The 144,179-nt window shown below is 36.1% G+C and overlaps 1 long non-coding RNA gene and 1 other non-coding gene across 2 annotated transcripts; both read right to left on the bottom strand.

The window, feature by feature from the left end:
• Positions 1–16,116: 16,116 nt before the first annotated feature.
• LOC125081530 (U6 spliceosomal RNA) lies at positions 16,117–16,220 on the bottom strand. The gene has a single exon (XR_007121731.1). It is a non-coding gene; the product is annotated as a U6 spliceosomal RNA (small nuclear RNA).
• Positions 16,221–87,221: 71,001 nt separating this feature from the next.
• Positions 87,222–117,846, bottom strand: LOC125081193 (uncharacterized). The gene is made up of 3 exons (XR_007121607.1): positions 117,625–117,846; positions 88,055–88,192; positions 87,222–87,405 (listed from the first exon to the last, which is right to left on the bottom strand). It is a non-coding gene; the product is annotated as an uncharacterized LOC125081193 (long non-coding RNA).
• Positions 117,847–144,179: the final 26,333 nt, after the last annotated feature.

Genomic DNA, 144,179 nt, shown 5'->3' with positions numbered 1-144,179 from the left:
GGAAGAAAATATTTGCAAAAGACACATCTTATAGGGGTGCCTGGGTGGCTCAGTGGGTTAAGGCTCTGCCTTCGGCTCAGGTCATGATCTCAGTGGCCTGGGATCGAGCCCCACATCGGGCTCTCTGCTCAGCAGGGAGCCTGCTTCCCCCTCTCTCTCTGCCTGACTCTCTGCCTACTTGTGATCTCTCTCTCTGTCAAATAAATAAATAAAATCTTAAAAAAAAAAGACACATAAAGGACTGTTATCAAAAATATATAAAGATCTCTTAAAACTCAACAATAAGAAAAGAATCCAATTAAAAAATGGGCCAAAGACCTCCATAGACCCCTCACCAAAGAAGATATACAGATAGCAATTAAGCATATGAAAAGATTCTCCACAGCCTATGTTATCAGGGAAATGCAAGCTAAAACAATGAGGTACCATCACACACCTATTAGAATGGCCAAAATTCACAACATTGACAACGCCAAATGCTGTGAGGTTGCAGAGCAACAGGAACTCTCACATGTTGCTAGTTGGAACAAAAGATGGTACAGCCATCGTGGAAGATAGTTTGATAGTTTCTTATAGAACTAAACAAACTCTTAACCTAAAATCCAGTGGTTGTACTCCTTGGCATTAGTCCCAAGGAATAAAAGATTTATTTTGACACAAAAACCTGCACATGGATGTTTATCACGACTTCATTCATAAATGTTAGACTTGGAAGCAACCAACATACAAGTGAATGGATAAATAAACTGTGGTACACCTGGACAGTGGAGTATTACTCAGAGTTAAAAAGAAATAAGCTAGTAAGTCATGGCTATACATGGAGGAACTTACATGCATGTTGTGAAGTGAAATAAGCCCATCTGAAAAGACTATGCACTGCACGATGTCAAGCATAAGACATTCTGGAAAAGGAAAAGAAGAGACAATGAAAACATCAGTGGTTTCTGAGGGTGGGAGGTAGGATGAATAGGTGAAGGACAGAGGATTATTAGGGCAGTGGAAATACTCTTTATGATACTGTAATGATGTATAGATGTCATTATTTATTTGAATAAACCTACAGAACGTACAACACCAAGAGTAAACCATGAAGTAAACTATGAAATTAGGTGATTATGATGTGTCACTGTAGGTTTATCCTCAATAAAAAATTTATCATTCTTGTGAGTGATATTAATAATGAGGGAGACTATATATGTGTGGGGGCAGGAGGTTATGGGAAATCTGCACCTCCCTCTCAATCTTGTTGTAAGCCTAAAACTGCTGTAAAAAAAAAAAAAAATGAAGGGTTAAAAATTAAACTGTAGATAGCCTCTAAAAATTAAAAAAATCTTACATGTCCCATTAATAATTACACAAAGGATATGAATGTCAATTTAAAAAGTGGAAAAGCTATGTTTAATATTGATATTCTAGCTATATTAGTATGATGTTAACTCAAAGAAATATTTTGCCTTCAAAGTCAATAATTAAAAAATATATACTGGTGGGCCATCTGGGTGGCTCAGTAGGTTAAGCATCCAGCTCTTGGTTTCTGCTCAGGTCATGATCTCAGGGTTGTGAAATCCAGGCCCATGTCAGGCTCTGTACTAAACATGGAGCCTGCTTAAGATTCTCTCTCTCCCTCTCCTTCTGCCCCTCCCCTGCTTATCAATGCACAGACTCTCTCTCAAAAAGAAATACATATATATACACACACATATTATATACCATTTAATGCTGATACATGCATAGAGAAATGGGATTCCTAATCGAGTACATTAGTGAAATTAATTTCTTACATCAAAAACCAAAAATATCAACTGTTTGATCTATTAATTCTACTTCTAGAAAATGATCCCATGTTAATAATTTGAAATAACTAAAAGCATTCACTGATAAAAATATTTAAAACAGTTAACACTTATATTAAATCATTTACATTAAAATTATGTCTTTGAAATGTTCTTAGTGACAGGAGAAAAAGTTATGTCTATACTTAGTAAGATCTTTCAAATACAAAGTTTTGAAAAACACAGAAAAAGACAAAGAATGATGTCAAATGTTCAGGTGGTTGTAAGGTGATGAGATTATGGGTGACTGCTTCTGTGTGTTCCAACATTATGGTACTTTCTTGAAAAATTATGTACTGTTTTTAAGTCAGGGAAACATGTGAAAATTGTACAAAGCATAAAAAGTTATTTTCTAAGGCTGTCGAATTCTAAAGAGAACACAGGGAACAGACTGACTGAGGAGGAAGTCATCGGTGACTTTTTGGTAAAAGTGAATAGTCCTGGATGTGAAAGGAGAGCTAATAATTATTGAGAAGAAACTCAAAGAATTATTACAAGGAGTTAACACAGACTGGAGGAGCTCTGCACACCACAAACCCTGTACATATTAAGCATTAAAGTTGATGGCAAAGGAATGGTTGTACATAGAACAGGACTTAGAGGAGAAATCAAGTTTCAACAAGAATTTTTTTTTTTTTTAATAAAGGACACTTAAGAATATCTGTCATAAGATGCTGGAGCAAAGTCCCAGAAGAGAACACATGGAGACAACAGGTGATAAATATAAAGGCCTTCGTGGGTTCTCAGATACTATTTACAGTAAGTGTATTTCCTGACTTCAGTAAATTATTCAATAGAGTAAAAAAAGATACATGCAGTTATGCATTAGGTACATTTCCTTTTTAAAAAAAATCTTTACAAGTTTAACTTTTTGCTCCAAAATTTCAGGCATAGACTATTTTATCTTTAGAGCTCTTGATCTCTTTTCTGTTTTCATTGATAGAGCTGGGGGAAAAAAGTAAATAAATGAGACCTGCAAGTTTTCTTTGTATTCTAATAGCTTTTAGATCACCTAGTTCTTGCATATAATCAACATGTAGATTTCAAAATTTGATTGATAAACTATCTTGTAGGAAGAACTGGCTTTCTCACTCTTAGTGGCTACAGTATCTTAGAACATCGGTCAGTCACCAGATACTTACTGAAGTTTCCTATCTGACGAGCGTAGTTCCAGCCGTGTGCTGGAAATGCAGTGGTGGAAGGGGCCAAAGGTCCTTGCCTTTATGGAGTTTATAATCCATTGGGAAGATGAATGTTAAAAAAGTGTAAGTGTGCTGAGAACTATAGGGTTCTATGATGGGAAGTGCATCCTGTTACGGGGAATCGTGAGGAAGTGATATTTAAGCAGAGGTCTCATGAATGACTTAGGAGTCCATAAGCTGAGATGGCAGAAGACAGTCTGAGGGAACCAAATATACAAATGACCAAAGACAGAAGGAACTTGTAAGTGTCTGAGAAAATTTCCACATGTTGGAAGTGGGAGAAGTGAGGCTGGACATGGACAAAAATGATTCATAAAGTCTTGTACACCAAGGTAAGAACACTTCATTAACACCATGAACTTCTTTAACACATCAATACCAAGAACACTTCATTAACTGAAAAGACAGTGGGAGTTCCCTGAAAAGGTTGAAGTTGAGGAATAGTATGATCAGATAACAGTTTTAAAAACACTGCCATTCTGGCTTATAGTGAAGAGCAGATTATGAATGGGCAGTGGTAGACAAAGTGGCTTGGATTGGGGTGTTTGCTGTGGGGATGGAGAGAGGAACCTGGATTTCAGATACATGTAGCACATTTCATTGACAAGATTTGGGGCACTGCTATCAATAGCAGTATAATGTGAGCCCCAAGTATGATTTTATATTTAAAGGAAAAAAGAAAGTGAAGTTATTTTTAATAATACATTTAATTTAACCCAATATATCTAAATTATCATTTCAACATGCAGTCCATATTTTAAAATATTAATGAGATGTTTTATAATATTCAAAATCCATTGTGTAATTTACATTTATAATATGATCAAGTTGGACTAGCATATTTCAAGAATTTCACAGACACATATGGCTAGTTGCTAAATATTGGAGAAGCTGGTTTGCTTGTTTGTAGTTTTTATACTTTTCCATAAACTGGCAGCCTACTCTGAACACCTCATTGTATCACTATAATGATTAAATAATGTACATGAAAATGAATGATGCTCCATAAAAGGTTGTTTAATATGGAAAGCTGGTAGTTGTCCACTTAGCTATTGTCTATGTGACACTAAAATAAGGGGCAGTTCATTCAATGCAGGAGGAAAAATGTTTAGACAAATATTTTTTTAAAAAGCTGGAAAACAAAAGCAATTGACTTATTGTAGATAAATTGTAACTTGTAGTCATTGGCATGGATTGTATCCTTAGGTAAAAGGTAGGCAGTAAACAAGTAGGGTGGTGAATCCCAAAACTATATTTAAAGGCACTCATATTTTTGTTTCAGAAAAGGTGACCTATTGAGGCACAATAAATTGTAACATAGCATCGTTTTTCATCTTCTGTAAGTTTTCATGAACAACTCTTTTAATGTGTCTGAATGCATTAAATCTCTAGCAAATGCTAAAGAGAATCCTGTAACCACTGATACTTGTAATGTCTCTGTGAAATGATTTACTTGAGAAGCTGAAGTAAGACTTTTCTTTTAGTAGAGGTCACAAAGCATACTCAGGTTGCTTTTGATCATGCCTACCTGATTGATGAATTAAAATAGTCAACACATCAAACCAATTTTCAAATGTTTTCACCTTTTTAACTCTATGGGAATTTTCCCATGAACACATCAGAGGAGAATTTAGCTCAAGGCAACTGATAAATCAATGACATGATTCTCCAGGCAGCTCTCTATCCCAGACTGAGCCTCTGTAGCTGGAGCAGCATAATTGAACTATAAGCAGCATATTGGGGAGATATCCACTTTTGCTCCTCTATTTTCCACATTGCAGATGGTGATTTTTTTCAAAACACAATTCCAATTAAGCTAATTCTCTGCTGAACACACTGCAATGACTCTTCACACTTTTAGATCAAGACCAGAGTCTTGATCTCTTTTTATCCATCACTCTTTGCCTTTTATTAAACTTTTCATTTTGAGATGGTTTTATTTTCACAGGCGGTTTTATGAAATAATAGAGACATATTCTGTGGAAACTTCATCCAGTTCCCTAATGGTAACATACTGCAAAACTGTAGTTGAAGATTACAGCCAGGATCCTGATGTTCATACCGTTAAGATACACAGATATTTCATCAGCATGAGGATCCTTAATGTTGTCCTTTTATAACCATACTCTTTTCCATCCAGTGCCGCACCCCCTACTAATCTCTGGTAACCACTAATCTGTTCTCCATTTCTATAATTTATCATTTCAAGAATGTTATGTAAATGGGGGGAGGGGTACCTGGGTCCCTCAGTTAAGTGTCTGACTCTTGGGTTTGGCTTAGGTCATGAACCAGGGTTGTGAGATTGAGCCCTGTGTCAGGCTCCATACTTAGTGCTTAAGATTCTCTCTCTCCCTCTGCCCCTCCCCCTTGCTCTCACACAACACATGTTCTCTCTCTGTCAAAAACAAGAAATAAAAAAAAAAATTTAAAAGAATGTTATGTAAATGGAATCTTCAAATATGTACCTGATTGTGGTTGGCTTTTTTCATTCAGTCTAATTCTCTGGAGATTCACCTGGGTTGCTATATGTATCAGCAATTTGGTATTTTTTATTATGACCTATCAGTCTGTTTAACCATTCATCTGCTGAAGGATATCTGTTCGTTTTCTAGTGTTATGCTGTTTTGAATAGAGCTGCTATAAACATCCAGGTACATGGTTTTGTGTGAGTGCGATCATCCTTTCTCTGGGATAATTGCCCATAAGTACAATTGTGGCATCACATGACAGTTGCACGTTAAGTTAAAAAAACAAAAACAAAAACAATCTGCCAAACTGTTTTCAGTAATGTATCAGTGATCCAGTTTCCCTGCATCCTCACCAACATCTGATCTTTTTTTTTTTTTAAGATTTTATTTATTTATTTGACAGAGAGAGATCACAAGTAGGCAGAGAGGCAGGCAGAGAGAGAGAGAAAGAGAGGGAAGCAGGCTCCCTGCTGAGCAGAGAGCCCGATGCGGGACTCGATCCCAGGACCCCTGAGATCATGACCTGAGCTGAAGGCAGCGGCTTAACCCACTGAGCCACCCAGGCACCCCCAACATCTGATCTTATTACTACTTTTTATTTTAGTCATTCTGGTATGTGTGTAGAAATATCTTACTATGATTTTGAGAGTTCTTCGTATAGTCTAGATACTTTGTTAGAAATGCGGTTTGATTATCCCACTCTGTTGCTTGTCCTTTCATCTTTTTAATAGGGTCTCATGCACAGTAGAAGTTTTCAATTTAAATGAGGCCCAATTTATGAATTTTTCCTTTTATGGATCATGCTTTTGGTATCAAGTCTAACAATTCTACCTAGTCCTAGATCCTGAAGATTTTCTCATGTTTTTGTAAAAGTTCTGTAGTTTCATGTTTTACTTTTAAGTCTTTGATCCATTCTGAGTTAATTTTGTGTTAGCTGTGAGACTGTGAGACTTACTCATATCTTACTGCTCCAGCAGTAAGTTCAGAGAACATTTACCTCCACTGAATTGAATATTTGTCAAAAAATGAGTTGGGCATATTTTTAGGCATCTATTTCTGTGTTCTCTATTCTTTTCCACAGATCTGTATGTTTATTTGTCTAGCAGTACCACACAGCTTTGATTACTGTAGCCATATGGTAAGTCTTGAAATTGGGTAGGTGGATTCCTCCCACTTAATTTTTCTTTTCAAAATTGCTTTAGCTATTCTAGTTCCTTTGCCTTTTCATATACATTATAGAATAATCTTATATAGATCCATAAGAAAATCTTGATTGAATTTTGATAGGAATTGCATTATACCTGTATATCAATTTGGGGAGAGTTTATATCTTTACTCTGTTGAACATGATATGTCTCTTCATTTATTCAGATTTTTTTATCCCTTCCACCAATGATGTATTAAGTGGACAAATCTTATGCATGTTAGATGTAAATATATTTACATCTAAATAATTTCATTTTTTGAATAAGTGTAAATAGTATTGTATGTTTTGTCATCTCATATTTGTTTGCTAGCATACAGAAACACAATTGCCCTCCTACATTCTTTTAGGGAAGGTCTTCTAGTGACAAATTCCCTCAGTTTTCTTTCATATGAGAATGTGTTGGTTTCTTCTTCATTCCTAAAGGATATTTTCACTGGGTACAGAATTCTGGTTTGACATATCTTTTCTTTTAGCACCTTAGAAATATCATGTCACTTTCTCTGACTTCTATAGTGACTAATGAGAAATTTGCTGTTACTTGAATTATTTTTCTTCTGTAGGTTAGATGTCATTTTTCTCTGGCTGTGTTGAGGATTTTTTTTTTTTTGTCTTTAGGTTTCAGAAGTTCAGTTATGATGTTTCTTGCTATGGGTTTCTTTGGGTCTTTCCTGTTTGGGGTTCATTAAACTTCTTGAATCTAGAAATCCCTTTGCCACATTTGTAAAATTTTAGTCTGTTATTTCTTCTCATGCTTTTCTAGCTCTGACCCTGTGTACTTCTTCAGGTTTTCAGGCCCAGTTCATTTTTTCAAGTATATTTTCCTGTTTTTCAGATTAATAATATCTATTTTTCTAACATCCATTTCACTAATCTTTCATTTGTTCTCTCTATTCTGCTGTTGAGCCAGTTACTGAGCTTTTTATCAGTTATTATATTCTTCAGTTCTAAAATTTCCATTTGATAAATCTTTGTATGTTCTGTTTCCTTCTTGGACATTACTATTTCTTTAATGAATCTTTTTATTTTTTCATTTGTTTCAGACATGCTGATAAATGCACATTGAAGCATCTTTTTCATGGATGTTTAAACATTGTCATCAGATAATTCTAGCATTTATGCCATATTTATGTTGGCATCTATTGTCTTTTTCAGTTTGAGATCTTCCTGGTTCTTGGCATGACTAGTGATTTTTTATTGAAGCTCATACATTTTTCCCATTATGTTCTGACCTTATTTAAACTTTTTTCCCCTCTGCTACTGTTTCAGAAGGAGAAGAGGGAGGAGTACCACCTCATTATTGCCAAGTAGAGGCAGAAATTCAGGTTCCCCATACAACCTCCTGACATGTGAGATATGGGAGGGGCTGCTTGTTACTGCTGGGCAGGGTGGATTTGGTGATACAAGCAGTCCCCACTGACATCACAGTGACTTCGTTATCTCTGGGTGATTGTGAAAGTTCTGACTCTCCATTTAGCTCCATACATGATTTCTAATAACACAGTTGGAGGTGGTGGGTACTTATTACTGAAAGCTGCAGATAAAAATCCTATCTCCCTATTTGACCTGTTCTGATACCACGCTGGCAGGTATTTGGGGGCAGTTGGTACACCCTCTTGAGGGTATAAGTCTAAGATCCGCACGCAGCATTCATTAACATGGATGGGAGCATGGCTACAGTTTCTCTGTGGTGTTTGACTAGAATGGAATGAGTATTGTCTAAAATGTTCTGTCTTGCTACTTTTTCCTTTTCTTCATCCTTTGGCTAGAGAGATCACGTTTTAGTTGGGATTTTTTGTATATCCTCATTAATGTTTCTGGGTCACTGGCTACCTTGGCTATAAGTCTACGATATGTAAGGCAAAAAGAAAACCCAGGAAACTTAACCATTCTGTCATTCCTTGGGTCCTGTGGTCCCTAGCCAAATTGTCTTCTCTCTCTACCTTTCAGTCTTCCGATGTTTAATATATAATATCTATGAATTGTAGTTATACTTAACATGAATAATAAGAGAGTATATATCTGTTTCATCTTCCCAGAAGTGCTAATGACTTTTGACTTTTTATTTTCTATTATTTTTTAAAGATTTAGTTATTTATTAGAGTGGGGGAGATGGAGAGGGAGGGAAATCTCAAGCACACTCCATGCTGAGCACGGAACCTGATGAAGTGTTCGATCTCATGACCCTGAGATCATGACCTGAGCTAAAACCAAGACTCAGATGTTCAACTGCCTGAGCCACTCAGGTGCCCTGGCCCATGGCTTTTAAAAATTTCCATTATGCTTTAAATCTTACCTCAAAAATCCCTTCCACTGGGACCCATTCTCTCACTTCCCTTAGGACTAAAATCCTAGACTATTAGAAGCTCTCAAAAGAGCCTGTATTTCTCTTCTTCCTAGCATGTATTTTAAAAGAGCAGTATTATATGAATTTGACTGATCATTGGGCTTCCTTTATTAGACTCTAAGGTTCATGTGGGTAGTGATTGTGGCTGTGTTTTAATTATTTTGTTCACAGTACCCAGCAATCTTCTTGGCATTAATAGTAGAGTCTTAGTAATATTTGTAGAACTAACAAGGCAATGCAATAAAGTAGAAAGAGCTCGAGTTTTGCAGTTAGATTTTGCCATTCTACCAGAAGTATGATATTTACATCTTTTTTGTACTTTACTGTTTTCTTATATGATAATATTAAGTAATATAACATTTAAATTTCTCTACATAATGCATGACATGATGACTTCCAATTTCTAATAGCTATTATTTCCCTTCTTCTGTTATCCTTCTTTTTCTAGAAAACTGTAGTCTTGCTTTATTTCATTTTTTAAATTTTTGATGACAACCACAATGCCCAGGACATAGTGGAAATTCAGTAGTTATTAAATGCAATTAAATCAATATTTGTATTATTATTTTATGGGACTTTACTTCTTATAAGAAAATATACATAAAAAAATAAAACTTAGAGGGGGGATATAGTTTTGTTTAGAAAACAAAAGAGCTGATTTATCAATGGTTCACCCTTGAACTAGAAGAGCAGTTTGAAAATAGTAAATATATCCCAAGGAAAGAGTACAAATGTTCATGCTATAATAAATACTTTAGAAAGTTATAAGAACAAGTACATTTGGAAACATAAAAAAGAAGGTGAACTGTGAAAAACTCTGAAAAAGTAGATAAAATAATTTTTTTTCCAAATGGAATAAATTTTGTCCATTATTCCCAGGAAAAATGAAAAAGAAAAGGAGGCTTCAAAATATACACTTGACATTGATCATAGGAGGGCAAGAACTGTAGGGAAGGGAATTTATGGCCTTCTGCTGGCCTTTAACAGATCAGATGTGTCATGGGCCTTGTGGCACCGCCCATAGGGTGACTGTGAAGGGCTTATCTTCGGGGATACAAACTTAAGAGAGAGACACAGAACAGATGTTCCTTTAACAGTCCTCAGAAGGAACGAACCCTGTCAACATGTTTGATTTCAGACTTCTAGCCTCCAAAACTGTGAAAATAAGAAATTTCTGTTTTTTAAGCTGCCCAGCTTGTGACACTTTGGTAAGTTAGCCCCAGCAAACTAGTACACTTTCCCTGGAGCCCTGACCTTTGTGGAGGGTATATATCCTTTTGAAAACAAAAACAGAACTATGGAGGACCTCTCCAGAGAGATGCAAATAGCCACAATTTTACATATAATTTCAAGAGCTCACAGGTGTTCTGTTGTCCATCCACAGACCCACCCCCACTATAGGCCAGACTGAGAACTTTTGTTCTAGAGTCAACGTGACTTCTCCCAATCCCTTTCTTAGGTGATGCCTCCTGAATATATTGCCCTACACCAAACATTTCCCTTGAAGAAAACCACTCTTCAGTGTGTGGCAGCATTTTATAGCAATGGAAGGAATTCTGCTCTGAAGAGTTGGTGCCTTGGAGCTGTGACTCACAACACAGTATTCAAAAGCCTTAGAGATACCTTGGGCCCTACTGCAGCCCCCTGTTAAAACATACAGCTGCTTTTCTTTATCTTTGCTTTCTTTTTTTTTTTTTTTTAAGATTTTATTTATCTATTTGACAGAGAAAGATCACAAGTAGGCAGAGAGGCAGGCAGAGAGAGAGCAAGGGAAGCAGGCTCCCCACTGAAAAGAGAGCCCTATGCAGGACTCCATCCCAGCGCCCTGAGATCATGAACTGAAGGTAGAGGCTTTAACCCACTGAGCCACCCAGGTGCCCCTCTTTGCTTTCTTTTTTTAATTAAAACAATCTTTCTCTTAGAATTGCTGCATGTAATTTATAGGGCTGGATATGGAAACAGAGTAAGCTGGTGTTTTGATGTGCTTTAGGGAAAGAACTTAAACTCAAAGTGACTATATTTATATTTAGCAAAGAGGCTAAGAAGTGGCTCTGCAAGAGCTCTTACAGAGGATATGGGAAGAAGACAAAAACTCCCTTTGCTTCCTTCACACCCTGCTCAGTACTGAGTGTTTAACACATATTCCGAATCTCATGTAGTATGTTCTGCACGCACAAAGATGAAAGGCATTATGAAAATAAACACGAGAACTTGCATTCATCCCTGTGTATGTGCATGTGTGTGTGTGTGTGCGTGCGCACTTACGTAGCTATGTCTCGCTGTCTAGGATTTGGCCTTCTCCTTCTGCTCAAGTCAGCCATATCTCTGTTATTGTGGTTAAAACTCTGTAACACTGTCTTCTGTTGCATTTTCTAGCCACAGAGAGAAACTGCTCTTGCCATAGTTTCATGTCATCCTTGAAGAATGCCTTCCACCTGTGTTTGCGTGATTTTTCTCTGTCATTCACTTTGAGGAAGAGATGCCTTGTCTTGATAGTGCCAGTGCCTCTCATTTATCGACCCATAGGAGTGAGTCTGTATTGTTCAACTGTCATTATTATTGTCAAATAAACATTAACCACTGTGGTAGATAATCTTGTCTGCCAGTGGAATGAGATTTCAGAAAGCACAGCTGCTCCTGACGTTTGCTGCCATAGGACAGAGGGATCATCATTTAGGATCCTTTCTGTCACGCTGCTCTTCTCTCTTACCCACCTGTCTGCCTGGAACTCTTGGTCATTTGTATCTATTGGAATCTTGCTCACTCTGTGGTTAAAAAAAGTGGCATGTGCCACCTCCAAGAAGTCCTTGTGAGTCTCTCAGCTGTATGGGATGTTCATATTTTATCATTTCCTTTAGGTCATAGTATTATACTCACAGTGCACTTATGTTACGTCCACTCCCCAGATGGTACGGTGCTGAAAATAGTACTTGGTCTTACTCATTTTGCATGGTGCTCACAACAGGATGTTTTGGAATATTTTTCCTGAAGCCCTTTAATACCTGGTTCTGCCGCATAGTCTTCCTGGATTAATCTGAATTTGAGTTGGCTTTTGTATTTGAGGTAGAAAGTAGTTTGGCACATGGAAAATTGAAGAATGTAGGCAAAGGGACATAACAGAATATGCCAGTCAATATCATGTACTGAGATCTGACGGTAGGCAGTAAAACATAGTGGGAAGTTGAAAGATAGGAAAGTACAGAGTGAGAGAATCAAGATGGAACCTTGGGAAACACCATTAAGTTAAAAATTGTAAAATGTGTGGATTTATATAGCAATTTTCTTTCAAGGAACTTAAAGCAATTGCAGTAATGCCGGCACAGGTCAGTCCGTTGCTATCCCATTTTGTATCATCAGAGATAAGATAATGCCTGGAAGCAAGGAAATTCAGTTAATATTTGTGGGATGAATATATGAAGTTCTTGGTATTTTGGAAGAAAGAGGTTTATTAAAGAACACTGGGTTGCGGAAGGATGGTAGAGAAACCCAAGATTGGACTCTAGGTTTTAGCCTTAATCAATTTCAGGAAGATAGGCATATGGTGGTGGCACAGGGAAGGGTGGAAAACAGTGGTGAGAGCTGATGAGATCTTGAATCTTCCTGGTAAAAAGATAGATGTGATGTTGTACAAATGCGAATTATTAGATGCTGGCTTAGTCTGCTCAACTACCGAAGTAGTGGGCCTCCAATAGAAGCCTGAGGTCTGGGGCGCCTGGGTGGCTCAGTGGGTCAAGCCCACTCTCTCTCTGTCAAATAAATAAATAAAATCTTTAAAAAAAAAAAAAAAAAAGAAGCCTGAGGTCTGGATATGGTGTATCTCAGCAAGCTTATCTAAAATACCTGATAGTGGAAGTTTTTCTATCATGGTGAGAATATTTTTTTTTTAAAGATTTTTTATTATTTATTTATTTGACAGAGAGATCACAAGCAGGCAGAGAGGCAGGCAGAGAGAGAGGAGGAAGCAGGCTCCCTGCTGAGCAGAGAGCCCGATGCGGGGCTCGATCCCAGGACTCTGAGATCATGACCTGAGCCGAAGGCAGCGGCTTAACCCACTGAGCCACCCAGGCGCCCCATGGTGAGAATATTTAACATGAGATTTAGCCTCTTAACACATGGTTAAGTGTACAATACAGTATTATTAACCATAGCCACAATGTTATTTAGTAGATCTGTAAAATTTAATCATCTTAATTAACTTTTTTTAAAGACATGCTCCCAGACTGCCTTAAATCAAGATACCACTCCTCTTAGATTTCTCACTTGAAAAAGAAATACTTTGAATTATCCACAGTGAGTAACCCTTAAAAAATACTGATAGTGTTCTTTTTCTCTGGGCATAATGGAAAGCGGGTGTAGAAGTGAGTACAGGAAGTGGTACAAACTAACAGGAATAATACAGTGAGAGTCGAAAAGGAAAAAGCCCAGCTTAAAATAATTTGTCCAGTAAATAATTATAAAAAACCTATTGTACATCAGTAAATAGCCCTCTAGAGGGAAACACATTGGTATGTTTGGGGAATAATGAGAGTGATTTGGCTGAGAGCTTTGGGACATGGGAGAAGGGGATGGTAGGAGAGAAGATCTGAAGGATGGTCAGAGACAGACCTGGAGGAGATAAGCAGTTTGGATTTTATTCTAAGTAGGATGGCTACACTCTGGAAGTCCCCCGCCCGGCCACTAGAGAGGGGTGGGGGTGAGGGACTGAGGAGAGGGAGAGAGAGAATCTGAAGCAGGCTCCACACCCAGCATGGAGCTCATGGGGCTTGATCTCACAACCCTGAGATCATGTCCTGGGCTGAAACCAAGAGTCTGCTACTTAACTGACTGAGCAACCCAGGTGCCCCACCCTGGAAGCTTTTCAATGAAATGACACAACCTGATTTAGTTTTTAAAAGCTCTCTCTGGTTGCTCTGTGGAAAATGAAGTATAGGAAGGCAGGAATGGAAGCAAGTTGAATGGTGGGCAGGCTATTACACTAGCTGAAGTTAAGCATGGATAACACACAAGGATGCTAGTGGGAGAGCCAGCAAAAGTGACTGGATTTAATAAGTGTTTTGAGATATACAAGTTGACAAGACTTGCAGATAGATTTATTGTAGGGGAGAGGGAAAGAAATTCAAAGATAGATTCTGGGTTTTTGGACTTAACAGGTGAGGCTGTGATCGTATAGTGGATCGTATAGTGGTTAGTACTCTGCGTTGTGGACTTAACAGGTGAGTCTGTTGGAACAGACTGGAGGGAGAAGTCTCTGGGTGGGGGTGTTGATTAAGGCTACTGCTCTGGGTGGATGCCTAGTAGACACTCCCTGGAGATGATGAGACTGTTGGATACAGGAGCCTAGGGTTCAGGAGGAGGTCAGGGCTGGATATGTGCTTTGGGTAGTCATTAGTAGAGAGATGGTATTTACATATGGGAACTAGATACAGCCATATGGAAGAGTATTAATAGAGGAGAAAACAGAGCCTGGCCTGAGTCCTGGGCACTCTAGCATGTAGAAGTCAAGAAGAGGAAAAGGAGCAAGCAGAAGAAATGGAGGAGGGGAAGCAGCTGAAGAAGCAGGCAAATTAGATAGTAGAGTATCAAAAACAAAAACATGTCAGTAAGAAAATGATAACTCAAACACTGCTGGAGGATTGAGAGAGATGAAGTTCGAGAACTGGCCACTGGGCAGAGCAAGGTGGAGGTTCTGATCAACTGGCTGAAGCTGGTTGAGCAGATAGTAAGAGGTTAGGAAGTTGAAATAACTATGTCCACTAGGTTTTGTTTTTTTTTTAAAGATTTTATTTATTTATTTGACAGAGAGAGATCACAAGTAGACAGAGAGGCAGGCAGAGAGAGAGAGAGAGGGAAGCAGGCTCCCTGCTGAGCAGAGAGCCCGATGCGGGACTCGATCCCAGGACCCTGAGATCATGACCTGAGCCGAAGGCAGCGGCTTAACCCACTGAGCCACCCAGACGCCCATATGTCCACTAGTTTTAACCACAAAAGGAAGATGAGAAATGAGGCTGTGGTTACAAACAAGAACAATTCATCCACATCCATCCACAACAGGAGGAAAGGTAGAATTTAAGGGTATAGATGCAGGTAGAGATCAATTTAATATTGAAAACAAAAAGCCAGTATCTCCAGATGGCAAGAAAAAAAGAGGAAAACAATTGTACTTTCTTCAAGATCATCCATCGCCATATTTGTTGCTTGACGAAATGTTAGACCATGGAAGGATGGAAACTGTAGCAGGGCTTGTGATTACTCACTGGCTGTAAGTTTATTTTCATGCTTCCTGTTCATATTACAAGTTGTTTAAGCCAGTAATTTTAATCCTTAGGAAAGCTTTCTAGACAATTCTGTGCGGAAAAATAAATAACATAAAAACATTTAAAATGTTTTAAATTGCTGTTGGGGCATCAGGCTGAAACATAATTTTGCTTTGATTACTATGCCCTGTCCCGCATGTATCTTTACAAGTATTAAAAAAAAAAAAAAACAGTGGAAAATTTAGTGGTAACAGGTGATTCTACAAATAATTATTCTTCTGAGCTGTTATACAATAAGCATAAATATATAAACAAGAACCAGCTTGCTCTAGTTAGTTTATTCAAATTGTAATATACAGAATTTTAATGCTGTTTGTCTCTATGCTTTGCTAAATAACAGTGGACCAGCAATTTAGCTATTCTATGACCATTCAAATATGTAAAATCATTGACAGAGGACCAGGGTTTTAAGATCTCAGGATCCTCTTAATGAAACAGTATTAGTTCATATTTTTTCTGATATTGTAATAAAATATATATAATATAAAATTACTGTTTTTTTAAAAGAGGGACAGAGGTGGGGGAGGGGGAAAGGGAGAGAGAGAAGAGAGAATCTCAAGCAGGCTCCATGCTTGATTTCACAACCCCGAGATCATGATCTGAGCCAACATCAAGTGTTGATGCTTATCTGAATGTGCCCCCCAGGTGCCCCTATTTTAACCATTTTTAAATGAACCATTCAGTAGTATTAAATATATTCATATTGGTGTACAACCTACCACTGCTATTCATATCCAGAATTCTTTCATAAAAATATGAAAGCCTTTATGAATTTGCATGCTATCGCTGAGCAGGCACCATGGTAATCTTCTCTGTAATGTTCTAATTTTAGTGTATGTGTGCCAAAGTAGACCACTTGTTCATATATATATCTATATATATATATATATTAAAGATTTATTTATTTATTTAACAGACAGAGACCACAAGTAGGCAGAGAGGCAGGCAGAGAGAAGCAGGGGGGAAGCAGGCTCCCTGCTGAGCAGAGAGCTTGATGCAGTGCTCAATCCCAGGACCCCAGGATCATGACCCGAGCCGAAGGCAGAGGCTTTAACCCACTGAGCCACCCAGGCACCCCACCACTTATTCATATTTTAAGGAAAACACTTATTTACATAAAGGAGAAAAAAATTATAGAAACTGTAACTTTGAAAGATAAGCCAGACCATTTGATTATTATTATCAAAATAAAGTCTTAGACCAAGTCCATAATGTTCCATATTAAGATATTAAAGCACGGAGGGTGACTATGATGTTCTTCCATAAAATACCCTTTAGTTGTACGCTCAGAGCCAGAATATGGTATAGATGACTGGAACCAAGATGATCATCGCTATATTTTCCCAATTTTCTGGTTGAAAACTAAGCAATGATTCAAACCCAAATTTTTTGTGTTCTTACTATATGCCAGGCATTATGCTACATAAAGTACATGCATTATCTAACTGACTCCAACAAGAATGCAATGAGCTAATTCTCTTAACTTTCATTTTAAAGACAATAAAACATTAAGACTAAATTTAGAAAGGTATAATTAATGATTTATGGTTTTATAACCAGTAAACCATGAGGGGAAGAGGTACCCCTTGGCCAGCCTGACTCCACAGGTCTTGCCCTTAACGTCTGTGCTCTAGTGTGTCTATCGTAAGGTGATGGAAGACTACACCCCCCCAAGTTTTAACAATTAAGACCTTTAGACAATTTCTCCAAACTCATCCTGTTCTCACTAACACTTTTTGCTTGTGCAGACACTTACATGCTGAACAATGATGATCTCATCAAGGTTTTGAGTTGGACTCACTATTACTTCTAGGTGTTTTACTAGCAAATGTTTTCTCTATAGCTGCTAGGGGGTGGGGAGATGGCGATGGGGGATGGAGGATAGAGGATGGGGGGATGGGGATAGGGGAAGATTTCATCAATGTTCTTTGCTGCAATTTCTCTGTATTCATTCTCATAATTTGCTGACTTCTAAAAGGATGCCTTTGAAATGAGAACATTTCTTAAAATAAAATTGCTGTGCCAGAAGACTCCATTTAGAACTTAATTTCAGCTCTTATCTACAATATTCCTACATCTACATTCTGATTCTTCACACCTGTTATGCTCTAATTATCTTAGTTTGTTTCTAGAATTTGCCCTAACAGAGTTTTATTATCCTACACTATCTAATTCAGGAAGCCCTTACATAATTTGTATGAGGTTGGTGAGGTTTCTGCTTGTCTTATTTAGACTTCATGTTGCAGGCTTTCCTCACACCATACCCTGTTCTTTATTAGGAATGCTCAGGTGTAGTACAGTTCTGGAAGACAGCTGAACCTGGTTTGATTTTGGCTCCTCTCCTTATTACACATCATGCAGGATTATGGTCAACTTTTTAATTGCTTAGATTATAGACAGTTGAAATTTTAGATTTACACGCAGTGAAGTAGAAATTTGGGCAGCAGAGTGGAAATAGGTTTCCTGGTTATTGCGGGGATTGGCATAGGGGATTGGGAAGTGGCTTTATTCTTACCCCAACCAGCAGACACATGTAACAAAGAAGCAGGTCTGAGTGAGTTCATGTTCCTCTTATGCTCCCCTTTCCCACACTCCTTCCCTTTTCTTCCTGGAGCTTCTTCACCCAGCAGGTTTGACCAACCATAGACACTACCTCATGGGTCAGTGGGTAGGAGGGGTGAAGGGGGAATGACTTTTCCAGTTTTGTAGCTTTTACTCCTCTCCTTCCACACTGGATTCTGGCACGGCTGGCTAGAGTGTCTCAATAGAGGCCCACGCACAACTTTATTGTATCAGATACAGCCTGGCTTTTCTCTTCATTTATAGTTTTGTAAATTCTGAGAGAACTGTTTTTTATTTACTTAAGAAAATATGGTTTGTGTACACACACACACACACACACACACACAGGAACGCTATTTAGCCTTCAAAAAGTAGGAAATTCTGTAATATGCTGTAACACTAATGAACCTTGAGGACATTACACCAAGTGAAATGACCCAATCACAGAAAGACAAATACTGCATGATTTCACTTATGTGAGGTAACCAAAAATCAAATTCATAGAATCAAAGAGTGGAATGGTGGTTGCCAGGGGCTGGAGGGAGGGGGAAATGGGAAATTAATAATCAGTGGGCATGGAGTTGTAGTTAAGATGCATATATACATTCTTGGGCTTTGTTGTGCAACATTGCAGGTGCAGTCAGCAACACTGCATTGTAACTTAAACTGTTGCTAAGAGAATAGATCTCATATTACATGTTCTTTCCACAATAAAGTTAAAAAGAAATTCATTTTCCAGTGAGGAAAGCTAGATTACACTTGGGTTGTGCTCAAAACTCCAAATTGCATCTGGTCTCTCTTATCTGGGAATTTTTCATAGAACTTAACATTGTGGAGCCAAAGAACTGAATTTCTGTGGCTTGATGTGCTTTCTTAGATTCTGTTAGCCAGAAAAAAGATTTCTGACCAGGTACTATAAACACGTATGCCTCAGGATTATTGCTTAAATGGTAAACTTTTGAATTCTTAAAGATGTACTTCCCATGTTCTCATTTAGTAGATGAAATATTACTTTGAAGTTTGATTCTCCCTTTTTTTCAAAGATAACTTTCAGTTATTTTCCTAAGTTTGTACCAAATATAATTCTTGATAAAGAAGATAGTATTTCTTCAGCTTTGGTAGAATACATGACTCCGTTTGAACACATCAGCTACCCACAAAAAGGGGACTTGGCATTGTGCAAATATCCTGGTAGAATCACATGACGTATGTGTGAGCAGTTCTGAGTGTTTTCAGTGTCCAATTTTGTTGTCTCAATTTTAATTGTGATTTGTGTTTTCTGAGCCAGAATTGTTTCAACTGAACACAAAAGTTTCTATTGTCTGATGTCCTACAACATGGGCATGCCTGAGTTGCAACCATTGCAAAGCCTGACACGGGTCACTTTCTGTTATTGTCCCCACCAAGACCCTCCGTTTCTTCTTTTACACGGGTGAACCAAGAAGAAGCGAGTATTATTTGACCAATTTATTTAAAATCAAAGTGAGTAGTCACTCACTCACTCTGTGTCTCTTAGAAAGATGACCGGACATGTTTTTTAAACTGAATGCTACAACTAAATTTAGCCAAAGTGCCTTGCTTTCTGAATGCTTCCAAAATGGAACACTGTGCTTTTGATTGCTGCTTTTGGAGTCTCATTAAGACTCTAAAAGGTCAAAGGAACAAGGACTGGAGCAAAATACATTCATTTACAGTACCAGCATAATCAAAATGTAGAAATCAACCACAGACATCATGTGTTTCTACCAGAATATTTTACAATGCCACGTCCCCTTTTTATGGGTAGCTAATGTGTTCAGATGGAGTCATGTTTTCTACCAAATGTCTACAGTGTTCTTACTAGTAGAGAAATATTTTAGACTGCCAGTTGTTTCCTCCATAAACTAATTTTCGAACAGAGGGTGATGTCAGAGTCAGATATTTTTGCCATAAAATGAAATCTCTATCTCCATAGATTTAAACTTTCTCAAGATAGGCATTCTTCCCAACGCCTCTGCTCTAACACACACTAAAAATTTCATGAGGTGAAATTGGCACATGGAAAGTTGCCACTGAGGGATGACCTCAGATTTTGACAAAGAATCTGCTGGAAAGACAGACTAACTTAAAATTCAGTTTTCCAAAGACAAGTCTGACTACAGTTTTCTCTGGCACATTCCGTAATTTATTTCTACTAGTAATAAGACTGTTGTCATGTGCATGTGATGATATTCTGTGGAACAATCAGTGGGAACTTTCCTTTAATTTAAATTTAGACTTTTGTATTTCCCTTCTCTGACATATTAAGATCTCACTACTTTAAACATAACTTTAAACACCTTGCTACTTGGCTTTTCATATTCTATATTTAGCTTTTACTTTCTTTGGCTCAAAATTATAATAAAGTAACCACAGTACTTACCTTTTTGTGTCCATAACTGATTGCTATAGTACTTAACATTCTTATATGTATTAAGACCTACCATATTCCAGACATTAGCCTAGGTGCTAAGAATTCAGCAATGAATTATGTAGATAAAAATCTCTGCCTGGTGGCGCCTGGGTGGCTCAGTCAGCTAAGTGTCTGCCCTCAGCTCAAGTCATGATACCGAAGTCATAAAATCTTAAAAAAATAAAATCTCTGGCTGTATAGTAGGCCTTTCATTCTCATATATATATATCTATACCTAAGATTGTCTTTTCCACCCCACCCCCTAAAAAATAATTCCTAATTTTTTTCACCAATCTTATTTACTTTTTTAATTTTATCACTTTATTTTTTCATTTTAATTTTTTAAATCTTATCATTTTAAAAGTTGGGGTACTTTCTGAAGTAATCGCTGTGAGTTATTTTCAAGCAGAGGAGACGGTGTTCTTGATCTTCCTTAGAGAACTAGATCAATGTTGTTTAATGTCTTTATCACTGAATACAATTGGTATTTCTTAAAGTGTATTTATGGACCACCTACATCAGAATCCCCCAAGGTGGTGATTACCATCCCTGGGATCCACTTCCTAGCTCCTCATTCAGAATATCAGGATGAGGGTCAGGGGTATGTGTATTTTTAACCAGCAATCTGGGTGATCCTTACACATGCTGAAGTCTAAGCATTATTTATTAATTTAGACAAAGAGCTAAGGAAAGTGAATTTAAGTTAGAAAATGACCACAAGCAATTGGACAAAAAGAATAGATGTGGAGTTTAGAATTAATAGGAAACAATAAGTAAATATAATTATTATTTTAGGACAAAATGGAAAAGGATATTTATAAATATTGTGAAAACTATCAAGATAGAATGTTGATCATGGGATTACGTACACATATACATGAAGGTGTTACTTAAAGCATATCTCTGCCATGCAACATACAATGAACGTGAGGTTCACAGATTTAAGTTTTGTAACTGCCAGTTGAGACTTTTCCCTCCTGTGTCCCACTTATTATAGTCTCAGTTTTACAGATGAAAAAACTGAAGTACAGAAAGGGTAAGTAAGTTTCCTGAGGAAATACAGGTAGTAAGATGGAACCAGGGTTATGAAACCTGGCTCCATATTCTAAGCTCTTACCAACTACTGTCACTAAAGAGAGTGAGAAATCATTTCAGACCCCATACATGCTTCTCTATGGAAGAATTGTACAGCAATGAACGTGATTTGGCTCAATTTAATATGCAGTGAGTTTATGACATCCTGCCTCACTGATCCAAATTAGAGGTGAATATTTACTTACACAAATCAGGACTGTATTAGAAATGGTCCTAGACAAGGGTTAATAGCCTAAGGCTGTAATTAAGCTGAAGTCAGTCCATACTTGTCTTAACATATTCTTGCATACAAATTGCTTAAGACCCACATGTAAAATAATCCAATATTCAAGTTAAATTCTGCAAGATGACCTCTTCTTTCTATGTATTTTTACCAATATCTTTTAAGCTAGTTATAAAGAAGGAATTAAAAGGCAAATAATATCACACCCTAACGCCTTCCTAGAATGTCTTCAGGGATCATTCCAGGGAAGAAGGAGTTACAATTAAAGAAAATCCCTTTAGTGTATCTAGATTGCACAAAACCCTATAATTAGCATTGATAAATTCTAGTATGGGTTATGCTTACCCTGTTTTTATTTGAATTTTCCAAAGCCCCCTCCTCCCACCATTTTCAGAGCCTATCCAGTCACTTAATGCTAAAATAATATCACCAATTTAAGGATTTTCCTTAGCACCCTACTCTGGCTACCTCTTGATCCACTTTCCTCTGAAAGCATAAAAATATTCTTGAGCGCCTGCATGGCTCAGTTAGTTGAGCGTCATACTCTTGATTTCGGCTTGCATCATGATCTCAGGGTCCTGGGATCAAGCCCTGCATCAAGCTCCGTGTTCAGCAGGGAGTCTGCTTGGGATTCTCTCTCCTCCTCCCTCTGCACCTCCCCCTGCTCTCATACTTGCTCTCTCTCAAACAGATAAATCTTTTTAAAAAAGTATTCTCAATACATAAAATGGCATGAAAGGGCAAAAAAATTATTTTCTGAGCAACTGGCACCAGTATTTCTTCCATGGAGAATACTGTTTCTTGTTAAAGAAATGCTTTACTGTCTTGGAAAAGAGAACATAAGACTATATGAGAATAAGTATCACTGAGGGACAAAGTAAACAGAAAAATGAAACAAAATTAGAGGCATTGGCAAGGAGAGCCTGAGGAGAGGGACAAAGAGCCCTATAACATTGGGGGAGGCTGCTACTGGTGGAAATGGACTAGCAGATATGTCTGAGACTGAAATTTTAGTCATTTTTGTGACTGTGATATAAACTTTCGTCTTTCTAAATACTCACTGAGTCTTGCTTTACACAGAAAGGCCTGATATGAGTGGTTTTCATGGAAATCAAATCAATGGAATTCTGTGTCAAGGTTAAAATGGAGCAAAGAGGAGGAAGGAACAACCAGCCATCAGAAGCTGGATGGTGGATTAAGAAGGGAGAAATTAGAGCCATAGAGAGCTGGGAGAAATGGCCCCAACCGTTAGTCTTCCCAGTGAATGAAGAACGGGGGTTCAAGTAAGCCTTTATATAGCTTGAGGAGAGGATTACCCATGTAGGAATTTGGCCTTATATTTAGTTACCATTTGATGTGATTATCTAATCATTCTTTCCTTTCCTTCCCTTTTCTTTCTTTCTTTCTTTTTTTTTTTATTACATTTTAAGTTTCTGATAAGCAAGGTATTCTTATCTTTTTATTATTAAATCATTTTTCTTCATGGTATACTTTGTGCACTATAGGCTGCCACATATTTATTGAATTGTGTGTGTGTGTGTGTGCGCTAAAGTGAAAAATGTGGTGGATTGTGCGTGAAATTGTCCGGGATTTATGATCTTTAGGTTATTCTCTTGTAGACTTTTAAGGTTCAGCCCTTAACTCTTACAGGCATTTTTAGAAAATATCTTTGCCCTTGACTTTTTCTAGATGTAATAGATGTAGTATTTAATATTTTTATAGACTGAAATGGTCATTCTTTTAAAATAATGTCTATAAACTAGTTTTCCACATGAAAATATATGATAGCTTAATTTCTTTTACTTTTTTAAAGATTTTTATTTATTTATTTGACAGAGAGAGATCACGAGTAGGTGGAGAGAAGGTCAGAGAGAGAGGGGAAGCAGGCTCCCCGCTGAGCAGAGCCCAATGTGGGACTCGATCCTAGGACCCTGAAATCATGACCTGAGCTGAAGGCAGAGGCTTAATCCACTGAGTGACCCAGGTGACCCATTAATTTCTTGAAGTTAGTTTAATTTCTCAGTGAGTATTTCAGACCTCATATGCATTTTAAAGTTTATGATTATTTTAACTTTGTGAGTTAATCTGTGGCTAAGCTCATTAGATTTTTAATGCTGGAAGTATATTTATTTTCCCAAAAGGATTCTAAATATTTAGAGTAATTATACTTTGCATCTAGAATTTTGTTGGAGGATGCATTAAAAAATACTACTTGGCACCACCTACAGATGAAGAAATCAAAGCATAAATAAGTGGGTATGGCACAGAATGGTGTTTTATCTTTGGAATTCTGCTCCTAACTCCTGCAGTAGTTTTTGTGCCCTGAGAAATTCCCTTTAAATCTTTTTCATCTGCAAGAGAGCTTTTCCACTGATCTTACATATTAGTTCCATGGTTTATAACAAATACTTGAAATAAGTCAGTGAGAATATATTTATGTTATGCTTTTATAACCAACCATCTTGTGTGGTAGGCAATATTATTTCCACCCTATGTACAAGTGTGGTAGGCAGCTTTTAAGATAGCCTCAAACGAACCACACTTCTCGATTGAGGTCCTTGAGTATGAGCAGGACCTAGTGGGTCATTCCTAAAGAACAGAATATGGGGCACTTGGGTGGCTCAGTTAGTTACGCGACTGCCTTCAGCTCAGGTCATGATCCCGGAGTCCTGGGATCCAGTCCCGCATCGGGCTCCCAGCTCCATGGGGAGTCTGCTTCTCCCTCTGACCTTCTTCTCACCCATGTTCTCTCTCCCTGTCCCTCTCTCAAATAAATAACATCTTTAAAAATAAATAATAAATAAAGAACAGAATATAGAATAAATGATTAAAATGTCACTTTCAGAATTAGATTACAAAAAAAATTGTGGCTGCCATTCTCCATATCCTTCCTTCCTTTTCTAACTGGCTTGCTCTGAAGGAAGCCAGTTGCCATGTTATGAGCTGCTCTATGGAGAGGTCCATTTGACAAGGAACTATTATCTCCAGTCAGTAGTCAATGAGGACTCAAGGCTGTCCGCAGTCAAGTAGGTGGTTTGAAAGTGTGTTCGGAGCCATGACATGACTACACCCTGTCCTATACTTTGTGAGATACTCTGAGCTAGAGGCACCCAGCTAAGCTGCACTTGGACTTCGGACCCACAGAAAAGGGATAATAAATACATATATTTTTAAGCTGCTACACTTTGGGGTAATCTGTTTTCTTGGTCCATTTGGGTGGCTATGGCACACTACCATGTGCCACTTATAAGCTGGGTAGCTTATAAATAACAAAAATTTACTTTTCACTGTTCTGAAGGGGAATTAAGGATTAAGTGTCAAAATTTTCTTCAGATTAATTTACAATTTTTATTTCCTTTTACCCTGTGCAAACTTGACTCAAGTTAGGTTTTGTTCTCTTTTCATTATCCTTTTCTTGGAGATGCCAGAGAACTCTTAGCATTTCATGTTTTGCAGTTGTTCTTTTTCTAAGATGGATAGGTATGCATGTGTACACACATACATATAGCTGAAAGGTGGCCTAATTTATATTTGACTCTGTTGTGTATGAGAACAGCATTTGTAAAAAATATGCAGAAATTTTATAAGTTTGGATGTTGTTGAGATCCTAGGGAAAGGAACACTGGGATTTTATTTTGAAATGTTCTATTCCTGCTTTAGCTTTAACCTCCTCCCACCTTCTTCCCAAAGGTAAATTAAATAGATGAATTACATCTATCCTACTAGGGGACCTAGAATTGAACACATTCCAGGAGAGCTCTTTGTATACTCACTTTGTGTTCACACATTTTATTTTGGGGGAGAAAAAAGGTAAAAATTCATCTAGTAATTTTGAGTCTTTTCTATCTTAATTAAAAGAAGAAATTATATGGCAAAATTTCAATAAGAAACACTAAAATATATCTCCCTTTTGATAAGAGTAACTGTTTTTTTCACATTTCAGAAATGGTTTAACATCTATTCAGTGTAAATGGTATGAAACATTTGTTCTACAGAATGTGACTCAGATTTCAAGACAGACATCTGAAAGGCTCACAGATCAACTTCCTCAGTGATAAATTCATGTAAACTATTGATTTTAAAAATGAATACATTCTTGGGGGGTAAAATAAATGTTGTTTGAGAAGTTGCTGATTATTTCTAGAAGACATTAATTATGTTAAATGAATTTTAAACAGTATTTTCTCGGCATTTTACTTGCTAGAATCTCTCATCCTATTGACTACTTCTTTATCATCTCCTACATTTAACCCACTACAGATGAATACTGGTCCAAGGTTTCATCTGCCTATATAGAACAGGCATTACATGCAGAAAATGTATGTTATTTTTCTTCTCTCAGATTTAAGAAACTTTGTATCATGATGAGAATTGGAATAAATCCCAAATGTCCTTAGTTACAATATATTCCTACTTCAGAGTAGAAGTGTCATAATTTATAAACTTAGGAAATAAAAAGGGCCCAATACCCATTTGGTTTGTGTTAATAAACAGACATATATTATTTCTGCATTTTCTCATTATAAAAGCAAAGGATTTTTTTCATTACTTTAGCACAGTTAATTTATTATTTTCAAGCTGGTATCTAAACTTCTGGAACGCAAAATTAATGGGCTCTTGGAAACCCTCTCTGGACTGCCCAAAGTCAATAGTGGTTCTTCCCATCTGTTATCTAAATTTGTAGCATGTCTCCTAGGTGCATTAAAACAAAGATAACACACTAAACTTTTCTCCATTCCCATTGGCACGAGCAAAAAAATATGAGTAGTCATAAATGAATTCTTTACATGAAAACTCTAAACCTGGAAGCCCTGATTTAAAATAAACTTGGATGTCACTCAGCTTTGACAACCAACTCTTTCAGACTGCCAATGACATATTTATTTATAAAGCTATTTAGATAATAATGGAAGAAGGTTTAATGACTTGTTTTCTAAGCTAGCAAACAATGTCAACTCCATGGGTTTGATGATGGCTTGTAAAATGATCAGTCTGCATCTGTTTTCTGTTGAAATAATTAAAATTGGAAGTGATAAGAATATATTAATATTTAAAATTACACCTGTTTTAGTCATATTCTGAGAGAAGAGTATTTTTTGACCCCGAATTATGGCATTCAAATTCACTGAAAATGAATTAATTCATGGCTCCTGTAGATCTTTCTACGATGAGCGAATAATGGAAAAGTTGGGTAATTTCAGCATTTTCTGTTGTCTTATGTTGGAACTGAACTCAGTTTAGTCTGGGCAAATCACAGTTAAAAGGAAACCAAGTCTGGAGTCAAAAAAACAGTACTGCATATAGTGAGTCCAAAGAATGAGGCAAGGCCAAGAATGGGAAAAAAAGAAATGGTGAAGTCAGAAAGCTGTAGAAAGAAGTTGCTGTGGCCAATGTTGAAGAGGTTATTGCCTGTGTTCTCCTTTAGGATTTTGATGGATTCCTGTCTCACATTGAGGTCTTTCATCTATTTTGAGTTTATCTTTGTGTGTGATGTAAGAGAAGGGTCCAGTTTCATTCTTCTTTATATAGCTATCCAGTATTCTCAGCACCATTTATTGAAGAGACTGTCTTCCATTGGATATTTTTTTCCTGCTTTGTTGAAGATTATTTTACCATAGAGTTGAGGGTACATATTTGGGCTCTCTATTCTGTTCCATTGTTCTATTTGTCTATTTTTATGCCAGTACCATGTTGTCTTAGTGATCACAGCTTTATAATATAGCTTGAAATCAGGCAACGTGATGCCCCCAGCTTTGTTTTTTCTTTTTCAACATTTCCTTGGTGATTCAGCATCTTTTCTGGTTCCATAAAAATTTTAGGATTGTTTGTTCTAGCACTTTTTAAAATGCTGTTGATATTTTGATTGGGATGGCGGTGAAAGCAAAATTTGCTCTGGGCAGCATAGATATTTTAACAGTGTTTATTCTTCTGACCCAGGAGCATGGAATGTTTTTCCATCTTTTTGTGTCTTCTTCGATTTCTTTCATGAGTGTTCTGTCGTTCCTAGAATATAGATCTTTTACCTCTTTGGTTAGGTTTATTCCAAGGTATCTTATGGTTTTTGGTGCTGTTGTAAAAGAAATTGATTCTTCTTTCAAGACACATCTCCAAAGGCAAGGGAAGCAAAAGAGAAAATAAACTTTGGGGACTTTATCAAGATAAAAAGCTTCTGCACAGCAAAGGAAACAGTCAACAAAACAGGGCAGCCCATGGAATGGGAGAAGATATTTGCAGATGACACTACAAAGGGCTGATACCCTAGAGTTATAAAGAACTTCTCAAACTCAACACCCAAAAAACAGATAATCAAATCAAAAAATGGACAGAAGACATGAAAAGACACTCCTCAAAAGAAGACATGCAACTGGCTAACAGACACATGAAAAATGTTCAACTAGCCATCAGGGAAATTCAAATCAAAACCACATTGAGATATCACCTTATATGCCAGTTAAAATGGCTAAAATTGACAAAGCAAGAAACAACTAAATGTTGGAGAAGCTGTGGAAAAAGGGGAACCCCCTTACTATTGGTGGGAATGCAAGTTGGTGCAGCCATTTTGGAAAACAGTGTGGAAGTTCCTCAAAAAATTAAAAATAGAGCTACCCTATGACCCAGCAATTGCACTACTGGGTATTTGCCCCCCAAAACACAGATGTAGTGAAAAGAAGAGCCATATGCACACCAATGTTCATAGCTGCAGTGTCCACAATAGCCAAACTGTGGAAGGAGACGAGATGCCCCTCAACAGAAGAATGGATAAGGAAGATGTGGTTCATATATACAATGGAATATTACTCAGCCATCAGAAAGGAAGAATACCCAACTTTTGTATCAACATGGACGGGACTGGAGGAAATTATGCTAAGTGAAATAAGTCAAGCAGAGAAAGTCAATTATCATATGGTTTCACTTATTTGTGGAACATAAGGAATAGCATGGGGACATTAGGAGAAGGAAAGTAAAATTGAAGGGGAGAAAAATCAGAGGGGGAGATGAACCATTAGAGATTATGGACTCTGAGAAACTAACTGCAGTTTTAGAGAGGAGAGAGTTGGGGGATGGGTTGGCCCGGCAATGGGTATTAAGGAGGGCACGTATTGCATGGAGGCTTGGGGTGTTATATGCAAACAATGAATCATGGAACACGACATCAAAAACTAAAGATGTACTGTATGGTGACTAACATAACATAAGAAAAAAGAAAAAAAGAAAGCTGGGGAAAATGAGAAAGTTGGAATGTGACTTAAGCCACTGGTCGGGTACAGTGGTTTTTAAGTGAAGACAACCACTTTCAGATAGTGAGGGTATTATTTTTGAAGTGAGAGAAGCACATCAAAGTGGGATTGGGGTTGTGAAATCACATGTATTTTACAATCACAGGGATTGTAAAAGCAAGATACAAACCTTCACTGTCCCCACTCCTTACCCATTATTGCTGAAGCTCCTTCAGTATTTATTTTTTTTTCTTGGTACAGGGTTTCTCTGACTGTCTAGTCAATGTCTGCTTTTTGAATAGTTATGGATAACACCTCCTTTCACTCTTCTGAATATCCCAGTTTGGGTGATAATGTTTACCGTCACTCTGGTTAAGACCCAACATGAGAAGATAGGAGCACTTCATCCCTCTCTGCATTATTAAATTACTACCTAAATTTTTTCAACCTAGAACACCTATTGAAATCCATATAGGAAAGGAAGATTTGATTATTCCTTGTGGAGGATGACATAGCATATGGGAAGGGATGAGATGTATTCCTGGAGAATTAAAACAAACAAAACTTTGCCAGAGAAATTTTGTTCTTATGTATTCAGGCTATCAAAGATCCATAGACTATATGAGGGTAAAGTTAAGAAAAGTAATGTAAAGATAAATTACTTATCTCCATCTCATTAAAGTTTCTTTCCTTCTCTGAGGTTTCATCCTATTCATTTGGAATCTATTCCTTTTTTTTTTTTTTTTTGCTAGACTCTCTGTGTTGGTTTCCATGCATTAGGTAAAGCAGTCACCTCTGCCAGTCTTGGAGGAGTGGCCTCACCTGGGGGATAAACCTTACCTTTCAACTCTGGCCTACCTCCTGGTTGTCCCTCAAATCTCTGGGATTACCCAGCAGCCAATCTTATCTCTAATGGCCCCTGAGTGGTTGAGGGTGTGCCAGCACCTGTCAGTGATCAGAAGGGGATGTTCTCAGTCAGCAAATGGATTCAGGCTGATGACTTTCAAATCCTCAGGCAGCAGATTTTAAAGATGCAAATACATACAGTCAGCAGGGGCACAGGCGTAAGCCCTGCTGGTCACCAGTGCTGTGTGATCTACGGTGTTCTGGGTCCTGCGTAAAAACTGTGGTGCCAGACATAAAAGCTGGGGCACCGGATGCATCTAAAAGCTCCCCTCTGGAGATACTGGTTCTCTACCGCCAGCAGAAGGGAGCTGGAATGAGGCAGAGCGAGAGTGTGTAGAAGGCACCTGCCAAGGGAAAAGAGAAAGAAAAAAGATGTCTCCTGCTGGCTAGAGAGAAGCAAAGATGAAGGTAAAGATGGTACCTGCCAGTCAGCAGGCCCCTAGCTGTGTGCTAAATTAGATGCCTGCCCCTGAGGCCTACACTTTAAGCTTAACAAACAAGTCTCATTCACACAAAGTCTGGGCCCTTCTCAGGGGGCTACCTCTGCCCCAACCCTGGAGCAGGCAATTCCCAGCTCCAGAGCTACTTCTCTGATCCTGATAGCTTTGTGGGTCTGTCTGATGGATGTGAGCCCCACTGGGTTTCAAAGCTGGATATTTGGGGAGCAACTTGCTCAGGTCCCAGTCTTAAAAGTTTGGGGGTGCCTGGTGTGGGTTCAAACTCATTGGTCCTCAGGGAGAAGTTCTGACGTTTGAGTTCCCTCCTTATTGCAGGTGATGGCACTGTGGGTGTGGTTTATGACCAGACTGTCCCAATGCCTCCTACCTGCTTCTTTGTGAGACATCTCTTGTTTGTTGGAGGCTTAGCAGTTGCTCAGATGACAGTTTTTAGGTTTGGTTTGGTCTGATTTTTCCCGGAGGAAGTTGTTCATATATAGCTACAGATTATGTGGGAGGAGATGAGTCTGGGCTCCTCCTGTGTCATTGTCTTGAACCAGATCTCATTGATACAAAGAAATACTGACATGCCTGGTAATTTTAAAAGGTTTAATGGAACCTCAGGGTCACATAAAATGTAGCACAGGCTATAAATGAATCCTTAATTGAGATGAATATGAAATGGTTAGGTTAATATTATAATGTGGCCCTTTATTATGCATTTTTTTAAATTTAAAGGCCGTTAATGCCAAAACACAGTTATCACTTAGATCTTGAAAAGGAGACTTCTTTAGGCTTTAAAGTAGATAGGAAAATAAAACATTCATGGGGTTTGAATTTGAAAGTTGAAATTAATTTATCACTTCTCGTTTTGCTATTCATTGTGAAGTCCATGTTCTAGGCGATGCTGAGACCTTTCTGAGAAAGTCAGTGATGTTCACCTCTGTGTGGGTACTCTGACAACAGAGGCATGAGGGAATCACTTGATCACTTGGGTGTTTAGTAATGAAGTTAAAGTGGTTCCCTGTGATTGTTTCTGTAATTAGAAGATGAACGCTGATTAGTAAGTGGTACTGATTTGGGAGGAATTAAAAGTTTGTGCACAGTTAAGTGTGAAATAGAACATTTGAGTTCTACAGTTTATATTTTTATGAAAAATATGTGAGATTATTTTTTTAAAAGACTCAAGACATTTGTCCCTGGTCTTTCCTATTCTAATTTCTCCTCGATATTTAGACAGAGTGGTTTATACATACTCTTCCACTTACTTCCCATTTTCTAGTTAACCCACTGCGCTTGGCCTTGTGCCAGATACTCTACACATACTCTGAAACTGCTCTCACAAGTCATATTTTGAGTCATATATTGGAGTTCTCTTTTGCATTTGATGCTAGGATCATTTTCTCCTTGATACTCTGTACTTCCTCTGTATCCTGATACCACCTTTTCCTCATTCTCTGTGACTAGCTCTTGTTTCTTCCAAGAATTCCTTTTTCTGTTATTCCCTCCAACTCAGTTCCTATCATGCTTCTTTGTTGGGGTTAAGGTAGTACAGGAAATCATCCCTACTACCTGGCTTGCTAAAATGTAACATGGAGGCCCCTGAGGGCAGGGAATATTCCAGAGGAGGGTTTAGGCCTTTGGAATGCCCAGGCCTGCAGGACCACTTTGCCACTGGAATGCCCCAAGGAGTTGCCTTCCCAAAGCTTTCTCAGTCCAAATAGCCCAAGAGATGTTTGCATTGTCCCTCAGGCTATGTTTATCAGAATTTGCAGAACCTGCAGATTAGCATATCCTATCTTTCATGTAAATAGATCCTCCCAGTTCCAGTAAAACCCCTTGTCACACCTGGTGTGCTGAGAACAGTGAAAAGGATTTGATTATCCTGAAGGACCAATAAGAGTGGGAGTGAAGAAGAGCAAAGGGTGTTTGTGTCTCTGAGCCTTGACCCCCTTACCTTCTCTCTTTGACATCGGAGTTCGGAGTAATCTTTCATCTGTTGGTACAGGGATTGTTAGCTCTTCCCGGCACTTCTCCTTTCGGTCTTTATGTGCTCTTAAACTCATTTATTCTCATGGCTTAAATTTCCACCTATCTATTGAGGACTTCTAAATATGTAGCTGTAGAATGACATCTCTCTGAGGTTCAGCTTTATTTCTCCAGCTGCCTTTAAGATATCTTTGTACAAATGTCCATAGGCACCTGGAACTCTGTATGCCTCACACTAAATTATTTCTCAAACCTTGCTCTTCCGATGTCCTCTAACTCCGCTCAAAAGAGAAAACAAACTCAGAAATAACTGGAAACTTAAAATCAAAAGAACTTACATAACTCAGGTCATTGATCTCTACTTAATGTTAATTTTTAAAAAGGCAAAAGTACTGTGAAATAAATAATCAAATATTATGATAAAAATGAAAATCATGAAAGCTAGCTGTTTTTAATGCTTTGGGATATAAAGTTTGAAAATTAACTAAGAAAGTCATAAACATTAGGTCCTCGGACCTCTTGGACAGGTAAGGAAGCTAAAGACACAAAAGCCAAATGACTTACTCTAATAACAGAGAGACAATAATTTGGATAATCCAAATTCATGATCTTATTTCTCACTACATTATTGGGCCGGGTAATATATAAAAATTGTTTCTAAAGAACAGTGTTTTTCAAATTTTGGGCCTTAGGACCCCTTTACAATGTTGAAAATTATTGAGGACCTCAATGAACTTTTGCCCATATGGGTTGTATTTCTTGATATTTACTATATAAGAAATTAAAGCTAAGACATTTAAATAATTATGCTTAGTTTATTTAAAATTAATAAACCTAGTATACATGTTAACATGATATATTGTTATGGAAAATCTATTTTTGAGAAAAATTTATTGAGAAGAGTGACATCATGGTCGTACCTTTTTGCAAATATCTTGTCTGATTTAATCGAAGACAACTGGATTCTCATATGTCTTTCTGCATTGAAGCTGTTGCACTATCACATGTCATGTAGCCCTTGCAAAGTTCAATTATACACTCATGAGAGGAGAGAAAAAACAGGAAACTAATGTTTTAATATTAAAAGGAAGATAGCTTTGATCTCTTTAACTCTCTGAAAGTACCTGGGGGATTCCAGGGGTTCCAGGACTACCCTTTGAAATCTGCATGAATACCGGGAGTCCTGTTCCTTCAAAGAACCATTGAATCCTGGCTCTGCAGTTATGCTTAGTAAGCCTTTTGGACAATTTAGCTATTGGGGCTCTCATTTTCTTTATAGATAATATAAGGATAAAATTTTTACAACATAGATTTGTGGTTAGAAACATGGACACTGGGGTGCCTGGATGGCTCAGTCAGTTAAGTGTCTGCCTACAGCTCAGGTCATGATCCCAGAGTCCTGGGATTGAGCCTCACATTGGCTCCTTGCTCAGTGGGGAGCCTGCTTCTCCCTCTCCCGCTCCCCTTGACTTGTGCTCTCTCTCTCAAATAAATAAATAAAATCTTAAAAAAAAAATGGACTCTAATACCTAAAGTAATACCAAAAGGCTTTGCCACTTACTAGCGGGTGACACTGGGAAAGTCACTTATTTAGTCTTTCTCTGCTTCACTGGAAAAATAGAGATAATAGACTCTAGTTTTATAATTATTAACAGGATTAAGTATGTTAGTATATGTAAAGGTCTTATACAACCACAAAGTAACAGTTGTTTTTTTTTTTTTAAAGATTTTATTTATTTATTTGACAGAGATCACAATTAGGCAGAGAGGCAGAGAGAGAGAGAGGAAGGGAAGCAGGCTTCCTGGGAGCAGAGAGCCCGATGCGGGGCTCGATCCCAGGACCCCGGGATCATGACCTGAGCTGAAGGCAGAGGCTTTAACCCACTGAGCCACCCAGGCACCCCAACAGTTGTGTTTTTTGAATACAACAAAATATTATATTTAAAACAAATATTATACATAAGTATATTTTATTGGCTTGAGGATTCAAACTAATAAATTTACAAAGGTATAAGAAGAGTACCTGGGATATAATATATGCTTGAACAGAGTTTTGGAAACAATGATTTGTAAAATAGTTTCCAGATATCGTTAAAGGCCCACAGTCTAATGAAAAGAAGTAATAGAATTAGAAGAGGGCCACAGAGTTCCAGTAATAGTCAGTGTATTGACAGGTGATATCACTGTAGTGATGCATTGTAAAGGTATATTTCTACGAGACTTACCACTTTAATCATCCCAAATTTGCAACTTGGGGTCATGAGAGATGGTGCTAGTATAAACATGTGCTGCGTTTTACAGTGGAAGTATGAGCAAGTAACAAGTGATTCTGGTTCTCTCTCTTTTGCTTTCATCTGTTAATTTTAGTTGTTGGGCCAAGGCACCTCAGTGTCACAAACAAGAAAGTATTTCCTAGCAAACAATGAATGTCTAAATGTTTTGAGAACCTTATTTTTTCATTTGGTTTTTATTATTTCATCCAGTATAAATACATAATGTATTTCACATGATAAAAGATTACTGCCACCAACCTCGAAGCAAGTTCTGTTGACTCCCAGTCTTTACTCGAATTCTAACTCCTGTCTCATCTTTGTTGCTACATTTTGGCTTCCATCCTATGTGGGTGTTGGAGAAGTCAGGCGTGTCCTTTTGTGTGGATACCATGACCAATCCACTGCTCTCTCCTCTTCTCCCTAGTGGTGTTGCTTTCATCCTGCTGCCTTTCCTACTAGTGCTCTGCTTAAAAAATCATTCTTCCCACCCAAAAGGAAATACTTCTCATGAGAGTGTGACACACCAGTTCAGTTAACACTAGAGGATTGGTATCTCTGTGAAGATACTTACTTAACTCCCATATTATGACCTTCTCTTTCATGATTCCAATGTCTCAGGTGGGTGTTGCCCATAATGGGTGCACATAATAGGTGTTCAGGAAACTTTTATACTCTTTTCAAGTATATAGGGATTATTTCCTATTGAGGATAAATATGAGGGAAATAATTCTGTATCACTTTTTAGAATTCATCCAGAGTTGGGTATTTGTCCACTGATGTATCCCTGACCTTATGGGAGTATCCTGCTATACCAGGAGTCTTTTTTGCAAGTCAAAATTTGGGGACATAGATTAGACACAGTCAAATACTTCTTCCATGTTGGCTCCTGAAAAAAAATCTGTGTATGAAGTTTTTATTGTTTTTATTTTATAGATGAGGAACTTCTCCCAGAGATTAAGTGAATTCTTCTAAGGTTAGTTAGCTGTTACTTACAGACCTAAGACCTAACTCAGGAAATCTGAATCCAAGACCTATCTACATTTTCCTCAAATTGTACAATTATATTGCAATAATGAATTTTTGGAGTTAGTACCTAAGTATTAAAAGAATTGCTTCTAAATTTAAACATTTCTGAGTTTTTAATTTAATATTCTGTAATTGGAGTTAGTTCAATAAAAGCAAATCTGTAAGCTGGAAACCCTGTATTTCAAATCTATTAAAATGAAAACTGAAATAAAACCAGCGCAATTACTTTTACCTGATGGTCTCTAGGTAAGGAAGCATAAGACCATGTAATAAATCCCTCCAGGAGTTTGAGAATTTAGTTCAACATGAATTTATTATATTATTTTCTCAATGTCTAATTTTTTATTATTATATTAAACTACAAATAAATTACAATTAAATCTGGGGAAGCAATTAGAAGAAAATATAAATTAATAGAGTTTTTACAATGAAAAAATGAGAAAATGAGTTTAACTTGAAGACAGTAAAAAGAAAGGGTAACAAATATCTATGTGTAAATAAAGGTAGATCCTAGGGAGACCATGGATCAATTTTATGAATATTTATCTTAAAATAAGGTATTAATTTAAAATTCTAGACAGAAAAATAATTTCTTCAAGTTTTTTTTTTTTTTTAAGATTTTATTTATTTGTCAGAGAGAGAGGGAGAGAGAGCAAGCACAGAATGGCAGGCAGAAGCAGAGGGAGAAGCTGGCTCCCTGCCGAGCAAGGACCCTGATGTGGGACTTGATCCCAGGATGCCAGGATCATCACCTGAGCCGAAGGCAGCCGCTCAACCAACTGAGCCACCCAGGCGTCCCTATTTCTTCAAGTTTTATATGAAAACCTTATTTTGAGAAGGGCTGAGCAACAGAATAAGCTCTTAGAGAAGAGAAAGGAATCCTATAATGTGAAATCCTTGAAGTCAGGTTAGTGGATAGATTGATACTGATGACATCAATTCTCTAATGCAGGAGAATTGCTTAACTGACTTGCTGGGGAATGTTACTGATGTTAAATTATGTTCATCTGCTTGGAAACAATACTTCAGGGTAGTCTGAATAGCTGGAAATATATTAATTCTTGCTTTTTCAAATCATCCAAAATAAAAAGATGTTGCCAGAAACTTACCAGGTCAGTCAATAGAAGAAAAATTTTGATCCTGATTCTTTTTAAATTTTCAAATTCTGTATACCAAAACTTAATTTCCATCTTGTTTTAAATTTTAGGGACTTCTGTAATTGTCTTAAATTTTCTTTGTCAGTGTTTTATCAGTAATAGCCAAAAGATGGTTTTTATATTTGCTAAGTGAGGTATGTATTTTATTTTATTATTTTTTAAAGATTTTATTTATTTATTCATGAGAGGCACAGAGAGAGAGGCAGAAGCAGAGGGAGAAGCAGGGAGCCTGATGTGGGACTCGATCCCAGGATTCTGGGACTACCACCTGAGCTGAAGGCAGACACTTAACCAACTGAGCCACCCGTGTGCCCAAAAGATAGGTATTTTAAAGAAGCAGAAAAATTTGATTTGCAAAATAAGCATATGCTTCATTGGTTGCAAAAGACAAATTTCTGGAAAAATGTGCACAAACTCAGTTTCTGGCTTAAAATGGCTTCTTAGGAGCATCTGGGTGGCTCATTTGGTTGAGCATCCAGCTGTTGGTTTTTGCTAAGGTCAGGGGCATGAGATCAAGCCCAGCGTTGGGCTGCACACTCATCAGGGAGTCTACTTGAGATTCTCTTTCTCTCGCTCTCTCTCCCTCTGCCTCTCCCCCCTCAAATAAATAATCTTTAAAAAAATTTCTTTAAAAATGGCTTCTTAGTGTTCTCTTAAATTTCCATCAAGTTACTTATGAAATCAAAGAAAAGTTAAAAAAAAAAAAGCTTTTAAAATTTGACTTTGGAGACATGTAGTTAAAAAACCAACAATCAACCAGCAGTTTCAAACTTACAAGAATGCTGTAAAAGTATTACAAAGAACACTCACATAGCCGTTTTCCAGAGACCCACTTAAGCCTTCACTAGTTTCAGTCATATCTATTATAGAAAAAGAATCCAATGCAGGATTATATGTTCTACCTGCATATGTCTTTTTAGTATCTTTTTTTGAAGAACATTTGTTCCCCAGTCTTTCCCTCCTTCTCATGACTTTGACGTATTTTTTAAGATTATAAGCCACTTCCTCTCTTGCTATCCCTCAGTTTGGGTTTGTCTAATGTTTCCTTATGATTAGACACAGATTATGTAGTTTTGGCTGGAATGTCACTGAAGTGATGTTCTATGCTTTCCATTGTGTCTTTATCAGGTAGCTCATGATGTTGTTCATCATTTCTTGTAGTTGTGATTTTGATCACTTGTTTAAGGTGATTTATCTGCAGGTCTTTCCACTGTAAAGCTACTTTTTCCCCCCCTCTTTAATTAAAGCTTTTTTGAAGAGTAGATATTTTGAGACTATGCAAAGTCCTATTTCTCATACTACTTTCACCCACAAGTTTTAACATCCATTGATATTTTATGCATGAGTTAATTATTATTGTACTGGTGCCAAATACTAAATTTCTGGTTCTGTCATTATTTCTACATTATTAGGTGGCATTCTACTGTAAGGAAGATTTGAAGGTTTTCTTTTCATTTTTTTATTCATTTACTGATTTATGTGTGTAGACTTGCAGATTTATATTTTTCTTAAGGTGTTGTGTTTTACATAATTAAAAAATAATCTCAAAAAATTTTTTTTAAAAGATTTTATTTATTTATTTGACAGACAGAGATCACAAGTAGGCAGAGAGTCAGGCAGAGAGCCAGGGGCTGTGGGGAGGGGGGCGCGGTGGAGGCAGGCTCCCTGCTGAACAGAGAGCCTGATGTGGGGGTTGATCCCAAGACACTGGGATCATGACCTGAGCCGAAGGCAGAGACTTTAACCCACTGAGCCACTCAGGCGCCCCACCTCAATCTCATTCATCACCTTTCAGTCACATATGGTCACATGTGGCTAGTGACTAGCGCATTGGACAGAATAGTTGTATGACATTTTCATCATTGCAGGAAGTCCTAGCAGATAATGCTGCTCTAAACAAAAACACAGAAAGTCATTTGGAGAGAAGAGTTGAAAATAAAAGAGAAACTGGCTTAAGAAATTTCAACTGTAAGAAAATAAAGAGAATGGTTGAATAATTAAAATCAATACTGCAAACAATAGAAAATAGAATTGGAATTGTAGAAGACTAAATTCAGGTAATGGCAGATGAATTACAAAATTTCCACCTAAATGGAGAGAAAGTAAAGACACATGAAGATAGCATATGCTTTTGTGCACCTGTGTACACACACACACACAAAGATAAAGATAAAGAATAGACTCATACTCATAAAGATAAAGAACAGACACTCATAAAGATACAGAACAGAGAGTTAATCTAAGAATGTTAGGTGTTCCTAAGGAAGAAAACTTAACAATTACAAGAGAGGAAATACAGACAAATTAGAAGATACATTTCTGGAGCTGAGAGAAGGGATTGACAGGTTTCACTACATTATGAGGCAGAATAAATGAAAATGGATTTAGCTTATGGCACACCTGGCAAAGCTTATGAATTTAAAAAAAAATTAAAATTCCTATCATTGAAGGAGAAAATAAGTTATTAATGTAGTAGAAAATTTTTGCTCATCAGAATTCTTAAGATGTTCTCTCCTTTTCTTTTGAAGAATGATCTGATCAGTAACCCTTCCCCCAAAGCTACTTTCTTCTTTCCTGAATGGATCTTAATTTTCTCTTCTCTTTTTCTCTCTCTCTCACTTTTCCTCTCTTCCTATCTCTCTCATTTTTCAGGAACATTAACAAAATTCCTTTGTTGGGGTCTGATTCCCCTTTAAGGAGCATCTATGCACTGTTCTTTATAAAATTAATTGAGGGAATACTCTAGTTTACTGGTTAAATACCAATCAAAGCTAGGCAATCGAGGATAAGAATATGATGGTGAGCACTGAAGCAATTAAAGTGGAATTTTAAAAAAGTATTTTTGGGGGGCACCTGGGTGGCTCAGTGGGTTAAAGCCTCTGCCTTCGGCTCAGGTCATGATCCCAGGGTCCTGGAATCGAGCCCCCCATCGGGCTCTCTGCTCCACGGGAGGCCTGCTTCCTCCTCTCTCTCTGCCTGCCTCTCTGCCTACTTTTGATCTCAGTCTGTTGAATAAATAAAATCTTTTTTAAAAAAAGTATTTTTTGTTAATATGCTTACAAAGTTTTATGCACAGATTAAGTGTCTGTATCACAGTTAATGAGGATATATATTGTAGTCGTGTTCAAAGTTATTCTCCTACTAAGCATATGGTAGTTCTGTATTACTCTATTCTTCCAACTCCTTGAAATTATTCGTGGCCTTATGAACTTTTTTGGCCAGTGCAATGCTAGTGCAAATGATGAGTGTTGTTTCTCGGTGAAAACCTTAACTGGTGCATGATTTACTACATTCTCTTTGCCCTGCTATGACAATAATAGAAACAATGTCTAAACAAGCACTACCCAAATGTCATATAATGTGAGCCATACATGTAATCTGAAAGTTTTAGTAGTGACATTCTAAAAGGAAAAAGAAAAAAGTGACATTAATTTTGATAATATAGTTTATTTAATGTATATATCTCAAATATTGTAAATGTAATCAATATAATAATTATTAATGAGATATTTTCATCTATTTTTTAGCATTAGGTCATCAGTAGCTGATGTGTATTTCACATTTATAGCATATTCCAGTTTGAACTTGCCACATTCAAATGTTCAATAACTCAATGTGGCTTGTGGCCTCCCTGTGGCATAATACATACTAAGACAGAACACCAGCCAACCTAAGTCCTTAATGATTATACTGAAAAGAGATCCCAGATGACCTGCATTGGACATAGAGCATATGAAAACTAAACTTTGGTTGGTTGAGATCACTTTAATTCTGGAGTTCTTTGTTAGCATGGCATAATCTTGCTTGGCCTAATTGATACAACATGTATTTATAAAAAGTAACTTAATAGCAATGAAATATTTTATATATTTCAACATTTTTCAAATTTCCTAACATAATTATGTCAGTAGATGAAGGAATGATCAACAGAAGCTTTAAACACAAAATCTTATTTTTCAGGGGATTATTTATATTATTTTAGATATTATCTTCAGGTTAGAATAAGGAGAAAAATTTGAGAGACACCTGAGTGGCTCAGTCCGTTAAGCGTCTGCCTTCAGCTCTGGTCGTGATCCCAGGGTCCTAGCTTCTCCCTCTCCTACTCTCCCAGCTTGGGTTCCCTCTCTCACTGTCTCTCTCTGTCAATTAAATAAATAAAATCTTAAAAAAAAATTAGAATAAATAAAATTACTTTTGCATTTGGAACTTCACTTAAAATGAATCTTGTTGTATGATGGCAGTTACTATTATATTTAATAAAGCTTTAGCAAATAGGAAATGTGTTAAGGGATTAAATAAAATCTGTGAGGTATAAGTACTTTTGTCTTCCATAAGAAACAATGATAAGAAAATCCCACCTTCACTCTCCCATGTAAAAAGGGAGACTTCTTTAGTATTCTTGTTTGATATGTGTATAATTTATTTAACAGAAATTCATATTGCTAAATTAATAAAAACCATCTTTTTACTCCTACATTTTACCTGTCATCTGATAGTGATTGTGGTATATGTGTAAGAAAATATAAAAAGAAATTAAGAACTGCTTGTTTTTCTTTCAAAAAGGTGTGAGGTGATTGAGATGGTTATATGTGTATATATGTATATATATAATATGTATGTATTTTCTTTCTATTTATCTCATATATATATGTATGATATGTATGTATATATGTATATACATATGTGTACATATACACGTACATACACAGTTTAGTAAATCAAAAGCTAAACTGATAGTTATAAGCAAATTCACAACCACTGATCTTGAATGGGAGTCTTAGTGTTTATATTTTTCTTCTATTAATGTCAACCATTATATAAAATGCATAGAGTATGCATGTACTTATTTGTATGTGATAATTATATATCAGGATAAAATGGGTATAGCAGAACAAATAATATGTATCGGGATTAAAAAATGAAAGAGAAAATTATTTCAGTAAAAAGAAAAACTAGGGATAAGAAACAAAATTATGGGCAAGGTGAATGCACAAAAATGCATGCCATATTGTCTTGTACATCAATAGGTGTGAAGAAAATTGTTTCTGGGTTACCTCCTCGTTGTAACTGCAAAGAAGGGAACCAAATCATTAGAGTATTTCATAATGTTAATAAAATAGAAGCAGACCATTTGTTTTGGATTAAACTGAAAGGCATTTCTCTTATGAATCCTCATAAATTAAAGGTACTATAGTGAATAATGTTTTAAGATCTTTAAAATAAATACATCAGCAAAAATTTCAAGCGTAGTTTGTTTCATGGGAACTGATGGCAAAATATAAAATTGCATTTTGGTAAAACAATTCTATAATATACAAAATGTTTAAGATTAAGAAAAGTGCTAATATTAAATTCATGTTCAAGTTTGGTAGATCACTAATCTGTCAGGCCTCTTCTGTTTAATTTTTGAGTGACTAAGTGCATTTTCAAAATACAGGAGCTTCTTTCTAACAAATGAGAAGCTAAGATTCAGCAAGGGCAACTCTTCCTTGGATTTCAGCCAAAGAATTTTTTTTTTTAAGATTTTATTTATTTATCTGACAGAGATCACAAGTAGGCAGAGAGGCAAGCAGAGAGAGAGGAGGAAGCAGGCTCCCCTCCGAGCAGAGAGCCCGATGCGGGGCTTGATCCCAGGACCCTGGGATCATGACCTGAGCCGAAGGCAGAGGCCTAACCCACTGAGCCACCCAGGCGCCCCAGCCAAAGAATTTTATTATTGAATGTACCACTAGCAACTTTTTACAATTGTCTCACCTGTATATAATCAGCCTAAGGCTGTGTCACAAACCAAACTCTTTGTGAATACAGTCTCCTATTTGTTCAAATTTTGTATATATTCAAGACCAAGTAGGCTATATTGATAGACCCTTAATAAATATTTCATTGACTAATTGACTAATTGACTAATAAATATTTCATTGACTAATTGGTGATTGCTGTTCATCTCCTTTACCTTCACTACTACCTCTGCTCTGTTCTCTCCATGTTCCAGAATCAATTATTAGCTTATATTCTGAGTAAGCTCTTAGCTTTCCAGGGCTGTGTTGTTAAATCTAGATTTGTCTTCATTTTTCTGCTTCTCAGTCTGTACTAGTCAGCCTCTGGTCCTGTTTTCCTGTAGAGGGTAAGCTTTTTCAGATACCACAGTCTAGTATATGACCTTAATACATCCCTTTAAAACTATAGGTGATAAACCATAATTTGATAATGCACTTGGTGTTAATTGTGGTTTAGTTCCTCACTGAAATACTGAAATAATATATTTTAAATGGTATTTAATGGGGGAAACCCCATTATACTGAAAGAGATACGGGCAATAACCATTTATCAGTAGGGCCAATCTCTTGAGTGGAGAAGTCAAAGAAGCATTACTACTTCCCTGGTGTCTGTAGACCTGGCCATTAGCTAAAATATTGTTCATGACATGGAATTTTGAAAACCTCTTTACCTTGAGTTGCCAGTATTATTTTACTTATAATTCACTAGGATATTTGTAGGGAGGTGGAGGACAGTGACTTAGAATGTGGGTAACTATTTTTATAGGTGACTAAATGGCTATGTCTGTTTTATTCACTTATCTTAATCACTCTTCTAAAAGACAAATATTATTGTTCAGTGCAGTCAGTGTCTTTTTAGAACATAAAAAGCCACTTGTGGAATAAGTTTAGCGTCCTGTTTGAATTACTTAAAAGTGACATTGTCTTTAAAATGAGTGGATTTTGTACAGAACTCTACAATCCAGGGTTTATGCAGAACTAAGAAACATTGAATGTTTGCAAGAATAAAGAATTAAAATTTTTTGTAAAAGCAGCATAATGCTTCAAATTATATCATTTCTCTTAGACAATACAAGTTTGATTTTAGATCATACTCAATTACAAGAAATGCCAATTTATCAAAACTTTAGAAAATTGTCCATATCACTCTTATTTTATTTGAAATTCATCTAGACCTAGTGGAAATTCAGTGTTCTAGAATATTAAAAACCTTAGAGGGAAAATTATAACAATGAGATGAAATGACTTTTATTATGCTACCTAAAGCGTTTTAAATACTAGTCTCTAGTACCAAAAGAGTTTTAATTTTTTTTTATAAAATGTCAACCTAAATGGGGAATATGAACCATAATAACTAAATGGCAAAATAGTACTAATGAATAAATAAGTGAATGTTTAATACAGTAAGACAATATAAACTAATTTTTCTACCTCTCAAAATATTTTTGTGCAGCTGTGGTTGTTGAAAATGTCTGAGCTGAATGGGTTTTTCTGTATTACATATATATGGAAATATAATACAATACATTGTATGTAGTATACTATTCCATATATATTATGGAATATAAATAACATGTTATGTGAAAATAATATAATATATACACAATGTATATAATGTACACATTATATATAAGTATATATAATTAATATCATATATATTTATATATGTATACATATACATATATAATAATATAAAATTAATATATAATTAATTAGATATTATATATAATGTATAATTATATATATAATATATAATTAACTAATCTTGGATTTCTAGTGAATTTCTCATCTTGTTCTGTTGGATGAAGAACTCTGGGACATGGAGATTCTTTAACAGGGACAACCCAGTGACCTAAAGCCACACTTCAGTAGACATGTAGGCTTCTCTATGATTACCATTAAGTACAATGTGCGAGTAATCTCTCTACCTCTTGCCACAAATATCAAAAGTCCCTCAGCACTATGTGCTCTTAGCTTCAGTGGCTGTTGTGAATATTTTTTGAGTTACAAAGTAATGGAAGACTATTTTATGTCACTTGCTAACTTTTTATGTCTTGGAAGAGATCTGCTCTAATTCTTCATTCTCAGCTATCCTGCCTATTAGCATTACAACAGGAAGAGACCTAGGCAAAGCAGACAGGTATATCTTAGAAAACTCTGGAAGCTTTCTAGGCAGTTTAGTCAGTTTAGCAATTCTATTCTTAAGCTCTGGCTGTATGTGACTTTGTGTGAAGAAGCCAGGGTTTCCCCACCTGAGAATTGAGTTGCTTCCTTGAATTAACAGGAATGAGACTATGTCAGATGCAAAGGGCACAACATACTCTTTTCTAAATATCTTTCACCACACAACCTTTTCCTGACTGATGACCTCCTGAAAGGAAATGCCTTGCTTTGCCTTGTCCTGAATCTCACTTCATGTAATATATTTTATTAGAAGTCAAAGCTAACTGCCTTCTATCTTGGACAGAGTAAAAGGTGCTAAGCTAGGAATTTTTTTTTTAAAGCCCCAAAAAGCCCTTAACATGGGACCCAGAGTAAATATATACTCACACAAACAGATACTTACCTGCATGTGCATATATAATATACACATATACATATATGGATGTGCATGCATTTATCTGTAATATATATTGCCATAAAAAGCCCTGTTTTGCCACTGTTTCACTGTCTGACCTTGGACATGTTGCTTCGCCTTTATGTCTTCAGCTATAAAGTATGTGTTTATGAGACTAAGTAAGGTATAAAGTATCTATTAAAGTGTCTGGTATCAAGAAGGTTTTCGATGAATGATAGCTACAAACAGTACCTTGTTGTCTTACTAAATTTATGAGCAGTGCCAACCCAGCCTACCACCTAGAGTTATCATGAGGCCCATGAGAGAAGTTGTGTGAAAGTGTTTTAGATACAGGAAAGTGTCATCCAAATGAAAGAAAACATTGTTATGGAAGGAGTGTATCAGATGGGGGCTAAAGAAGAACAAAATGAAGGAAACAGGATGCGGATGGCCGCAGCATTTAGTCGGAATGGAGAGGTGACAGAGGAAGGTCTTGACACCCACTACTGTGGTAACAGTTTACCTAACCCACGCAGTTCCAGGATCTTAACAAACTCCGTAGCTCCAGTAATGTCCAGAGTGGCAAGAGTAGTGGCTTATAGCATTATGACACCAATGGGAAAGCAGCACATGCCACATGATCAGCTGACGACCTTTTTTTTTTTTTTTTTTTAATTTGCCCTCTTTCCTCTTCCATGATTAACCTAATGTCTATCACAATAGAAAGGGAACCACTGTGGCAAGAGAAACAGAGATGCTTTTGTGACAGTTGAAGTCAGGCAAGTCCTTCCTATGCTAAAAAGAATTGTAAAACAGGCTGGTAACCCATCATTGGTTGCTGGGGTCTTTTCCTTTGGTTTTCTCTGTGCGATTGTGTGTGTGTATGTCTGTGCATGTGTGTGTTTTATCTAGTATAGCTTTAGAATTGTATTCTAGTAAAGGAAAATGAAATTGGAGATATGTAGTAATTCGATGATTACAAATCTCAGAGAGCAAAGAAAGTATTATAGTCTCCTAGAGGATTTTATTTAGATATTTTATTTTCTTAATTATTAAATAGAGTATTATCTATTTATTTGATTCATTTTTTAGAGGGGTGAAGGGGGGTCAGAAGGAGAGAGTGGAGCCCTACATAGGGCTCAGTATCATAACCCTGATATCATGACCCTGATATCATGACCTGAGCCGAAATCAAGAGTCAAATGCTTAACTGACTGATCCACCCAGGTGCCCTAAATGGAATACTTTTTAAAGATAAGAATACCCCAATTTAAATATTATAAATACATTGTCTTGTGGTTGCTCTGAATTAAAAAGTAAAAACAAATTATAAATCACTCTCTCATCCTTTATTTTCTAATATTACCATCTTTTCATTTGAATTTGGGTAAATTAGATTAAATGGCTCAAAAATTAAATGGTCAGATAGTTAAATGACAAAAATTTCAAAGATTATCACACATCTTACATAGTCATATGTACGTACAAATAGAAGTATATTTAGTATTGATTGAAAACATCATTCAGTGTTTTTGAAAACTTTTCATATGTCAAGCACTTTGCTAAATGATAAGGACTTAAGGATAAGTAAGATATGCTTCCCATCAGTTGCAATGAGCATATGAAATGCTCACTGTTCAGAGAGAGAGGTAGGCAAATAGATCAAAAATTTTAATACAATGTGATAAAAAGTGATTTCAACATATGTAAACTATATTCAGAATTCTACTGGAGCATAGTCCAGAGGATTATAAAACTTATGATTCTTTAGAAATTTAAAGGGAATCCAATAAAGTGGTTATTCAGTTGAAAGAGGGGGCATCTTGGACAGGTGGTGAAGGGGATTCTATGCAGATATTATTTGAAGCTAGAGAAACAGCAACAAAATGGAGCCATGAGTATGCCATTTAATGAGGAAGAAAGAAGTACAGTGCAGCTGGGTTGTAGGGTGCCCTTGGAAAAGGAAGTGGCAGTAACTCAGACTAGAGAGTACTGGAGAATATTGAATGCCTTTCTAGGAAATCTGGTTTTATTTTGAAGGCAGGAAGGGGAGGGGGTTGGGGGGATGTGGGGGGTGCATGGGGTGGGGCGGGTGGAAGGTGGTCACTGGAGGAGTCAAAGCAGTACAGTAACACCCATAGATTTTCATTTAGACTATCACTCAAGTAGATATGCAGAGAAAAGAGAAGTAGTTGGGAGCTGGATAACAGTGTCCTCTCAGTGGCTATAAGTACTTTGACGTTTATTCCAACTGAGATGGAAAGTTTGAGCAAAGAAATAACATAATCTATATAATTTTCAAAGCACAATTCTGTCTCCTTGTAGGTAATAAACTATGTGGATAAGGACGCGGGAATACCAGTGTGACAACTAATGCACTTATCTGGGACAGAGGTAGTGGTGGTTTGGACAAGGGTTGTAGTGATCGTGGAGGTGCAAGGAATTCTTGTTTAAAGATATACTTAGAATGCAAACTGAGAGAATTTGCTGCTGACTTTAAGATGACTGAAAGAACAGCTCCAAGGTTTTTGGCCTGAGCATTTGGAGGGATGGAGCTGCTATGCTGAGATGCTGAAGAGACCCTTCTAAGAAGAGGGGTGGTGATCTCATGTGTTTCACTGCTACTATTGGGATGCCTGTAAGCATCCATGTGGAGATTATGCATAGAAAATGGTATTTATGAGATGGTATTTATGTATTTGGAGGAGAGATCTGGGTTGGGGAAATATAGACTTGGGAATTGTCAGTGTATTTTAAACCAAGGAAATGGGCCATTTTCCTTGGGAATGAGTATATATTGAGCAGATGCTCTCCAACATTTGGTGGTTGGAAATAAAAAGAGGATCTGGCAAAGGAGCATGACAAGGAGTAGTTCATGTTATTGGCAGGAGGAGAAACCCATATTCCACAAATCAAACAAGAACATGTTTCAAAATGGAAAGAGTAAAACTATGATATTAAATGCGGTTGATAGAAGGAGGAAGAGAAGAAATGAGAAGAAGCCATTTGATTTTATACCTGTAGATTATTTGTGACCTTGACCATAGCAGTTTAATGATGTGTTGGGGACAAAAGCCTTTTTGTAGTGGGTTCAAGAAAGAATTAAAAAAAAAAAAAAAAAAGGAAGATGAGAGACTGCCAAAAGAAGTGGAGGTAGAGTTTTGCTCTTCAGAGAGAATAAGGACAGTGGGTGGAGAACTATGGGGAGTCAATAGAGGGTTTCTAGTTTTTACAATATAAGACAATAGAACTTGCTTGTACATTGATAGAAATGATCATGCCAAGAGGGCAAAACTTATAATGCGGGAGATAAAAATGATCAGAGGCCTTGAGTAATTAGAGGATGTTGGATCCATTGTAAAGTGGAATTTAATGTTAGAAACATAGACAGAGTTATACATTATAACAAGAGGGAAAATGGATATAGGTACAGATGAATTTTTTTTGGTATAGTTGGGACACTTAAAATAGTCCAGGTGAGAAATGATGGCCTAGATCAGGTTACATATGGAGGTAGAAGTGTACAGATTCAGGAGATATGTAGAAAGCAGCATAATCAGACTTAGCACTTATTTTGGAATGGGAAATGTGAGAGAAATTTCCTCAAACTATCCACAATTCAGTTAACCTGATCTTAGCAAAAGGTAAAGATCTTTGAGTCATTAATAATGGAAAATAAAGGTGGACATATAGGGGGATAGATTATAATATTTTTAATATAGGAGTTTCTTATGCATATTGTATTCAGAAGTATGAGCGAGTTGAAATAGCAAGGTTCAGGGTAGGAAAGAGTGGATAATGGAGCAGAAAGAGGACAGTCTCTTAAAAGCCTGGTTTGAGGGGTCCCTGAATGGCTCAGTCGGTTGAGTGTCCAACTCTTGGTTTCATCTCAGGTCATGATCTCAGGGTTATGAGATCAAGCCCTGCATCAGGCTTTGTACTCAGTGCAGAGTCTGCTTGAGATTCTCTCTCTCCCTCTAATGTTCTCCCTACTCATGCATAAATAAATAAATAAATAAATAAATAAATAAATAAATAAAATCTTTTTTTAAAAAGCCTGATTTAAGAGCTGAGATAGATAATATTTGAATAGAAGGAAGGAAGCCACTTTCTTCTAAGACTGTAAAGACTGTAGAAGTATAGATACATACATATGTTTAGTGAGAAGAGAAGAGCAAGCCTTAAGGTAGTTCCTAACTTATAGTTTCTACTCTGTTTATCACAAAGCAGAGATAATGGTATAAAGACATCGTAAGGAGTGAGAGGTGGATAAGTGCTTCATACAGTTTCTTTAGGAAATGGTAGAAGGAGTAAGCCAAGTAAAAATCAGATACTATAAATTTTCAGTGACACCAGTCTCAATGTCTATTAAGCATTTTTAGTAGGATTCACAGGGCAGCAATAAGAATGGGAAACCTGATGACAGGAAGGGAAGGTTCTTTTTTTTTTTTTTTTTTTTAAAGATTTTATTTATTTATTTGACAGAGAGAGAGAGATCACAAGCAGGCAGAGAGGCAGGCAGAGAGAGGGGAGGAAGCAGGCTCCCCGCAGAGCAGAGAGCCCGATGCGGGGCTCGATCCCAGGACCCCGAGACCATGACCCGAGCCGAAGGCAACGACCCAACCACGGAGCCACCCAGGCGCCCCAGGAAGGGAAGGTTCTTAAGAATAAGGATTTTAAGAATAATTGAGACATACAAGCATGTGGAGCAGGAGATGAAATTTAACATATTATCTATTATTAACTTAAATTCCCTGGTATAACAGAGTTCTGAGTATATGACCAGAACTTAATACCCATTTCTGAACTAGTAGTATATATATATATATATATATATATATATATATATATTTTAAGATTTTACTTATTTATTTGACAGACAGAGATCACAAGTAGGCAGAGAGGCAGGCAGAGAGAGGAGGAAGCAGGCTCCCTGCTGAGCAGAGAGCCCAATGCGGGGCTCCATCCCAAGATGCTAAGATCATGACCTGAGCTGAAGGCAGAGGCTTTAAACCACTGAGCCACCCAGGTCCCCCTGAACTAGTAGTATATTTGCCTCTAGGTTATAACTCAGTCCTTTCCTATCCACATCTAATTGTTCAGAGAAAGATACCTGGTCCAGAGGGAATTCATCCAGGGGCTAGGTAATCCAGAATAATCTCTACATCTCCAGGTCAACTGATAAGCAAGTGTAATTGCATATTCAACCTTAATTCTCTTTTGTTATATAAAGTAACATATTCACAAGTTACAGTGATTAGGGCATGAACATCTTTGGGGACCCATATTTTGCCCACCACAACATCATAACATGACTACTAGTGTACCCTGCTATTTAAGATCTCATAAGATTTAATAAAAATACTCTTCTGCAACATGTGAACATTCTGATATACTCGTTAAGATCCCTTCATATTTTTGTACAACTTATATTTTAATAGTTATCCCTTATGCTGTGTTCTATTTCTACTAAAATGCTCCTCAGTCCCACCCTTTCCGTTTCTATTCTGCACCATGCCAGACAAAATGGGAAATACAAATTTTGGGACTGAGGGTGGGAGTGCAGCGGTGGGGTGGTAGATAAAATTAAATAAAAACGTCAGTCCCACAAAACTTATCAGTACAAAAGAGTTCATTAAAGATTTGGTAAAATTGAGTGGAATAAGGCATAATGGTGGGAATTATATAGCCAATATAAACAATTTTTAAATTAAACATCTCTAGTCTTAAAAATTCTTTCATGCACCCCATCCCCAGGGCTTTTTACTTTTTTGTGTTCATTTTTAATTCTTAAAAATTTTAATTCCAGTATAGTTAACATACAGTGTTAGGTTAGTTTCAGGTGTGTAATTAGTGATTCAGCAATTCTGTACATTACTCAGTGCTCATCATAAGTGTATTCTCTTTTTTTTTTTTTAAAGATTTTATTTATTTATTTGACAGAGATCACAATTAGGCAGAGAGGCAGGCAGAGAGAGAGGAAGGGAAGCAGGCTCCCTGCTCAGCAGAGAGCCCGATGTGGGGCTCAATCCCAGGACCCTGGGATCATGGCCTGAGCCGAAGGCAGAGGCTTTAACCCACTGAGCCACCCAGGCGCCCCTGATAAGTGTATTCTTAGTCTCCTTTACTTGTTTCACCTATCTTCCCACCCACCTCCTCTCTAGTAACCATCAGTTTGCTCTTTATAGTTAAGAGTCTCTTTTTTGATTTGTCTCTTTTTTTTTCTTTGTTTTGTTTCTTAAATTTCGTATGAGTGAAATCATATGGTATTTGTTTTTCTCTGACTGACTTATTTCACTTAGCATTATGCTCTCTAGGTCCAGATATGTTTCTGCAAATGGCAAGTTTTTTTTGAGGCTAGTTGTCTTATATCCAAATTAGAAAATATTGTTGAAGTGATTCGTAGGTATTATAATGAAGTTTGAAACCTGTGTTATGGGACATCCTATTCCACTTGAATAAGAATACATTTTTGTTCTGAAAGTCTCCAATTCCGAGTTAATTTGTTGCTAGTCTAATAACTTTATAAGATAAACTGTTGATCAAGTTCAATATAATAATTATAGCAGATCTGCTGCTGGAAATATTCAAGACAAAGGATAATTTCATTTTATTCCTATGCAGAGTGCTGGACACTGTATTAGCTTTAGGTATAGTTGATTTATTATGCTTTCTGTGTTCTTTAGTAATAGAACGAAAATTGTATCTTTGTAAAGTATTTCGTTTTACAAAAATAAAAATATAATTTAAAAATGATTTTAAATAGTTTAGGTATGAAAGGCAATGTTTTGAAGAAACAGTTTTATCTTTGTAAAACTTTCCCTATAGTGAAATATTTATATTGTTTGGACATTATAACTTCTTTGTCAAGAAATATAGTTAATGAAAGTCAAGTAGAGAAAATTTCAAAGTAACTATTATTCAAAGTGCCATGGTAAATTTATATGCAACACAAAGTATTTAGAATTAAAATTTACCATTAGAAGATATATATTTTGTGAACTGCAGTGCGTTAGTTGGGAGAAGTATAAGTGATCACGGCCTTAGATTATTACCTCAGCAGGACATGTAATTCCTTTCAATAACTCAATGGTGTAATACTCATTTTAATTTTTAAGAAACTATCTTTAAGATATTTGTATGTTTGGTGTTCCCAGGGAATTCTTCCATGTTGTTTGAATATTTATAAGAACTCTGGGAATGTCATTATTGGTAAGATAATCATATAGTATTAAAATTTAAGCATAAACATTACATCCAGAATGTCATGAAGATTAGAATCAGGTTTCTCAATAGAAATTCAAAGGACTAGACCTGAGTGAAACTGCCCTGTGCAACAGTGAGAAATCGCAAATTATCTTTGCCTTCCAACTTTCTCTTCTTCCCAGGACTCCTATTGACCTAGTATACTTGAACCTGTGGCCCCAGAAAATATCCCATATTGCAGATCTATCACATTTCTAATTCCTTTACCAGAGATTTTTGAGGCATACCTCCAGGGCCACCTCTAAATGAGACTTCCACTTTTTCAGTGTGTACTTCTATCTAGAATTTAAACAAAATTTAGCCATGCCTACTTGAACTGTTTTCAGTAGTCTGTAAAAACTGATTTGGCCTAGGTACAAATAGGCTTGATGAATTTTTACACTGACCATTTTTCCTGCCACTTGTGCCTTTCTAAAGACTAAGAAAAATAGGGGCAGTCACTACACTCTGTTACTAGTAACTAAAATGTCACTTCTGAGAAAATAAATAAAAATGAGACTGCACTTTTATGGCAAGTGAAAGAAAACAAGAGATTGAAACTAATATATATTGGATAGTTAGCATGTGTGAGATAATACATCTATCTTATGATAGATGCTGTTTAGATCAGGAAGCTGCAGATTTGTCTGGTTAGATAACTGGCCCGAGGATGGACCATGGTGTTTTGCATAGTTTAAGGCAGGCCCTACCAAAGTTTCAAGCTTTTACTTTGCCTACACCCCACCTTGCCTCTGTTGTTCTGAGACATTTTTAAATATTGAATAAAAATTAAGTGAGTAGAATATCACACGTTTATTGTTAATCTTAGCAATATTGATTTTAAACTGATAGGAACTTATTTTTGCAAATATAAACTTTTTCTTTTCTCAAACAAGTGGGTCATTTTAGTTCACTGCCTTGGGCATCACACCAAATGCTTTAAATAAATGCTCATCAGCTTCAATGTTTTAAACATGTTCTTGATGTTTTTGTTTTTGCATTTTGTTTTTACATTAGACAACTTTGAGGAAGGGGCGCCTGGGTGGCTCAGTGGGTTAAAGCCTCTGCCTTTGGCTCAGGTTATGGTCTCAGGGTCCTGGGATCGAGCCCCACATTGGGCTCTCTGCTTGCCGGGGGGCCTGCTTCCCATCTCTCTCTCTGCCTGCCTCTCTGCCTGCTTATGGTCCCTGTCTGTCAAATAAATAAATAAAAATCTTAAAAAAAAAAAAAAAGACATCTTTGAGGAACTAGAAAATGGTATGAACACTCCTGAGAAAATTACCCATTAGCCCAAAATGTGTTTAGATATTCCCTAAAGACTTTCCTTACACCCAAGTTTTAAAATCTCTGAGAGAGAAGACTGTGGTAAAAGGGAGGTCTAAATAATATCACAAGCATTTGTTTACAAGTTTAAAAGAAATCATGGGTTAATTTCTCAGAAAACAAAGAGTTTTAAAAAGTAGCATGAATTGTTGAAAATTATTCACTACTAATTAAAGCACACATTGCAAAAGGCTTTAAGTATTATTAAATGATGACAAGATTCAATGTAACTACTCTGCTGCTTAAGGACAGATAAAAAGTTTTTGTTTAGTAAAGAAATACAGCACATTTGAATTAGAAATTTTATCATATTGATTTTTTAAGCAAATGCATGTGAAATCTCCATAGGTAATCATTTTTAATTCTTTGTAAAAGTTGTATTTGTGCTATGCAATGAGTTTATTTTGCTTTTTTTCTTCTTCTTTGCTGCAGTGTCTGGTTAACTCTTAAATCCCTCTAGACTTCAGCTTCTGCTGAGCTAGGCAGCCTTTCTGCCCAAAGAATAAGAGTAAATAATAGGAAGAGAACAAATAAGCTTCGTTTGTCAGTGTTCATTGGACTTTATTAATCCTCTGGGCCACACTCTATGTCTCCACAGCTAACTGTGCTATTTTCCTGGATGTGTGAAAATAGTCTTTAATCAGAACTATGCCAAGTCATCTCTGGGAGCAACCCTTCCCGTTTGGATGAGGATAACAAGCTGGACATTGGGTGCTATTTAAGTTTGAATAGTAGCTAAAGAAAAACAAACTAATTTGTTCAAAAGTAGTAGCAGAAACTCAAGGGAAATTGCTTACTGCTGTTGGCATTAGAAGTATTTAAAACCGATGGTGCCTTGAGTCCAGGCACCATATCAACTAGGAAGCATTAAAATTCCATGCAGTCAGCCCTGGGCATGCGTGGAAGGACTCAGGATCCCAACAGGATAAGAGTTGGAGAGTACAAATATTTTTAATGGATTCAATTTGAGTTCACTACTCTCAATAATGTCAGCCAACAAGTAAGTGCTTTATAAGTACATATCAGAATTGTTATTCCCTTTGTATTTTTGTTTAATTTTATCAGAAGAAAGAACTGATAAATAACTAATAAATTGTTTGGTAACTCTTTTGAAGTGCCTATATAAGATTTATTCTACTCATCTGTCAATGTTTGGGTTTTTTTTTTTTTTTTCCTAAATACAATCTGTAGTTCCCAAAATATAAGGGAGCAATATCTACATTCTCTAAAGAAATCTGAGCCGTACCTTTTATTTTCAAATTTTCTATTAACTCGGGGATACAGTCTTTGTATTTGAGAGAAAAAGGAGCATAGATCTTTCAGGGTGCATTGAATTTGCTCAAGTAGATTTCTTTACAAGTAGAACAAATATGTGAAAAATCAGAATCATTTTATTTTGCGGCCATATTTGGTTAATAAGACAATCATATTTTACCTTTTATATTAATCTCAGCATTAGTTTTATTTAGTCAGCTTTAAATCATATCTGTAAGTTACCTTTCCATTAATTTCTGCCTTTCTTTTTTAAATAAAACTTTCAGACATCAACGGTACATTGTTTTTCTAATGTCATTTTAATGAAGTACCTCCCCCCTGAATTGACCTGGCATATAAAAAGTTTGGAGGTCACCACTGTCCCAATAACAATTAAAAAGCTGAAGAAACTAAAAAAGAAACAGTTTTTAGATTCATAACAAATGACTATTTAGCCATTCGGTACCTCTAAGAGGGGAGATAAAAACTGAAAAACATTTGTGTAGTTCACAATTCAGAGTCCTAGTGTCATTAAAAGACTGAGGCCTAATTATAGACCTATAGAATGACTTCTCTCCCCCAAAACATTACCACCACATTACCAAAGGCCTGTTTATAGCAATTCTGTTACCTAGCATATCATGAAAAACTCACAAGACAAACTGAAAGACAAAAAAACAGTATGAGTAGAGAGAGCAAGCATCAGAACTAGACTCAGCTATGGCAATACTAGGAATTGAAAACAACTCTGTTTAACATGCAAAGTAGCCTAAAGTATAAAATAAACCGAATGAAAGAATAGATGGACAATATAAGCAGAGAGATGGAAATTCTAAGAAAGAATCAAAAAGCAGTGCTATAGACCAGAAACACAGTAAGAGAAATGAAGAATTAAAAATTTGATGTTCTTAGTACATTAGACACAGTTAAGGAAACAATCTTTGAGCCTGAGTATATCTTAACAGAAACCTCAAAAACTAAAAAGCAAACAGAAACAATGACCAGAAAAAAAGAAAACAATAGAGCAAAATATTAAAAACAAAACAAAACCCAAAACTGTGGGACAACTACAAAAGGTATAACAACATACATGTAATGGGAATACCAGAAGGAAAAGAAACAAAAGAAATATTTGAGGCAATAAGAACTTTTCCAAATTAATGCCAGACACCAAGCCACAGGTCCAGGAAACTGAGAGAAACCAGGGAGTATAAATGCCTAAAAAGGTACACCTAGGCATATAAGTTACAAACTACAGAAAACCCAAAAGAAAAAGATCCTTAAGGAAGCCAGAGGAAATAAATATCTTACCTATACAAGAAGAGACTGACATATTTAGTGTTAAGAGAAAAAGACTCCCCAACCTAGAATTCTCTACTCTGTGAAATTATCTTTTCAAAAAGTAAAAGAGAAATAAAGATTCTCCAACAAAACAATTGAGGGAATTTGTTGCCAATAGACCTATCTAAAATAGACCAAAAAAATTTTAAAAGTCATTCTCAGACAGAGGGAACATGATACAGGTCAGAAACTCAGATCTACATAAAGAAAGGAAGAGACTCACAGAAGGAATAAGTGAAAAAAATTAAACTTTTATTTTTTGTATTCTTAATTGATCCAACAGATAAGTTTATTAAAATGATGATAGCCATGTATTGACTTTGTCCATATATATTATATATGTATGCTTATCCATGCATACATAAAACTGTGTGCACTTGTATATAAGTGAAATGAATGATAACAGTGATATAAGGGACAAGAGGAAGGAATTGGGATAATTTTGTTATTTTAAGGTCTTATATTGATGAAGTGGTATAATGTTGTTTGAAAGTGGACTTGGAGTACTTACATTGCAAATCTTAAAAAAAGTTAAAAAAATGGAAAAAAGGAGTAAAACAGGTATGTTGAGAGGAGAGAAAAAAGAATTACATAAAATGCTCAATTAAAACCACAAAAGGCAGAATTGAGTAGAAGACAAAAACAGGAACAAAGAACAGCAACAAGAGTAAACAGTAACAAATATGGTAGATTTTAATCTAGCTATATCATTAATCACTTTAAACATCAGTGGTCTAGGGGTGCCTGGGTGGCTCAGTGGGTTAAAGCCTCTGCCTTCAGCTCAGGTCATGATCCTGGAGTCCTGGGATGGAGCCCCACATTGGGCTATCTGCTCAGCGGGGAGCCTGCTTCCCTTCCTCTCTCTCTGCCTGCCTCTCTGCCTACTTGTGATCTCTCTCTCTGTCAAAAAAAAAAAAAAAAAAAAAAATCTTTAAACATCAGTGGTCTAAATGCACCAATTAAAAGATAAAAATAGTTAGAATGGATAAAAAAATGAGACCTAACTCTATGTTGTCTACAAGGAATCCACATTAAATATAAAGACACATATAAATTAAAAGTAAATGAATGGAGAAAGATATGCTAACCATGCTAACATTAATCAAAAGAAGACAGGCATAGCTATATTAATTTTGGGTAGAGTAGACTTCAGAGCAAGGGATGTTATCAGGGATAAAGAGCAGCATTTCATAATGACAAAGCGGCCAGTACTCTAAGAAGAGATAATAATCTTTACATGTATGTGCCTAAAACAGAGTCAAACTACAGGAGGCAAAAACCAATAGAACTTTCAAGGAGAAGTAGGTGAATCCAGTATTGTAATTGGAGGCTTCAGCACCTCTCTATCAGAAATGGACAGATCCAACAGGTAGAAAATTAGTAAACCCAGAGTTGAACTCAACAACGCCATCGGTAAACTGGATATAATGAACGTCTATAGACTGTTTAATGACAGTAGAATATACTTTCTTCTTCAGCTTACATGGAATGTTTACCAGGATAAACCACATTCTGGGCCATAAAAACACCTTAACAAATTTAAAAGAGTAGTAATCAAACAAAGTCTGACTTCAGACAACATCTAAATTAAGCCATAAATCAATAGCAAAAAGACAGCTGGAAAATCCCAGGATACTTGGAGATGAACCAGTGTATTTCCATGAAACGCATGAGACAATCAAATAATTTCAAGAGCAATGAAAAGATATTCTGAACTAAGTGAAAACAAAAATATAATTTATCAAAATTTGTGAGATACAATGAAAGCAGTGCTTAGAGGAAAATTTATAGCAACGAATGCACATATTTTAAAAAGATCTAAAATCAGTCATTTAAGCTTTCACCTTAGGAAACTAAAAAAGAAGAGCAAATTAAATCCAAAATAAGCAGAGAAAAAATAATAAAAATTAGAGCAGATATCAATAAAATATCAAAAAGGAAATCAATGGAGAAAATTAAAACATTAAAAGCTGGCTCTTTTAAAAGATTAATAACATTAACAAGCCTCTAGTCAGGCTAACTAAGGAAACAGAGGGAATAATGAATATTATTAGAAATAAATGAAGAATGATAACAAAACTAAAAGGTGACTTACAGAATGGAAGAAGATATTTATAAGTGACATATCTAATAAAAATTAGTATCCAAAATATATAAAGAATTGAGAAAACTCAACACCCAAAAAACAAATAACCGAGTTAAAAAATGTGCAGAAGTCATGAAGATAGGAATAGACATTCTTCCTTTTTTTTTTTTTTTAAAGATTTTATTTATTTATTTGATAGAGATTACAAGTAGAGAGGCAGGCAGAGAGAGAGGAGGAAGCAGGCTCCCTGCTGAGCAGAGAGCCGGATGCAGGCCTCGATCCCAGGGCCCTGGGATCGTGACCTGAGCCGAAGGCAGAGGCTTTAACCCACTGAGCCACCCAGGCATCCTGACATTCTTCTAAAGAAGACACATGACCAACAGACACATGAAAAGCTGCTAACATCATTCATCATGAGGGAAATGCAAATCAGAACTACAGTGAGATATGTCAGAATGGCTAAAATCAACAACACAAGAAACAACAGGTATTGGTGAGGATGTGGAGGAAAGGGAACCTTCCTGCACTGTTGGTGGGAATATGAACTCATGCAGCCTCTGCGGGGAAAGCCGCATGGAGATGCCCCAAGAAGTTAATAATAGAACTACCCTAGAATGCAGCAATTGCTACTAGGTATTTACCCAAAGAATACAAAGTATCAATTGGAAGGGCTACATTCACCCTGATGTTTATAGCAGCATTATCTACAATAGCCAAATTGTGGGAACAGTCCAAATGTCCATTGACTAAAGAATAGTTAAAGAAGATGTGAGATTTTATGTATATATATATATATATATATATATATATATATATATATTACTCAGCCATAAAAAAAAGTGAAATCTTGCTATTTACAATGATGTGAATGGAGCTAAAGAGTATTGTGCTAAGCAAAATGTCAGTCAGAGAAAGACAAACACTACATAATCTCACTCATATGTTTAAGAAAACAAATGAATTTAGGGGACAACAACAACAACAAAAAAGAGGCAAAGCAAGAAACAGACTCTTAACTAGAGAGGACAAACTGATGGTTACTGGAGGGGTGGTGGATGGGGGATGGGTTAAATAGATGGTGGGTATAAGGAGAGCACTTGTGATGAGCACCGGATGTTATGTGTAAGTGATGAATCACTAAATTCTATACCTGAAACTGATATTACACTGTATGTTTACTAACTGGAATTTAAATAAAAGGTTGGAGAAAGAAAAATAAATGAGGTGACATCACTATAGATCCCATGACATTAAAAGAATAATAAAAAATACTATGAGCAAGTCTATACCCATAACTTTGATAACTTAGGTGAAATGAACACATTCCTTGAAAGACACAATCTGGCAAAACTCACACAAAAAGAAACAGATAATCTGAATAGGCCTGTATCTAGGAAAGAAATTGAATCAGTAATTAGTAACTTTTTAAAACAGAAAATACCGGGTGCCTGGGTGGCTCAGTGGTTTAAGCCGCTGCCTTCGGCTCAGGTCATGATCTCAGGGTCCTGGGATCGAGTCCCACATCGGGCTCTCTGCTCAGCAGGGAGCCTGCTTCCCTTCCTCTCTCTCTCTCCCTGCCTCTCTGCCTACTTGTGATCTCTCTCTCTCTCAAATAAATAAATAAAATCTTTAAAAAACAAAAACAAAACAGAAAATACCATACCCAAATGGATTCACTTGTGAATTCTAACAGACACTTCAGGAGGAAATTACACCAATTCTCTATAATCTATTTTAGAAGATAGAAACTGAGGGAATGAATACTTCCTAACTGAGACTGGCAGTTTCTTACAAAACTAAGCATAGTTTTACCATGTGATCCAGCAGTCACGCTCCTTGGTATTTACCCAAATAAATGGAAAACTCATGTCCACACAAAAACTTGCACACACGATAGCAGTTTTATTCATATTTGCCAAAACTTAAATGCAGCCAAGATGTCCTTCAGTATGTGAATAGATAAGTAAGCTTGGTACCTCCAGACTTTGAAATATTATTTAGTGCCAAAAAGAAATGAGCTATTAAACTATGAAAAGACATGGGGGAAACTTAAATACATATTATTAAGTGACAGAAGCCTATCTGAAAAGCCTACATACTGCTTGATTCTAATACATGACATCCTAGGAAAGGCAAAACTGGGAGAAGTAAAAGGATCAGTGGTTACTAAAGGTTAGTAGGAAGGAGGGATGAATAGGTGGAGCATAGAGGATTATTAAGGCATTGAAACTTGTCTGTATGATACCATAATGGTGGATAGATGGGATAATTTTTTAAAAGATTTTATTTATATATTTGAAAGAGAGAGTGAGTGAGAGACAGCATGAGCAAGGGGAGCAGGGGCTCCATCCCAGAACCCTGTGATCATGACCTGAGCCCAAGGCAGTCGCTTAACCAACTGAGCCACCCAGGAGCCCTGTACATGGGATAATTTAATAAGATTGTGCATACATCATAGAATGTACACCATCAACAATGACCCCTGATATAACTTATGGATTAGAAAACCTGTGGGTTTCCTAAGTGACTTTGGACAATTTATTAACTCTCTGTGCCTTAATTTCCTCCTCTATTAAATAAATGTATCTGCATAGTAAGTCAAAGAGTCACTTTTTTGAGGGAGGAATGATAATGATGTGTCATTGTAGGTTTATTTATTGTAACAATTGTATACTCTGGTGAGGTGTGTTGATAATGGCTATGCATGTGTGGGGGGAGGTGAAGTATGGGAAATCTCTGTACCTTTCAGTTTTGCTATGATCCTAAAACTGTGCTAAAATATAAAGTCTATTTTAAAAGATTTAAATTTTCTAGTTATAGATTTGCATTTTCCAATTATAAATGACATTAATATAGTTGTTTTAGAACATGTTTTATATGGGTATATATATTTTATACTACTCTCTAATTTATGAGGTGAGTTCAAACTTCTTCTTAAGAGGAAGATACTGAAATAGTTCTAATTTGTGATATTTAATATGGGCACCTGATTTTTTTTTAGCTTTCTGAACCTAAGTACACATAAAAATATAAAAATATTTTATAATCTTCCCAACTAAAAAAAAAAACCATTCATGTGAAATACTTTAAATGCGAATTGTCATGTAATTTTTATTATTTTAGTACTTATTGGTTGCTTAATATTATATTGAATTTTAACCTATTCCAAAAAAGCAAAGCATGGATAGGCAAAATATGGAGTTCAGAGAGGAAAAAACACACAGGTCTTAATGGTTTGAGAGCTTAGTGATCTAATCTGCTAGAGAGGAATTCAGAGTATTTTCCTTCATTGTTGCTCATTTTTCTTTATATCTAATGACACATAATGGCTTTACAACAGAAGTATTCTACTTGAAATGAAAAAGATAAGGTAGTTGCTTACCAGTTTTTGGTGTTACTTATTTTTTCAAAACCTGTCTTACTTTTTAAACACAGCCTTTATGAGTTTACAAAGAAGCAGAGTTTTATAATCAAAAGACTTGTTCAATCATACAATTATACATTCAATCCCTCATACATACATATATGTGTTCATTGATTCAACATATACATATTGAATACCTCCTCCATGTCTGACACAATACTAGGCGTCAAGAACTTAAAAATGAATTACACATAGCTACTGTTCATAAGGATCTAATAGAATAATAGATAAGAACGTCTTATAAACTGGGAATCATTGAACATTGTAGCAAGTGCAATGAGAGTGATATGCATTTTCACACCAAGAAAGCTGTACTTAATTTGGGTGGGAAAGATTCCTCAATTAAAAATCAAAGCTCTATATCCTATCCTCAGATTTTCCACTGAGAAAACCTGTGGGTTTCCCAAGTGACTTGGATAATATATTAACTCACTCTTAAACTTCATTCTCTCCTCTGCTAAATATCTATATACAAAGTCAAAGAATCACTTTCTAAAGACATTCTTTTACATTTCCCTTTAATTCTAGTATAATTAACATACAGTGTTATATTATTTTCAGGTGTCCAATCAGAGTCACTTTTTAAAAAAATATTTATTTATTTATTTATTTATTTATTTTAGAGAGAGAGTGAGAGAGCACGAGTGGGAGGGTCAGAGGGAGAGGAGAAGGAATCTCAAGCAGACTTAGCTCTGAGCCTGTAGCCCAACTTGGGGCTCCATCTCACGACCCCAAGATCACAACCTGTACTGAAACCAAGAGTTGGACGCTTAACTGACTGAGCTACCTGGGCGGCCCGAAAGTCACTTTTGAGAATAAAATGAAAAAGTCTATGCACCTCAACTCCAGACACCCACACATATGAGTCTTTCTGGTCCATTAATGTCCCACTCTTGAATAATATTCCATACCATTTCATGAGACTAAGCTGTTGCAAATGCGGTCTTTGGCTAGAATATGATACCTCCTTTTATGCCTCTAAACTCTTCTTGGGATTCAGAATCAAGTGTAGCTTTATTTATGTGTAAACTCTCTTGAATCCTATGGGTAGGCAGTCCTTGTTTCCTCTGAGTTCCAGGAGATAATCTTATCTCTCTATTGAACAGGTGATACATTGCATCACAATTTATCTGTTTCCATTTCTGACTCTTCTATGGACTATAAGTTCATCTGGTACCAGGACTGTCTAACTTATTGCTAATGGCATGGGACATGATATAGTGCCTGTGACCGCAGATAATCAATACTAGTTTGCCAAAGTAAATCAAGGCTCTAGGAGCTCTATACTTTGCATTGCAAAAATTACTTGGATTGATTCCTTTTTCAAAAAAAAAAATTCTTTACTTATTTTTGCCAATATTTTAAGAGTCTTGATGTCATGTTCTAAACAGGATGTAGTAGGTCATAACAGGCTAGTATTCCGTGGGAGCAATGTGGAAAAAAATGGATAAATTACAAAAATCATACCATTTAAGTTTTGAGATATCTGTGGAATCAATAAGGACTAGATGGAGTAAAATTACAGAGAGGGAAACTATACAAATGAGCTTTGAATCACCAGTTATTTTTTCTTGCAGAGTAATTGCTAATTCTGGTTTGAGCTGAGGGTCAGGCTGGGCCCATGTGTTGCACCTCTGCTGGGGAGAGGGAAATCCTTTTGCCATTGCATAGGTCTGGAGCAACAAATTGGAATCTTGAGAAACTTGAAACATAAGCAGTGAGCAATAACAATTTATGTTCTCATAGAATATTTACTAAAATCAACCTTCTGATGAGCCATGAAGAATCTCCAGAAATTTCAAAAGGCTGGGATAGCTTAGACTTTATTCTCTGATCACAATGCAATTAACTAAAAAGTCAGTAATAAGATAACAAGGAAAACCCCACTGTCTGGAAATTTAGTAACACATCTCTAAGTCATACATGAATAATTAAGAAATCAAAATGAGGGATGCCTGGCTGGCTCAGTTGGTAGAGCATGACTTCATGAGAGGATCTTGAGTTCAAGCCCCACTTTGGACATAGAGCTTACTTTAAAAAATAATTAAAAATTAAATAAATAAATAAACAAGTAAATAAAAATAAAGAAATCAAAATCAGAATTAGTTCAAACTGATTCATAATGAAGATACAACAGATTTAACTTTGTGGGATGCAAATAAAGTATAGTGAAATCAGTGTTTTTGGGGACATGTATACTGTGAATATGTATATTAGAAAAAGGGGTTACAAATGAATAATTTAGAATTCTATCTCCAGAAACTAGAGCAGGAACAACATACCAATTTTATGAAAAAGAAAAGAAAAAGAAGGTAATAAGAGTAGAAACTGGGCGCCTGGGTGGCTCAGTGGGTTAAGCCGCTGCCTTCGGCTTAGGTCATGATCTCAGGGTCCTGGGATCGAGTCCCGCATCGGGCTCTCTGCTCAGCAGGGAGCCTGCTTCCCTCTCTCTCTCTCTCTCTCTTTCTCTCTCTGCCTGCCTCTCCATCTACTTGTGATCTCTCTGTCAAATAAATAAATAAAATCTTTAAAAAAAAAAAGAGTAGAAGCTGATGTAATAAAATGAGAAAAGCACTAAGATAAAGCCTTTTTAGAAAAAAATTACTGAAATTAATAAAGCTCTGGCAGAATGTCTAAGGAAAATAAGGGAAAAAATAAATTACTATTGCCAGAAATTTGAAATCCATTTTTAAAAACTTTCCCAAAAGAAAGAGCTTTACCAGAGAAGTGTTCCAGATATTTAAGGATGAAATTAATAACAGTTTATGCAGTCTCTCCCAGATAAAAACAGAGGAAACATTCACCAGCTTTCTTATTTTAATGATGGCCACATACCCAAAACCTGACAAGGAAATTATGGAAAAAGAAATTAGAAATCAATCTCTCTCATAAACATGGGTAAAAAATTATTAGCATAACACTGTAATTAAATCAAGTGATACTCAAAAAGAAAAATGCTCCACAACAAAGCAGAAGTAACTCCAAGAAAGACTGATTTCATATTTTAAAATCAATGTAATTCATCTTATCATCACAGAAAAGGAGAAAAAACATGATTTTTTCAATAGGTGGAGTATAAACTTTTGATTCAACATCCATTCTTTTTTTTTTTTTAAGATTTTATTTATTTATTTGACAGAGAGAAATCACAAGTAAGCAGAGAGGCAGGCAGAGAGAGAGGAGGAAGCAGGCTCCCTGCTGAGCAGAAAGCCCGATGCGGGGCTCGAACCCAGGACCTGGGATCATGACTTGAGCCGAAGGCAGCGGCTTAACCCACTGAGCCACCCAGGCGCCCCTCAACATCCATTCTTGATAAAATTCTTAGCACACTAGTTATAAAGAACAACATCTTTGGTAAGGAATATTTATATATTTATATATATAAATATAAATAAATGTATATTATATTTATATATATAAATATTGATGTATATACATCTATCTATCTATCTATCTATATATTTATATATTTATATATATCCAGATTCCTTACCATAGCAAACATTATACTCACTGGTAAAATGTTGAAAACTTTCCCCTTAAGATCAGGGGATAAAAAAGTATGCCTACCCTCACCATTTTTATTCATTGGTGTATTGGGGGTTCTATTCAATGCAGTAAGATAAGAAAAGTAAGTAAAATATGTCTGACAAAAACCCATATCCAGAACATGTAAAGATATCTTAAATATTAATAAGAAAAAGATCATACACTGATAAATAAATGAGCAAAAGATCATATGCTGAAAACCAAATGAGCAAAAAGTTGAACAGATCTTTAACAATAAGAAAAATCCAAATAAACATATAAAGATGGGCTCAAGTTTATTATTCATTAGGGAAATGCAAATTGAAACCATAGTGCATTAATTGTGCATATACACCAGAAAGGCTGAAATCTGAATGAGAGAAAATATTTAGTGTTGGTGATGGTGTGGATCAACTGGAATCCTCATATGGTGTGGTTGGGAGAGTAAACTGGTACACTCACTTTGGAAATGTGTTTGGCAGTACTTTCTAAAGCTGATCATATGTGTACCCTTTGACCCAGCTATTATGCTTATGTTCATTTAAAGACATGTACTAAAGTGTTCACAGATACACTATTCATGTTAACCAAGATTGGAAAACTGAAATGCTTATCAGTAGTGGAGTGGATTAATGTTAGTATGAACCATATGCAAATTGTTGGTTTTTCATGTCAAATAGTTCAAATATTGATAACAGTATATTTTTTAATTGATATATTGTATATATAAATACTGACTATATACAGCAGTGTAGATAAAGATTCATACCACACACAACAACATAGATGAAACTTATAAACCTGAGGTTTAGTTAAAAAAAAAAAAAGCCAGACATGAAAGAGTAATATTGAATGTTCCCATTTAAATAAAGAAAACTTTTGGGGCGCCTGGGTGGCTCAGTGGGTTGAAGCCTCTGCCTTCGGCTCAGGTCATGATCCCAGGGTCCTGGGATCGAGCCCTGCATCGGGCTCTCTGCTTGGCAGGGAGCCTGCTTCCTCCTCTCTCTCTCTCTCTGCCTGCCTCTCTGCCTACTTGTGATCTGTCAAATAAATAAATAAAATCTTTAAAAAAAAATAAAGAAAGAAAACTTTTGAGTTAATACTAAACTACACTGTTAGAAGTTAAGATAGTAACCCTGTTATCCATGCTGAGAGACAGTAATGGAAAGAGATATGAATGAGGCTTTTTGGGTTATAGGGTTCTGGTAATGTGTTGATTCTTCATCTGAATGCTGATGGCACAGATGTCAATTTGTAAAGATTTATTGAATGATACAATTATGATTTATACTTCTCTATATATGTATTTTACTTCAATAAAAAGTTTTAAAATTAAATCAAGAAGCAGATGCAAAAACATACAAAAATTATTAGTGTATTGTTCTTTATATAACTTTCTAATGTTATTAGAAACATTTTAATGTTTGAATGTATTGTGTCCTGTGACCTCACAATAACTATATGAGGTATGTATGATTGTTTCCTGTCCACCTTTTATAGAGGTGGAAACTGAAGGTCAGAGAGGGCCCATGTCAGGCCTCAGTCCTTGAAAATGGTCACATGATCCCTTCCCTCACTAGGCCTCTTGGCTCATTAGACATGCCAGGACTACTCTGAACCTAGAGCAAGCTCTGCTTAGGCTCAGGTTGGGGCCCTCATCCCCATGGGTTTACAGAAAGTGCCAATTAGTGGGAAAGGGGACAGGAATCAGTCAACACATCTCCAAGGTTGGGGGTAGAGTGGAGAGGGGAACAATGGGCTTTGTTTCTGTAGATCCTCAACAAGTGAAAGATGAGGGTTGAACAGAGCAGAAAGGCACATCAGACAGAAAGAAAAGGAAGAGGAAGTTTGGAGGCTGGGACGTAGAGTCTGTTTCCTGGGGAGTAGAGTGGGTAGGGGGTGTTCTGGCTAGAGAGCTGGGGAGTACATAATTAAAGTGAACCTTGAGTGCCACTATGAGAGTGAGCTTGAGGGGGAGAAGAGTGCGTGGAAGACAGCCCACCCCCACAAAGCCCTGTTCAGGTTGCCCAGAAAGTGTGGCCATTGGATCCCAAACACTAGTGGAAATTGCTGGTATTGGGGCTTGCCTGTTTGAATTCTCAGGGAGCAGGTGCTGAATGTATAGGAATCATGAGTGAACCTATCAGAAACACCAGGCTGAGCCACTGGGATGCTTTTTTCTTCATTCTCTGCATATCGTAGCTGGCTAGAGCAATGTGTCAGTCCATTGGTGGCAAGTGACAGAAAATCCAGCTCAAACCCACATAAGGGAGGTTTATGAACTTGGGGAAGTGACTGTGTAGACATAGAATTAACTTCAGGTCAAAACTTTTTCAAAAGATTTTCAATGTTTCCATTTCCATTAAGTCAGACTTATCTTCCAAGGTGTATCTTTGAAATCAGTGAAATGTGCCCAAGAGAAACAAAACATTGAAAATCTTTTGAAAAAGTTTTGAAAAGGCCTCAAGCGCATTGGGTGTTCATCTTAGAATCAACGCCTTTCAGTGACTGACATAATTTTTTTTACCTGGGGAGACTGAGAAAGACAAGACCCCATATTATTTGAGACAGACCTGAAGTTAATTCTTTTATGAAGAATGAGTTCTTTATGCTATGAGCTCTTTTATGTCATCTGATGGGAACATGGTGATTAAGAACAGCATTTTTTTAGAAGAGCCTTTATATAACATTGATTGCCACAAAGGCCTGTCTTGTTAAAAAAACATAATGTCTGCACCCCACCTCTGTTAGCATAATACTAACAACAGTAATGACTGGACACAGAGTTGAAAAGGAGCTTGGGGAGCCCTAGTGTCTTTTGCATCTAATTACTGAGATGTCACCAGAAATCTGATTGTGTTGGAAGGAGGGAAGTGGGGAGTACTGATGAGATGGCAGTGCCTAAAACAAAAGATAACATTGTCTCTTTGTATCTGGATCACTGTTCAGGGAATCTGCGATGCACATTAACTCTTTGCCATGTTGGTAAAAGAGGCAAAGTGGGACACTATATTAGGCCTCATGATTTGATGCTTGAGATGAATAAGACAAATGATTTTTGTCTTGTTTGGGTTCAGGTTTTAGTGTTCATGAAAACGTATTTTAAATGCCAAACCATTTGATTCAACACAATGGAATGTCTACCTGCTCTTTCTGGGTACAAATGGGTACAAAAAGTTTTGTTTTCTGACTCATCTCTTGGCCAATACAAGCATGGAGCCATACATCTCTGGGGAACACAGCCAGCCTCCCTTCCTGCAACGTGGCAGTTCTAGGACTCCGGAGGATCCCACTGAGGTTCTCAGACTCAGCTTTGTGAGCCTTAGGTAGGCTGGCTTTTGTTTCCAGGGAAAAAAGAATCAATTAAATGGGTTCTGGAAAAGAAAAAAAAACAAAACACCAGCTTATATTCAAGAGACCCAGACATGCTGAAGATTGCTTTGGTCAACTTCTGTGGGCACGAAAGAAGAGGGTTCTGCAGCGTCTCCTCCTGCTGCACTGTGCACTTTTGAATTGGCTGCTCAGGGTGCTAGAAGAAAGACAGGTCTGATTTTCCTCTGTGCCTCTGATGAACCAGTGTACTTGAAAAGGTCAGAAGTGAGATTAATACGGATAGACATAAAAAGAGTTTCCAAATTACCTCTTTACTCATATATCATTCATACATTATTTATCAGTGCTTCTGTGTGCTGAGAGCTGGCATAAGCATGGGGAAACAAAAGCAAGAGTGATGTGGATCCTGTTCTAGTGGAGGATGACAGGCAGGAAAACAAGGAAGGGCCATAAAATGTTATGGGGACTCTGAAGAAGTCAGTGATGGAGAAAGAGTAGTCATGTCTGTATAGAACATGGGTCATTAAACTTTTTTGCCCTATGGACACATTTTGCCATGAGCAAGATTTAATTCCTCATGCTTCCAATTTGAAGCAAATGCTCAACGCGATAGCTATTGAATCTGACAGTATTTAGACCACAAGCTAAATTACAGAGCTACCATTACTGGTAGTCCGTGAGTATATGAAAAGGAAATTAATGGACAGTCCAAGTTCTAAGTTACTCTGAAAATACAAAGGAGCAAGGGAAAAGTCCCAGAACACCAGTTATTGCCTTAGCTATGCAACTAATTGTATAATCTTGCCAAATCACTTAATTTTGGCCTCAGTTTCCTTACACATAAAATGAGAAAGTCCCCCATTCTAGATCGTAGTGATTACAGAAAAACTCAAAGACAAAACTAAAAAGAGAAAATCAAGAGTGTAAATTCTTAATAGTATTTTTCTGTGTATAAACAGACTTAAAGAGCAACTGAATGATTTTGGACCTCTCTTGAAATTCAAAACAAATTGGAAGCCAGACGGTGGTTACCCATAATCCCCACATGAGATGAAAATCAGGAAGCCCATCTGCTTGAATTACCCATTTCCACATGGAAGTTAGGATCTCCAGCTATTCATAATCTGGTGAGTCATTTCATCTTTTTTCTTTTCTTATGTGTGCCAAAGAAAATTTCTGCTGAGGAATATAGGGTTCTAAATTCTGCCTGGTGTCCCTGGAGTATATAGTAAATGTCCTTTTTGTGAATATCTATAGAAAACCCAGGAGAGTACAGGGTAACATTGTGCATTTTATAGATTAAATTCTATTCTCTACTACAACTACTCAGGACTTCTAACCCTGATTGTTAAAATCAAGTTCCCATTTCTAGTTTCCTCCCCGTCTGATCCATTTGTAATGCACTACCAGATTAATCTTTCAAAGCAGCTCTGTCCAATAGAATGAACTGTGATGATGGAAATGTTCTATATCTTTTCTATCCAATATGGAAGTTACTAGGTATTGGGCACTGTTGAGCATTTGAAATATGGTTAATGCAATTGAGAGCTGAATTTTTCATTTTATTTAACTTTGATTAATTTAAATTTAAACTTAGGTAATTACATATGTTGCTGGTGTCTACATTGAATATTACAGTTCTCAAGCACAACCTTGATGGTGTCCCTCCTCTGCTCAAAACTTTAAATAGGTTTGCTCTGCCTAAAATTTACCATTAAAATACCTTCAACTGGTATTCAAGAAATTCTATAAACTGTTCTCAAACTTTGCCTTTCATGCAAAATAAATATTTCATCCAAAGTGAAATATTTGCTGTTCTCAAACTTATCTCCTATTTTCCAGCAACCTCTTTTTTAAGATTTTTTTAAATGAGAATGACATTTCATTCATTTACTTAATTATGTCTGATATCAAAATATCTCAAATACTCCCCTTCTATAAAGTCTTACTTCATTCATAGAAATTGATGCCCCTTGTGCTCATGAAATCCCATAATCCTTTTTTGACATTTGGTACATTTTACTGTACGTCTTCACTATTTATGTACATTAAGTCCACTACCTGATTGTAATCTTTCTGAGACTGCTATTCATGTCTGATTTAACTTTCTTTTTTTTAAAGATTTTATTTATTTATTTGACAGACAGAGATCACAAGTAGGCAGAGAGGCAGGCAGAGAAAAAGAGAGAGAGAGGAGGAAACAGGTTCCCTGCAGAGCAGAGAGCCCAATGTGGGGCTCGATCCCAGGACCGAGCTGAAGGCAGAGGCTTTAACCCACTGAGCTACCCAGGTGCCCCTGATTTAACTTTCTATACTTTCTAGCTCTTCTCATAATGAAGAAATATAAATTAATTATTAGGCAGACAATCAACAGCATTGGGTTTAAATCCTAGCCACTTCAATTACTACCTAGGTAATTGATTAGCACAAGGCCAGGCACATAGCAAGTGCCCAGCAAATGCTAGTTATTTGTAAGCGCTAATGAGAGAAGGTCAGGGTTTTCCTAGGCAGATTTTAATAATCATTTTTGATACACAAGCAAAAGACCATACTGTTTAATTGAAAGAATAAGATCAGCAAATATTCTCCAAGACTGTCATAGAAAGAATCTTGTTCTTTCTCAGGGCAGGAATTCTTTATCTACATTCACCTCTCTCTCCATCAATGAAAAATGGAGTTTGGGGCAGAATGTCAAAAAAAGAAGACTTGAAACTTAGTCGCAGGCAGGACCAACAGCAGGTCATCCTGAAAGCTCCCCCTTGGTAAAGATAACCCCACATCCTCAAAGCATGTGGTTTCTTGCCCTCCTGCCATCTACTGTGTTCCCATGCCAGAACCCACTGTTTGCAGCACCAGGCTTGAATGGCTGATTTTTCTTTGGTCCTGGGCTTGAAGGGAATTATAAAGATATGTCGGTGAAAATGGAAGAGCACAGATTTAAAGAGAAGCTGCCCTTTTCAGCCTTTGAGAGAATTCTTTGTTCTCTGCTTTTGGACACTAATCTTCAAGTTGATTATTTAGGGTGATTTTTTCACAGTGTTTGAAATCAAATGCTTTTGAAACGATACAGTAGAGAATTTTAAAGATTTTGCTCAAAGACATAAAATTCTGCTACAATACTGGTAATTATGTTTAAATTACCAAATTCCTGATTTTAAAATATTTGTAAGAAAATATCATTATTTTTATTTACAAAAGCCACATGAACTAACTTCTAACCTACTTTTAGCTGGTAATAGTAGCTGATCTTCAATGAAACAATAATATATAAATATAAATCATCTCAGTTTGAATCCTAGTTTGCTATTTATATAAATCATTCTCTTACTGGTTATAGTTAGCCCCTTCTAGGTTTGAATCCAGGCTGGTCCACTTAAAAACTTTACAGTTTCCCACAAGTTACTTAACTTCTCTGAGCCTAAGTTTCCTTACTTATGAAATAAGCTATGAATTGATGGTAATTCTCACTTCATAAGAATGTGGTTAAATTTGAATTGAATAGCATAATACAGCATTTTATACAGTACATGGCACATAAAAGACAGTATATTTAACTATCTTCACTATGTGGTTTGTACTAAAATAAATGCTTTAAATTATTAAAGAACAGTTCCTTCACTTACTAGACTATTTGTAACCCCTCCATATAACTTTGATTATTATTAGTTAATCTTTCATTTGGAAAGAAAATAAAAATTTCTAGCCTACCAAGAAGTTGCAATGTTAGTACAAAGGATTTCCATATGCCATTTACCCAGAATCACCAATTTTTAAAAAATATTTCGCTTCATTTGCTTTATTACATGTGCTCTTTCCCTATAATATACACCTATATGTGTGTCATGTGTAGATATGATATGCATGTAGTATTATATTGAACCATTAGAATAAAAGTTATATACGTTATGCCTCTTCATCCTTGGATATTCCAGTGTATACTTCCAAATAACAAGTACATTTTCTAAGATAAGTAACTACAGAACAGTTACTAACGTCAGAAAATTTGATACTGATACAGTTTACCTAATCTACAATCCATAATCCAGATTTGTCAACTGACCTAATTTTATCTTTATAGTACTTCTTTCCATTTAGTGCAGGATCTAATCCAACCTCAAATACTGCATTTAGTCGTCAAATCTCATTAGTCTCCTCTACTCTGAATACCTTCTTCAGTCTTCTGTCATTTTTTTGTAACATAATGTAGGTGAAAAATCTTTTATGTATAATAATATTATAATAATATTATATGTATGGTATAATATTCCATTGTATATCTTCTTTATCCATCCTTCTGTTGAAGGGCATCTTGGCTCTTTCCACAGTTCGGCCATTGTAGCCATTGCTGCTATGAACATTGGGGTACATATGGCCCTTCTTTTCACTACATCTGTATCTTTGAGATAAATACCCAGTAGTGCAATTGCAGGGTCATAGGGTAACCCTATTTTTTTAAATTTCTTTGTATCAACATGGATGGGACTGGAGGAGATTATGCTGAGTGAAATAAGTCAAGCGGAGAAAGTCAATTATATGGTTTCACTTACTTGTGGAGCATAAGGAATAACATGGAGGACATTAGGAGAAAGAAAGGAAAAGTGAATTGGGGGAAATCAGAGTGGAGACAAACCATGAGAGACTGTGGACTCTGAGAAACAAACTGAGGGTTTTGGAAGGGGGGGGAGGTGGGGTGTTAGGTGAGCCTGGTGGTAGGTATTAAGGAGGGCATATATTGCATGGAGCACTGGGTGTGGTGCATAAACAATAAATCTTGGAACACTGAAAAAATAAAATAAAATTTTAAAAAATGTAGGTTAAAAATCTTAACCATCATTTGAACATAGACTCAAAGTCTGTGGGAGGTAGGTTCTGAGATGGTTCTCAATGATCCCTAGTATTTGTGACCTGTTGCGGCATATATGTGGATTTTGTGACTTGCTTTTGACAAACAGAATATGACTACAGTAATGAGCTGTCACTCTTAAGGTTAGGTTACAAAAAGATTAAGACACTCACCTCACACCTTTGCAAACATGCAGCTGGCCTCATCAATATGCCAATTCTCAGTATAAAGAAACTAGAGATTTACTTTTGTCCTCCAAAAATACCTAAGGTCCAAATATCAGTAGAACATTTTCTGAAAATTTCCAAAAGTTTTACGTCAACTTATCTGATCTTATTTTTAGAATCATGCTAGGTCTTTTCTGCTTTACCATTGTATGTGACCTGTTTTCATCTCAGGTCCTGACTGTTAAGTAGTATATTTTTAATAAATCTGGTATTTTGTAGTGAAACTTTCAAAGTTTATATATATATGTATGTATAAAGTTTATATATATAAAAGCTTATATATATATACACACACACACATCATACATATCATGTAAACTTATATGTATGTCTTATATATATAAAGCCTATAGTATTTATATAAATTTTATAAAGCCTATAAATTTATGTAAATAAATATAATAATTTGTATTATATATAAATATATATGTATAAAGCTGATGTCAATCCAATCTATTTTATTAGTCCAAGTAGCTCACTAAATTATCTACTCCTACCCTTTTGAATGAATATCCCATTTTCAATTAGAATTTCTGCCAAATTGAAACTCACGATTATAAGACAGTCCTTCCTTACAAGCTATTTGTAAGTGGTATGAAAGGTTTTTTCCAAGATTTCATCTTTTTGCCTATATCTAGCCAATTCTCAATTCCTGCTAACATGCTATCAAAATTCTTTTTTTTTTCCCAGAATTCTTTTAAAAATGTCTCTATAGTGATCCTTTTCTCTTTTTGCTGGGCTCCCAGGCTGGGTGTTTATAACCACATGTCCAGCTGTCTGTAACAGCAGAATTTTTTTCTGTTTTTGTTATTTATTATCAGTGAAGACATATGGGTTTCTTTTATAATACTGAACTTAAAAACTTTTGTAAAAACTCCGTATTTCCAGATATTCCATATTCTGTTTATCCAATGCCCTACCTCCGTTTTAAACTCCTCAGACCACCTGGAGTGAAGTTTACCCCTCTAGAAAGTGATGGGAAGCTTTAGAGCAGCAATTTTTTTTTAATTTTTTTATTTTTTCAGCATAACAGTATTCATTATTTTTGCACCACACCCAGTGCTCCATGCAATCCGTGCCCTCTACAATACCCACCACCTGGTGCCCCCAACCTCCCACCCCCCACCCCTTCAAAATTCTCAGATCGTTTTTCAGAGTCCATAGTCTCTCATGGTTCACCTCCCCTTCCAATTTCCCTCAACTCCCTTCTCCTCTCCATCTCCCCTTGTCCTCCATTAGAGCAGCAATTTTTTAAAAAGATTTATTTATTTGAGAGAGTAAGAAAAAGAGAGAGCATGCCCATAAGCCCATGGGGCAGGTAAGGGAAAGAGAATCTCAAGCAGACTGTGGTAAGTACAGAACCCAGTGTGGGTCTCAATCTCATGACCCTGAGATCATGATCTCAGCCAAAACCAAGAGTTGGGTGCTTAACTAACTGTGCCACCCAGGTGCCCCTAGAGTAGCAACTCTTAAGCTTTTTAGTTTTAGGGTCCCATTACCCTCTTACAAATTACTGAGTATCTCAAAGAGCTTATGTTTAGGTTTGTTGTAGCTATCAATATTTACTATACTAGAAATTAAACTGAGAAAATTAATTTTATTTTAATTAAACTAATAATATTAAACCCATTATATATTAATATAAGTAATGTACTTTTAATGAAAAATAACTATTTTCCAAGAATAAAGTTATTGGTAGGAAGAATTGTGTTGTTTTACTTTTTAATTTCATTAGTATGGCTTATTAGATGACAGTTAGATTCTTATGTCTGGTCTGCAGCCAGTCCATTATAATATGCTGTTTTGTGCAAGGTATAAAAAAGAAATCCAGCCATAGGCAGACATGAAATTGGAAAGAGAAGTATATGAATTGCCGTTTCAGATAATCCCTCTTTAAAACTATACTAAAAAGTGATAGTTTCTTAAAGATTAATTGCAATGTGGATGTGAAGCCATATCTTTTAATCAGCTTTTTATACTCTGTCAATAAACTTTTCTTACTCTATAACTTTTAAATCCAATGAATTCTTTTGCACTTTAAATGAATCTTTTATCCATGCATGTATGACTTTGTAACCTCATTCATTGGCCATTTGAAAAATATTGGCTCACTGTGCAGACCTTCTAAGTATTAACACATTTCAAAAATAGTGAAAACCGCATTTGTTAATATCCCCCCTAATCTAACACCGGGAAACTGTTCAGCACTTGGTGGCAATGAAAGTTTTTTTAATTTAAATTTTTCTTGAAAGTTTTAATTATATCACTGGCAACAAATACTGTCGGTTGTTTTCCTTAAAGTGACAGGCTCACTTCATTTGTTTTTGAAAAGTGCCAAATACTTTTTTCCAAGCAGTTTTATTGAGATATAATTCACCTATGATAAAAGTTACTACTTAAATTTTAAAATTCAGTGGTTTGCAATACATTCACAGTGAGCAACCACTACAGTAAATTTTAGAACACTTCATCACCCCAGAAAGAAACCTCACATGCATTAGCAGTCCCTCCACATTTCAGCACAATACCCAAATCCTATATAACCACTGATCTACTTTCTGTCTCTCTGAATTTGTCTATTCCGAACATGTCATATAAATGGAGTCATATAAAACATTGTCTTTTGTGGCTGGCTTCTTTATGTAGTATAATGTTTTCAAGATTCATCCATGTTGTAGCACGTATCTAAAATACATCATTTTTTATGGCTGAATAATATTTCATCTTATGGGTATCCCACATTTTGTTTATCTGTCAGCTGATGGACATTTGGTTGTTTCCACTTTGGGCTATTATGCATAATGCTGCTTTGAACATTTGTCTAAATTTTTTTGTGGGTGGGCAGACATTTTCAATTTTCTTGGGCACACAGAAGTGGAATGGAATGTAATGGAATGTAATGGAATGGAATGGAATGGAATGGAATGGAATGGAATGGAATAGATTGGAATGGAATGGATTGGAATGCTGGATCTTTATTTTAATTTTAAATATAGGAATTTTATATTTAAAATTTTGAGAAACTTCCTAGGTGTTTTCCACCATGTCTGTGCCATTTTATATTCCATTCCCAGAAGCAACACAAGAGGGTTCAATTTCTCTATCTCTTTGCCAACAGTTGTTATTGCCTATCTTTTATTGTAGCTATTCTAGTATGTATGAAGTGAGATTCCATTGTGGTTTGGGTCTGCATTTCCCTAATGGACATTATTGGTATTTACATATCTTCCTTTGAGATATGTCTAATCAGAAGCTTTACCCCTTTTTAAACTGGGATATTTATCTTTTAGTTGTTTAGAGTTCTTTATATATTCTGGATACTATACCCTTATTAGATATATGATTTTCAAATAATTACTCCCCTTCTATGAGTTGTCTTTTCACTTTTTTATATGATATCGTCTAAAGCATGAAGTTTTTTTTATTGTAATGAAGCCTGATTTATCTATTTTTTTCTTTTGTCAGTTGTGGGTTTGGTGTCATAGCTAAGAAACCTTTCCTAACCTGTGTTCACAAAGATTTACTGCTATATTTTATTCCAGGTATATCCGTTCTAGCTTTTACATTCAAGTGTATGAGCTATTTCAAGCAAATTTGTGTGTGTGATATGAGACACGGTTTCAGATTCATTCTTTTATCTGGATACCCAGTTTTCCTAGCCCCATTTGTTGAAAAGATTCTTCTTCCTCCATGGCGCCCTTATCAAAATCAAATGACTGTACTTGGGTGGATTATCTCTGACTTCTTAGTTGTTTCATTGAACTATTGCCTGTACTTACACAGGTACCACACTGCCTTGATGACTATAGATTTGCAGTAAGTTTTGAAATCAAGGAGGTGAATCCTCCAACTTTGTTCCTTTTCAAAGTTGTTTTGGTTCTTTAAACATCTACCTGTGAATAACTATGGTTTGTTTGTTGGTTGTTTTGGGGGGAAAATTATGTTCTGTGTTAAAAGTGTCTTGTTCTGCTCTCAGCTCAATCACACAAGTACCTCTCTCAAGACAACCATTGTACTTTATAGCATATAGCAGAAATGCTTTATGCATGCTTCTCAGTTTATCATGCAAAATATTAAAGGATGTGTACTCAAGGGTCAAGATTTATTTTTTTTAAAGATTTTATTTATTCATTTGAGAGAGAGAGACAGAGAGAGCAAAAGCGGGGTAAAGGCAGAGAGAGAGGGGGAGAAGCAGACTGCCTGCTGAGCTGGGAGCCAGACAGGAGGCTTGATCCCAGGACCTGGGAATCATGACCTGATCTGAAGGCAGATGCTTAACCATTTGAGCCACCCAGGCACCTCAAGGGTCACGATTTAATAAATTTAATAAATTTTGCTGCTTTATTAGGACATTCTTTAGAGATAGTGGCTTTTTTGTTGTTGTTAAGTGTAGGTGTCAGTGAAGAACACAACTGCTGCTGATACATTTCAGGGGCACTGCCTTGATTCCAAAGACACCAGCAGTTTTGTCCATCACTGATTTTACATAATTGCTGCAAATGTCAAAATACTAAAAAACGAAAAAATTTTTTGCATATATTTGGTAATATCAATCTGCTTAAAAAATCTGTGATGAGTAAACTTTCAAAATGCCAATTTACTGGCCTCATATCTTCAGAAAAAAAATCAGCAAAGTTTTTTTTTTTTTTTTTTTTTTTTTTTTTTTTTTTTTAAAGATTTTATTTATTTATTTGACAGAGAGAGATCACAAGTAGATGGAGAGGCAGGCAGAGAGAGAGAGAGGGAAGCAGGATCTCCGCTGAGCGGAGAACCCGATGCGGGACTCGATCCCAGGACCCCGAGATCATGACCTGAGCCGAAGGCAGCGGCTTAACCCACTGAGCCACCCAGGCGCCCCAATCAGCAAAGTTTTAATTCATGTTCTATCACATATATTTTTAAACTGTGTACATAAAAAATAATTGTCCAAGTAATCTTATCATTGTTATGAATATTTACCTCTGATAAAGAATGTAGTTGTTTTTATTAGTGCTATTATCACTTGGATAAGGATATTTTTATGTCTTTTAAAATAATTCCTTGACCCAGAATAGTCTGATTGTGTAATAAAGTATTTTCTATAAACAATGTAGTTTGTGGCCTTTGCATTTGAGATAGCACAAAATATTTTAGACAAAATGTTCTTTCAGTGAACTTTGTAATTTTTCTACTACTAATTACCAAATGTCAGAATTAATTTTTCTCAGATGATTATTCCTCTAACATAGTTGACAATCCCAGGCATTTAACTCATTCATTAAAATGCAATATGATTTCTCCAAAGGTTTTCATGACTAGTAATGACATGCATTATCATGCATCACTAATTTCCATGAAGAACAATGAGATACTATTTTATTGGTATCTACATTTACAGGACTTTACTAACTTCATGCTTGTGAAGAAAAGGACAAAAGAACCCAGGGCAAATCAACCTCAGCTTTTGTGTTTACTTTTTTTCTTATGATTAAACAACGTGCTCTATTAGTATTTGATGTTAGAGTTGCTACTGGGTATTTTTATTATTGCGTAGTTTTCATTAATAGTTGGAATAAATATATGGCTAAGAAGAACAATAATTAAATTATCAAAAATAAATATATGATGATAATTATGAGTAAACTTGGAACTAAAAAATTTTAAATATTTCAAACTCCAATTTTAAAGAAAATATTTGGATGAAATGTTCCAAAACCTTTTCTTTGAAGTTTTGCATTTACATTTATTTTCATTACTTTCTCCAGTTATGAAGCATTTATTAATTTGAAGACAAGTCAGTTAACTTACTGAACTATCTATAGACATATCTCCTTCTAATGCATTTTCACTTTGTTGCACTTCATAGATTTCTTTTTTTACAGATTGACAGCTTGAAGCAACCCTGTGTCAAGCAAGTCTATCAGCACTGTTTTTCCAACATTTGCTCACTTTGTGTCTTTGTGTCATATTTTGGTAATTCTTGCAATATTTCAAACTTTTTCATTATTATTGTGTTTCTTCTGGTGGTCTGTGATCAGTGATCTTTGATGTTACTGTTGTTAATTGTTTGGGAGCTCCACAAACCATGCCCACATAAGAGTGTGAATTTAATTGATAAATGTTGTGTGTGCTCTGACTGCTCTATTGACCAGCCATTCCCTCTTTACCTCTCTTTGGACCTCCCTATTCCCTGAGACACAACAATATTGAAATTAGGTAATTAATTACCCTATAATGGCCTCTAAGTGCTCAAATGAAAGGAAGAGTCACATGTCTCAAAATCTAGAAGTGAGTAAGCTTAGTGTAGAAGGCAGGTCCGAAGCGGAGTCAAACTGAAAGGTATACCTCTTGAGCTAGATGGTTAGCCAAGGTGTGAATGCAAAGGAAAAAATTTTGAAGGAAATTAAAAGTGCTACTTCAGTGAATACACACATCATAAGAAAGCAAAACAGCTTTGTTGCTGATATGGAGAAAATTTTAGTGGTCTGGATAAAAGATCAAATGAGCCACAACATTCCCTTAAGCTAAAGCCTAATCCCCAGCAAGAGCCTGACTCTTTTTTTAGTTTTTTAAGATTTTATTTATTTATTTGAGAGAGAGAGACAGAGAGAGCACAAATGGGGAAGGGCAGAGGGAGAGGAAGAAGCAGGCTCCCGCTGAGCAGGGAGCCCCATGCAGGACCGGATCCCAGGACCCTGGGATCACGACCAGAGCCCAAGGCAGCCACCCAACCGACTGAGCCACCTATATGCCCCAAGAGCCTGACTTCAATTCTGTTAAGGCTGAGGGAGGTGAGGAAGCTGCAGAAGAAAAGTTTGAAGCTAGCAGAGGTGGGTTTCTGAGGTGTAAGGAAAGGAGCTGTCTCCGTAACAATCCAAGTGCTGGTGTGGAAGCTGCAGCATTATCCAGAAGATCTAGCTGAGATACTCATGGATGACTTGGAGGGGTTCAGCGCTTTGCTGGAGGACGTAACTGCAAATATGTGGAAAGAGCAAGAGAATTAGAATCAGAAGTGAAGCCTGACGATGCGACTGAACAACTATCCCCTAGATAACAAACAGCTGCCTTCTCACGGTGACACTCTGAAAGGTGAGGAGGTGCTTCTCATGGATGAGCAAATGTGTCTTGGGATGGAATCTACTGCTCCTGGTGAAAATGCTGTGAAGACTGTTGAAATGATAACAAAGGACTTATAATATACGGACTTGGTTGACAAAGCAGTGGCAGAGTCTCAAGAGGATTGACTCCGCTTAAAAGTTGTTCTGCGGCAGGTAAAATGCTATCAAACAACATTTGAATGCTACAGAGAAATCATTAGTGAAAGGAAGAGGCAGCTGATGTGGCAAGATTCTTTGTTGTCTTATTTTAAGAAATTGCCACAGTTACCCCAACTTCAGCAACCACCACCCTGATCAGTCAGCAGCCCTCAGTACAGGACTCCCTGAAAGCTCAGATGATGGTTAACATTGCTTAGCAACAAATTATCTTTAAATTAAGGTATATATATTCTTTTAGACATAATGTTACTATACACTTAGTAGGCTATAGTATGGTGTAAACATAGCTTTTATATGCTCTGGGAAACCAACATTTGACTTGCTTTGTTGAGGTGATTTAGAACCAAACCTGCGGTGTCTCCAAGGTATGCCTGAGCTATACATGCTTTATTGTAGTAAAGATTAAATGTTTTATGGTGCTACTATTTCAGTGTTTACATTAGCATTCACTAAAATAGCAATTACTTTTTGATAAAGATTAATTGCTGATTTGAGTCACTAAAACAAAAGAATTCAAGCTTTCCTCAGGTTTGACTAGAAAAAATCATCTTCAAGGGCACCAGAGTGGCTCAGTTAAGTGTCTGACTGTTGTTTTACCTCAGGTCATGATCTTGGGGTCATGGGATTAAGCTCCAACCTCCGTGCACTGTCTGCTTGGCATTCTCTCTCTTACCCTGTCCCTCCTGCTCTGCCCCTCTCCCCAGCCCTCTCTCGTGCTTGTGCACTCTCTCACTAAAGTAAATAATTAAAATCTTTTTAAAAAGCCATCTTCAGTTTTATAAAATAAAAATGTAGAATTAATATGGTAATCACACTTCACATCTAATGAGCAATATATTAAAATGTCCCCATATGCTCATTGACTAAAACACTTTTTCAGTTGGAAAATTATCCATTGATATGTACATATTTCATCGATTAAGGTGGGTTTTATTCAAAATGATATGACTTCTCTTTACAATGACAGCTTCTCATTGTAAGACACATTGTTTTCACTGTTTGTATGAAGCAACAGTGACACGCAGGGACTGATTAGCTTAAATCACAGATGTGTTTGCCTTAGGGAAGTACCAGTAGCCTAGTTTTTCCCATAAAGCTGATAGCCAGAATTCACATAATTTCCAGTCCAAAGCCACAACTGTCCCAATTCCAGTATTTCATTAATTAAATTGGAATATAGTAAAGAGGAAAGGAAGATTGAGCCTGCAAATATTTAATGTCTATATGCTTTTATCTAAGGCTAAAAATATAATTCTGTATATTACTAGGGATATGCTCTCACTAGGCTAACATCAGTTAAGCAACTCATTTGTATAGCACTTGAAAAATTCATTTGCATCAGTCATCAACACATGGGTGCATAATGAGAGTGGGTATTTTTCAGGAAGAGAACACACATTTGATTTGACATTTTCTTGTTGAACTTGCGGCAGCCAGCTTCCCTGGCTTTCTTCCATCTTTTCATCCCACCAAACTTTTCCTCCTACTCATCAAATAATCACAGCATTCTTCACCATAAAACATAGGCAGATGGGTTCCTGTGTCATTATTTGTAATCCGATTGAAAAGATCTGTTTTTGCTTCTCCTGGCCCTCATTCCATAGTTCTCTAAAATCAACATTCAGCTTCTTAAATTCACAATCTTTCTTTTTCTTAGCAAAGAAGTGAAACTTACCAATAGCTTTTTTTTTTTTTTGCAACTTTTTCATGTACTTTCTAGTCATGCATAATCTGAGAGTTATTCATGTAAAATGTTGGAAAGTTTTTTCTGAATACAATAACAATAGCACACTTTTAAAATGCAATGTAGCAAATAAGTATTATAACAATTTTGTTGAAGTCATCCACCTTTTCCTATAAATGTAAATGTTTCATTATTTAAGCATTCATTTAAAGATTATCTTGGGTCCTATTTATTCATTATCATTTATTCTGAATTACCTCATAATTGGATTATTTCTCATTTTCTTTTAATAATTCCTTGAAGCACCATCTAAAAAACACTATGTGTTGAGAGGTCATTCCTCTAGAGTAGCTGTTGGAATTTCTTGGAATGGTTGTCCTGGGGTTCCAGGTTACATTTTTCTTTCGCTATTAGAATGCCCCAAATTGGGGCACCTGGGTGGCTCAGTGGGTTAAAGCCTCTGTCTTCAGCTCAGGTCATGATCTCAGGGTCCTGGAATCGAGCTCCGTGATGGGGCTCTCTGCTCAGCAGGGAGCCTGCTTCCCTTCCTCTCTCTCTGCCTGCCTCTCTGACTACTTGTGATCTCTGTCTGTCAAATGAATAAATAAAAAATCTTAAAAAAAAAAGAATGCCCCAAATTCTCTGTTGAACAAGGGAGGGATATATGATATTATTTCTTTATACTGTCCGATCAATACTTTATACCTGTATCCTTGAATTTTTTTAGCCTATAAAGAACTATATAAATCTAATGTGTGAAAAAATAAAAAGAGCAAACCCCACCAATGACATATGAAATATGGAAAAGTATAGTGAGAATAAGTATCAGTTTACATACTGAGGTCTGAAACAAAATTTTGCAAAAAGGCATTTTTCTGTTCTACAAATTCATATCCTGGAGAAAGTGAGGATGTTCTCAAAATTCATGACAGTTGATTAGACACAGTTAAATCTTTGCGTAAGGAGTATGAGCCTCTGAATTTTTAGCTTTATTAAAGTGAAGTTTCATATTCTGTATTTAGTAAACACTCCAACCTGATATAATCACAAATTATAGAAATATCTCAGCAGGGGAAGGGGAAGGAAGGTGGCAGTGATGTGAGAGAACCGGTTTCCCAGCCCTTTCACTTGTCCTCTTCATCCTCAATCCATCATCTTCTTGTTCCTATCTTGCCAACCCATTCATAAACATACTTTGAAAAGAGTACCCTATAGGAGATTCAAACTTTCTAGAGACAGGCAACAAAAAGACTGAAATTTATCGGTACGTGATTTTTCACCAAAGGACAAATACCCATTTCCTATCTTTCAGTCACATAAACAAAATGCTTGTTATTATATTTGAAGCTGCCTACTGCATACAGAGCACATTGTTCATTATCAGGAAATATCAATTCTAGAAAGGTAGAAAAATCTCTGCTTCAGAGAGTTTATGTTCTAAAAACAACTTGACACAAGCTATTTCTGATAGATAAGTGATTTAAAAAAATGAGGCGTGAGTGTTGTAAAGATTTCTACTTAACTGATAGATTCTTCTTCAAAAGGATTATTATCTAGCATCATGTAGTAAAAAATTTATCCATAGTGGGGATTAGGAAATTGTACTGATTTGGGCTCTAGCTTGATTGGATGTGACCTTGGTTATGTTATTGAACATCTCTGGGCCTCAAATTTACTGTCTGAAGAAAACAAAATTGATTGAACAATCTCTAATTCACATTATTCTGTGTTAGTTCATAGGAAGAAAATGTCTTTTTTTTTTCTTTAAGAAAAATTTCCTTTTTAGCGACCAGTGTTTTCAGTTTACCCTGTTAATGCATTTACTGTCTCATTTTCTATCATGTCTTTTGAATGTCTGTATGGTGCTTAAGATCTTCATATATATGTCTGTGTATCTCCAGTACATATATATGTATGTTTCTTTGTTTACAAAATAAACAACATTGATTTTTTTAACATGACAAGGCATTTTTCATGGATATCTAATTTCCATAGTGCTCTCTGAGGTATTGTATAATTATGTTCACTTTCCAGATAAAGACTTGGAGATTCAATAGCTAACCCATAGTCACACTGACAGTAATTGGGGAACTGAGATCCAAGCCCAGACTGTCCAACTCTAGGACCACTCTACCATATCACCTTCCTATGTTACTGGCTTCATACTACAACTCTACAGTTTTTCAAGTGCTTCTTTTTCTAGGCAGATTGATTTCTTTGTTTTCAAACAGAATTTTATGTGCTTGTTGTTGGCTGTGTCTTTCCATCTTGTCTGCCATCTTGATTGACACAGAGTTTCAGGCAGCCCTTGTATCAAGGGAGCAGAGTTGCTATCTGAGTTTAATCCTTTGCATCATCATGTGGATATAGTAATGGCTCCCAAATTTAAAGCCTTAACTGTTCTTCTGAGCACCTGTACTGTGCCATAGGTTCCTCAGCTAACATCTTATTTCCCCCAATTTTGTAATGCCCTTATATTATCTTACAGGTAAATATACCACCAAGTGTCTCCAAGGAGGAGGAATTCTAGATTACTTCCTCTCCCTCATCACCTGTACCCAGTCTTTGCAACCTGATGTTTTTGCTTTCTTCATGTCTCTCAAATCCCATTCTTATCGTTATCACTTCTTGTCTGGATTATCACAATAGCTTTCTTATATTCTCCCTACATCTCCTGCCATACTCTGTTCTAGTTTATCCAGCATAAATCTGGCACAGTAATCTTAAAAAAAGATTATTCCTTTGGTTTTTCCCAAATCCTTCAAATTTCCAGTAAAAACTCAAAACTCTGTATCATAACTTCTAAGGCTTTTCTTGACTTCCTTCTCTACCTCTCTCATCTCTTCTCCTGATATCCTTCACCTCAGATGAGTTTCAGCCACTCTCCCCATTATCTCCCAGCTCTGCTCTGTGTTCCTCCACTAAAACTAATAAGCGGGATCATATTCCCTCATGTTTAGAGCCTCAGCACCTAAACATTTTAATATAATAGTTAAAAACTCAGACTTTGAAGTTATACAGACCTGGTTTGAATTGCTCACCTACCACTTACCAGCGTATTTAGGCCATGTTGGATAAGTAATGTGACCTCCCTGAGTCTTAGTTTCTTCATCCGTGAAATGGGCATATTAAAGGGCTTATCCCACAGAACTGTTAGAATTAAATGAAGTAATTAATGTAAAGCCCTTATTATGATGCTTGGAATATAGTAATTGCTTAATGAATGTTGATACTACAACTAATGCAATGCATAAAAGCAAATGAATAAAAATTAATGAATAAATGAACACAGTAATGGAATTAAATCTATGGAGGAGATATAAATGCTCTGGTTCAGTGGTGGAGCGGTTCAGGATGAGGTCAAGTAAATAAACATTTCAGATTTGTCAATTTTCTGCCTTGAAATTTGTTTCATAGTTGATATTATTTTAATACAAAAAAAAATCAAAAGATTGTTGGTCAAGTCTTTCATTTTATATTTCCACTGCCATGTTCTTCTTGTCACTTGAGAGGTACTTTTTTACTACTTCCAAAATTGTAGTCTTTGTACATCTTTAATGAATCAGAATCAGCACAATGCACTTTCTATTGAGAGAGCCATCTGAGGTTCCTGGCCTGAGGGGCACGGATGAAGGAAAGCTGGTGTCAGCACATTTAGGGCACATCAGAGAACAATTGAGCAGTGTGCAGAGTCTGTGCAATCACTCGCTCTCATTAGATACTTCTTAAATGTTTGCATGCTTGCCAGTGGCAAAGATGGCAAACTTCAAGTAACTGATTGGGAACAAAATTTTTATTGTCCCCCACAGTTCTATAAAAACTAATGCTTTTTGGGTGTTTTTGTTTTTGTTTTCGTTTTTTTCCTGAATGGCTTTCCACTTAAAACCCTTGGTCAAGAGTCAATGTCTGTAGTTAGTACCTGGAGTCCTTAGCAGATGGAGTGACAGGGATTAACAGGCATTTCTGTAGGTGGTAAAGTGTACACAGCAAGGTAATAGTAGCTAACATATTCAAAATCTTTATAATTTAACTTGTGATTCCCATTCGTGATCTCTCTTGGGCTGTTTTCTCATATATGATCTCATATGGGCAGGGGAAGTATTTTTATTAACTTTCCTTTATACTTGAGGAAAAACTTAGGGTAATAGAGTATCTGTCAGTTGCTCAAATTCACTTGTTAGTAAGTGGTATAGTTAGGGTCATTTATAGTGAGTCATATACCCTTCCCCACTCATATCCAAATCATTTCAGAGGCTGATTTTATAATGGATCTCTAAATCGAAGAGGCAAGAAATATTTACTATCATTGGGAGAACAAATATATGGCAGATGTGCTTCACTATAGGCAATTAAAACATTTAGGGAAGTATGTCCTGTGGGGCGATGGCGACCATCTAAATAGTTACTACTTGGCGAAGGTGGGAGGCAAGCAAATTAGGTAGAGAAAAAGTAACTACTTTCTCTTGCTTTATCCACCATTTCAACCAGCCACAACCACAGTGTTAACTGACTTAGTGAGATTTTTTAACTTGACCTGGGATCTGTTTTACATGCTCTGATATTAGTTCCCCTCTAGAAAAGAAGAGTCTCCCAGAGCAAACAATCTTCACTTCAAAATCATGACTGTAACTACTAATGCCTTAAAATACTTACAATTAGTCCTAACTTTTTAACCTATGTCTTCTCCCATTTTTTAAAAATCTTTATTGGGACAATTTCAGAGTCTCTCCTATATTTGAGTGTCATTATTTTCTGAAGTCTGGGCATGAGTAGTTGTGGTTCTCTGAATTCTCCATGTCTTCTTTTTCACTTCAATGATGTATTCAATAAATACTTTTGAGCACCTACAAAGCATAAGAGGCACAAAGATAAATGCATTATATTCCCTGACCTCACCTTTGGTTGAGAGAAGTATCAGTATCATTTCTAAAATAGGGAGGTAAGTATATTAATAGTTGTGTCAATCCAGATCATTGCTGACTCCTTCTAAGGAAACTTGAGTGTCTCTGTCCGCTAGAAGCAGGGATTTCCTCTAGCAAGCAAGATCACAGCTGATGGTGGAAAAGCCTTGGTACTCCCTATGCCTATATTCCACCTACCAAAAGACTGCAGTAATCAATTCACTTGGAAACCCTGTGGTAAATATAGTCCATTAGGGTTCATCCTATTGTTATCTCTGGTCACCACCCCATATACAAGCCCCTCCAATCATCTGCTGTTTTCTGCATTCTCACCTTTAGAATATTTTAGGCTTCCTGCCTCCTATCTATCCTTAAGGTACTCCTCTCTGCATGGTCTCCCAGACCTGATCTCTATATTCTACTCTGAAACTCTCTGAACATAGTTAAAATGTTTTCCTATCTTCTTCCAACTGATGGCCTTAACTGAAACTGAGACTTCACTTATGAAAACCCTTCTCCTATTTAAGTGGGGAAATCTATGATCAGGAAGGAGGTGTTCACCAGAGTTTGTGTGGATTTACGGCTTACCTACAAGAATTCTCAATAATAGTTGTTTGTTTTAGTGTTGCTTTTGGAAGCCATGAGGTGAAGCCAGAGTTATTCCCACAGTCCTGAAGTCTGTCAGTAGGAAGGACCTGGCATTTGGCTCAATCTTCAAACATCAGAGTACCTGAGAAAATAACATAAGAATGAACCACTTAGTCAGGTCCAGAGTGTTTTATGCAATCAAGTTTTATTTCTCTGACCAAGGATGTGTCCATTCTGCCTTACAAGCAATCACCTCAATTAAAAAAATGTATTTCAAATAGACTTGTCTCATACCATAACATATTTTTTTTGTCTATGAACTTTTCTGTAATTTTTAAGCTTTATTTTTTTTTCCTTTTAATCTATTTTTCACTTCTATCTCTTAAAGTAGAGTTTGGTTATGTTTGCTTGCTGGTGGGTAAAGTACTACAAGGAATTCTGTGTTATTTTGTATAAATGAGTAATGGTTACAGAAGAAATCAAGCACACACACATTCAAGAAATAAGGACATGATATAGCTAGCAATAATACTGTTCTAAGCCTAATCCATACTTTTTAGGGATGACTCAGAAGGCAATTCAAGACCATGCAAAAGCCTGAGGAACAACACAGCTTGTTATGATAAACATGTGGAAGTGTTAACAGAGTTTCCAGATTCTCTGAGAAATTTGCTTTAATTTTAAGTGTAAAAAAATATGTTAATGTAAAGTACTTTATAAATAGAATTATATGTGCTATTCCTGAGAGACGATAGGAGTGTTAGTGTCAAGGTCACTTTCTTGAACTCCAGGAACTTCTTGCAAAGAGTAGATCACTAATCCGTTTTCTAGATTTCATTATTTTCTTCTAAAATCATATTAATATTTTTGCCTATGCCAGTAATATTTCCTAATTCCACCTCCTCCGTGCCAGTAAGACACAATGCTGAAGTACAAAAGACATGGGCACTGAAGTCACAATCCTGTGAATGAAGTCCTCTTACTAGCTTTGTGACCAGGGACAACTTAAAAACAATTTTTTTCCCTAATTTTTATTAATTTTATTTTTTATAAACATATAATATATTTTTATCCCCAGGGGTACAGGTCTGTGAATCACCAGGTTCACACACTTCACAGCACTCACCATAGCACATACCCTCCCCAGTGGCCATAATCCCACCCCGCTCCCAACCCCCCTCCCCCCATCAACCCTCAGTTTGTTTTGTGAGATTTAGAGTCACTTATGGTTTGTCTCCCTCCCAATTCCATCTTGTTTCATTTACTCTTCTCCTACCCCCTTAACCCCCCATGTTGCATCTCCTCTCCCTTATATCAGGGAGATCATATGATAGTTGTCTTTCTCCGATTGACTTATTTCGCTAAGCATGATACCCTCTAGTTCCATCCACGTCGTCGCAAATGGCAAGATTTCATTTCTTTTGATGGCTGCATAGTATTCCATTGTGTATATATACCACATCTTCTTTATCCATTCATCTGTTGATGGACATCTAGGTTCTTTCCATAGTTTGGCTATTGTAGACATTGCTGCTATAAACATTCGGGTGCACGTGCCCCTTCGGATCACTACGTTTGTATCTTTAGGGTAAATACCCAGCAGTGCAATTGCTGGGTCATAGGGTAGTTCTATTTTCAACATTTTGAGGAACCTCCATGCTGTTTTCCAGAGTGGTTGCACTAGCTTGCATTCCCACCAACAGTGTAGGAGGGTTCCCCTTTCTTCGCATCCTCTCCAGCATCTGTCATTTCCTGACTTGTTAAAAACAATTTTTTAAATGTTTCTTTGTTTTAGTTTCCTAATCTGTAAAATGGAGATAATTTTTAGCATATTAAGTTCTTATAAGAAGTAAATGAGACAATTTGGGTTAAGCATTTAGAACTGTTCCCAACACATACTCTGACCTCAGCAAATGCTTTCTATTAACAACTACCACTTTTTTTTTCTTTAAAATTAGCAGTTCATAGGTGAGGTCCTATTATTTTAAGCTTTAGTGAACACATCTTTGTTAACTTGAAATGGAACATATCATCTTCTAATAGTTGTTTTTCCATATGGAAGAGGCCTAATCCCCTGAATCTGTGCTTATCACAGATGTCATTATGCCTACGGCATCTGGCAGCTGAGAAACGATGAAATATTGTGGAGACAGAGGGAGAATTCAGTTTTGTTCTAACCTTTCAATCTGCAAGTTTGCTCTCATAGTGAAGTGAAGTCAGCTTTTCTAGATCTTCCTTTGAATTTTCCTACTCCTGCTCTTGGATTGCATGGAATGTATAATCACTCTTGTCATTGGACACATCTTCTGGTTTAAAATAGCCATTGTATTTCACATACAACTTGTCTTTTCCATTTCAACATGCCCAGTTCCTACAAGGTTTCCTGATGACTGTTTTCCTAAACATGTAACATCCTGGTCCTATCCTTTGTTCATAGTGTCTTAAAGTGTTTTTGGAGTAGAATGTACTATTCTAGATATCAAAAAGAATTATGGGATTTGCCTTTTGTGGGCACTGTGTTTCCATTAATGCAGCATAAGATTGTATTCCTTTTGGAAAAGCCTTGCTATCCTGTTGGCTACTGGACTTGAACTCCATGACAATAGCTGAGGTGTTTTTTTTTTTTTAATTGGAACAACTTGTTCTTACAACAAGTTATAGGTTTCCTCATTGTGTCATTGTGCTGATGTATTTTGAATCTAATTCTAAGACTTCATAGTTTTATCTGTCAAATTCTGTGTTGTTAGTTTCACCTCATTGCTCCAGTATATTGGAAACTGTAAATCATTATTATAATATATATTAGTATTTAATCTTGGCATTATGGCATCTGAAAACTTGACAAGTACACCTTAATATCCACTATATAATGATGACAACTCTATTGATAAAGAAGTAGATTGAGACAAAGCCTAATACACAAGTGGTTGACATGCTGGACACCTCTATTCAGGTTGTAAATTAACTGATAATCAATACACTTTAATCACTAGCATTATTTTATCTCTCTCATCATTGATATTTACTCTAACTGGGTGATTTATTGAATGAATCTGCTGGTTTCTTCACCATTCTGTGAGGGACAGTAGTTCCCCCTTATCTGTGGTTTCACTTTCCAGAGTTTCAGTTACCTGCAGTCAACTGTGGTCAGGAAACAGATGATCTGTCTTCTAACATATGGTCAGAAGTTCAGCAGTAGTCTAACACTTCATCACAGTGTCCACACCATTCACCTCAGTTCATCTCATCATATGGGCATTTTTTCATCTCACAACATCACAAAAATAAGGGTGAGTATAGCACAATAAGGTATTTCAAAAGAGAAAGAGACCATATTCACATAATTTTTATTAAGTCTATTTTTATAGTTCTATATTATTATTAGTAGCTGTTATTAATCTCTTACATGCCTGGTTTATAAATTAAACTTTATCATAGGTATGTATGTATAGGCAAAATATAGGGTTTGGTACTGTCTGTGGTTTCAAGCATCCCTGGAGGATTGTGGAATGTATCCCCCACAGATAAGGAAGGACTACTATAAATCATTAGGACTGGAATGCCAGACTCACTTAAAGCATGTATATATTCTCTAGCTATTTCCACATCTCTCCTCAGAGTCAAATTTTTGTTCTGTATGTATGTGTGCATACATACACACACACTTCTTCCTTACTTATATAAGATTGAAATAATGTGATATAAAATAATTTATCATACTCTAGGTTTTTTTTTAGCATTTCCAAAGTTATGAAATACTTTAATGGCTGCATGATTTGCCATAAAATAGATTCAGCATAATGTATGAAACAAATTCCTAGATTAAGTATATGTCCAAATTTTGGCTATAATGACTAATCTTAGGACAAAAATAATTGCAGCCAAATAATTCTCAGCATTTCTGGATAAATGCCTAGAAGAGATTAATTAAACAGTCAAATTTACATATATATACGGCTGCATCCATATTTATAGTTCTTTTAAGATATATTTTTATTTTAGAAAATATATAAAATACCAGGAAAGATTGAGAAGTTAAAAAAATTATTGTCCGTGACTCAGAGAAAGGTTATCAATATGTGTACATATATTTCACATATTTTGATATACCTATTTAAAATATAAAAAGGGGGGGCGCCTGGGTGGCTCAGTGGGTTAAGCCGCTGCCTTCGGCTCAGGTCATGATCCCAGAGTCCTGGGATCGAGTCCCACATCGGGCTCGCTGCTCAGCAAGAAGCCTGCTTCCCTTCCTCTCTCTCTGCCTGCCTCTCTGCCTACTTGTGATCTCTCTCTGTCAAATAAATAAATAAAATCTTTAAAAAAATATATAAAAAGGGAGTTATACTGCATATTTTATCTTTTTTGGAATTAAAAATTAGAATTTTTTGGAATTAAAAAAGGTCATAATCATTTATACCACATAATTTATTAGTTTTCTACAGTATAATTTTAGTATCTATACAGTGTTCCTTTGCATGGATTTAATCTTAAAAAAGAAATTTCTTGTTATAGGTTAGTTATGTTACTTCTGTGCTCTTTGGTATGTAGACTGTGATGAATATCCTTGATAATAATCTTTGTATACTTTCACAATGATCTTCTTAGGATTAAATCTTAAAGGTAGAATTGCTTGTCAAAGAGTATACACAATATTAAGCTTTTTGTGGAGATTTTTCATTTGTTCCTTGGAAAATGTACTCATATTTTCCCTCCTAGTGGTATAAAATCACATTTTTGGGGTAGTTGGGTGGCCCAGTTGGTTAAGCATCTTCTTTAGGCTCAGGTTATGATTCCAGATCCCAGGATCCAAGCCCCTGGGCTCCCTGATTAGCAGGGAGTCTGCTTCTCCCTCTCTCTCTACTCTTCCCCCAGATCGTGTTCACCCTCTCACTCACTCTCTCTCTCAAATAAAAAATTAAAAATCTTTAATAAAATAAAATCACATTTTCCCAGATTCTTACCAAGGGCACTTAGACATTTTGGCCTTGTTTTAAGTGAAAGTTATGTTGTGTCATGGTTCATAATTGGCATTTCTTCTTTGACCGCCAGTGAAGTTTTGTTTCACTGTCTGTGTGTGTGTGTGTGTGTGTGTGTGTGTGTGTGTATGAAAAAGAGAAAGAGAGAATGAGAATTTGTGTGCATTTCCTCTTCAGTCTTTATTGCTTTCTATAGATTTGTCTGTTTTGTATTGATTTAAAAAATATATTTGCTATTAGTGAAATTAAAGATTTATCTCCGAATAACTAACAAACATATTGTCAACTTGTTTTTTGAAATGCTTCCTTTTTAAAAAAAAATCTGTTTAAATTCAATTTAGAGGACACCTGGGTGGCTCAGTCAGTTTAGCATCTGTGTTCAGCTCAGGTCATGATCCCAGTTTCCTGGGATCTAGTTAGCCATTGGCTTCTTGCTCAGCATGGAGCCCATTTCTCCCCTGCCTGCTGCTCCCCTTGCTTGTGCTCTCATGCGCACTTTCTCTCTCTCTCTCTCTCTCTGGCAAATAAAAAAAACTTTATAAAAATAAATAAATCCAACTTAGTTAACATATAGTGTATTATTAGTTTCAGGGGTAGAATTTAGTGTTTCATCAATTTTATATAACACCCAGTGCTCATCACAAGTGCCCTTCTTAATGCCCTTCACCCAATTATCCCATCCCCCCACGAACCTCCCCTCCAGCAACCCTCAATTTGTTTCCTATGGTTAAGAGTTTCTTATGGTTTGCCTCCCTCTGTCTTTTTATCTTATTTTGTTTTTCCTTCCCTTCCCCTACGTTCATCTCTTTTGTTTCTTAATTTCTACATATGAGTGAAATTATGTGGTATTTGTCTTTCTCTTACTGATTTATTTTGGTTAACGTAATACCCTCTAGTTCTATCCACGTTGTTGCAAATGGCAAGATTTCGTTTTTTGATGGCTGCATTATATTCCTGTGTGTGTGTGTGTGTGTGTGTGTGTGTGCCACATCTTCTTGATCCATTCATCTGTTGATGAACATCTAGGCTCTTTCCATAGTTTGGCTCCTTTGGACATTGCTGCTATAAATGTTGGAGTGCATGTGCCCTTTCAAATCACTATTTTTATATCCTTTGGATAAATACCTAGAAGTGCAGTTGCTGGGTCTTAGGGTAGTTCTATTTTTAACTTTTTAAGGAACGTCCATACTCTTCTCCAGAGTGGCTGCACCAGTTTGCATTCCCACCAACAGTGTAAGAGGGTTCCGCTTTCTCTGCATCCTCACCAACATCTGTCATTTCCTGAATTGTTAACTTTAGCCAGCCTGACTGGTGTGAGGTGGTATCTCATTATGGTTTGATTTATATTTACCTGATGCCAAATAATGCTGAGCATTTTCTCCTGTGTCTGTTAGCCATCTATATGTCTTCTTTGAAGAAATGTCTGTTCATGTCTTCTGCCCATTTCTTGACTGGATTTTTTTTTGGGTTTTGGGTGTGGTGTTTGATACGTTCTTTATAGATTTTGGATACTAGCCCTTTATCAGATATGTCATTTGCAAATATCTTCTCCCATTCCATAGGTTGCCTTTTAGTTTTGTTGATTGTTTCCTTTGCTGTGCAAAAGCTTTTATCTTGATGAAGTCCCAATAGTTCAGTTTTGCTTTTGTTTGCCTTGCCTCTGGAGATGTGCCTAGCAAGAATTTGTTGCAGCTGAGGTCAAAAAGGTTGCTGCTTGTGTTCTCCTCTAAGATTTTTATGGATTTCTGTCTCACTCTTAGGTTTTTCATCCATTTTGAGTTTGTTTCCTATCTCCAATATTGTAAAATATCCAATACATTATTGTTAGTACTGTAATATTTTCTTAGCATTTCAGTATTTTCTCCTGGAATCTATTTCTGTTTAAGCTGTGAATAGGAATCTGTCTTACTTTTTTCTTTCAAGATTATTAATCACTTCTCTCAGCACTATTTATAAAATAGTTATAAATCTCCTACTAATTTGAAGTAATATAAGCATAATTAACTCAGATAGATATACATAAGAGCTGTTTTTATTCTATTTGCCAATTTACCATTTTTAATTGAAAAATTTGTTTATATTTACATAAGCACACATGTGAGTATGATTTACAGTGAGTCTTTGTATGAATTGGCCTTTGGGTGCTTTGAGATTAAATTATGTTTTTATCACATATGTTTTAAATAAAATCTTTGAATTCAGTTTTGAGATTACTTTCATAATTTTTTTTGCACTAATTCCTATACCAGATTGAAAGTGTGCTGCAGTTTTGGTATCTTTTGAAATACGGTTTTAATGTTTTTCTTTCCAAAAGGAACATGTAAGCAGTATTATTTTCTGGAATCTTTTATGTCAGTAAATGACTATCTGTTTCATTCATTAAAGACAACCCAGATTGTTTTAAATTTCTTAAGTGTCTATTTTTTATTTCCTCTGAATTTATGGGATGATGTTTGGTTTCCCTGTTTCTGCAGAAATTTTTCTTAAGCCTCCATTATTTTACTTTTCTCTTTTTTCAACCCTGTGCGTTTTTTTTTTTTTTTTTTCCATATTCCCTCAGCTCTGCATTCTTTCTTATTGAGGTGAATGCTTGAATCCCTTCCTCAAATCCAGGATTAGAGCCTGGGAAGTGATATAGCAGTCCAATTCCCCATGTCTGATAAACACTTATCTATGATTTTAAACTTTCTTCTATCCTGTACCCTGGTTCTCTGAAATTCTGAACTAATGGATTACATTAAAACTTTATAATTCTTAACATCCATTTCCTCAAACTTCTTCTCAATTTTTTCCCTGTCTTGAATGTTTTGCTTATAATTTCATTTAAACCCCCCTAATTTCAGCTTTAAGTTCTTCTTCAATAAATAAGTCTTTGGGAAAAATATTTAAATTTCTATCTGCCTTGTTTTAAAAAAAAATCTAACTTCTGTTTATGTTTAGATGTACAGCTTTAGTTTTATTTTGATAATAAAAAAATTACCTACACATTTTTTCTCTCCTTTTATTATCACAAAGTGCCTTTATTTCCACTCCAAGGTTTATGTGGTTTTATGAGGTCCAGTTTAATTTTTCTATATTTGTGGGTCTCAAACATCCTACACTTGCTTTCAAAGGTAGCTGAATATCCTTTGGGTCTTTATTGAAGAGCTGAGTCAGGTAACAGATGAATGCCTCTCCCTTTGACTCTTCACTCATGACTACTGTATGATGTGGTTTACCAAGGGAAATGACACACATTATTTTATTTATTCTTTAATACTTCTGGTTTTGTCTGTTTTGCGGAATGAGTGTGTGAAGTATGAATTAATTACTATACTAGACAGTGGCTCTGTAGCTGAGATATGGCTGGACCTTGCAGTCTAGTGGCAAACACAGACATGAAAGACTTTCAGGTAAGGTTAGAAGGTTCTTGGAAGAAATGGGTAACCAGAAAAAACAAGATCTCTGATAGTGACATTTTACTAATCGCTAATGAAATACCCTGATGACTCTAACTTGTTGCCCACTACACAAAAGTTTTAAATCTGATTTTCATGCCTTTTTGTGTATGCATGCGGCCTTCTACATTCTCCAGTGTATGCTGTATGTATTGTATTGTATTGTATGTATTGTATTATTCCCCAAATTATCTCACTTTGCAGCTTTTCTTACCAGACTTTTCAGCATTTCTTATTGTCTTCCCCAACTGATATCCTTTGTCTTAGGTGACAATAGCTAGTTTATTTTCCTTTCATTATTTTTGAGGAATTCCCTGGCATAGTGGACTCTCTGCCCTCAGAGTTCTAAGTTAAGTAAAATAAAAGCAAGCCCTTTGTGCAAATCCTTCATGAAGCTTCCATGGTGGTCAAATAAGACAAAAACAATTCATTGAGAACCAGGTCCTCTCTGCCCTCCAACACCAGAACTGATACCAAGAATGTGAGTTGCCAACATATGGAAGCAGGTGGGATAAATCAAAATACCACAAAAGTCTACTGTATTTCACTCATTGTTTTCCTGGCTGAGCATTCAACTGTTGCTGGTTGCTTTGACAATACTCTGGAGTTTTATTTCCAATAAGGTTGACTCTGACCGTTTTTGTCAGATTTCTCAGTGTTTCTAAGGGAGGATGGGCCCCTGGAGTTCTCTACTCTGCCATTTTCACTGATGTTACTTTCAACTTGTATTTTTTAGATGAAAATGCATGTCTGGGTGTTCTTCCGTATAAATGCATAAAAGGTTCTTCATTCTTTTATATCACTACAGTGTTCCATGTATAGATCTACCATAGTTACTTAATGAATCTCCTGTTGCTATACATCTATCTTGTTGCTAACATTTTGCTATTACCAGTTAAATGTAGTGAATAGCCTTATACATGTTATTTCAGATCTTTGCATGTATATTTCTATATCAGATTCCAAGTGCCTTGGTGTGCCAATGGTTATGAACATCTGTAATTTTGAAAACATTGCCAGATTGTTATATATGCTGTTATCAGTTTACAAATTTACTAACCATTCATGATTTAAGATAGGTTTTCCACTACAATGCTTCATTAAAATTTTTCATTGTTTCCAATTTGACACAGTATAGTTTTTATTTACATGTCTCTAGTTATTAATGAGTTTGAGTATCTTTAAATAAATTTAAAGACCCACCTAATTTATGAATCTTTTGTTTATTCACTTTTCACCTTTATGGTCATTTTCTTACTGATTTGTGGGAACATTTTATATTAGGGCAACATCCATAATATTTCTCTAAATATTGTTACTATTTATCATTTTTTCTGTTTTAAATTCACCAATACAGAGTTAGCCTGTGAAACCCTAGGCCCCCACCCTGGACCCCAGTAAAAGCAGAACCCCGGGCCTACACTCTCTCCCACATCCCTGTGACATGTATGGCCCCAGATATGGTGTAGTTTCCAGGTTCTGTAAGTCATTAACCTTGTCTCCTTTGAAGTCTTCTGATGGTTATTGCTGAGGATGTCTTACAGTCATAATAAGAACCACAAGGGACAGTCCAGCCACAACGTTGGTTATTGATAGCCCCATACAATAGGAGGTTTTCATCTAGATAGGATTTTTCCAAATTAGGTTTCACTGGAATCTACTAGGCCCAACATCCCTTATTGAAAAGCCCATTCCTTTCTCCTCTTACCCCACATAACAGTTTGAAGCTCCAAATTTATAAAATGGCTAATTTCTGTAAATATTTGGATATATATCTAGATTTTCTGTTAAGAGATTTTTTTTCCTATCAATTCTAAAAATTGAGATTCCCTCATATACATTAGCAGAATGTTTTGTGGACTAGCTTCTCTCCTGCCCAAGTTTTATTTTCTCTTTGATAATCTTTGATAATCTAAAAAATAATAATAATCTTTGATAATCTTCTTTTATGGCAGCCCCCATAGAATGTAGGTAACTAGTTTAGAAATGTGGAAGACTCACATATAATTACCTCTAGTTTTGTATGTTTGTATTGGCCAATATGGTAAAGACAGTTGTAGAGTATGTCACATCATGGGACATGTTGGCCAGGTATATCAATGCATACATTCTCTTGGATGGAACATACTCCACCGTATATATCTGCTCTAACTTGCATTTGAAGCTATAAAGATAAGTTGCCCAATGTGTGATGTTTCTCTGGGTAGGTGGTGGTTAATGTCATACATCTATGAGAAACCTAAATTTTGGAATATTTGTAGGTCCCTATTCAGGGATTTAACCTTTCTAATTTATAGTTATCTCACAAAAATTTTTGTGTAAAGAAAGATGACTACCTTCTCCATAAAAAAGGTGAATTTCTGATGAACTTTAAGGCTCGTATACCCAACAAATATATTCTAATGATTTTGATTCTAGTATCTGAAAAGCTAGTTAAAAGTAATGTTTACAGGTTAACTAAGTTTAATGAACATTGCTTTCCTTAACATGTGCTTTTTCTTGGGGATATACATTTACATTTTATTATCATTTGGCCAATAAAGACATAAAATTAAAATTTTACTTCTAGATCAATAATAATCTTATATATATATTTTTCCATGACTCAAATTATTCAATTTCAATATTATTCAATATTATTATGGTAGATTTTCTAAAATACTAGTTATATTGCTTTTACTTAGCATATGGTTCTATTGTATTTAAGGAATTATAGTTGAAAATGTGGGGTTATGAAAACTAATGGAGAATGAGAATTTGTGTTTGTCATTTTTTAAAAAAGATTTTATTTATTATTTGAGAGAGAGAGAGATTTAGAGAATGAGTGGGAAGAGAGGCAGAGAGAGAAACAGACTTCCCATGGAGCAGGGAGCCCATCATGGGACTTGATCCCAGGACCCCGGGATCACAATCCGAGCTGAAGGCAGACGCTAAACCTACTGAGCCACCCAGGCACCCTGTTTGTAGTGTGGAAGCATGAAACATATATTAGGAGTATTTTTTGTTTTAAGTTCTCACATGCTTATTACTAAACCATCTTACTAGTACAAGAGCATAGTAACAGAGAAAAAAAAAGTATTTCCCCAATAAAACATGTCTAGGGGTGCCTTAGTGGCTCAGATGGTTAAGTGTCTGCCTTCAGCTCAGGTCATGATCTCCAGACCTGGGATTGAGCCCCATGTCTGACTCCCAGCTCAGTGGGGAGTCTGCTTCTCCCTCTCCCTCTGTCTCTCCTCCTGCTTGTACTCTATCTGCCTCTGTCTTTGTCTCTCTCTCTCTCTCTCAAATGAATAAATAAATCTTTAAAAAATGTCTATTTTTCAGATAGTAGTGATGTTTACAGAGTGATTGGGTACAAGCTAACGAGTGATTGGATGTGACCTTCATGCAGCATAAATACCATGCCTTTCTCATGTGTGATCCCTTATAGACCCAGTCTGGTTCTTCTTCAATGCCTCCTCTTGGAATTGTATCTGATTTTATTACCAGTTTTCATCTGAATCCACTGGAATGGGATGTTTGTGCATTTGTTTCTTAGCCAGGAATCTCTTGATCCTGAAAGTGTTGTGAGAAGAGTTGGTGAGGAGTAGTCAACTACACATACCATGATGGCAGAGAAAAGGAGGTATTAGGAGTATTTTTTTTAACCAATAAAAAGAGATAAAAGGCAAGAAAGTATGATTATTAATAGATAAGTAAGCTTGAAGAGCTGTGATCTAAGATTATGGGTTTCAGTATGTAATTTTATTAATTAACTTGCGATCTGACCTCCAGAGAAAAACATTTTTTCTCTTGTATGAATCTTCAGTGACTCTGGACATGCGTAAACTGTATTGTCTTGTGATTTATAAATTAAAATGATAAAATTCTAGTACTTCCATATTAGAGATGAAAGAAGCAGTTACAAGGAAATGAAAATTAATAAGACTTCTTTTTTTTTAAAGATTTTATTTATTTATTTGATAGATATCAAAAGTAGGCAGAGAGGCAGGCAGAGAGAGAGAAGTGGGGCAAGCAGGCTCCCCGCTGAGCAGAGAGCCCGATGTGGGGCTCGATCCCAGGACCCTGAGATCATGACCTGAGCCGAAGGCAGAGGCTTAACCCACTGAGCCACCCAGGTGCCCCTAATAAGACTTCTAATAACCAGAGAAATGTAATTGCCTATCAAAGTGAATGAGATTAACATTTATATGTAGGACATGAATGCAAATTCTAAGAAACATTTTTGTGTTTTTTACTTGCTAAAGACATATTCTAGCTTTAATGCTGAACATATCATCCATACTTATCTTTGAAAGTTAAATACCCAAAAATATTTAAAAAATAAACTCTAAGTACTATAAGATCAAGTATTCAAGTTATGTAAATTGTGGGCCAGTGCACACTCAACATGCTTCAACTACAGCATTTAATTTTGAGATATTATTTTTTAAATTCACAAAATTTCTATGGCTTGCTTCTGGGTATTTATTATTTACCCAGAATTTTTGGAAATGAAGTTAATTTCACATTATAAATGAGAAAGTCTTCTTTTTTAGATACAAAAGTCTTTCAGTTAATGCCAAAACCCACATAATTGTTTTGACATCCTATTTACTCTACAGTTTTTTGGTGATTATTTGTTGACATCGCTCAGCTTTAGTTTACCCGGCTCTCTTCGAATATAATCCAACTTATTTTTTAACCCCATTTGAAAAGATTTCCTTAGGCCAATAGAAACATTTTTAGATCAAGCTGGAGATAGATAGGAAAGGAAGTATGTGTTTGTTCTGCCAAATCATTAATTGCAGAATATTTGAGTTACAACCAGCACCTTAAGCAAACAAGGCTGGCATGCAGGACCACAGTTTCGAAGATGGAAAAGACCCCAAGAAACTGATTTGCATTTCCTGTTTAATTCAGTTGCCAGAGATTGGGTTTGATGAAAGCTAACCACTCTAAATTTTGGATGTCACACCTCTGCGTAAGTCAGTGGCTTAAGGAAAAAAAGCATTTATTAGGTCACAAATCCATAGGTTAGTTGGGAGGATTTTCTGGTCTTTTTTTTTTTTTTTTTTAAAGATTTTATTTATTTATTTGACAGAGAGAAATCACAAGTAGGCAGAGAGGCAGGCAGAGAGAGAGGAGGAAGCAGGCTCCCTGCTGAGCAGAAAGCCCGATGCGGGGCTCGAACCCAGGACCTGGGATCATGACCTGAGCCGAAGGCAGCAGCTTAACCCACTGAGCCACCCAGGCGCCCCAAGGATTTTCTGGTCTTGACTAGTGCCTAGGCTCTCCCACATATTTGGGGTGGACTGGATTTGGGGTGATCTTGAATGGTCTTGACTAGGATACTTCATCTCTTTTACATCTGTCTCACCTTCCAGCAAACTAGCCTTAGCATGTCCTTCTCATGGATGTCAGGGAACAAGAGAACAAACCCAATTTGGCAACTGATATTCAAGCCTGTTTGTCTGAGCAAAACCCTTGCCTGACCCCAGAGTCAAAGCAGAAGGACCCTGCAAGGCTGTTTGGCAAAGGGCATGGACTTAGGAAAGGGCTTGGACTCAGGAAGAATTTGAGCCATTTTGCAATTTGCAACTATGATTGTTTTAGGGTCATATTCACCATCACAGAATATGTGTATATGCCTGCTCTACTGCTTCCAGAGAGTAGAACTACTTCAAAGGCGTTAAAACCTCACAGGGGAGTACAGAGTTAAAGCTGTCCTACCTTATGGCACCATGTCCCATAAACATTGCACTCAAATACTCAAAGCTCATATTGTTGACTAATAATAGGAAAGATGCCATTTGGGAACATTATTCTGATACTAAGGTCTGCTGAAACTTTAACAACAATGCAATTCATATTTTTCTAGATTTATCTCTTAGGAGAAATAAAGAAAACACAATTAAATGTTGAATTATTGCTCTCGAGCAACCCATTTGTGAAGGATAATGATCTCACCTAGAAGATAAAAGTTTTCATGTGATTAGGTTCTTCAGTCTATGAAGCATTATCAAACACCTGAGAGTAATATATAAAAGACCTTCTTTCACTTCCTTGGGCTAATTAAGAGGAATGGTGTCTCTAAGGAGTCTTCGCTTACAGATCTTCCACAAGTGCCTCAATGCTGGTGTTTTCAGTTACAAGTAGTGACTCACAGCTGCTGGGTTTTGTTCCAAATCATGCAGTTTATTTTCAAGATGTAGTATGTTGTTTTTTTTTGTTAGGCTCCATTTGCAAGCAAACACCCTCATTATTCAGCTCATAAATTCTGTAACACAACTGCAAACACTTTTTAATATTTCCATTTTCTTCTATCCCATAAAAAGTCTAATTGCTAAAAGTTCTACTTAATGATTTGCCATCATGTGGATACAAACAGGTTTCTCCCAATTTTATAGTCTTATGGTAAGTACTCTCTTTCACGAAATTCTAAATTTTCTTCAGTTCAATTTAGTAACTTCAATGTAAGTAAAAACACTGTGAGATATCTAATTAAGAGTAGTAATAGTGAAGATTTATTTGGTACTTATCATGACTTGGGTGTATATCTATATACATCTGTCTATTTCTACATACAATGTAATTTTTGCAACAGTTCTAGACCAGGGTATTATATTTGTCAGGAAATTGAAGCTCAGAGCTGCCAGATTTCCTAGAGATCATTTCTTATAGGTGAAGCAGAAGATGGTGCTTATTTTGTGATTGTGCTTATTCTGGGAATGCCTTCCTGCACTGTAGTCAGGAAGTTGCCTCGAGGTGGAAAACCAGGATTGTAGGACTCCTTCATTACTCTTTTTACCTGGTATCACAGTCTGGTATTACTACCTCTTGTCCAATGTCTGAAAACTACTGTTTTATATAATCTTTTCAGTTTTCTATTTGTTTATCACAAGAATATTAAGTCTAGCTCCAGTTACTTGGGTGTGATAGAATTCCTCTGGAATGTTGTTTATAGCTGCCCAACTTTTCAAGAAGAAGGAAGATGTAAAGGAACTTGAAAGGGTCTACCCACAGTATTCCCCCATGGCTTTCCACTCTGATCTTGAAAACCATCTGTTGGGTCACCATTGTCTAAATATCCCACAGCCTTTGGGAAAGTCTCACTAGCATTCCAGGCTTACAGAATCCTAGTCCGGGGTCTTATACCTAGGATGATTTGGAGACAGTTAATCTTTATCTGCCTGCTATATACCTCCATACTACTGTACTTTAGAATTTTGCTTTCTTCTCCATCTTTAGTTGTGAATCTCAGGTCATCAAATTATACCAGCTCTTAATCATCATTGTAAACCATCTTTTCTGAGATACAGGTGGGTTTTGTTAAGCTGTTAATGTAGACATCCCTTTATCTCAGGGATTTTTGTTGACATTATATATTCAAATTCTTTTTCTGATCAATTGGTTGGATTCTCTCTTATGAGCCCCGTTATCTTCATGTTAGTTCATTTTTTGCCTTGCCTTGATATCTGATTTTCTTTCAAATTTCTTTGAAATTAGGCTTTTTTTCTGCAATCACTTAATTATCTCAAGTCATTCTTCTATGTTATTATCTCAGTTTTAAAGTATACCTCTTCTGTACTTTCTTTTTTTTTACTTCTGTAATAGTATAATTTTGACCCTCATATCATTTCATTGACTCTGTCATTTCTTGTTTTGATCTCATTCTCTTGTTTTATTATCTTGTATTTAAGTGTTTTTTTAAAAGATTTATTTCACAGAGAGAGAGCACAAGTAGGCAGAGCAGCAGGTTGAGGGAGAGGGAGAGGCAGACCCCTGCTGAGCAGAGAAACCCATGTGGGGCTTGATCCCAGGATCCTGGGATCAAGACCGGAGCTGAAGGCAGATGCCCAACTGACTAAACCATCCACGAGCCCCTGCTTGAGTGTTTTTATGTATTAAATTCTCATTTTTACTTATTTCTCCTATGCTGTAAAACACTAGTAGGAACATTTTCTCTGTTTTAGAGCTAACATCTTTTTCAAAATTGTTCTGTCTTGTATATGTTATATCTCTTTTTGGGAAAGGTGGTTTATTAGTGTTTTTGGTTGCCTGTGAGACCATTTCTTTGAATCTCACTGGATCTAAACAGTTCATTTCTCCTAAAATATTATGAATGATTTCTTCACTCTCCTTTCCATCTCTGACTCTGACAGGTCTGTGTTTCTAGCCAAGCTGCATTTGGGGGCTTTGGGTATTTTGTTCTGTTTACTTTTCCATTGCTTGTTTAGGAGGCACCAGCCAGAGAGCTTCATGCAGCCTTTGTTGAGGGGAAAGGGCTCTTTGGAGAATTTTGTGACTCCTATACAAATGTTCCCTTTAGCTGGTAGAGACTAGGAGTCCTACTTTCACAGACGTGTTGATGGGAGTTTTGGGGCTGGGGGCGAGGTATACACACCTTGGAATTTTAGATCATTTTTCAGTTTATGAAGGTTACCTGGAGTCTGTGTTGTTTCCCAAGAGCTATTTTCACTTTACTCTTTTTTCCTTTGCTCTATTTTACTTTACCGTACTACTCTCCATCGTTCAAGTTAAAAAATAAAATAAAATAAAATAAAATTGCATTAAATTAAAATAGGTAGTATTTGTGAGTTTAAATTCTGTGGTAATAATGTGTCTATTTTTCCTTGTGCTCTGAAGTACTTCCCATTATTTTTTCATTAGATTTATGCCACATTTATTGCCAAGGAGTTTAATGCAGTAGGTCTCCTCAGCCCAATTTTTTTGTATAAACATCTCCTTCCAATCTGTATAGCATGATTTCATGATTCTTACTACTTTATTTCAGTGTCAGTTGTTCTATGTATGCACTTTTGCTTTTGACTGTAAGCCAACTCATTCTATTTGGAATTAGGTGAAATATGTAATTTAAAAACAAAATCACTTCTTTGGAAACAAGATGATATACTCTAAATCCTTGTTATAACGGCAGCTTTTATGCCAACTGTCAAAATATTTTCCCCCACCGTTAAAAAGTGGTTCAAAATATTTTCATTCTCTGGCTTTTTAAAGCTAAATGTGATTAAAGTAAAAATTAAATTAAAATATAACACATGTTAGTTTTATTCTGCCAAGTGGTCACTGTTTTATAGATTTTTTCAAATAGAAATTAAGCTGACAAATGAAGACCCATTAATGTGTATTTTAACGTTCTTTGATTTTGCCATTATGCCCTTGGTCTACATGGAGAGATAGTATAATGAATAGCTCTGTCAAAGTAAGTTGAAGGGATGTCATTAGAGGTGAAATCCACTTTATCAACCTGACTTGTCTTTATGAAAATCCGAAGAAGAAAGTCTGCCCAAGTCATAGCATCTAGAAAAAGTGAGCTACCCCTGAGAATAACATTATTATTTCAATCCTAAGAGTTGGTACTTACAGGTATTGGGAATTATGGTATATTTCCCTTTCTGGTTTGGCTCTTCAGAAACTCCAAACAACATTGTGACTTATTTCTACTAACTATATGAGATCTTAGGCCATGTATTTCAGGTGTATATCTTTCTCAGGTTCTATTTCCTCTCTCAATTCTCGTTTTTCCTGCTTTAATTTTCTTACTTTTTCAGTTGAAGTCTCTAGTACTCATAAAATTTTTGGAGTTGTGTTAGGCATAATAAATCTAATTAAATATTTAACTGTTTATTCCATTACTGGTGAACTGTATTTAGATATACAAAAATTTAGTGAATATAATTGCAAAGTCACTTTACTCAAAGTAAAACTTCAGTATATGTATATTAATCTCAGCCCCATTTAGGATACCAAAAAAGGAAACATCTTAATATACAGCAATAAAGGAGTTGTTAAATATTGTTTATGTATATGATTTCTTCCAAATAATATTAAATAAGGGCAAATGTTCATTGCAAAGCATATTAAAATAATGGGATGCAAAACAATAGTACATATTATCATATGATCTTAATTTAGTTGATATAACATGAATAGAAAATGTCTTCAAGTACATATATCAAACGTTAGATATTACTCATGAGTGTTATTTATAGGTGATTTGTATTTTGTTGTCTGTAGTTTTCATGCATTCTACAATAAGTATCTGTTACTTTTATTAACAGAAATATATACTAATTTAAGTTAACTTTTAATTTTCAGTTTACTGCCATAATATTAACATGTATTTTGTGTAAAGATAGAACAGTATTATTTTGTTAATTCAAGACTTTGACTTAAATCCCACTTCCACCCACACCTTGTTAAGCTGACTAAACGATACAAAGAACTTACATTTTGAAGAAATTGTGTTTTTCTTCTAAAATTATCCAGAGATGGTTCTCCTTTTGGTCAGAATTATTGATTTTTTTTTTATCATAAAGTTTGACATTTGAAGTGTCAAAGTCAGGGGCACCTGGGTGGCTCAGTTGGTTAAGCAACTGCCTTCAGCTCAGGTCATGATCCCAGGGTCCTAGGATAGAGCCCCACATCGGGCTCCCTGCTTAGCGGGAGACTGCTTCTCCCTCTGCCACTCCCCTTGCTGTGCTCCCCTGCTCTCTCTCTCTCTCTCTGACAAAGAAACAAATAAAATCTCTTTAAAAATTTTTTAAAAAATAATAAAGCATGAAAGTCTTATGTATAGGTATTCAAAATGACCACTTGTACCTGGAAATTTTCTGTAACTTGTAAAATAAGTTGACAAAAATGTCAGTGATAGAGACTTGCTCTTCATAAACCAGGCTTATTCTGCAGCATGCCAATTCTAAAGGAATTGAACTTTCCTACACTGCTGAATTTTGCATTTGTACTCCACTACCCTGGCTTTTATGTGCTGAAAAAGTAGTGTGGAAAATCTGGTAGTGCAAGATACACCATGATTAGGATGCTGCCATCTTCTTCCATGCATAATTATGCTGCTTCCATTTTCCTATTATTTTCTGTTGATGGAGTATCATTCTCCACATGTTCAGAACATATAGACTATATTTTATTTCAGAGAAGATAAACACAAGAGAGATTGTCATTGCTAATGTTGAGCTATGAGTGACTTTTTCTCCTCAGCAAAATTCATGCTATTTTTAGTGCAGCCTGGGTAATTTCTTTCTTTTTTTTTGTCTTAATCTTTTTTTCACAATAAAAAATTCCCTCTTCTGTGTTGGGATAAATGTGCTTTCTTCCCTTTCTTGTCCAGTCTACATTCATAGCCAGAATTATTACTTTAGGGAGACTTTGGTGTGTGTGTCGGGGGGTGAGTGTCCGCGCATGTGTGTGCACACGTGCACGTCTGAAAAAAGAGGATGAAAAAATTCTAACCGAAGCATATGTTGTTATATCAAATTATTTTAACACTCTGAACAGTATAAGTCAACATTTTAAAAAGATTTCTTTAATCGATACTATTAAGTTGTCTGACATTCCCTGATAGTGTCAGTGTCTTTGAACTTCCAGTAACACACAGAAGAATTCTTTTTAGCTAATGTTTTTTGGCACTAGGCTTTAGTAACAGCTTTAGATGGTATTACTTAGTTATTAGTTTTCTCTCCTTTGCTTGTTATCAGAAGTTTTGTTTCATTTCCATAATAATACCATGAGATTGTTCAGATTTTTTTCCCCAGAGGTGATTTTACTTCATTAAAATATATAGCAAAAATAGATTATCCTCTTAAGTTTTGTGAAAACTTTAGAAAAAATGCAAGCCAAATCTTAGTTAAACAAATGTTTTCATTTTCAGAAGTTACATAAAAATACACATAAATGAGGGAATTTTAATATCCTTGGACTTTCTCATGTACTTAAAAATTGCTTCTAAAGTCTCAGTCTTTTTGTCTCTTAAGATTCATTTAAGGATTTGCATTTTGTTTCTAAAATGTTGTAAACATAGAAAGAAGCTTAGTGTATTTGAAAGAAAGTCATTTTGTGTTTGTGGACAATAAACTACTGCTCTTGCAATTACACCAACCATTACCCCCTAATATTAATGCTCCCCAGCCCAAATATAGGTTTTCAAAGATAATATTGTGTTTCTCTTTGGCACATAGATTCTTAAATAAATTGCCTTTTCTTTAAATGAATTCTCAAATGCCCACAAATAGAGGAAAATCCATCTTATTTCTCCCATTTAAAACAAACAAACGTAGTAGTTTTTTCCTTTTCTCTTTTGTTTCTCATTTCTCTTTTGCTTTCTTTGCATCGAGTCTCCTTGAGAAGTTTTTCTATTCACAGTCTCTGCTTTCTCTCCTTTTATTCTTTCTCATTCCCACTAGCTTTTTATCTCTAACACTCCACTAAAGGTGCTTTTGTGAAGGGCACTAGTGATCTCTGTGTAGTTAGTTCCAATGCCATCTCTCAGTCTGCAACATGGTTGACATGTCTGCAGCTTTGACACAATTGATCCTTCCCTTCTTGAGTAACTCTTTTTGGCTTATAGGAGTTTCTCTCCTCAGTTCCTTTTGCTAGCTCCTCCGCATTTCTCCAACCACTAAATAGTGGCGTGATCAACACTCCATCTTTGAACTTCTCTCTCTCTCTGTTTTCCTTTTACATTACATCTAGTCTCATTGCCTGGATTCCAGTAAACCAGCAATGCCTCAGTATATACATCTTGTCTGAAACTCCTTTGAATGCCAAACTTATTACCCATTGCCTAATCTAAATCTCAAACTTAATGTCTAAACTTGCCCTTCCTATAGTCTTTCTTCTTCATCTCAGTTAATGGACACTCCATCCTTCCAGCTGATGACACCAAGAAATCTTGAAATCAAACTTTAACTCTCATATTTCACATTCACTTCAACAGTACATACTGTAGAAACTATCTTTTTAAGACACATTCAGTGCTCTTGATCTGACCAAGCTGCCATCATCCTTCAGCTAGATCACCGTACGAAAACCTTCCACATAGTCTTTCTTTTTTCCTTGCTCTCTTATTTTGCACAATGCCTCTGGTGAACTTGTAAAAATGTAAAACCATTTCACCCCTCCATTCAGAACTCTCTAACAGCCTCTTATTTTGACCTCAAAGTCTTTAGGATATGACTACCCTGGATGCTCTCCTATATCTTTTTTTTTTTTAAGATTTTATTTATTTATTTGAAAGAGAGAGAGAAAGAGAGACCATGAGAGAGGAGAAGGTCAGAGGGAGAAGCAGACTCCCCATGGAGCTGGGAGCCTCATGTGGGACTCGATCCTGGGACTCCAGGATCATGACCTGAGCCAAAGGCAGTCGCTTAACCAACTGAGCCACCCAGGTACCCTCCTATAATATCTTTAACTCTCTTCCAGCCACACTGGCCTCCTGGATTTTCCTTGGAAGTCTCCAGGTGTATTCCCACCCCCACCCCCAGAGCCTCACACTCGTTTCTCCCTTTGTCTGGAATGTTCTCTTCCCAGATATCCATAAAGTGCATTTTCTTACCTCCTTCAGGTCTTTACTTAAATATCACATTTTTGGTGACACCTTCCCTGGATCTCTTTTAAATTTGCACCTCCACATTTCCTCTGGCTCACCTCCCTGCTCATGTCCCTATTTCAGTCATTAGCATCTTTCACACTACATATTTCTTTAATTTAATTTGTTTGTTGTCAGTCTCTCCCCAAAACAAGAATGTAAGGTTGAGTTTTAACTCTTTTGTTCAGAACTGTATCAACAAAACTTAAAACAGAGTCTGAAATACGTTGGGTACTCAGTAAATATTTGTATAATACATAAACGAATATAACAAAACAGTGACCAGAGTAGCATGTTTTTAACTTTGGAGTGAATTATATTATTTTGGATAATAGATTTAATCTTCAAAAATATTTTGCATATGCTGATATCAAATTTAGGTTTATTACATTGTACTTCCATTACCCTACCTACACAAAATAGACCCTTTATAAATATTGGATGAGTAAAAATTTTGCATGCATATGAATACAAATGAAGAGATAGGCTAGGAGACATGAACAAAGTAAGAATAACAAGGCTAGGATTTAAAAATGTATTATGTAACTAATGCTGATTTAACTGAGTCAAATTAATAGGTGGGATAATGAATATAAAATGTGTAGGATCTTGTTCCTTAGGAAATAAAATGGAAGTGTTGTAGAGCTTTGTTTAGAGACATCTTGAGAAAATGAAGTAGTACCAAAATGACACACTGAGAATGATTTTCTTTGTAGTGTCATGCTGCCTTTATTGAGGCCATTTTCTAGGCAGGCTTACCTCTGAGTTTTGATATACATTTTAGTTTATCTATTTTTAGAAGAAACACATTTCTTTTTCGTGAGAGAAGTATGAACTAACGCCAAAAATATGTCCCTGTTAATGTTCCCTCAGCCAGGATTCTGCCGTCTCTAGCCAGTCTGTTTGTCATTCTGAATTCATGGTAAGAAGACCTGGCAAGGAGTCTGCAGACAGGAGTTGTAGTTTAAGTTCTGCTTATCCCGCCCTTCCATCACCTACTACCCATATCCAATGTTCAACATAACAGACTTTAATAACACATTTAAATATTGTGGAATAAGATCCCTGTGTATACAAAAAAGGTTGTTAGTGTCTTAGTAGGAAGTATAATATGATTATTTGCCAGGGGTATCATTGAAAAGATTCTTAATTTGTATGAGAGGTTGGGTAAATATCCTCCAAGTTCTATTTTAAGTTTCTAGATTTGATCATTTTTAAAAGTTATCTATTTACATACTGCATTGTAGCATTTATGCAAGGAAATGGAATTTCATTCCCGGCCCTTATTTATAGTGTCTGTTTATTGGAAAACTGTAATTGAAAAAAAAAAACATTTTTTACTCCGTGAATTTTGCATGAATCAATAATAAAGTCTGGAAGCAATTGACAAATACTTTCTATAACAAAATGATAGCTCTCGAATATTTTTTATCATAAATGATACGTTGCAGAAATGTACTTAAGACAGAAAACTGGCTCCAGTTGATATATTATATTCAGTTGGCCAAGTCTGCCTCTTTCTAAGAGAAAAGGTGGCAGAATATGAATTGTTCTCTGGAAATGTAGATTAAAAACTAAGAAGTATTTTGATGTGCACATACATCAGCAGCCTCACTAATAAAAATGGGCATCTGGCATTTGTGCTCCCTAAAAGAAAAATTAGCATACATGTAGTATTTTGCCCAGAGTATAATACACATAAAATAAAAGTTTATATAAATCAGTCTATGAACATCAAACAAATTTTGAATCAGCGTGTATTTAAAATCTTGTGTAGATCCTGTATGAAATTAATAATAATTAACTTTGGGCATCAAGGCAACAATAGATCAAGAATTACTATGTTTGATTAAAAAGTATATTTGGGAACTTCCATTTTAGATCCAACATGTTCAGAGTTTAGGAGTCACTACTCCATCTTAACAAGTAAAAAGCTAAACAACAACAATAGCAGCAAAAACTGAAAAAAATCAATAATTCTTCTTAGATCCATCAGAAAAATGAGGTCATAGGGAAAACTGCTATCCTCCAAACTGGAGAGACCATCAGGTAGAGAATCGGACTTGCCGGAGTAGAAAACCTCAAGCAGGCACCTTTGTAGGAATTACTACTGGGGTAGAAAACTGTAATTGATGAATTGCTAAAGGCACTGTGTAGTGTGGACAAGACTGAAAGTTAAAAACTCCAGCAGAACTTCGTCACTGGGGAGCCTCCACACTTCTATGCATTTCACCTGTAGGACCTTCCTAGTAAGTACTGGAGAAAAATTCCCTCAGACTTCTGTCAGAGGAGAGGAGAAAGAGCCATTTTGATGTTTGCCTGAGCAATCTAGTCTTCTTAATGAGGATAAGTTTTTCCTGATCTCGGGAGAAGCTATTTTACCGAAGACTAATATAATACGACTTACCAGAGCCTAACCTATCTGGGGGAAGGAAAATATACCACTCCAGCACTCTCTAGCCCACTTGTCCCACATAACAAAAGAAAAAAGTTCTGAGAAGTACCCGATGAAATTTGCAGTTCAGCTGCACAGGCTTCCGAAAAGATGGACCTAATCACAGATAGAACACATCCTCTACCAGCAAACCTTAAATTACAACAGGCCTATTCACTACAAATTATTTTACCCAGTATAGAAAGCCCACCTTTTCACACACACAAAAATTATAAGATATACCAAAAGGCAAAAATTATAGTTTGAAGAGATAGAACAAACATCAGAACCTGAGTCTAATACAGCAGGAATGTGGAATTATTAGACCAGGGATTTTTCAAAAATATAATTAATATGCCATGGGTATTAATGGAAAAAAGTAGGCAACATGCAAGAACAGATGGGTAATGTCAATAGGCAAATGGAAATCTCAAGAAAAAATTTTTTAAAATTACGAGATTAAAAACACTGTAACAGAAATGAAGACTACCTTTGATGGACTTATTAGTAGACAAGACAGGGCAGAGGACTAAACCTCTAAGCTTGAGGATATCTCAATAAAAATCTATAAAACTTAGAAGAAAGTGGAAAAAAGACTGAAAACTCAAAACAAAATATTCAAGAATTATGAAATGACTACAAAAGGTATATACCACATTATATTCTTTCAAGCGAGATTCTCTGATATAAAATTCAAGCAAGCACAGCCAAGGGACAGGGAGGAGTCTTTATAACTGATTCACTTAAAGAAAAATGCACAGATGTAATAACCATGAGGAATTGCTGCTTGGGAAGAAGAGCCCCACCTCCAGTGGATGAAACACAGAACACATTTGTGACCCCATTCTTGTTCTGTCTTCATGCAAGTAATCCACAAATGCTGGTCTTTTCTTTCTTCTTTCACTTTAGTTTTCTGAGGATTAGCTATTAGATACGATGTAATGCTCCACCAATATATTTAATTGTCTGCCTTGTACACCAAGGTTCTCTCATGTTGCTCAGGCCTCTTCTAGTCCTTTGTGTTCCTTTGGAACACTTAATTACCCCCACATAGATCCCTTCAACAGCAACAAGAAAGTCACAGAGAAGCTCTCAAGGAAGCTGATTATTTTCATTTTGCTCCATTGCCTTTGGGGGAAGCTGTCTCCACAAGATTCTCATTGATATCAGAACAGTAGAGCTTAGCCTTGTCCTATATTGTGTGCCTGGGCTTATATCTGGCCAAGAATAGATGCCACTACTTTTCAAACAGCTTCAGCTTATAAATCTTTAAACACATTTTACTGAGTTTCCTACCCACCCCCCAGCCCAATCCTTAGGAAAATGTATCTACATGTTTGTGTTTCATGCTCAGATAACAAAGTATCTAATGAGCAGTATTAAAAGCTGTTTGATCCATTGAGCTTATTAGGAGTTTTAAAATATTTTGTTCTTGTTTTTTGAATTTTGACTTATATTTGCTTTAACTCAGTAAATCATTTCATCATGCATATTAGTGCATTCTTGATGTGACTAGAAAATGACTTTAGTAATATACCTAATCACAGCTAATCACTACTGAAAGTATAAGTAAAATTTACTGCAGGGTACAGTCAGTTCAGCACATATCCTATTTGACATGATGGAAATGTGTGGAAAATTATTGAGGAAAAGAAAAAATGATTACTGTAGGCCCCTTAAGTAAGTCTTTTCAGAAGACATTATGGAGGTCAAAATCATCCCATTTAACCCACAAAAGCAGAGAGTCTATGTTGTAGGTAGAATTCTAAGATGGACTCCAAGTTTCCCAGCCTATGATGTATAGAATATATGTTTTCCTCTCCCCTTGTACGTGGGCAGACCTATGAATATGATGCAATAATCACTTACTTGGTTAGACTAGATGATAAATGTGAAAGAATTTTGAAGATATAATTAAGGTCCCAAATCAGTTGACTTTGAGATAATCAAAACAGAATGAAGGCAGAAGATAACAATGGTAAGAGCAGAAATAAATGAAATAGAAATTTTTTTTTAAGATTTTATTTATTTATTTGATTGAAAGAGACAGCCTGTGAGCATGAGCAGGGGATGAGGGGCAGAGGGAGAGGGAGAAGCAGGCTCCCCGTGGAGCAGGGAGGCCAGCCTGTGGGACTCAGTCCCAGGGCCCTGGGATCATGACGCAAGCCAAAAGCAGATGCTTAACAGACTGAGCCACCCAGGTGCCCCAATGAAATAGAAGTTTAAAAGACAGTAGAAAAGATGGGTGAAAGTAAGAGTGGTTTTTCTTTAAAGATAAAATTGACAAATCTTTAGATTAAACTCACAAGAAAAGAGATGACTCAAATAAAATCACAAATGAAAGGGGGAAACATTACAACTGATAACACAGAAATATTAAAGGTCATAAGAAACTATTATGAACAATCATATGCCGACAAATTAGGTAACCTAGAGAAAAAATAGATAAATTCCTAGAAATATACAACCTACCAAGATTGAATTAAAAAGAAATAGAAAATCTGAACGTACCAATCACTAGTAAGGAGTTTGAATCAGTAATCATAGTCTCCCAAGAAAGAAAAATGCAGGACCAGATGGCTTCACTGGTGAATTCTGCCAGACATATAAAGAAAAATTAATGCCAAACCTTCTCAAATATTCAAAAAAAAATTGAGGATGAGGGAGCACTTCCAAACTCATTTTATAAGGCCAGCATTACCCTGATACCAAAACCAGACAAAGACACTACAAAGAAAGAACATTACAGGCCAATATACCTGCTGAACACAGATGAGAAAATCTTCATCAAAATATTAGCAACCAGGGGCGCCTGGGTGGCTCAGTGGGTTAAGCCGCTGCCTTCGGCTCAGGTCGTGATCTCAGAGTCCTGGGATTGAGCCCCGCATCGGGCTCTCTGCTCAGCGGGGAGCCTGCTTCCTCCTCTCTCTCTGTCTGCCTCTCCGCCTGCTTGTGATCTCTCTGTCAAATAAATAAATAAAATCTTAAAAAAAAAAATATTAGCAACCACATTGAGATACCACCTTACACCAGTTAGAATGGCAAAGATTAACAAGACAGGAAACAACAAGTGTTGGAGAGGATGTGGAGAAAGGGGAAACCTCTTACACTGTTGGTGGAAATGCAAGTTGGTGTAGCCACTTTGGAAAACAGTGTGGAGATTCCTCAGAAAATTAAAAATAGAGCTACCCTATGACCCAGCAATTGCACTACCGGGTATTTACCCCAAAGACACAGATGTAGTAAAAAGATGGGCCATATGCACCCCAATGTTCATAGCAGCAATGTCCACAATAGTCAAACTGTGGAAAAAGCCAAGATGCCCTTCAGCAGATGAATGGATAAAGAAGATGTGGTCCATATAGACAATGGGATGTTACTCAGCCATCAGAAAGGATGAATACCCAACTTTTGTATCAACATGGACAGAACTGGAGGAGATTATGCTGAGTGAAATAAGACAAGCAGAGAAAGTCAATTATCATATGGCTTCACTTACTTGTGGAGCATAAGGAATAACATGGAAGACATTAGGAAAAGTGAATTGGGGGAAATTGGAGGAGGAGATGAACCATAAGAGACTGTGGACTCTGAGAAACAAACTAAGAAGGGAGGAGGGTGCAGGGATGGGTGAGCCTGGTGGTGGGTATTAAGGAGGACCCATTGCATGGAGAACTGGGTGTTGGTATATAAATAATGAATCTTGGAACACTGAAAGAATAAAATAAAATTTAAAAAATATATTAGCAAACCAAATTCTACATTACATCAAAAGGATCATAAACTGTGTGACCAAATGGGATTTATTGCAGGGGCAAGAATGGTTCAACATCTACAAATTAATCACTGTGATACACCCCATTAACAAAATTAAACATAAAAGTCATACAATCATCTCAATTTGTGCAGAAAAAATATTTGACAAAATTAAAAATTGTTTCATGATAAAAACTCAGCAAACTGATAAAAAGAATGTACCTCCGCATAATAAAGACCATGTACAGCAGCTAATAATACTCAATGTTGAAAAGCCGGAAGGTTTTCCTCTAAGATCAGAAACAACACCAGGGTGCTCACTGTCACCACTTCTAGTCAACACAGTACTAGGAATCTTAGCTAGAGTAATTATCCAAGAAGAAGAAATAAAAGGCACTCAAATCAAAAAGGAAAGAGCAAAATTATCCCTGTTTGCACATGACATGATATTATATATAGAAAATCCTAATGACTCTATCAAAACACTGTTAGAATAAATGAATTCAGTGATGTTGCAAGATACAAAATCAACAATCAAAAATCTGTGACATTTCTATACCCTAACAATGAACTATTGGAAAGGAAAATTAAGAAAATAACACCATTTACAATAACATCTAAAACAAGATAATACTTAGGAATACATTTAACTAAGGAAGTAAAAGCTGTCTACACTGAAAAATTGTCAGATGTTGATGAAAGAAATTGAAGACACTAATAGATATTCCATGTTCATAGATTGCACAAATCAGTACTGTTAAAATGTACTACCTAAAGTGATCTACCGAGCTGAGGTAATCCCCTTCAAAATTCTAATGACATTTTTCAGAGACAATCCTAAAATTCATGTGGAATCACAAAAGCTCCCATATGGCCAAATCAATCTTGAGAAAGAACACAGCTGGAGGTATCACGTACAAGAGTACAACGTAAGCATTCACACCAAAAACAAACCAAAAAAGGTAAATACATAAAGTGATGGCTATGTTAATTAAGTTCATGGTGGGGGATCCTCTCACAACATGTAGGTATATCAAATCACATTATAATACTTCAAATATATAACAATTCTATTTGTCAATTACACCTCAATAAAAAGATAATCCTGAGTGGGCCTGATCTAATCAGATGTACCTTTAAAAGGAATTAAGTTCTTTCTAATGAAAGTGACTGAAAGCATCAAAGAAATTCTTTTGTTGTTTTTGAGGAGTAAGCTTCTGTGGCGTGAGGGGGTCAAGGTGACAAGAACCTGAGTCAGGCCTTGGCAGCTGACAGTGGTTCCAGCCAAAAGCCAGCAAGTAAACGTTGCAGTCATACATGCAAGAAATGAGTTCTGCCAACAATCCTAAGGAATATGGAAGTGGATGTTTCCCTAGTTGAGCTTTAGATAAAGATGGATCTAACGGATTCATTGATTTCAGCATGGCGCAGAGGATCTAACCAAAATATGCTGGACTCCTGACCCGTGATACTGTGAGATAATATTTGTGTTGTTTTAAGTTGCTGAGTTTTTGGTAATTTGTTGCACAGCAAAGAACACACAGTCTGTGAGGTAGAAGTATTTCATACTTGAAGGACTCTTACCTTCACTCTGTCTCCAGAATCTAGTCAATGGTCCTTGGTGAGATTCTTCACCAGGAAGTCACAAATGGCTTTCGCAGCCTCCTTGTTTTCATCTTTTCCCCCAACACAAACCTTTCCCTTCAAGCACATTAAATGTCTGTGCCCAGAGTAAGACACACTCTCATTATTGAACCTTATCACATACTTTGCTTTGCTTTCTTCATGGGATGTTCTCCCCACCTACTCTTCAAAATCCAGATCAAATGTCACTGCCCTTATGAAGACGTCCCGTGTCTCCCTTGCTATTTATCATTCCATTATGCTGTCATAATAAAAATTTTTGTGTAAGTCTTCTGTAGCAGAGAAGTATTGGATATATCTTTACATAAGCAAACACAATGACTGGCACATACTTGATTTTAAGCAACTGGTAACTATTTGCTGAATAAATAATATTGGGTGAATTATTTGTTGAATAAATGAATGAATAAATAGATCGGAATCAGGACCCAAATTAATCAGTGTAAAAATCAGAGTTGCTATATGAAACTATTGAAATAGGTATGGTACTGGTTTTCTTTTATGTTTTGATCTCATAACATAGAGAACTTCATTCTGTCTGTAAAGCATTCATTCCATGTGGCTTACATGGCTTGCAGCATCACCAGTAAGTTAAGATTGAATGAATTTTAAATCCAAAACTGTTAACAATTGTAAACTCAGCTTCCATTCCTTTCACCCCAAGAGTCCTGATAGTTGTAATAGTATTACTACTAATAATCATGATAAAAACAAACACATAAAGCGTATTTTGTTTAAGCACTTTCTATGTATTAGCTGATTTAGTGTTTACAGTAACTTATAATAACCCTGTAATGTAGATTCCATGTATTACCAATGAGGAAATATAGGCACAGAGAGACTGAATCATTCTAATAGTGTTAGAGCTAGAATTTGAATCCAGGCAGTCTGACTTTTTGTGCTCATGGTTACCTGATTTCTACCTTGTAGTACAGTAACTGTATTACCTCTTTAATGTTCAAGTGATGGTGATAGTGAAAGTGCATTGGTTTCTTGCATATATTGATTTGGTGGAGGGGAAACGAGTGCAGAGGATTCCATAGACTTCTCTCCACTCAAACCCTCTTGACTTAGCTATCAGCCTGCTTTCCTAGGGCACTGTCAGAGCCCATCTGACCTTAGAATTCAGAATATTCCTATATTCTCATGAAGCCTTGCAAGTACCCTGTCAAAGCTTCCTGTGCTTTTTCATTTCTGCCGTAGAAAACAAGTTCGTAAGAGCTGCTGTTTGTTGAAAACTTACTCATTTAGACATGACAATTTTAAAATTACTTGTAAAGCCCCTGATTATGTCTCTCAGCACTTCCTAGCTGAGGGGAAGGGAGTACAGATTTGTTTGTGGTATTTTTAGAGCCAGAAATATTTAAATCTTTTCATGGAGTGAACAGTTGATAGAGAAGGCCATGAGCTCTCAGAGCCGCTTCCAGAGGCCCTGGATCAGCAGCAGGTGGAGTGGTTTCTAAACACAAATTATCATTTTTTCTTACCCTTCTGATCCCCTTGGCAGTTCTCTTGTGAGACAAGAATAAATGGTGCAGGCGCATATTTGATCTCTTTTATATGGATGATTTCCATAAAATTTGGAAGTGTGATGGGGGTCAGGGGCTGGAGATCACAAAATGGGAAAAAAGCTTTTCACAGGCAAAGGACAATCTTAATTAGCAAAATCATTTCATTTTATCTCTGACAGTTTCGAAAGCATACTCTTTGGAGGCACACCTGGAATAAAGTTTTCTGTTGTTTTCTCATCCTTGATAAAGCTCAGAAGTGGTTTTTGTTTTTCTTTTTTGGTGCTTCTGCCACCCTGGTCTGCAGTCTGTAGGAAAATGAGCTGCTTTTGCATTTAGTACACATTTAGTGATGTATTCTTTATTGCACAGAATTGGCACGATTTTTAGTATTTTGAAACAAAGCAATCATTACGAGCTTTGCAAAAGATAGTATTATCCTATGGGTGATAATTGTCAGCAGTATAGCCAACACAATTTTTTCTAAACTCAGTGCAAAAGGAATTTGTTTACACAGATTCATGTCAAAGGGCAAAACTCTAAGAATAACAAAGACAATACTCAAATAGAACAGGAAGGGGGTTGGGGCGCCTGGGTGGCTCAGTGGGTTAAAGCCTCTGCCTTCGGCTCAGGTCATGATCCCAGGGTCCTGGGATCGAGCCCCGCATCGGGCTCTCTGCTCTGCAGGGAGCCTGCTTCCTCCTCTCTCTCTCTCTGCCTGCCTCTCTGCCTACTTGTGATCTCTGTCAAATAAATAATAAATAAAATCTTTAAAAAAAAAAAAAAGAACAGGAAGGGGGACGTGATCAACAGACAGACTCACTCTAAATCAGTAGTCAATGTGAGAGTGTGGTACTGGTGCAGAGAGAGGCAAATCGAGCAGTCAAGTGGAACTAAGAGCCCCAAGACTCACTCAAGCATGTATGGAACCTGGATATATGATTGAGGAGCCATGGTAAATTGTTGGGGGAAACTGGGTTTTTTTTTTAAGTGAGACTGATAGAATTTAGTTATTTTTTTTTGTTTTATTTTGTTTTTTAAGGTTGATTTATTTATTTTTAGAGAGGAAAGGAAAGAATGCTGGAGGTGGGAGGAGGAGCAAAGGGAGATGGAGAGAGAGTATCTCAAGCAGACACACTGCTGACCACAGAGCCCAAAGCAGGGGTTTGATCTCAGGACCCTGAGACCACAACCTGAGCCAAAATTAAGAGTCAGATGCTTAACTGACTGAGCCACCCAGGTGCCCTATAGAATTGTCTTTATATGAAAAAGTAAATTTATATCCTTAAGTCCACCATTCACGCACCAAACATATCCCCAAATAGATTAAGATCTTAAACATAAAGGTTCTGTGTAAGATAATATTTCTATGTTGTTAGATGAGAGAAGCATTTTGTGATAATAAGAAAGTACACCTGTTTATATTTTATGACTTTTTAAAAGTTTTATTGAGGTATAATAGATACATAATAAACTATGCATAATAAAGTATGTAATAAATTGAAACACCATAGTCAAGATAATAAACATATTATCTGCCCCAAAAGTTTATTAATACCCCTTCATAACCCTGCATTCTGACACTCCACACATGGAACCCATATGACCATTCATTTGCTTTCTCTCACAATATATAGTGTCACTAAACAAGCTAGTTTGTGCCAGATAAACAAGCATATAGACACGTACGTACATTAGGGATCTCTGCATTACAAATCAGAAAATAATGCATACAAATGGGGCCAGATTTTCCTGGGTAGCACTCATCTGACAAGCTTCAGGCAAATCTAAAAACAACTTATTCAATTGATTATGCATAATTACACCCTTAATTTGAATTGAGAAAAAAAAATTGAGTGGGTACCTAGGAAGCACTTTCACAGGTAAGTCCAGTAGATTGTTAAGACTTTTAAGTGAGTATTTCATACCTCAAACTTTGTGCTTGGAAACAACATACCCCCTCAGCCTCCCAGGTTGGAAAAAAAAACAAAAAACAAAAACCCAAATAGCTCTAATTCATCAGCTAATGGCTCATTTCTTCACTCTCTTAGGCATAATCAGACATAGTGCTATATGTCTATGGGCTAATCCTCTTTTTAAAATTGATTTTGTAATTTTGGTGTCAGAACTTATAGGATATTCATTTGCTATTCAAGAAGCCATTAGGTTCTTTACCAAGTCTGATTTATTTGCAAATATCTGACTCTAGTGGATTTAGCTAACATTCCACTTGTCTGTATGCTATTTGAGAAGGGAGATCGGATCTTACTCATCTTTGAACGTACAACACTGGGTCAGTTCTTTGCACCTAATAGGTATTTAGTCACTATTTATTAAATTGAATTAAATAAAATTGAATAGATCATTTTAATATGTTATGGAAACACTGCTTTTAGTTCAATTCTATTGCCTTAAGCCCAAAATGAGCATAAGAAGCAGATTCTGGCTTTTGCCAATGCAAGAGAAACCAAAGAATTTAAGTTTGTTTAAAGAATTTTTTTTTTTTTTTAAAGTAAACTCTACCCCCAATGTGGGGCTTGAACTTATGACCCCAAGAGTCACATGTCTACAGACTAAGCCAGTGGGACACCTCTAAAAGAAAACTTTTTAACTGTTAGAAACTGTTAGAAAAATTCCTTACATTTTTCTTCCTACTTCCTTTGGATTACTGGTTCTTGAAATGGGATGCACATAGGATTATTTAGGGGAATTTTGAAAGATTTTTATGCCCAGGCCACAACTAGATCAATTAAATGAAAAATTTGAGGATGAGACTCAATCATCAGTAATATTTAAAACTCTTTAAGTGATTCAGTCAATGTCAAGAACACCACCTTAGATGAGGTGAAGAGTAACTTGACAATCATTCTTCCCCCATCTTTCTTCATGGTATCCTGAAACCACCACCAACCCTCTCATAGCCGGAGAAGGTTGGGAAAGTTTCTGTTTTACATGACACAACATAAATCACTAAGTTTCCAAAGTTAAAATGTGGGCCAGGACACTGATGGCAGTTGTCCAAAACTGGAGAATGCTTGGTACTATAACTTTTAGTAAAACTTCAAAAAATTCCAGCAGATTGTACTGCAAATTAATTAAACCTTTATTAGCATATGGATGTTATAATTTAGAGATTCCTTTTCCTTCCATCTCCTTTTCCTTACTCATTCTGTTCACACATATTCTTGAAGGAGATGTATCAATTTACAGTGGCTCTTCAAAAATTATCTTTCAGTTACCATTATTTGGGGCTTTGATTATGGCATTTAAATGTTTATTTGGTTTTAACAATGTAATACAAAATAGTTCTTTCAAACAGGATAGAGGAACTTGACAGAAATAGCATTATCTCCTCTATGTCAAACGAGTTCCCTTGATACCCCTACATGTACATGTTTAAAACAAGAAATCAGTATGCATTATAGATACAAATGATTCATCCTGTGGTTCTTATTCTGTTTTTATCTTTCATCTAAATCAGCATATTTATGAGATCCTTCTTCATTGGAAACTCTGACATTAGTCAAAATGTTTCAAATCATTTTTTTTAAAAGAAGCCAAAGTGTTTGCAACTCATGACAAAGCAATTTTCTTTTTTAAATCCACAAGCTAACTTGCAGCACATTTTATGCTGTCTTTCTCCCCCTAATTTATCTTGGATATTATTTTTGTATCTCTCCCAAATGAGAACTGACTATAGACAATTGTGCTTTGCTATGATCTGGTTGAGGAAGTGGCTTCTGTATAATCTAGCATATAGTCACCGGAAAATATCTCTAAAAATAGTTTTGTTTTTGATTGAGAAATATACATAAGGAAATTCTTTTAACGGGGGTGTTGCTTACAGTTTGTAAGAGAGCATTAAGTGTTTAAGATCAGTGGTGCCAGATATAGCTGAATACTAATACCTAGATATTTATTCACTTACTTCCTAAGCATTTGTTAAGCATCTAGATTATTTCAGACACTTCCTCTTGAAGATACAAATATGAATATGAGAGTCTCTTTCCCAAATTTGCAAAATAGCACTATTAACTGCGTCCTGGTGAGGACTCACCAAACTCTTGCAGGGAAGAGGGTGCTTCTGTAAATAAACATTTTTTGTTTTGTTTTTAAGCATATAAAAATTGCTTGAAAATGGAATATAAGTTTCATATATCATTGTGTTTTATATGTATAGGAAACTTATCTGGTTGTTTTATTATGATAATGATCGTGCCTTTTTAAAAATCACCAAAAAACCCCAAAAACCTACGCTTTTGCATGGATCTGGATGGTAAAATCTGCATATAAGTTCTCTCTGGAGCTTCATCAATGGAAACAATGTTGTTCCAATACAATAACAATTTGCTTTTTCTGTATAACACATCAGTGGGCATAGGGTAAAACAAACAACAAACAAGAAAGGACTTGGAATATCACTTTCTAAGGTGATCTGAGAACATAAATATTTTAAGGCAGTGATTCAAAAGAAACTTCAAAGCAGCTAATAATATAAACATACTTTGTGAGGATAACAAAGACTTAACTGTAATCTTAACCGTGATGTAGGTGCTACATGGAGAAAGTTATGCTTGTTTGCTTGTTACGGTAGAGAAGAGATGAGGGTCTGAAGGGGTTTTTACTGAAAATAAGTTTTACTTGATTATATTTAGCTCAGGGAAACTCATCTCCCGAGGCCAAATTAGGATATCACTCACTTGAAAGAGTTAAATCATTTGGTCTTGGTGTCTGCTCCCCCACAGGAACAATGAGACTTGTCATTTTCTTATGATCGAAGGACCCCCTGCAGGCTTTACTGACACCTTGTACATCATACAATGTTGGCCCACTACGTCCAGATGCAGAATCAACAAGGGGTCTTCAGATGAGCCAAGACCATGCATGTGCAGTTGGTTGCCAGAAAATCCGGGTCTCAAGGAGTCAGATTTTCTGGGTTAGAACCTGGTAGGGCATCATTCTGTGAATGACATGAATATAGATGATGACCATAAGCAGCTTTGCACTTTTGATCAACACCTAACCAGTTAGCAAGATGATGGAATGGGGAAACAACAACAGTACTAGCTAATACTTACACAGTGAATAATATATTCCAAGCACTGCTCTAAGGGCTTCTGTGTCTTAATTGATTTAATCCTAAACACAATCCTGTGGCGTTGGTACTCTTATTACATTCATTTTATAGATGAGGAGACGGAGGCAAAGAAAGGTGTTGCTTATGTAAGACTTATGTTGTCCAGCTAATAAATGGGGAAACAGGGAATCAGACTTGGGGAGTCTGACTCCAGAGTGTGGGCAAATTAACCACTATGCAATGCTGACTGTCGTAGGAAATTCAGCTAACATCAATCTGCTTCAAAACTAAAAATAAACTGTCTACATTGTGCTTTTTGGAGCATTAGGGACAAGAATAATAGTCAAACAAAAGCAGTTAGGAGGAGGTAAAAAAGAGAGTGAATGAATTAATAAATACATTATTATGCCCCAGGGGAAATATAAACTGTAGAATAAGTTACTTAAACCTAGAACCCCAGCCAACAGATGACACATAACTTTAAAATAAATGTCATCTCTGCAGAACTTTAAGAAGATATAGAGTATCGTACAAATCAGAGAAAGGGCATTGTAGCTCCAAAAGTTTAGGAGTTATTTCCTTTCAGGAAATATATATTTATTTTTTCAATCCCAATATTTCTTTAAAAGTTAGTACATCTCAAAATGGATGAGGAAACAGGTTTGGGGCAAAGAAATAGATTTTGACGATAATGGAGACTTCACTCAGGGTTTGTCTTCCAATTTGTAGACATTCCCTGCTCTCTTCATGCTGCATGAACTTTGTAATTCAGTGGAAGGAAGTCAGATCCTGAAATTGTCTTCAGTCCATCAGGTGACATTTTGTTGTGGCTGGATAAAGTATTTCATTTCCTTGTGATTCAGATTCCCACATGTTAAATGGCGTCAAAGGATCATTGTGTACTTTCTTGCAAAAATGTTCTGAAACAAATATATTTTGAGACTTCTAAAAGAAAGAGGATAGAAAACCCAAGAGAGTAACACGATTTCTGGGAGATTTTAGAATGACTTAGACTTGGGTGTCATTTAAATAATTTTAAGCTTTGAGTGTTTATTTGATTATGCTGTATTTTGACATTATTCAGTTTATGACATAATAGAAACTGACATTACAAAATATGATGTTTTCTAGCCCTTCTGCATGAATTAACCTTTGGGGCTGTTACTCCTGGTTATCTCTTTGGGGTCTTTTTCTGCTTCTCCAGGGCATTTGTACCCTGTTTATGCAGCAGAGCCTTTCAACAAAAATATAAGTCATTTCCTGCAAAGTGTACCATCTACTTTTAGTCTCTTGCTTATTCCCATGAGTTGCTGAGGATTTTAAGAAAGCCATAATGCAACTTTCCATCCTTCCTCCTATTCTCAGGAGTAAAACTCCTGCTACATATTATATGCCAGGCCTCAGTGAAAGAAAAACAGCTACACCACATAGCTCCCATGCTTTCAGGTGATAAATACAAAAGCAAAGCTGGCGAGGAAGATAATCTTTCTTGCTGGACTGGACAGTGGCCATGAGTTTCAAGCAAGTCCTGTCAGTACAATCAGGACACATCTTCTTCTTCTTTTTCTTTTTTTTTTTAGAGATGCTATTTATTTTAGTATTATTTACTTTCATATTTTTCATATTATTTATTTTTTATTTATTTTTAATTTAAATTCAGTTAATTAACATATAATATATTATTTGTTTCAGGGGTACAGGTCTGTGATTCATCAGTCTTCTATAACTCTCAGTGCTCATCACAACATATATTCTCCCCAGTGTCCATCACCCAATTACTCCATCCCCCACACCCTTTCCCTCAAGCAACCCTCAGTTTGTTTCCTATGATTAAGAGTCTCTTAGGTTTGTCTCCCTCTCTAGTTTTGCCTTGATTCATTTTTTTCCTCCCTTCCCCTATGATCCTCTGCCCTATTTCTTCAGTTCCACATATCAGTAAGATCATATGACAATTCTTTCTCTGATTGACTTATTTCGCTTAGCATATAATACCCTCCTGTTCCATCTACCTGGAGGACACACCTTTTTGAGCACAGGGAGAGGAAACCGAGCTAGATTATCCTAAAATGGAAACTATTGACTGACTGAAGGACTGTTGAGAAGTATGGGGGAAATAGATTTATTCAGAATATTTAGACTTTGATAAAGTTAGAAAATAGCAAAAGGCCAGGCTTCTAGTAATTTTATTTATTCTGTATTCTGTATTCTCCTGAAATCTTACTGTTTACCCCCAGTATATTTCACTGAACGTACCAGATACCCCAGTGCATCATATACTGCAAAGCTGCATGCATGTGTAAGGGCCAAGGGCAGGCCATCCCAAGATGGGCCATGTTGGCATAAAGATTATTTTGAGTGAAAAAAGCAGTCAAAGCACAGCAGGTTCCGGAAAAGCTATTTACCTCCCCAACAATTGCCTGAAAACAATTTAGGTAAGGGACCTGGTCCTAGAAGAGAGTCATCACCATACAAAACTACATCCTGCTGTGAACTGGCTTGGTAGGGAGGGAGAAATCTAGTGAGGCCTCTTAAATCAAAGTCCCCTAGGCCCCATTGTTTCTGCTGGTCCCATTGTTTACCAAATATTTACTCTCTTTCATCTTCCTGTGAAATGCATACTTCTCTTTGAAGTCCCAGACCCTTACCCATTTCTTGGTTCAGGATGACATACATACCTCATTTTGTCTGACTCTCTTTGGAATTTCCATGTCTATGTGGATTCTCTGTACATACAAAATTGAATTTGATTTTCTCCTGTTAATCTGCCTCATGTCAATTTGATTCTTAGTCCAGTTCTAGAAAGACTTTGAAGGGGACAGGAGATTCTTGCTCCCCATACAGGTTTATTTATTTTTTAATCAGCTATGATTCTGAGTTTAATTTTTTTTCCTGAAGCTTTCTATTACGATTATCTTCATCTCATGCTATTTTGTTATTTACATGTAGTCATTTAACCAATTCATTTCTTTCTAAGTAGGCCTCTTCCTTCCCCTCTCCGCTTCTCCTCCTGCTCCCTTTTTTTCTCCCTGTCTTTCCTTCCTTCCTTCCCTCCTACTCACTATCCTTCTGTCCTTCCTTTGCTTTCTTTTCCTTTCCTTTCCTTCTTTCCTTCCCTCCCTCCCTTCTTCCTTCTCTCCTTCCTTCTTTCCTCTCTTCCTCCGCCTCCTCCTCCATCACTTCTTTTTCTCCTCCCTCCTCATCCTCCTTCCTTTTCTGACTTAAATCCCCTTTTGAATGAGTGGGTTAAACAAAACATCCTTATCTATCCAAATGCTTTTCTGAAATTTTCTGTCATATCCATCACACAATTTAAAGCAGAAAAAAAATATTTTGAGTGTTTCTGGGAGGGTTTTTTGTTTTGTTTGTTTTTTTAAAGTATACTCTTCTGTAAGATACATAGACAGTGGAAATCATTATAATTTCATAGCTTTATTTTTTTATTTTATTTATTTATTTGTCAAAGAGAGTGCACAAGAAGGGGGAGCAATAGTCACAGAGAGAAGAAGGCTCCCTGCTAAGCAACACAGAACCCTGGGTTCATGAACTGAGCTGAAGGCAGAAGCTTAATCAACTGAGCCACCCAGGCATCCCTCATAGCTTTATTTAAATAACATTTTGAAAAGGAAATCTTTGATTAATTTTAATTTTGTATACGCTTTAAAAATGCTGATTGATGGAGTTGGAGAAGACACAAATCTAGACTGAGACAGTTTAGTGTAGTAGTTGAAAGCAGGGGTTTTGAAGTCCAGAAGCCTGTGTGACCTTTGATGGGTTACTTCACATCTCAATCCCCTGGTTCCTCAGTTGTGAAGTGAGAATAATAATGTGCCTACTTGCTAAGATCATTACGATGGTTAAATAAAGGGGTAAAGTTTTTTGCAGAGTGTCTGGCATGTAGCAGTGAATCAATAAATTGTACTTGTTGTTTGTAGTTGCATTGTATTACCTATCAATTCTTCTTCTCTTTTTCCTTTATCTTTTTTGTTTTTCTTTGCTTTCGTTACCGACAACAAAGAAATTAAGACAGCTCCTTGTGTCCCATATGTTAGAATAGAGATGCTAGGAATTAATGAACTGTAAGGCCTACAGGAAGATTCAGAATTTGATGGTTCTTTTTGATGGCATTTAAACACTATAGATGAAAACAGAGGAAAGGTATAAAGACACTAATTCTACTGGGAGTTTAGAAGACATTAAATATCACAGGAATAGATGCAGAGATAAACAGATCTGGGAGTAAAATCCACAAATAGTTGATAAGAACTATTACAAGGAAAGCAAATTATAAACACAAAAGGGTAAAAAACATATGATTGTGTAAAAGTGTGCACACATGGGTATGTATGGAGAAGAGGGAGCAGAGATAAATGAATGAAGTAACGGTTATTAGCAATACTCTATGGACTTTTTTATTATTATTATTTAATGTTTGGCCCAGTTAACCTTAGGCATTGGTGTGATTTTTCTCATGTGATTTGTCTTCCGAAGCTTATAGTACCTTCACATTATTAATTTAAAATACTCTGAGTCTTGCAGTCTTCTTCCTGATTCTCTTCACTGTAGTGACTAACTTGCTGTCACAGACTAGTCACTTTAGCTCTTCTGCCATCCTTGCCATTCTGTGCATCTCTCATACATAACAGAAGATCTATGCCTCTGTTAAACGTAGCATTTTAACTTTCAGTGCCTTTCTTACACCTAATACTCATATCCAGGTTGACTTCTGCCTTCCCTGGAATATATGTAATGATCTGAAGGTCACTTGTACCCCAGTGTGTATAGGATTGGAGGCCACAATAGCCAAACTATGGAAAGAGCCCAGATGTTCATTGACAGATGACTGGGTAAAGAAGATGTGATACAGGGGCGCCTGGGTGGCTCAGTGGGTTAAGCCGCTGCCTTCGGCTCAGGTCATGATCCCAGGTCCTGGGTTCGAGCCCCACATCGGGCTTACTGCTCAGCAGGGAGCCTGCTTCCTCCTCTCTCTCTGCCTGCTTCTCTGCTTACTTGTGATTTCTCTCTGTCAAATAAATAAATAAAATTAAAAAAAAAGAAGATGTGATACATAAATATACACACACACAATAGAATACTACTCAGCCATCAAAAAAAAAAATGAAATCTTGCCATTTGCAATGATATGGATGGAACAAGAGGGTGTTATGCTAAGTGAAATATGTCAGTCAGAGAAAGATAATGAACATTAAGGAGGGCACATGATGTAGTGAGCACTGGGTATAATATGAGTGAATCACTGAACTCTACCTCTGAAACTAATAATACATTATATGTTAATTAATTGAATTTAAATTAAAAAATAAAAGATGGTAAAGAACTTAGAAACTATGAAATACAAAAAATAAAGAAGTTTTGAATGCTAAACCTGGAAAAAAAATTAACAGAAACGTGGGTAGGAGTTTTTAAAGAGGAATTATGGATTCATTTGTTATTTAGAGACTAATGAAATCAAAAGACAGATGTTACAAAGACACCTTTCATCTTTATGGGCAGGTTTCCCCAAAATTAGAGTATGGGATGGGTTTTATAAAGAGGTCTATTCTCAATCACTGAAGGGTTTTTAATAATCTAGGTGAATTTCTAGTAGGGATTGGTTTGTGATGAAGTTGGACCAGATGACCAGTAACATTGCTTTCAGTGTTCAGGTTTGGGAAATATGACTTCAGTAAAGCAAATAAGATGTATTTGCTTAAGATGATATTCCAATGTAGATTTTTTTGAGACTATGCTCTTAGATTTGTCTTCACAGTGAAAGGTGATAGATTTGTTACAAAAACATTAATTATATTGAACTTGTTATATTTTATTTTTACTATGACTTATTATTTATTATGTACCCAAAGAAATGTGATATATACTTTCTAAGTATTACAATTAATCCAAACAACATCTCTACAAGATACTAATTATTGGTTTCATATTTAGGATTAAGGAAAAATGGCTTGACGAAGTCTAGATAACTTTCCTAAAATCACACAGCTAGTAAATAACATAGAAATGTTATTCCATGCAAATAAATAAAGGAATAAACTTGGAATTCGTGGAGCATTATGATTTCAAACAAGGGTGACTGGGACTCAATCACTGCTTTGAAGACCCTAAAGACTTCCTCTTTCAGAATGTGGGGGTGGCCAGATCAGATTCACATTTCACTGAGGCAGACTCCAGAAAGCCAAATTATGGATAAACAGATAAACATTCTGGGAATATTCACAACAATATTCCCTGCTCTTGGGCACTTTGGAAAAAAATAAGTGGTTGCTATTTTTATTTATCAAGAGAAATTATAGGCAGGAGGTGTGGAAATACAGGAGAATCAATACATTCTCTCTTGCTAGGATGTTCTTTCTATATGTTGAATGAATTAATAAAGAGCTGGAGATAGATCAACATGGAAATCACGGACATGCTTGGAGACCATGAAATTTGAGGAAGAGTTACATAACTCAAGCTTTTAATGGTATCACTCTAAGATAGCTATCCTTTTGTTCCAGTTGACAAATTGTCTCATATCTATGTTAACAAACATAGTTTAATAACCAAAAAGTATTGTGGCCAAGTCTTCAATCCTTTCTTTGTCATTGACAACCCATGTTGAAACCCAGCATTGATATTACATTGTAAATCTCAGAGGACAAACGTATAACCCTAATTTTCCAGTTAGTACATCTTCTAAGTACTGATCAGAGTTAAAGTTTGTTTGGCTCCAAAGCCCAGGGAAAGCCATGTGAGTCAAGGATAATGTCATTATAAAGTATTTGGGCTGAATTAAAGAATATTTACTTTGGGTAAAACCATAAATTCTTAAACTGATGGTTTCAAGGTGGAAATAGAAATCTCTAAGTTACTAATGTGACAATAAGAATGGAACTGGATGATCAGACCAGGGAATTAAAAAAAAAACAAAAAGCAGGTCTTTTAGAAGCACCATAAATTATGTTGTTAAATTGTGGTTGGTTTCTAATGCAAATCTAGGTTATCCAGGCATAAAAGAGAGCAGCAATTGGCAAATACTGTGTTATTTATTTTCTGGATAAGCCATCTATCAAACTCTTCTTTCCTCAGTGAAATGCACTCACATACCATGGAGAAAAGGAAACTGGTAGTGATGGAGTATAACCCTAGGAACTTCTTTTCTGAACTTGAGTAGAATCGAGTGAATATCAAAGTTCTCTGTAAATTCACAGTTGCTTGCTTATCTAAACCAAACAATAGGGAGATATTCATTTGGTTAATAAGCAGAGAGAGTGGTTACTGAAATGTTTCATGACCTGTCTGATGAGCCTGTCAAGGTACCTTCTCTGAATCTGCTGCCATAAACCACACCAATTTAAGTCTCAAAGTCACCGAAATGGCAACTCATCTTGAAAATTGCCCATTCTTTCAGATCTCAAAAGAAGAAAAAAATGCATGGAGATAACTGTATTTTATAGGTAGTTGAGCCTACTAATCAACAGGAGGGGGGCACCTGGGTGGTAGAGTCGCTTAAGCATCTGACTCTTGGTTTCAGCTCAGGTCATGATCTCAGGGTCATGGGATGGAGCCAGCCTGGAACCCCTCCTCCAGCTCTGTGCTCAGCATGAATTCTCACTCCGTTTTCCTCTGCCCCTCCCCCTTGTGCCTCTCTCTCTTAAATAAATAAATAAATAAATAAATAAATAAATAAATAATTTCTTTTTTAAAAAATAGGATTTTTCTGAAGTCTGGAGCAGAGGGATTTGGAAATAGCATTTCAAGTCAGAGAACTTCTGCTTTACATATTATTCCCCAAAAAGAGAAGAGTGTTTCTTTATCATGATTTTATTTATTTAATAATTAACTAAAGATTTAGGAGGGATAGTGAGTATAAATCTTAATCCACAATCTTGAAGGCATAAGAAATGTATTATTATTTTCTTTGAAATCAATGTAATCTCATTGGAACCTCTATTCAGACATTTGAAGGGAATGTAAGTAAATTTAGCGGTTATTTCCTTCTCTTTACCCCCATCGTAATATAGGGATCCAGAATTACCTGGTACCAGGAGAAGAGACAAGTGCCCTTCACAGGAGTCTATTATGATTGCTACTGGTTTAATAATTACCCAAGTCCACAGAGTCACCAGGAGGTTGTTGCTGTTCTATGTCCTTATTACATTGCCGAGTCTGGAATTCAGAATCCTGGTCGGAGCTGAGAATTCTAGTGCCCCACAATCACTCCTGAGGAAAAGGAGCATAATCACTCCTCATAAGGCATACAGATACTAAAGTAAAAACACCATCTGAATTATCAAAAAACAGCAAAAACCAAACACAATGAAATGTATCAGTACATTATTCCTACAGCAGAAGTCTTGTCTAAAGTTTTTGCTTGAGGCCCAGAATTTTTTTAACCTTTATTTAAAATAATTCTAAATTTACAGAAAAGCTGCAAAATAGTAGCTTTCATATGCCCTTCACTCAGCACCCCCCAATGTTATATAACCACAGCAAAATAACCAGAACCAGGAAAATATTATGGCTACACTATTGTTAATTAAAATACAGACCTTACTCAAACTTCACCAGACTTTCCACTAATTACTTTCCTCTTCTCCAGCTCTGGTTCAAGATTCTACACTGCATTTAGTTGTCCTGTCTCCTTTGTCCAAACTGTGACTATCTTTCAGTCTTCATCTTTCAGGACCTTGATACTTTTGAAGAGTATCAGTCACTTAATTTATAGAATATCCCTCGTTTTTTTTGTTACTTACGTGAGTTTATACATGTTAAGACAGAGAAGTGATTTTTTTTTTTTGCCCTTCTCAGTGTATATCAGAGGGTACATAATGTCAATAACTCTTGTTCTTAGTGATACTACAGGTGATCACATGGCTAAGGTTCTGTCTGTAGGTCCTGAGTTTCTCTGCTGTAAGTTACTCTTTGCCCATTTGTAGTTAATAAATATCTTGGAGAAAATATTTGAGAGTATGCAAATACTCAATTTCCCCTCAAAGTTTTGCTCACTAATTTTAGCATCCATTGGTGGATCATGCCTACATCAATTATTACTATTATTATGGTGTTTGTCCAATGCTAATTTTATTTTTCCTTTATTCTTCCTACACTTATTAATTGGAATTTTTCAATAAGAAAAAGCTGTTTCTCCTCATTGATTTGTTTATTTGATTTATATCAGTATGGACTCCTAGACACTTACTTTATTTATGGGTTATAATCCAGTAACTTCAGATGTTCTGGATTTTAAACTGTGATAATACTCTATTTCTTTTTAAAAAATATTTTATTATTTATTTGAGAAAAAGAGATATAGGGAAAGAGAAAGCATGAGTGGGGTGGGAGCAGGGACAGAGTGAAGAAGAGAAGCAGTCTCTCTACTGAGCAGGGAGCCCAATGCAGGACTCATCCTAGGATGCAAGGATCATGACCTGAGCCGGAGGCAAAAGCTTAACCAACTAAGCCACTGAGATGCCCCTATTTCTTTTTTTGAGTTCCACAGGTTCCCTCCCTCTTTTTACCATGATAATATTTGCCTCTTGTTCATTACAACATGTCTGTTTATTCCATTCTTCTTTTACTGTTTCCTTTGATTTTACTTCTCAGTCTTAATATGATTCCTCCTTTTAAAAAATTTCTCTCTAGAAAGTGGAACCCTCCTACACTGTTGGTGGGAATCCAAACTGGTGCAGCCACTCTGGAAAACAGCATGGAGGTTCCTCAAAAAGCTGAAAATAGAGCTACCTTACGACCCAGCAATTGCACTACTGGATATTTACCCTAAGATAGAAATGTAGTGATCCGAAGGGGCACGTGCACCCGAATGTTTATAGCAGCAATGTCCACAATAGCCAAACTATGGAAAGAACCTAGATGTCCATCAACAGATGAATGGATAAAGAAGATGTGGTATATATATATATATATATATATATATATATATATACACACACACACACACACACACACACACACACACACACACACAATGGAATACTATGCAGCCATCAAAAGAAACGAAATCTTGCCATTTGCGACGACGTGGATGGAACTAGAGGGTATCATGCTTAGTGAACTAAGTCAGTTGGAGAAAGACAACTATCATATGATCTCCCTGATATGAGGAAGTGGAGATGCAACGTGGGGGGTTTGGGGGGTAGGAAAAGAATAAATGAAACAAGATGGGATCAAGAGGGAGACAAACCATAAGAGACTCTTAATGTCACAAAACAAACTGAGGGTAGCCCCGGGGGAGGTGGATAGGGAGAGGGTGGTGGGGTTATGGACATTGGGGAGGGTATGTGCTATGGTGAGTGCTGTGAAGTATGTAAACCTAGAGATTCACAGACCTGTACCCCTGGGGCTACTAATACATTATTTGTTTATAAAAAAAATTAAAAAAATTTAAAAAAATTTTCTCTCTAATATTCTGTCATCCTTTATCAAAAACTTATTTTTTTCTACCCCCCCACCTGTGTTGTCATTTTTCCCTATTAATCCCCCCCCCACACTCTTTATTTCTACTTACTTTATGTATAGGAGCTGATAGGCAAGCATATCGTCCAGTCTGAACAAAGATAAATTGCCTATTCCCATCTTTTGAAAATAGTCCATTCGTTCTTTTGACTTTCAAGATGAATGTGAGCAAATTAAAGGAGTCATTCTCTATTTTGGCCATCAATTTTCAGTCAGCACTGAGTAAGGTGACTGCTAATGACACTGGTAATGGGTTATATTTCTTTTTGTTGTATTATTGTGGTTGTCTTTAGAGAAAGTTTGACAATACTTTTTGAACAACTGCTGATTCCATCAATCTTTGAACTAAAAATCATTTAAAACAACACATTTTTTTAAGAAAATTAAAGCAAATATTGTCCTTTGTATCTCTGTATGACAGTTGCTTAAATCACCTATATATTCTTATAGTTAGATGCATATCAAATATATAAATTTCCCCTATTCTAACCAGAGGTTTTAAATCTGACTTTTTCAGGTACATCAAAATCTATTCCTGTGACACATATGTTATTGTAGCTGTAGAAGAGAAATCTTGAAAGGAAATTAAGATTAATAAATTAATAAACTATTTTTATTAATAAACTCTTTCTATATTCCTTGGAAGTTCTTTTTTTTTTTTTTTAAAGATTTTATTTATTTATTTGACAGAGAGAGATCACAAGTAGGCAGAGAGGCAGGCAGAGAGAGAGAGAGGGAAGCAGGCTTCCTGCTGAGCAGAGAGCCCAATGCAGGACTCGATCCCAGGACCCTGAGATCATGACCTGAGCCGAAGGCAGCGGCTTAACCCACTGAGCCACCCAGGCGCCCTATTCCTTGGAAGTTCTAATGAAAGCTTATTCAGAACATTTTTTTTCTTATTGTGAATTGCTAAAATATAAGGATGGACAAAGGCAATTATACTTCAGTGAGACAGCAATCCGCCAAACATATCCAATTGTGTCTATATACTTAATTTAGAGAATAAACTTAGATCTTTGAAATTCTGAATTGTTCATTACAACCAACAATAATAAGTAGAAAGCAGAGATCTTTCTAACTACAGATACTGAAAATTTAGCAGTGGATAATTTTAAAAGTTTGAATGTCATTTAAAAGTGCCTACATTATTAAATAAAGATAAAACTTAAATGCATTTCAAAAGTATAATTAATATTTACTTTTTAAACATTAATTAAAATTCCCTGAATGTAAAAATCCTGAGGCCATTCATTTAAATACTAACAACCTAGACAATATGTGTTCTGAGAGTCTTTCCTTTTAGGAAAAAGAATGAGTAATTATAATTTAAAACAATTTTCATTCCCAAGAGTAGAAATAGCACTATCAAATAATAACCTAAAAAGGAAATGTGAAGGACTTCTGGGAAGGAGGCAAAATTTAGCTTGTGACTATTAATGACTCTTTAATATATAAATAAATTGTGTGGATATCACAATCCTGAATAGGAAAACAGTATGGCAAAGTCCTGATAGGTACAAGTTAATCTACATATCTAAATACATTTGAAGCCAAATCTTAAAAGATATTGCTTGAACTTGACAAAACGATCACAAAATTCATGTAGGAGGGAAAAGAGTACACAGAATTAATCTGAGTAAAGAAACATAAAATACAAGGGGTAGAGACATGCCTGATAATTTTTAAGCTGCGTTGTAAAGTCATAATACATCCAGTCCTTGTTCTCTTACATGTGTCTCTGTAAGAACTGGGTATTTTGACCCATGTTGGGATGTTCAGAATTCAGATGTATTATAGACTGGGGTGTGTGCAGGAAAGACAAGTATTAACTTGCTTCTTATTCCCCAACCAGGATTGAAGAATGCATCACCAGGAAAGGAGAAAAGGCTGCAAGCAAAGCAAAGTGGCCATCCATCCGTAAGAAAAGCACAAGAACTACACTTATTTAAATGTAAGCAATTTTTTCTACTCTTTGCCAATCTCATCCCTAAAACATGTTATTTAGTTTGAAAAAAAGTAACTTTCAAATAGCCAAGGCAATACAGGTGAGTGATACTGGTTCTTTTAACTCTAACTGGAAGATTTTTCAGATCACCCAACTTTTTCAGTGTATATTGGTTAAAATTCGGAGGCTAAGCTTTAACTTAATTTGTTTCAAATGTGGCACACCCTATTCAATAAGATATTTCAAACTATTTTGTAAAAAGGAAATATTTATAGCAATTACTGGTGATCCTAATTTTACTTCATGTTATATAATGTTGAATATTTTCTATCTCCTACTAAGAAAAAAAAATAAAATAAAACTACATGCCAGTTGCCAGACTGATTAGATTTTGGCAATACGTGCTTTTCTCACTTTTCTCTTTTTCCTTTTTTTTCTTGGCCTATAGGAAATGTTTAATCATGGTAACTAATGAACTCAATTGAATGATGGCTGATACTTATATTTGATTCATATTTAATTATTTCCCAAAGCTGAAGTCCACAAAGTTTATTGTGCACACAGTGGTAGACTGAATTATGGCTTCCATTCTCCATTCCTCCCTCTATTCATGTTCCTAGCCATGCAGCTGTGCTGAATGCTCTCTAGGACCCAGCATGATTTCCCACTCCTCAGGTTTGGCTTTGTGACCTGCTGTGGCCAATAGAATGAGTAATCTATAGGCCAGTTTCTATCCTAAGCCACAAGAGGCTTAAGTGCTTGAAACCACTTGTTTTTTCTTGAGGACATGCCCAGGCTAACCAGCTCATCTTAGAAAAATAGCCTAGATCAGCCTACTCCCAAACAGATTAAGGAGCCCCCTCCAAGAACGAAGAGCTACCCAGTCCAGGCTAGCCTAGATCAGCTGATGCTAGAAATAAGTGTGAGAAATAAATGTTTATTGTTATAGGACACTAAAGTTATGTGGTTGGTTGTTTTGCAGCCATACTATATCAATAACTAATTGATAAATTCTCATATATATACTAAGGATCTGCAAATCTTATTCTCTCTATATATATTATATATCATGTAATATATATATATAATATCCTATATATAATAATTATTCTATATATAATAATTGATAAAGCCTCATATATATGTGTGTGTGTGTGTGTGTGTATATATATATATATATAAATCAGATATATATATATATATATATGGATCTCCAAATCTTATCCTATTCATCCTGCTTTATAAAGAACTTACAGTTTTAGCTAAATGTATAATCACTAAATTATTACAAGTTAAGTAATAGGCAATGGCTTACTGATATGTTACATTATTTTCATAGCACATTACTCATGATTGACATCATTTTAATCCTCATGACTGCTTATGGCAGTTTCTGTATCTAACTTATTTCCTCAGAGCTTTTAATAATAACATTTGAAAAGTGAATTGATACATTTTCTTAACTTGAAACATGAAGGGAAAATTTTTCTGACAGAATGTAAGTCTGATTAGGTTAGGGATACTATGCTGATTCGTTTATAGGACAGACATTCTCCATAAATTTAAATAGTTAATTTTACAATGCTAAAGTGTTGATAAAAATATTTATAAAGCATATAATAAGATAAAAAGAATTTAATACAAAAATATTGTATTAGAGAGAGTAAAACATTTTGGTTTTTCCCTATCCCTTTTGTGTGTGTTGGATTAAATAATTCCTCTAAATAAAAGAGTAAGAGGTATAACTAAGAGTCAGTTAGCATGTGTTTGTAAAGTTTTTTTGGTTATGTCGTGGATTTCGAGAAAGTATGGCCTAAGTGATGGGCAACAAATCACATTTCAAATAAAATCCACGTCAGGTTGTTTCTAACTCTTTGCTTTTACCAATTTGAAGTGAGACTTAATTAAAAATGGCTAAAAAAAAAAAAATGGCTAAAAATAATTTTTGGTAACATACCATTGTGATTTTGGCCTTCAAAGATGTGTCAGTGTATAATCAAAAATAATTTTTGATGATAGATCACTGTGACTTTTGGCATTTAAGGAATTAAATGACACGTCTATGAAAAAGAAATAAAACTTCCTTCCATTCCCCTCTACTAATTTCTGTGAAAATAATTTCTTCTGTTCACATCTATAAAACAAACCAAATCAGAATATAATTTATGCAGAACTCTGTTGACTCTAGCAATTTCTTATGCATTCACAGAGACAAAAGCTAATTGAAAAAAAAAATCACTAATCTCAATAAGAGACATTAAAAATTTTACTTCTAATGTTCAATAATTATGCAGCAGTTTAATACCATATTTATGATGCACAAGTGATAATACTAATGACTTCAGCCTGAAAAAAGTTTTTAAATGTTTATAACCCTTCAAAGAAATTTTGCACATAAAAATACATACATACTTTCACTTTACAAAGAATAGCGGTGGGATTATCAATAAAAGTCTTTCAAGAATAAAAAAATAGGTTATATTAGAATAAAATTTTATGCTTAAAATATAATTAAAATATGAATTCAAGGGAGAATAAATCAAAAGGTACAAAATTCAGGAATGTCCAGGAAGAAATTGTTGGTGTATTGTTTAGAATCATTTTGATTAACTTAAATTTCACTGGATATTTAAAAGAGTACTATAACCTTATTTTTATCAAATGCCAGCAATTATATCCATTTAAACTCATAATGAGAAATCTTTGATGTCAAGTTAAAAATATGTAAGAGGACACATAGACTTCCAAAAATTATTTTAGGAAGTACTACATGACCATTGATTCAGGCTTTGAGAGCCTCTGGGAGGCTCTCGCCACTCTGTAAGTAAGCATCCAAATCTTTCTCTCTTGCATTATTGCCAGTATTCTGTTTGAAGTGTTTATGCTTTAGGTAGGAAAAGACGTTGGGTTGCAAGTGAGAGACTAAAGTATGGATAATGAATAGAAAATAAATAGGTCAGTACTGAAAGATAAAACCCTGCTACACTGTATTTATGGATAGTGGCTAAATTTTCCTGAGCATTTGTCATGTTGCAAGTTCTATCTGCATTTAATAACTAATTTAATCGTCACACCTGCACATGAGGTAGATACAGTTGTTAGCCCCATTTTACTGATTAAAATGGGGGCTCAGAGAGGCTAACTAATAACAGCCACCATTCTGTAGTCACTTACAGTGAGATAGGCTCAGAAACACAGGCCATTTCAATTAATACCCTGGGGAAACTGCCCTTGACTGTGGAAACTGCCCTTGACTCTTCCCTTCATCCTCTTCAGGACTCCTTTACTAATGCCTTACCACCACCCAGAAAGAAAAAACAGGAAGAGTGTATACCAAAGATTAATACTGGTGATCTGTGGATGATAGTTTAACCAGTAATTTTTATTTTTTCTCATTCTTAATTACTGATATTTTCTAAATTATGAGGGTGGGGAAGATGTGTTGGATTAGCTTTTTGTTCAGAAAATAGTCATTCTGATTCCCCCATCTCCATGAAGAAGCAAAACATTTCTGTGGAATTGGACCTGGGTTTGGCCAGAGGAATGTGGAGAGATATGATTGTGGTTTTGATGCTAGCCATTCTGACTGGTGTGAGGTGATACCACATTGTGGTTTTGATTTGTATTTCCCTGATGATTACTGATGTTGAGCATCTTTTCATGTGTCTGTTGGCCATTAGTATGTCTTTGGAAAAATGTCCATTCAAGACCTCTGTGCATTTTTTAAATCAGATTTTTTGTTTCTTTGGTGTTGAGTTGTATGAGTTCTTTATATATTTTGGTATTAACCCCTTTTCAGATACATTATTTGCAGATATCTTCTGCCGTTCAGTGGGTTGCCTTTTCATTTTGTTGATGGTTTCCTTCACTGTGCAAAAGCTTTTCAGTTGGGTGTAGTCCTAATAGTTTATTTTTGTTTTTGTTTACCTTTCTTGAGAAGACACTCCCCCATGCACTGTTGGAGGGAATGTAAATTGGTGTGACCACTGTGGAAAACAGTATGGAGTCCTCAGAAAAATAAAAATGGAAATATTATATGATCCAGTAATTCTACTACTGGGTATCTACTCAAAGAAAATGAAAAAACTAATTTCAAAAAATATATGCACCCTTATGTTTATTGCAGCATTATTTACCATAGCCAAGCTATGGAAGCAACCTAAATGTCCCTTGATAGATGAATGGATATAAAAGATGTGGTATATATACAATGGAGTATTACTCAGCCAAAGGAAAAGAGATCTTGAAACAACATGGATGGACGTAGAGGGTATTATACTAAGTGAAATAAGTCAGACAGAGAAAGACAAATACCATATGATTTCATTTATATGTGGACTCTAAAAAACATTAAAAATAAACAAACAAACATCAACAAACAAAAAACAAAGACTTGTGACTACAGAGAATAAACTGGTGGTTGCCAGAAGGGAGGGGAGGTTACAGGCAACAAAGCATTAAGAGGGGGATTCAGGGGATTAAGGAGTACAGACTTAGTTATAAAATAAGGAAATCAGAGAGATGAAAAGTACAGCATAGGAAATATAGTCAATAATATAATGTTGTATGGTGACAGTGACAACATTTATCATGTTAAGAACTGAGTAATGTATAGAATTGTTGAATCACTATGTTGTATACCTGAAACTAATATAACACTGTATGCCAACTATGTTTCAATAATAACAAAATGTTTAATTAAACAAAAAAAGTGATTACATACCAGTTCCAAGCCAAGGCTTCAAGTGGCATCTCTCATTTGTAACTACTCATCTAGGTACTTCCATCTTCTGCCAAGAGAAGATGCCTCAGATGAGACAATGCCCACCCCCAAACTCTAGACAGAAGCAGAGATAAGTCAGTCTACCTGAAGATATGTAAGAAAGAAAGACATGCTAGTTGTATTTTGGGGTTGAGTTTGGAGAAACATGATACATGCCTGCTGCATTTAAATTCTCCTCTTTGATTATCATGCATCTTATAAATATATTCCCCTCCAAAAATAACAAACTTAGTAACTATCCCTCACAATACTTCAGAATTGTTCATCATTGACATTGCTCATTAATCTCCATTGTTTTTGTTTTGTAAGCATCTAATTCACTGGTAGGTGTTTGATTCTACAGGTAAATTAGATGTTGATTCCACAAAGGAGAGCTAGAGCTAGAGCTCATTTCCTGAAGCACTTACATTCTGCACTCTACCTCTGCATAGCCCTTTGCTCTCCCCATGTGGGGAGGCTGGCTGTGCCACTCCATTCTGCCTGCATTTAAAACAGCCTTGAGTTGCCAGAAGTCCTGCTGGCGGCAAATGGTGAGGTGAGATTTCAACTTTCTGGCAGTTAGATGCACTGGGTTAATAACACTGCACACCATGGTTCTGGTTTTCGGTATGCCTCCAATGGGACTAAAAATCCAGACTTTAAAAAGAAAATCTTGATCTGTTATTTGTAAAACTTTTGAGATTTTTCACTTCCCCAACTAGTGTCAGGTGGTCATTTTTCTAAGTGGGGTGCCATCCAAGAGCTGCCTGTCTTTTCTAAGAATAAGGCCATGACTGTGTGTTTGGGATTGAGAATGAAACTATAACAGAAGGTTGTTTGTTTGTTTTCTCCTTTACTCATTATCCTGGCCTATTTATACAAGTAGTTTCAAAAAAAGAACAGTTAGCCATGATGAATCTGAATTAACCAAAGAAGCCACCTCCAACTTCAGACAGCAGAGTTAGTCTGACTGATACAGAGGGTGGGGAGGACAAAAGGTGGCTAACAGATGCCTCCCTAACAGAGAACTGGCAGATTGGGCTATGTTCAAACTTAAGTTTTTATTCTCTTACTCTCATTATGTCTCAGTTTGCTTGACAAAACACCATTGGAAATCGTCTGTCACTGCGAGTCCATAGTAAAGGCTTCTGTGAGGTTTGCCATGGAAGACATTTATTTAAGTAGAAAACATTCCTTCTTAAAAAGGATTCTATGCCACAAATTACCTCACTTGGTAGTCTCTACAGTTAAAAATCTATCTATCTATCTTTCTATCTATCTATATCAATAAATCAATAAATCAACAATAACAAAACCTCACCTGCAGTTGTTCCAAGTTGGGAGATTATATATATTCCTTTTAACTGTAGAGACTGCCTACCAAGTAAGGTATTTTATATATATATATATATATATATATATATATATATATATATATATTTATATATAGTTAGTGAGACAAAGGTTTAAAGAGGCTAAATAATGCATACAGATTAATGGAGGAGAAAATGATCATTTTTGAGTTCTATAATTCATATTTTTGACAGAAACAACTTCTTTGAAAGGAAATAACATTTAGTAAAACCTTTTAGATTTAACCTTTTGATGGCAATAAAATGGAATTATATAAATTCTATTAATGTAATGGATGCTTCCCAGCTGAATCTCTTTCTGATATTATGAAAACTGCCCATTTTCACAATCACTCTCTGTAAAGGAATTGTTGAAAATGGTTTAACTCAGTGAAGTCAGCTGAGATTATCAGTTATTAAGCTACAAAAATAATACAAAAAACAAGTAGAAAAAAATATTATACCAGTCCTGTATTTTATGATAGAAAAGAACTCCTAGTCAAGATATGTAATGTCCAAAGGCAAAGGCATGTTTGCAGATCATGTCCAAGAAGAGTGCCTGACAAAGAGGAGGTACCCAACAATGTTTTCCTAATCTAAATTGACTAGGGGCTTCTGGGTGGCTCAGTGGGTTAAGCCTCTGCCTTCGACTCAGGTCATGATCTCAGGGTCCTGGGATTGAGCCCTGCATTGAGCTCTCTGCTCATCAGGGAGCCTGCTTCCCCCTCTCTCTCTGCCTGCCTCTCTGCCTACTTGTGATCTCTGTCAAATAAATAAATAAAATTTTTAAATTGACTAGATCTCTTAATTTTCTAATTGTTCGTTAGAGAAGTTATTAATTTGACAGCTGATTGCCTCCTGTTCTTGACCCTATAATTTTTTCTTGAAATTTTAATTTAGTGGAAGAAAGAGCATCAACTTTTAAAAAAAGGGAATGTCTAATATTTAGTGAGGACAGTTACTATTTGATTAAATTTAAGATTGACCTGGGGATTAGGTGATTTGCATGGAAGGGGGCTGGAATGTAGAATCACAACCAGAGGTGACTTCCCAATAGAAATTCCTACTAGCTGTAAAAAGTCATAGATGTCAAAGGCTCAGTCTCCAGACCAACTCTGCTCTTACTTAGGTCTGTGATGCCGGACATATCACTAAACTTTAAGTTTCAGTTTCTCTGAGCTCCCTAACTCAGAGAGTTTTTATAAAAATAAAGTGATGTTTGTGAAGTGCTTAATGCAGTGCCTAAGATAAAGTAATAATGTTATCCTCTATTGTTTGTGAGAAGGATTCAAAAGTTAACTTTAGATACCAATCTACTGAGTATCCTGCCTGCGTAATTTAACCTAAGGCCATAGGAAGTGTTGTTCTTTGGCACTACCGT

Source organism: Lutra lutra, chromosome 11, assembly GCF_902655055.1.
Source record: "Lutra lutra chromosome 11, mLutLut1.2, whole genome shotgun sequence".
NCBI classification, from domain to species: Eukaryota; Metazoa; Chordata; class Mammalia; order Carnivora; family Mustelidae; genus Lutra; species Lutra lutra.
This window is presented reverse-complemented; position numbering and strand designations above follow the sequence as displayed.